The sequence below is a fragment of the Schistocerca nitens genome, chromosome 5 (assembly GCF_023898315.1).
Source record: "Schistocerca nitens isolate TAMUIC-IGC-003100 chromosome 5, iqSchNite1.1, whole genome shotgun sequence".
Classification (NCBI taxonomy): domain Eukaryota; kingdom Metazoa; phylum Arthropoda; class Insecta; order Orthoptera; family Acrididae; genus Schistocerca; species Schistocerca nitens.
The window spans coordinates 44312669-44456847 of NC_064618.1; the positions used below are offsets into that span (position 1 = coordinate 44312669).

The 144179-nt window shown below is 42.6% G+C and overlaps 1 protein-coding gene across 1 annotated transcript; it reads left to right on the forward strand.

The window, feature by feature from the left end:
• The first annotated feature begins 6961 nt into the window (after window positions 1–6961).
• Window positions 6962–80004, forward strand: LOC126260270 (polyglutamylase complex subunit TTLL1-like). The gene is made up of 8 exons (XM_049957596.1): window positions 6962–7068; window positions 25580–25645; window positions 30294–30472; window positions 37217–37400; window positions 49565–49766; window positions 59498–59728; window positions 69394–69503; window positions 79887–80004. Exons 1-8 carry the CDS (start codon window positions 6962–6964, stop codon window positions 80002–80004), a joined length of 1197 nt encoding a protein of 398 aa, XP_049813553.1.
• Window positions 80005–144179: the final 64175 nt, after the last annotated feature.

Genomic DNA, 144179 nt, shown 5'->3' on the forward strand with positions numbered 1-144179 from the left:
TCACATTTATACAGGGCGTTACAAAAAGGTACGGCCAAACTTTCAGGAAACATTCCTCACACTCAAAGAAAGAAAATATGTTATGTGGACATGTGTCCGGATACGCTTACTTTCCATGTTAGAGCTCATTTTATTACTTCTCTTCAAACCACATTAATCACGGAATGGAAACATACAGCAACAGAACGTACCAGCGTGACTTATAACACTTCGTTACAGGAAATGTTCAAAATGTCCTCCGTTAGCGAAGATACATGCATCCACCCTCCGTGGCATGGAATCCCTGATGCGCTGATGCAGCCCTGGAGAATGGCGTATTGTATTACAGCCGTCCACAATACGAGCACGAAGAGTCTCTACATTTGATACCGGGGTTGCGTAGACAAGAGCTTTCAAATGCCCCCATAAATGAAAGTCAAGAGGGTTGAGGTCAGGAGAGCGTGGAGGCCATGGAATTGGTCCGCCTCTACCAATCCATCGGTCACCGAATCTGTTGTTGAGAAGCGTACGAACACTTCGACTGAAATGTGCAGGAGCTCCATCGTGCATGAACCACATGTTGTGTCGTACTTGTAAAGGCACATGTTCTAGCAGCACAGGTAGAGTATCCCGTATGAAATCATGATAACGTGCTCCATTGAGCGTAGGTGGAAGAACATGGGGCCCAATCAAGATATCACCAACAATTCCTGCCCAAACGTTCACAGAAAATCTGTGTTGATGACGTTATAGCGCAATTCCATGCGGATTCTCGTCAGCCCACACATGTTGATTGTGAAAATTTACAATTTCATCACGTTGGAATGAAGCCTCATCCGTAAAGAGAACATTTGCACTGAAATGAGGATTGACACATTGTTGGATGAACCATTCGCAGAAGTGTACCCGTGGAGGCCAATCAGATGCTGATAGTGCCTGCACACGCTGTTCATGGTACGGAAACAACTGGTTCTCCCGTAGCACTCTCCATACAGTGACGTGGTCAACGTTACCTTGTACAGCAGCAACTTCTCTGACGCTGACATTAGGGTTATCGTCAATTGCACGAAGAATTGCCTCGTCCATTGCAGGTGTCCTCGTCGTTCTAGGTCTTCCCCAGTCGCGAGTCATAGGCTGGAATGTTCCGTGCTCTCTAAGACGCCGATCAATTGCTTCGAACGTCTTCCTGTCGGGACACCTTCGTTCTGGAAATCTGTCTCGATACAAACGTACCGCGCCACAGCTATTGCCCCGTGCTAATCCATACATCAAATGGACATCTGCCAACTCCGCATTTGTAAACATTGCACTGACTGCAAAACCACGTTCGTGATGAACACTAACCTGTTGATGCTACGTACTGATGTGCTTGATGTTAGTACTGTAGAGCAATGAGTCGCATGTCAACACAAGGACCGAAGTCAAGATTACCTTCCTTCAATTAGGCCAACTGGCAGTGAATCGAGGAAGCACAGTACATACTGACGAAACTAAAATGAACTCTAACATGGAAATTAAGCGTTTCCGGACACATGTCCACATAACATCTTTTCTTTATTTGTGTGTGCGGAATGTTTCCTGAAAGTTTGTCCGTACCTTTTTGTAACACACTGTATACTATTTTATTTGTTTCGCACGGTTACCTCTCACATAATTTATTACTACCCTGCAATGGGTTTTGGGCATTTTTTGCTCATTATCAGGTGTTTTATTGCGCGCATATGAAAAGAAAAGTTAGTTCTAAAACTAACACATATTTTCTCATGATAAAATATCTTCATGCGTCCAACAAGGAGAGCAATGTGCAGTTCCGCAGTTAAGAAACTGCCAGCCTTATATCAGAACCCAACAGCTATCACCATTAGCCGTTAAAAGAAGCGGCTGCGCCAAGACTCCATTAGACTTAGTTAATAAATCATCAAACAGTTAGTTTTAGGACTAACTTTTGTATTCATATGCGCGTAATAAAAAGCCTGATAATGAGGAAAAAATGCCAAAAATCCATTGCAGGGTATTAATAAACAGTATGAGTGGTAACAGTACGAAACAAATAAATCTTTTTTCCGTTGGACGTTGATAATTTAAAATAATTTGTTCGTTACCTTTTTGTATTCTGTACGTTGACCTCTTGAAATACTATGCCAGACTCCTTCGCCAACTGCGTTGTTACCGCTGTTTAATATCATAAGACGAAAACCGTATGCTGACACTAAACTTTGGCAAATCGAGCTGGTCACATCGGCAGGTTCCGTCAATGAGAACGTCGCTACGTGGGTTGTCAACGTACAGAGAATATCAAAAGACGATTTTACTTGTCTCTTTACACCACGTAGTAACCAATGTCAAAATTATTTGTATACCATCTATTTGTATACCATCTGAGTACTTCACCAAAACTTCAAAGCAGGTCGTCGTTGTCCGGAATTTCCCGTATAGGCACCCGAGCAAGTGTTGCTGAAGTACTCACATAGCATATACAAAATTTTGACAATGGTTATAGACGCGCATCGTCCTCGGCAAGAGTTGCCACATACAAATTAAATATTATATCATCACAATATCTGTGCTCTTACCCGTGATAGCTAATTTTATGGTTTTCATTTACGAGTATCATTCGTCGGTAAGATTATGTAGGGATATAGATCAATACTCTGGAATAGTACTTATCTCCACAGACGTTAGTGGAAAACAGATCAATACTTACTAAAATCTTTGTTAAATGGAGACCTTTCAGTGTCACACTATAGCTTCAATGGACAAGTACCTTATGAATGTGAGGCATTTCATATGTGGCTGACTGCCGTAACTGTACAAGAAGAACATACTTTCAATATTCTTGTTGAAATGTTATCAAATCTATGAGAATTTTTTATGTAGACAGAGTTAATTACTTTTTCTGTTGACGTAGACGACGTTAGAGTGTTTTCGTAATGGCAGTTTGATTGCATGGTTGTAGAATTTATTGCCGGCCGTTGTGGCCGAGCGGTTCTAGGCGTTTCAGTCCGGGAACGCACTGCTGCTACGGTCGCAGGTTGGAATCCTGCATCGGGCATGGATGTGTGTGACGTCCTTAGGTTAGTTCGGTTTAAGTAGTTCTAAGTCTTGGGAACTGATTACCTCAGATGTTAAGTCCCATAGTACTTAGAGCCATTTTTTTGTAGAACTTATTCTTACCTACCAGCAATGCTTTCTTTGTTGAACCGATGTCATAACGTTTCTATGATATTTTTACGAAGTGATTGTTGAGTAGATTTGCTGCATGAAAATTCGCTGTCCAATAAAAACTATTGGCCCAACTAGGACACAAACCTGGAACCTGGCCTCCAACGGGAAATGCTGTTTTGTCCTACTGAGCTATCCAGGCACAATTCACTGCCTGCCCCCGCAGCTTTATTTCAGGCACTTCCTTTTCCTACATTCCAAATTTGACAGAAACTCTCCTGAATACCTTGGTCGATAAGCAGTCCTGGAAGAAAGGATGGCGCAGAGAAATCATTTATCCACAGCCCATGGGAATGCTTCTAGTAAGAATCTTTCATCTGCATCGGAGTGCGTACTGTTTTAAAAATCTTTGGATGATTGAACCTGTGTGATGCACTGGGACACGAACGAGGAACCTTGCCCGTCATCGGCAATACTCTTACCTACTGAGACATCCCGACTCTTCTAGCAACCTCAGATCGCAGCTTCACCTCTCTCAGTACCTTCTCCCTGCTTTCCAGACGCCACGGCTGAAGCAGCACTTCTGGAGGGAAGGACAGTGCAAAAAGATAGATTCATCACAGCAGAGGACACTGATTTCGGAACCTTCATTATTCGTGTGAAAAGTACCACAAGAAAAAGTAATTCAGCATAAAGAATATGAAATATACATGGGAAAATTACTCAACTGACGATATATAATGAAAGAAATTAAAATAAAGGCTTATGAAACACTAAAAAGAACTTAAATGGCGATATTCAAATATTTGCATCTATGTACATCAAAATACTACAGTCCGTTTGTTTAAAATCGTTAATCTCAGAAAGTTCTTGTGCGATTGCTTTGAAATTTTGACATAAAGTTGCATTCAAATAAAGTCGTGTTTTTAGGTACCTACTTCATGTATAGGGTACTCAAAAAAGTGCTGAATAGTTAGATATGTGAAGTACGCATCGAAACAAGGAAAGTAAGTCAAATAAACGCGGTTCTGGGAAAGCATACATTCTTAGATAAACACGAGTTTATACACTGAAGAGTCAAAGAAGCTGGTACACCTGCCCAATATCGTGTAGGGCCCCCGCGAGCACGCGGGAGTGCTAAAACACGACGTGGAATGGACTCGACTAATGTCTGAAGTAGTGCTGGAGGGAACTGATGCCATGAATCCTGCAGGGCTGTCCATAAATCCGCAAGAGTAGGAGGTGGTGAGGTCTCTTTTGAACGGCACGTTACAAGGCACCGCATATTCATGTCTGGCGAGACTGGAGGCCAACGGATGTGTTTAAACTCAGAAGAGCGTTCCTGGAGCCACTCTGTAACAATTCTGGACGTGTGGGGTGTCACATTGTCCTGCTCGAATTACCCAAGACCTTCGGAATGCATGATGGACATGAATGGTTGCATGTGAACAGACAGACGTGTCACCTGTCAGAGTCATATCTAGACGAATCAGGTGTCCCATATCACTCCAACTGCACACGCCCCACACCATTACGTGCCTCCACCGGCTTGAATACTCCTCTGCTGACATGCAGGCTGCATGGATTCGTGAGGTTGTCTTTACAGCCATACACGTCCATGCACTCGGTACGATTTGAAACGAGACTCATCCGACCATGCAACATGTTTCCAGTCATCAACAGTCGAATGTCGGTGGTAACTGGCCCACGTGAGGCGTAAATCTGTGTGTCGTGCAGTCATCAAGGGTATACGATAATGTTTCGTTGAATGGCTCACAAGCTGACACTTCTTGATGGCTCAGCATTGAAATCTGCAGAAGTTTCCGGAATAGTTGCACTTCTGTCACGTTGAACGATTCTCTTCAGTCGTCGTTAGTCCTGTTCTTGCAGGATCTTTTCCTGGCCGCTGCGATGTCTAACTCACAGTATTCTACCTACCATTAGTTGATCTGCAATCAGCTGTGCAGTTCGAATCGTGTTGTAGGGTACGTTAGTTTTTGCCGTGTTCGTGTGCTTTACTGTACAGTACTATTAACCCTGGATACGTATCAAGGTGTTTTACCTTCTTCCAAACGCGGATTTACTGTTGTGTACTGTGTGTACTGTTATTGCGCTGTTTTTATTTGGAAATAGTGTTGTATATTCGAATTTTCTCTCTGCCACCACTTGTTAGCAATGAAAGCCTACTAGTCGACATGTGAAATGGCGGATATGTTATTCGCTATGGTTTAGCAAATAGACTTAGCCTGCGAACCCGTGCCCTCTATGATGGAAAACATCCAAAGCGCAGTGGCTTCTTAGCTGTTCGGAAGACTTTTCCGGCGTCTGAGGGACACAGGCTCCCTTGTACCTCGTAAGGCTCCGCATAGACCTCACACTTGACGTGGTGGATCGTGTGCTACGTTCGGAGTGTGAAACCCCTGGGGACCAGTGTTCGGTAATTAGCAGCAGCAGCAGTAGCAGGCGCGTCGCAGTCTCTGATCTGGGGCTACCTCATGAACAATTGCTGTATCCACATCATATTCAGCCCGTTCAGCCTCTAAGGCCACATCATGGCAGACGGCGGGTCTGTCAATGACTGTTACAGAAGTGTGCCGCAAATCCACTGTTCAGATGCGAGATTTTGTTTACCAATGAGATAGGTGCTTTGAATTTCCTTAACCAGCATTTATGGGCAGATGTAAATCCCCAAGCAATTCAGGAAAGAGGGAATCAACACCGATTCTCAATCAACATATGGGCAAGTGTACTTGGCGATAGATTAATAGGACCATAAGTGCCACCACAAAGGTTAACTGGGGCGCAGTATCTTGACTCTCTCAATAATGTGTTACCTACCTTGTTGGAGACTGTGCTACAACAGCAACGGTTACAAATGTGGTTCATGCATGATGACGCACCAACACACTTACGTCACAGTGTGCGCGAACAGCTGACGCAAAAGTTTCACGACAGGGGTCGTAGGGAGGGGGGGCGGGGAGGGGGCAGCCGCATTCCTTGGCCTGCTCATTCCCCAGACTTCAACGCCCCCCCCCCCCTCCCCCAAGGATTTTGGTTAGGGGAACACTTGAAGTAACTGGTCTACGCCACGCCAATCAACAATGTGTGGACACGACATGGTCGGGTTTTCAGTGCGTGCCAGTAGACACAATAACAATCGGGTGTACTTCCTTACGCCGGAGGGCAGGCGGGAGAGCCTTCATGAATCGACGCCACATTGAACACCTCCTGTTCAGTTCAAATGGCTGTAAGCACTATGGGACTTAACATCTGAGGTCATCAGTCCCCTAGACTTAGAACTACTTAAACCTAACCTAACCTAAGGACATCACACATGCCCGAGGCAGGATTCGAACCTACCACCGCAGAAGCAGCGCGGTTCCAAACTGAAGCGCCTAGAACCTCTTGGCCACAGCGGGCGGCTAACAACTCTTGCAACATGCATTTATCGCAGAATGTATGCATTTCCGGACCCATGTTTGTAGTATCTATGTTACCTAGACAAATGTATTCCCAGATTCGCGCAGTCCGGAACCGTGCGCTTGCTACGGTCGCAGATTCGAATCCTGCCTCGGGCATGGATGTGTGTAATGCCCTTAGGTTAGTTAGGTTTAAGTAGTTCTAAGTTCTAGGGGACTGATGACCACACCAGTTGAGTCCCATAGCGCTCAGAGCCATTTGAACCATGTTCCCAGATTTCGTGACTCCACCTTAATTATTTTTCGGTGCTGCTACTGCTCTTTCTATCAGAGTATATTCTTGTAAGAGTTTTGTATCTCTGTTCCTTCCACTTATGCTTTCCTTTGCATTCACAGGCAACATGAAAGTCCACTACTGCAATGACCTGGAAAAACTTGTGCTGGACGTCAACTTCCAGAAACGCGGCTGGAGAGCGGTTGAACCAGAAGATGACTGGAACTTTTACTGGTAAGATCTGTATCAATTCCTGTTTGATTAACTTGTTCTGCCAGGCCACTTAGTATTTCTAGCAAAATTTTTCTCTCTTTTTCGTCCTGTTTCATTGGAAAGGAACTACATATACACTGCGTCACAAAAAAAAAGTGAAGCACATAGAATGGGAACAAACGAAATGGAACTTCATGGGTTGAACGTGTATGTGATTTTATATCAGAAATCGAGTCGTATTTACAAAGAGCTTAGCGATACGAACCCACTTACCACGCTTACCATTATGACGTTCCACGCTGACCCCCATCCCCCACCCCTCATCGCTTCGTTTGTGATGCCACTGTATCCTCTCCTTCAACAACCTGGCTCAGAACTGCTGTAACTCTTCCTTGATATCCCGGACACTGGTACTGAGACGAGTTGACGTCCGAATTGGTCCCACAGAAGTTCTACGGGGTACAGATCTGGGCACTTTCTGGCCATGGGAGTACTTCAACACAGTACAACGCCGCGCAGCGTAACAGTGCGGTCTCGGGCGCGTTGCCACGGTTTCCACTGATCACCTCGTCGGAGGTTCGAGTCTTCCCTCGGGCATGGTTGTGTGTGTTGTCCTCTGAGTAAGTTGGTTTAAGTTAGATTAAGTGGTGTGTAAGCCTAGGGACCGATAACCTCAGCTGTTTGGTCCCACAGGAACTTACGACAAATTTACACAATACAACCAGTCCATAGAGACACATGCCATGTGTGAAGGAGCATTGTTTTCTTGAAAAATGGCACCATGATGAGAAGTAGTGCATGAAGACCAAGGATACCCGTGACGCAGCACCCAGCCATCACAGTTCCCTCAGTCACTATTACCCGTGACCCGAAGTCATACCTGACCATACCACGACGGCAGGAGTAACACCGCTGTGCGTCTCCAGAACACTGGAAAAATGGGACCTCTCACCAGGTCATCGCCATAGTCGCTGAAAACGTTTATCAGGGGTGGTGAACAAACGTGATTCATCCCTGAACACAATGCGAAGCCGTTCATCAGCAGTCCAGCTCTGCTGTCACGGCACCACCCCATACGCAGCCGTTGGTTTTTGCGATGTACACGGTAGCCTGTCCATAGGAGGGTGAGTCTCCATTTTCTCTGCTGCTAGTCTCTGACCAATGGTGCGGTACGGCACAAGAATGTTGCACGCAGCCCATTACTTGTTCACGGATGGCAGTCATAGATAGGAAGAGGTTACGATGAGCTTGGTGCACCAGTACAGCGATCTTCTCATGTGGTGATGAAATGTGGTGGACCGGAACCTTGACAACGCGTACGTATACCCTGACATTCCCATACTGGCCAGCATTAGGCTACTGTCACATAAAAAAGGCCCACATATCTCGATGTTGCCCGGTACGATTAGCCGACAAAATAAAGACCCACACAGAGGCCCCTTTCAAACACTGTCAGCTACTGTCTCATACGAGTATGGAACACCTCGATGTCCTCGCTTTACTCGTCTCTTACACACTTACAAGACCTGGCAACAACACAGACCATGCTGGCTGACGGAGGTTCTACCTGTCGTTGTTTTTGTTGTGGTCTTCAGTCCAGAGACTGGTTTGATGCAGCTCTCCATGCTACCTTATCCTGTGCAAGATTCTTCATCTCCCAGTACTTACTGCAACCCACATCTTTCTGAATCTGCTTAGTGTATTTATCTCTTGGTCTCCCTCTACGGTTTTTACCCTCCACGCTGCCCTCCAATGCTAAATTTGTGATCCCTTGATGCGTCAGAACATGTCCTACTAACCGGTCCCTTCTTCTAGTCAAGTGTGCCACATACTCCTCTTCTCCCCAATTCCATTCAATACTTCATCATTAGTTATGTGATCTACCCATCTAATCTTCAGCATTCATCTGTAGCACCACATTTCGAAAGCTTCTATTCTCTTCTTGTCCAAACTAGTTATCGTCCATGTTTCATTTCCATACATGGCTACACTCCATACTAATACTTTCAGAAACGACTTCCTAACACTTAAAACTATACTCAATGTTAACAAATTTCTCTTCTTCAGAAACGCTTTCCTTGCCATTGCCAGTCTACATTTTACATCTTCTCTACTTCCACCATCATCAGTTATATTGCTCCCCAAATAGAAATCTCCCTTACTTCTGTAACTGTCTCTTTTCCCAATCTAATTCCCTCAGCATCACCAGACTTAAATCGACTACATTCCATTACCCTCGTTTTGATTTTGTTGATGTTCATCTTATATCCCCCTTTCAAGACACTGTCCAATCCGTTCAACTGCTCTTCCAAGTCCTTTGCTGTCTCTGACAGAATTACAATGTCATCGGCGAACCTCAACGTTTTTATTTCTTCTCAATGGATTTTAATACCTACTCCGAATTTTTCTTTTGTTTCCTTTACTGCTTGCTCAATATACAGATTGAATAACATCGGGCAGAGGCTACAACCCTGTCTCACTCCTTTCCCAACCACTGCTTCCCTTTCATGCCCCTCGACTCTTATAACTGCCATCTGGTTTCTGTACAAATTGTAAATAGCCTTTCGCTCCCTGTATTTTATCCCTGCCACGTTTAGAATGTGAAAGAGAGTATTCCAGTCAACATTGTCAAAAGCTTTCTCTAAGTCTACAAATGCAAGAAACTTAGGTTTACCTTTTCTTAATCTTTCTTCTACGATAAGTCGTAAGGTCAGTAGTGCCTCACGTGTCCCCATATTTCTACGGAATCCAAACTGAACTTCCCCGACGTCGGCTTCTACTAGTTTTTCCATTCGTCTGTAATGAATTCGCGTAAGTATTTTGCAGCTGTGACTTATTAAACTGATAGTTCGGTAATTTTCACATCTGTAAACACCTGCTTTCTTTGGGTTTGGAATTATTATATTCTTCTTGAAATTTGTGGGTATTTCGCCTGTCTCATACATCTTGCTCACAAGATGGTAGAATTTTGTCAGGACTGGTTCTCCCATGGCCATCAGTAGTTCTAATGGAATGTAGTCTACTCCCGGGGCCTTGCTTCGTCTAAGGTCATTCAGTGCTCTGTCAAACTCTTCAAGCAGTATCGTATCTTCCATTTCATCTTCATCTACATCCTCTTCCATTTCCATAATATTGTCCTCAAGTACATCGCCCTTGTATCTATATACTCCTTCCACCTTTCTGCTTTCCCTTCTTTGCTTAGAACTGGGTTTCCATCTGAGCTCTTGATATTCATACAAGTGGTTCTCTTTTCTCCAAGGTCTCTTTAATTTTTCTGTAGGCAGTATCTATCTTACTCCTAGTGAGATAAGCCTCTACATCCCTACATTTGTCCTCTAGCCATCCATGCTTTAGCCATTTTGCACTTCCTGACGACCTCATTTTTGAGACGTCTGTATTTCTTTTTGCCTGCTTCATTTACTGCATTTTTATATTTTCTCCTTTCGCCAATTAAATTCAATATTTCTTCTGTTACCCAAGGGGTTCTACTAGCACTCGTCTTTTTACCTACTTGATATTCTGCTGCCTTCACTACTTCATCCCTCAGAGCTACCAATTCTTCTTATACTGTACTTCTTTCCCCCATTCCTGTCAATTGTTCCCTTATGCTCTCCCTGAAACTCTGTACAATCACTGGTTCTTTCAGTTTATCCAGGTCCCACCTTCTTAAATTCCCACCTTTTTGCAGTTTCTTCAGTTTTAATCTACAGTTCATAACCAATAGATTGTGGTCAGAGTCCACATCTGCCCCTGGAAATGTCTTACAATTTAAAACCTGGTTCCTAAATCTCTGTCTTACCATTATATAATCTATCTGATACCTTCTAGTATCTCCAGGATTCTTCCAGGTATACAACCTTCTTTTATGATTCTTGAACCAAGTGTTAGCTATGATTAAGTTATGCTCTGTGCAAAACTCTACCAGGCGGCTTCCTCTTTCATTTCTTAGCCCCAATCCATATTCACCTACTATGTTTCCTTCTCTCCCTTTTCCTACTGACGAATTACAGTCACCCATGACTATTAAATTTTCATCTCCCTTCACTACCTGAATAATTTCTTTTATCTCGTCATACATTTCATCAATTTCTTCATCATCTGCAGAGCTAGTTGGCATATAAACTTGTACTACTGTAGTAGGCATGGGCTTTGTGTCTATCTTGGCCACAATAATGCGTTCACTATGCTGTTTATAGTAGCTTACCCGCACTCCTATTTTTTTATTCATTATTAAACCTACTCCTGCATTACCCCTATTTGATTTTGTGTTTATAACCGTGTATTCATCTGACCAAAATTCTTGTTCTTCCTGCCACCGAACTTCACTAATTCCCACTATATCTAACTTTAACCTATCCATTCCCTTTCTAAAATTTTCTAATTTACCTGCCCTGTTAAGGGATCTGACATTCCACGCTCCGATCTGTAGAAAGCCAGTTTTCTTTTTCCTGATAACGACGTCCTCTTGTGTAGTCCCCGCCCGGAGATCGGAATGGGGGACTATTTTACCTCCGGAATATTTTTCCCAAGAGGACGCCATCATCATTTATCCATACAGTAAAGCTGCATGCCCTCGGGAAAAACTACGGCCGTAGTATCCCCTTGCTTTCAGCCGTTCGCAGGACAAGCACAGCAAGGCCGTTTTGGTTAATGTTGCAAAGCCAGGTCAGTCAATTATCCAGACTTTTGCCCCTGCTACTACTGAAAAGGTTGCTGCCCCTCTTCAGGAACCACACGTTTGTCTGGCCTCTCAACAGATACCCCTCCGCTGTGGTTGCACCTACGGTACGGCCATCTGTATCGCTGAGGCACGCAAGCCTCCCCACCAACGGCAAGGTCGATGGTTCATGGGGATGTAGGCACTGCAAGTCTAATCATTTCGTACCTGCCGATTGTACGTACGTGGACGAATTTACCTTGACATCCAACCATGTCTTCTAGGTGCTTCACTTTCTTGTCAGGCACTATATTTCTTATAGCTTTCACTTTCTGCTGCGAACAGTGTAGCAAACTGTTCGTAGTCATACACCTTGCATCGGCCAGTGGGACCAAGAGGATCCCAAATAGGAATATTTGGGAAGCTATTACCAGTTCCAGCATTTGCCTTGCTGCCAAGGGTAACCTTACAACGTCTGTCGTTAATACGGCGATTAAGCTTTGTATCTGTCACGTTCTAATTTTATGCTTCCGCGTATATTTTGTTGTTGTTGTGGTCTTCAGTCCTGAGACTGGTTTGATGCAGCTCTCCCTGCTATTCTATCCTGTGCAAGCTTCTTCATCTGCCAGTCCCTACTGCAACCTACATCCTTCTGAATCTGCTTAGTGTATTAATCTCTTGGTCTCCCTCTACGATTTTTACCATCGACGCTGCCCCCCGATGCTAAATTTCTGATCCCTTGGTGCCTCAAAACATGTCCTACTAACCGATTCCTTCTTCTAGTCAAGTTGTGCCACAAACTTCTCTTCTCCCCAATCCTATTCAATACCTCTCATTAGTTACGTGATCTACCCACCTTATCTTCAGCATTCTTCTGTAGCACCACATTTCGAAAGCTTCTATTCTCTTCTTGTCCACACTAGTTATCGTCCATGTTTCACTTCCATACATGGCTACACTCCATACTAATACTTTCAGAAACGACTTCCTGACACTTAAATCTATACTCGATGTTAACAAATTTCTCTTCTTCAGAAACGATTTCCTTGCCATTGCCAGTCTACATTTTATATCCTCTCTAATTCCACCATCATCAGTTATTTTACTCCCTAAATAGTAAAACTCCTTTACTACTTTAAGTGACTCATTTCCTAATCTAATTTCCTCAGCATCACCCGATTTAATTTGACTACATTCCATTATCATCGTTGTGATTTTGTTGATGTTCATCTTATATTCCCCTTTCAAGACACTGTCCAATCCGTTCAACTGCTCTTCCAAGTCCTTTGCTGTCTCTGACAGAATTGCAATGTCATCGGCGAACCTCAAAGTTTTTACTTCTTCTCCTTGAATTTTAATACCTACTCCGAATATTTCTTTTGTTTCCTTTACTGCTTGCTCAATATACAGATTGAATAACATCGGGCAGAGGCTACAACCCTGTCTCACTCCTTTCCCAACCACTGCTTCCCTTTCATGCACCTGGCTCTTGTAACAGCCATCTGGTTTCTGTACAAATTGTAAATAGTCTTTCGCTCCCTGTATTTTACCCCTGCCACCTTCAGAATTTGAAAGAGAGTATTCCAGTTAACATTGTCAAAAGCTTTCTCTAAGTCTACAAATGCTAGAAACGTAGGTTTGCCTTTCCTTAATCTTTCTTCTAAGATAAGTCGTAAGGTTAGTATTGCCTCATGTGTTCCGCGTATATGTGATGATCTAATTATGATAATAGTGTCATTTTTATACTGTAACTTCTGTGGAATCATCTGAATTGCAACATTCTAAAATCCAAGGTGGTAATGCAACTCTTGTGAATGTAAGATGTTGTCGTTGTTGTGGTCTTCAGTCCTGAGACTGGTTTGATGCAGCTCTCCATGCTACTCTATCTTGTGCAAGTTTCTTTATCTCCCAGTACTTACTGCAACCTACATCGTTCTGAATCTGCTTAGTGTATTCATCTCTTGGTCTCCCTCTACAATTTTTACTCTCCACGCTGCCCTCCAATACTAAATTTGTGATCCATTGATGGCTCAGAACAGGTCCTACCAACCGATCCCTTCTTCTAGTCAAGTTGTGCCACAAACTTCTATTCTCCCCAATCCTATTCAATACCTCCTCATTAGTTATGTGATCTACTCATCTAATCTGCGGCATTCTTCTGTAGCACAACATTTAGAAAGCTTCTATTCTCCTCTTGTCCAAACTATTTATCGTCCATGTTTCACTTCCATACATGGCTACACTCCATACAAATACTTTCAGAAACGACTTCCTGACGCTTAAATCTATACTCGATGTTAACAAATTTCTCTTCTTCAGAAACGCTTTCCTTGGCATTGCCATTCTACATTTTATAACCTCTCTACTTCGTCCATCATCAGTTACTTAGCTCCCCAAATAGCAAGGCTCCTTTACTACTTCAAGTTTCTCATTTCCTCATCAAATTTCCTCAGCATCACCCGACTTAATTAGACTACATTCCATTACCCTCGTTTTGCTTTTGTTGATGTATGTAAGATGTAACGTTTATTTAAATTAGATCCTCTAAATGTATGATGGAATATGACCTAGCATCTGTGGGTGTAGCTTGGTAGCTGCTTGTTCTCACGAAAACCTATTGATGATTACCATTACACTAACGTAATACATTAAATTCGTATACTAAAACTAACTCTCCACAACCTCTTACCTGTCTACACGTAGTTACGGACACAGTTTCGGAATCGTATAGAAAATGATCAATAATCACTGTTCCCTAAACATATCTAAGAATTGTTAATCAAGGCCACAAAATTGTAAGCCTGCCTGCACAACGTAAGATCTGCTTTCCTCTGCTCTGCCATAGTGCGTGTAGCAAATCAGTAAGCAGCATGTAGATCTCAAACCAATCCAGATTCAGTGCAATGCGCTGCTAAACAAATGCCTACTGAATAAATGAAGCTAAGTGCAACGCATGCATAAAGTTTTAAGAAACTAATCACGCGATTGAGTAATGCGTGTTCTGAAATTTCATACTCGGTAAGCCGTCAGCCATCAAGCTGAAATATGTAAGTTTGTGCTCAAGTAAACAAAAAACCTACTTGAATCTAAAGATAAATTGGAATGGAAATGAAGTAAAATTCTTCTTGACAGAGCGTAGGGGAACCTCAGAAAAAACACAGTTAAAGAATTTCAGTTATATTTGAGTGAAAACTTCTTGCCTGTTTTAGGTACCACCGTTAACAGTAAGATGAACACAAGTACGATACAGGAAGCTTTATCGATGCACTAAACAGTTCTGACAATACGTTATCTCTACATTACGTATATTTAAAAATGACAAAAGTTATCTAAATAATTCCTGAATACATTCATGGTAAACTTGAAAGTCTTCCGAAATAAAATTTTGCTAACCACGAATTTCATACCCACGTAATAACTCACTAAATGAGTCAATTATCGTAAACATTTTGAGCGATGATTGCTAAAGCCGAATTGCACATTGGATAGCAAATCGTTTAATATAAAATGATCAATTATCCTTGTACACACAGTCTTTTCAATAACTTTAGCAAAAACTGATTGCATATAAATAGGTCTAAAATTGTCTACATTGTCCATTTCTCCCTTTTTATAAAGCGGCTTTGCTACTGAGTGTTGTGTCTAGACAAGACAGCCTAGACACAATGAGAGGAAGCCGAAAGGCACGCGCTTAAACTCACGCAGGCTGGCGTGAGGTCTGAAACAGGATACGTAATGAATGCTATAAAGAAAAGTACGTAGCTTATGGAATACTTAACTTTAATCCACATTTGTAGAACATCGCTCCTGATGATACATTAATAGAATCTCAATATCAGTTGAATACGGCGCCTTGCTAGGTCGTAGCAAATGTAGCTGAAGGCTATGCTAACTATCGTCTCGGCAAATGAGAGCGTATTTGTCAGTGAACCTTTCCTTGAAAAGTCGGCTGTACAACTGGGTCGAGTGCGAGGACGTCTCTCTAGACCTGCCGTGTGGTGGCGCTCGGTCTGCAATTACTGACAGTGGCGACACGCGGGTCCGGCGTATACTAATGGACCGTGGCCGATTTAAAGGCTACCACCTAGCAAGTGTGGTGTCTGGCGGTGACACCACACTGAGTACTTTAATCGTTCAGGAAACTGACCATTCATAAAGGAAAAATTACAAATATTCCTAAATACAGGGCTAACATGTGCAGTGCAGTACTTTAATACTCTGCGATGCCCTTCATTATATCCATGAGAATCCTTAGTCTTCAGTGATTTAATTATTGACTGAATCTTCCACTTGTCTGTATCACAGAGGAGTATTTCAGATATCAATATCGGAAAGGCATATGCAAAGAGAGTAACATGATTCCCTGTAGGAACTAAATTTTTACTTAATTCACCAGCAACGTTCAGAAAATGATTGTTAATTACTGCATATATATCTGATTTATTAGTAACAAAAATATTTTTACTACGAACTGGCTTTACATCGTCAACATTGTGCTGCTGACCAGACACTTCCTTCACAACTGACCATATGGTTTTAATGTTATCTTGTGAATTGGCTATTCTATTTGCATACCACTTACTCTTTGCATTCCTAATAACATTTCTAACCAAATTACAATATTTTTTGTAATGGGCTACTGTAGCTTGATCGTGACTGCGTCTAACATTTTTATACTCTTTTCCTTCCTAATAACATTTTTAAGCACCTTACAATATTGCTTGTAATGGGCTACTGTAGCATGACCGGGACTGCGTCTAACATTTTAATACTCTTTTCCTTCCTAATATCATTTTTAAGCAACTTACAATAATGTTTGTAATGGGATACTGTAGCTTGATCGTGACTGCGTCTAACATTTTTATACTATTCCCGCTTTGTTCTACATGATATCCTTATCCCACTAGTCAGCCACCCTGGCTGCCTTTTACTGCTAGTACCCCGTTTAGTACGTTCTAATGGAAAGCAACTCTCAAAGGGCATGAGAAATGTGTTAAGGAATGCATTATATTTGTCATCTATGTTATCGGTACTATAAACATCCTGCCACTCTTCTTCTTTGACGAGGTTTAAAAAACTCTCTGTTGCTGTTGGATTAACTTTCCTACACACTTTGTAATTATATGCCACATTCGTTTGAGTACAAAAGCCTTTTAGTGTTAAAATTTGTGCATCACTGTCTGAAAGGCCATTCAGCCTTTTACTAACTGAATGCCCATCTAGTAATGAAGAATGAATAAAAATATTGTCTATGGCTGTGCCACTGTTCCCCTGCACCCTAGTTGGATAAAACACAGTTGAATCAGATCGTATGAATTTAGGAAACATACCAACATTATTTTTCTTGCACCATCATATACAAAATATATATTGAATAACACAACATTCAAATATCTGTTTAGTGCAGTGCCGCGATACTTCTATGGACTCAAATGGAATACTGTTTTTTACGTACATGGCCACTCTCCCACCCCGTAATGAACTCCTTGAAAAACAGCCAGCTAATCTATATCCTGGTAAAGGAAGACTCTGAATTGTCAAATTATTTACGTGGTGCCCCGATATACCAATAATTTCAGAGACAACATCTACACTCCTGGAAATGGAAAAAAGAACACATTGACACCGGTGTGTCAGACCCACCATACTTGCTCCGGACACTGCGAGAGGGCTGTACAAGCAATGATCACACGCACGGCACAGCGGACACACCAGGAACCGCGGTGTTGGCCGTCGAATGGCGCTAGCTGCGCAGCATTTGTGCAAAATGGCTCTGAGCACTATGGGACTCAACTGCTGAGGTCATAAGTCCCCTAGAACTCAGAACTACTTAAACCTAACTAACCTAAGGACAACACACACATCCATGCCCGAGGCAGGATTCGAACCTGCGACCGTAGCGGTCGCGCGGTTCCAGACTGTAGCGCCAGAACCGCTCGGCCACCAGCGGCCGGCAGCATTTGTGCACCGCCGCCGTCAGTGTCAGCCAGTTTGCCGTGGCATACGGAGCTCCATCGCAGTCTTTAACACTGGTAGCATGCCGCGACAGCGTGGACGTGAACCGTATGTGCAGTTGACGGACTTTGAGCGAGGGCGTATAGTGGGCATGCGGGAGGCCGGGTGGACGTACCGCCGAATTGCTCAACACGTGGGGCGTGAGGTCTCCACAGTACATCGATGTTGTCGCCAGTGGTCGGCGGAAGGTGCACGTGCCCGTCGACCTGGGACCGGACCGCAGCGACGCACGGATGCACGCCAAGACCGTAGGATCCTACGCAGTGCCGTAGGGGACCGCACCGCCACTTCCCAGCAAATTAGGGACACTGTTGCTCCTGGGGTATCGGCGAGGACCATTCGCAACCGTCTCCATGAAGCTGGGCTACGGTCCCGCACACCGTTACGCCGTCTTCCGCTCACGCCCCAACATCGTGCAGCCCGCCTCCAGTGGTGTCGCGACAGGCGTGAATGGAGGGACGAATGGAGACGTGTCGTCTTCAGCGATGAGAGTCGCTTCTGCCTTGGTGCCAATGATGGTCGTATGCGTGTTTGGCGCCGTGCAGGTGAGCGCCACAATCAGGACTGCATACGACCGAGGCACACAGGGCCAACACCCGGCATAATGGTGTGGGGAGCGATCTCCTACACTGGCCGTACACTGGTGATCGTCGAGGGGACACTGAATAGTGCACGGTACATCCAAACCGTCATCGAACCCATCGTTCTACCATTCCTAGACCGGCAAGGGAACTTGCTGTTCCAACAGGACAATGCACGTCCGCATGTATCCCGTGCCACCCAACGTGCTCTAGAAGGTGTAAGTCAACTACCCTGGCCAGCAAGATCTCCGGATCTGTCCCCCATTGAGCATGTTTGGGACTGGATGAAGCGTCGTCTCACGCAGTCTGCACGTCCAGCACGAACGCTGGTCCAACTGAGGCGCCAGGTGGAAATGGCATGGCAAGCCGTTCCACAGGACTACATCCAGCATCTCTACGATCGTCTCATGGGAGAATAGCAGCCTGCATTGCTGCGAAAGGTGGATATACACTGTACTAGTGCCGACATTGTGCATGCTCTGTTGCCTGTGTCTATGTGCCTGTGGTTCTGTCAGTGTGATCATGTGATGTATCTGACCCCAGGAATGTGTCAATAAAGTTTCCCCTTCCTGGGACAATGAATTCACGGTGTTCTTATTTCAATTTCCAGGAGTGTATAAGCTGTTCATTAATTTTATCTCCAATACCTCTTATATTTTGATGAAACACGCCAATTTCTTCTCTACTTTGAAACATGACGTCCTCTGAAGGTGAGCCCTTAGTTTGAGGGACTTCCTTTAAGCAGGTCTACCTATCAGCTGGCTTAAATCTAAAAAAATTGCAGCTCTAACACAAACTACTACAGGAATTTTTCCATGAGTGACCCAACCACCACCCACTACACTGTCACCTACTAGCTTTGCCAGTCCCCGCTTCCCATACCTATTGAAGTGCAGGCCATGCCTAGTGAGACATGATCTACCGATAGACTCAACTGGCAGTACTGAAATGTGGCCCATGTCGTCTGCCATCAGTGCCTTCTCCAGCCCCATGTCAACGCGCCTAACAGCCGCATTAAGATGAGGCCGAGCATGAAGTTGAAACAGTTGCACGAAATGCACATTAGTGCCAATAGTGGCTATCTTGCTAGTATCGTGTCGGATGTCGTTTTGTCAGGCGTAGTGCAGAAACCGGACGTGGTATAGCCTTTATAAGTCAATGAACGTTCCGAGCAGAAGTACTGAGCCATGCTGCGTCTATAGCTGTCCATAATTGCGAAAGTGTTGCCAGTGAAGGAGTTTGTGCACGAAACGACCTCCCGATTATGTGTCATAAATGTTCGATGGGTTTCATGCCGGGCGATGTGGATGGTCAAACGGCTCTGAGCACTATGCGACTTAACACCTGAGGTCATCAGTCCCCGAGAACTTAGAACTACTTAAACCTAACTAACCTAAGGACATCACACACATCCATGCCCGAGGCAGGATTCGAACCTGCGACCGTAGCGGTGACGCGGTTCCAAACTGAAGCGCTTAGAACCGCACGGCCACACCGGCCGGCTGTGGATGGTCAATCCTTAGCTCAGATTGTCCAGAAGGTTCTTCAAACCAATCGCGAGCAACTGTGGCCTGGTAACATGGCGTATTGTCATTCCTAAAAAGTCCATCGTTGTTTGGGGACATGAAGTCCATGAATGGCTGCAAATGCTCGCCAAGTAGCCGAACACAATCATTTCGTCAGGATCGATTCAGTTGGACCAGGGGATGCAGTCCTGGCCATGTAAACACAGCCCACACCATTATGGAGCCACCAACAGCTTGCGGAGTGCCTTATTGTCTACTCAGGTCCACGGCTTCGTGAGGTCTGCACCACACTCGATCCCGACCATCAGCTATTATCTCCCGAAATCAGGACTCATCCGACCAGCCCACTAATGTTCATTCGTCTAGCGTCCAACCGACACGGTTCCGAGCCCCCATTTCACCGCCGTGTACTCATGTATATATTCGTCATACGTCCCACACTGATCTCTGCGGTTATATCACGCAATGTTGCTTGTTTGTTAGCACTGAAAACTCTACACAAACGCCGCTGCTCTTGGTCGTTAAGAAGACCGCCGGCCACTGGGTGGTAGTGAGACGTAATGCCTGAAATTTGTTCTCGGCACACTCTTCACACTGTGCATTTCAGAACTTTGAATCGACTAACGATTCTCGAAATTGAATTCCCCATGCTTCTTGCTTCAGCTACCATCCAGTTTAAAGTCTGTTAATTCCCCCACCGGCCGGAGTGACTGAGCGGTTCTAGGCGCTATAGTCTGGAACCGCACGACCGCTACGGTCGCAGGTTCGAATCCTGCCTCGGGCATGGATGTGTGTGATGTCGTTAGGTTAGTTAGGTTTAAGTAGTTCTAAGTTCTAGGGGACTGATGACCTCAGAAGTTAAGTCACATAACGCTCAGAGCCATTTGAGCCATTTCTTAATTCCCGTCGTGCGGCAATAATCACGTCGGACATTTTTCACTTGAATCACCTGACTACAAATAACAGCTCCGCCAGTGCTCTGCCCTTTTATGCCTTGTGTGTGCGATACCTCCGCCGTCTGTATATGCGCATATCGCTATCCCGTGAGATTTGTCACCTCAGTGTGTAGTCACATGTGTAGTGTACCTTACTGTGAAGCGAATGCATCTTTTGTTCAAGTTATTGTGTTTTGGTATTTCTGACAGGCTACTTCTCACAGCTGTTCTCTAAAGTAGCTACAAGATACGTGACAAAGAGAACAATAGGTAACTAGTACGTACTAATTTTTTGTACTTTTCCTTGTCCTAACCGAGAAATAGAAGCGGGTCACAGAGCTCCGGTGCATTAAAGTGTTGTTGATGCTTTCAGTTAAATATAGTTAAATATGTCAGTAGTTTGGGAGTGGTGCAGAGGAAATATCTATGGGGAACAGTTCTACTGCTCTTCACCCTCTAGGCAGAGCGGACTGTTCGAATACCATCTACTTGAGAGTCAGATGTTTCTCAGCCAAATATCAGCAAGCTGTGAGTGGGGCAAAGGAGGGTTCAGTTTGGAATATGTGGACGGAGTTTTACTGTACTCACAATCAAGGAAAACCTTACAGCATTACTTTTATTTTATGTTTGATAAAAGAGAAGAAATACAGATTGAACAACAGACAAATGGAAGATTGTAAAATATTATTTACTTCTTTCATTATTTTATACTTGTTTGACAAGTGGATTAAGATCTTCCAGTGCATCGGACCGGACGTTTTAGATTTTCAACCAACCAGTTGATAGTAACACTAGAAAAGATACACAGATTTATGAAAAATAAACAAGAATTGGTGTAGCACAGATAGGAAAACGTGTAAAACACTATTAAATAAACTAATGGAGGAAATGATGATTATATGTGTCCAAATTTGTGGTTAGTAAGTTACGACAGTAACAGTTAGCAATGTTCAGAGGATTGAACATGTAGCTACCGTTACTTGAAAAGATAAGACATTGATTTGGTTCTGAAAGTGAGGACATGTGTAAAAGGTCACATGTTTCAGACAGGTTGTTACAGTCATGATATAGCTTATGCAAAATTTTCTGTAAGGTTTAGAGGAAACAAAGGTATACGCAAAGAGAGGGGTGTTTACGAGATGGTTTAATTGGTGCTGTTTATGCAGTACATTTAGCATTTGTACACGTGTGTGGGTTTATATCACAAAGCAAAGCGTAGAAGAAGAATAGCACCAACAACATTCATTTAATAAATCTGAGCGTATCAACCTTTAGCCACTGAACTGTTGATACTTACCAGCAGTCGTTCTGTTGATGTTACGAATGGACCAGGAAAGGAAGAAAATGATAATCGGTGCAGAAACGCTCTCCGACACACAATGGAAATAAGGCTGTGCCGTTTACATAAAAATGTACATATTGAGGCAATAGAACTCCGCTCTCGTGGTTCTACTTCTGTTCAGAACGGCGCGATCGTAAGTCTGAATGTGTAGTCACTCACAGTGATGAGAACAAGATCTGTGGCCTATGGAACAGTGGTATGAGGTTATCCTGCAGGGTTTACCTTAATATGTTTCGGGAACGATGAAGTTCGGTAAGACTGTGAGATGAACTGGAGCTGTTGTCGTTGCTTTTCGCTCCGACTTTTAGATGTGCTCAACGGCACACGGAATGGTAGAGCCGAGTTTTGAGATACAGTCACATATTCCTACAGGAAGTAGTATTCGTGAAAACTAGAACAAAGTTCCTGTAATCACATGTCCGGAAACCATTTTATGGCAAAATATCATCCAGTCCATCCTCTCATTCCCATATACAGGGTGTTTCAAAAATGACCGGTATATTTGAAACGGCAATAAAAACTAAACGAGCAGCGATAGAAATACACCGTTTGTTGCAATATGCTTGGGACAACAGTACATTTTCAGGCAGACAAACTTTCGAAATTACAGTAGTTACAATTTTCAACAACAGATGGCGCTGCGGTCTGGGAAACTCTATAGTACGATATTTTCCACATATCCACCACGCGTAGCAATAATATGGCGTAGTCTCTGAATGAAATTACCCGAAACCTTTGACAACGTGTCTGGCGGAATGGCTTCACATGCAGATGAGATGTACTGCTTCAGCTGTTCAATTGTTTCTGGATTCTGGCGGTACACCTGGTCTTTCACGTGTCCCCACAGAAAGAAGTCACAGGGGTTCATGTCTGGCGAATAGGGAGGCCGCTCCACGCCGCCTCCTGTATGTTTCGGATAGCCCAAAGCAATCACACGATCATCGAAATATTCATTCAGGAAATTAAAGACGTCGGCCGTGCGATGTGGCCGGGCACCATCTTGCATAAACCACGAGGTGTTCGCAGTGTCGTCTAAGGCAGTTTGTACCACCACAAATTCACGAAGAATGTCCAGATAGCGTGATGCAGTAATCGTTTCGGATCTGAAAAATGGGCCAATGATTCTTTGGAAGAAATGGCGGCCCAGACCAGTACTTTTTGAGGATGCAGGGACGATGGGACTGCAACATGGGGCTTTTCGGTTCCCCATACGCGCCAGTTCTGTTTATTGACGAAGCCGTCCAGGTAAAAATAAGCTTCGTCAGTAAACCAAATGCTGCCCACATGCATATCGCCGTCATCAATCCTGTGCACTATATCGTTAGCGAATGTCTCTCGTGCAGCAATGGTAGCGGCGCTGAGGGGTTGCCGCGTTTGAATTTTGTATGGATAGAGGTGTAAACTCTGGCGCATGAGACGATACGTGGACGTTGGCGTCATTTGGACCGCAGCTGCAACACGGCGAACGGAAACCCGAGGCCGCTGTTGGATCACCTGCTGCACTAGCTGCGTGTTGCCCTCTGTGGTTGCCGTACGCGGTCGCCCTACCTTTCCAGCACGTTGATCCGTCACGTTCCCAGTCCGTTGAAATTTTTCAAGCAGATCCTTTATTGTATCGCTTTTCGGTCCTTTGGTTACATTAAACCTCCGTTGAAAACTTCGTCTTGTTGCAACAACACTGTGTTCTAGGCGGTGGAATTCCAACACCAGAAAAATCCTCTGTTCTAAGGAATAAACCATGTTGTCTACAGCACACTTGCACGTTGTGAACAGCACACGCTTACAGCAGAAAGACGACGTACAGAATGGCGCACCCACAGACTGCGTTGACTTCTATATCTTTCACATCACTTGCAGCGCCATCTGTTGTTGAAAATTGTAACTACTGTAATTTCGAAAGTTTGTCCGCCTGAAAATGTACTGTTGTCCCAAGCATATTGCAACAAACGGTGTATTTCTATCGCTGCTCGTTTAGTTTTTATTTCCGTTTCAAATATACCGGTCATTTTTGAAACACCCTGTATCTGTTATGTACAAGTAGACACTATAGGCAGTTCACATTGCATACCACGTGTTATGTATTGTGAGTTTAAACCGGGGACCTAGAAACGACGGAGAGGTTTCGTCCCACCGTAGCCCTCAGTGGTCGACAACTCCACAACAGGCCACAGCAGTCCACCCACCCCACCGGCGCCCCACACCGAACCCAGGGTCATTGTGGAGTTCGGCCACCCGTGGACCCCCCAGGGAACGTCTGATGCCAGACGAGTGTAACCCCAACTGTTTGAGTGGTAGAGTAATTATTGTGTAGGCGTACATGGAGACAATGTTTGTGCAGCAATCGCCGACATAGTGTAACTGAGGTGGAATATGGGAAAGCAGCCCGCATTTGCCGAGGTAGTTGGAAAACCGCCTTCAAAACCAGCCACAGGCTGGCCGGCACACCTGATCTCGACACTAATCTGCAGAGCGGATTTGTGACGGGGACCGCTACGCCTACCCGCTCGGAAAGCAGTGCGTTAGACCGCGCGGCTAGCCGGACGTGCTTGCTTACCACGTACTCTGTCGCATTATTCGGCTCTTCTTCACAGTAAATCACGCACTCTTTCAAATACACCTTCCTCCGTTGTAAATGCGTCACATGCATTTGTCACATGCTCCTGTAACGTCTGCAGGTTGTGGATGTATCAGGCATACACAAGTGTCTTTGAATGTCCCCATATCCAGAAATACAGTGAGTTCAAATCCAATGAACAGCGAGGTTATGCTACTGGAATTTCTCGACCAATCCATCACGTACGAAACGTTGCGGTGAGGTCCTGTCGCTAGATCAGTAGAAAATTTGGAGATCGTCCGCCGTGCACAAAACACAGTCGTTGTCTTTTCGCAGCTCAATTTCTGCAAGGGTGCTGGTAACTCATTGCACAAAAGTCGGTGATACGTAGCGCATGTTAATATCTTTGGTATCGTGTATGCTTCGAATGTCTTGTCAGCGACGATTCCTGCCGAGACTCTGAAGCTGACGAGATCCTCATGTCTCACCTCCACTGCAACTGGAGCATCCGTATCTGCTGAAATGTGAGTATTGTAATAATTTAGTTGCCATCACTTGTGAATCTTGCCTCATATGTATACAAAATATTGGCCAAGAACTGCGAATCTTCAACTGCGCACATTTCAAAAGGGACTGAATTCCAGCCACATCATTATAGGAAGTTACTTACTGTAAAAATATGAGACACTTTATTTTAAACACCTGTACATATGGAAACATTTTAGGTAAGAGCTTTAAATACAGTTGTAAGATTCATTTGAACACAAAGAAAAACAACGAATTAGTAACTTTTCTTAAGTGTAACTGTTATTGCAGTTTAAGAAAAGGCATGAAATTTCTAATACTATCAGGATAAATCAAAAAATTAGTAAGCATCATTTGTTAATATAAAATGAAACTAAACTGAAACTTTTATCTTTAGGGCGAGTACTCAGACGTGCCGCAGCATTTTCGGCGTTGAAAGCGGGATGCGGCTGAACGATTGGCAGTAAGTACACTTCTGTTTCCCACCTACATTCAGTTTCAACTTTTAATATACAGCCGTTCTATTGCTTATTGGTAATAGTACATGTTGCGAAATCCTTTAGCATCCGTGGTATTACGTGATAGTAATGTTAGATACTGTGAGGCCCCTTGGTGTAGTAATTGCATTATGTAAGTGTCTAAGACTACACCTACATTTCTCCCAGTCCGATCCACTGCGACGTCGGCCGACGATCGGACAACGTCGGAAGAAGAACAAACACCCAGATTAAATTGTAAGTCCAGACACAAAAGAATTAAAGGCATTAGCTGCAAGTGGACACTGATTTACTTCAATGCGGCAAGTTAGACAGTTGTACCAGATCGGGAATCGAACCCAGGTCTCTTGCCTACTAGGCAGATGCGCTGACCACTACACCATCCGGACGCAGTGGTAGCTACAACCGTGCCCTCTGTCAGATCCAAATTTTCAACTTACGCCACACACTACTGAGGTAGTGCCCTTGCTCATTAGCCTCATAACTCATGGCATCTCGCCGATTCCCATAAGATTTAGAGCTTAGTGTGCATCTGCACTGAAGAGATCATTGGCCTTCATCGCCTTAATTACAGAGCCAGTAAAAATAGTACAACCTTGCCATGATTTATTGTTGGAACAGTGCATGCTGAGTACGTGAAATGATTACGTTTGCAGATCAAGAGCACAAGCTCTTCTGAGGTACCAGGCATCGACCCTTCGTGAAACACCCGTATAAGCACGTGCTGTAACCACCACGTGCGGCAGTGCAGAGGCGGCAATGCAGTCGCTGTCTCCGGCATTCAGTCGGTCATTACAGGTGGCGAATACTGTCCTGACATACGTTCTGCCACTCCTGCTCGACCTGTTGGCATAGTTTCGTTAGTGATGTTGCTTGACAAGTCGCACTAGCCACTTCTCGTCCCATCATATCCCACACATGCTCGACTGGAGAGAAGTACAGGGATCTGGTTGGCCGGAGCAGTTGCTGCACATCTTGATGAGCACGTTGCGTTTCTCGAGGAGTGAGTGGGCGTGCATTATCGCGTGGGAACAACACATCACCTTCCTACTGCAATAACGACAAAAGAACGGGTCAATAACATTCTGCGGATACCGAGAGCTTTTTAAAGCGTCCTCCAGAAATATCAAATGTGAGCGAGAGTTTTAGCTTATCGCACCCAATACCCTAAGTCCTGGGATGGGGCCAGTGTGTCTTCCATGAATGCACTCTACGAAACAGCGTACGCCAGGTCTACGTCGTACGCCCAAATGACCACCACATGCGTGCAGGCAGAATCTGTTTTCGTCGCTGAAGACCACGGCGCGCCATTCCATCTTACAAGTGACCCTCTGACAGCACAAGTCGAGCCGTGCGCGTCTAGGCTGTGGCCTGAGTGGAAGACGAGCTAGAGGTGTGCGTGGCCGTAGACCTACTGCTGATGACCGGCTCAGAACAGTTCGTGTTGAGACGTGTGGGCTCACAAGCCATGTTATCTGTGGTGCGGTAGCTGTACGAGCTGATCTGCCAGTGCTGCCCTTACAATACAAAGATCCAGGCTGGAGTCTGTGCTGCGTGAACGCCCAGAACCTCCTCTACGGTGTGAGAAAGGTCACGTGACCATTGATACCAGCATCGTTGCACAGTGGATGCAGCGTGTCCAAATTGTGTGGCAATTCTCCCGAAGGACCATCCCGCCAATTGGAAGGCCACAGTCTGATCCTTTTCAAACTCATTCATTTGGCTGTAGGAAGCACGATAGCATCTCCGTGGCGTGGTTGCCTGCTTGCTTCACACGTTTGCTCCACACTGAGCCTTATGGCTGTGAGAATTCCCACTTAAAGGGTAGTCATGGATGGCACTCTGGTAGGTGTGACACGACGCTATCCGTTGGCGGAGGACGTTGTAACCACTATTAGTACAGTTACCATCCCCCGGTTGGAAAATGCCATCACCAGGTCAAAATCGACGTCGTACTTCAATGTGCACTACTTCATTTTTACAGTACTGGCCATTAAAATGGCTACACAACGAAGATGACGTGCTACAGACGCGAAATTTAACCGACAGCAAAAAGATGCTGTAATATGCAAATTATTAGCTTTTCAGAGCATTCACACAAGTTAGGCGCCAGTGGCGACACCTACAACGTGCTGACATGAGGAATGTTTCCAACCGATTTCTCATACACAAACAGCAGTTGACCGGCGTTGCCTGGTGAAGCGTTGTTGTGATACCTCGTGTAAGCAGGAGAAATGCGTACCATAACGTTTCCGACTTTGATAAAGGTCGGATTGTACCCTATCGCGATTGGGGTTTATCGTATCGCAACATTGCTGCTCGCGTCGGTCGAGATCCAATGACAGCTAGCAGAATATGGAATCGGTGGGTTCAGGAGGGTAATACGGAACGCCGTTCTGGATGCCAACGGCCTCGTATCATTAGCAGTATAGATGACAGGCATCTTACCCGCATGGGTGTAACGGATCGTGCAGCCACGTCTCGATCCCTGAGTCAACAGATGGGGACGTTTACAAGACAACAACTATCTGCACGAACAGTTCGACGACGTTTGCAGCAGCATGGACTATCAGCTTGGAGACCATGACTGCGGTTACCCTTGACGCTGCATCACAGACAGGAGGGCCTGCGATGGTGTACTCAACTACGAGCCTGGGTGCACGAATGGCAAAATGTCATTTCTTCGGATGAATCCTGGTTCTGTTTACAGCATCATGATGGTCGCATCCGTGTTTGGCGACATCGCGGTGAACGCACATGCAAGCGTGTATTCGTCATCGCCATACTGGCGTATCACCCGGCGTGATGGTATGGGGTGGCATTGGTTACATGTCTCGGTCACCTCTTGTTCGCATTGACGGCACTTTGAACAGTGGACGTTACATTTCAGTTGTGTTACCACCCATGGCTCTACTCTTCATTCGATCCCTGCGAAACCCTACATCTCAGCAGGGTAATGCACGACCGCATGTTGCAGGTCCTGTACGGTCCTTTCTGGATACAGAAAATGTTCGACTGCTGCCCTAGCCAGCACATTCTCCAGATCTCTCACCAACTGAAAACGTCTGGTCAATGGTGGCCGAGCAACTGGCTCGTCACTATACGCCAGTCACAAGTCTTGATGCCGGCTGGGGTGGCCGAGCGGTTCTAGGCGCAACAGTCTGGAACTGCGCGACCGCTACGGTCGCAGGTTCGAATCCTGCACCGGGCATGGAAGTGTATGATGTCCTTAGGTCATTTAGGTTTAAGTAGTTCTAAGTTCTACGGGACTGATGGCCTTAGAAGTTAAGTCCCATAGTGCTCAGAGCCCTTTGAACCATTTTTGAACTACTCTTGATCTACTGTGGTTTCTTGTTGAAGCTGCATTGGCGGCTGTACCTGTACATGCCATCCAAGCTCTGTTTGACTCAATGCCCAGGCGTATAAAGGCCGTTATTACGGCCAGAGGTGGTTGTTGTGGGTACTGATTCCTCAGGATCTGTGCACCCAAATTGCATGAAAATGTAATCATATGTCACTTCTAGTATAATATATTTGTCCAATGAATACCCTTTAATCATCTGCATTTCCTCTTGATATAGCAATTTTAATCGCCAGTAGTGTATTTTGGGGCAACGGCCTTGCCACAGTGGATACACCGGTTCCCGTGCGATCACCGAAGTTAAGCGCTGTCGGGCGTGGCCGGCGCTTGGATGGGTCACCATCCCGCCGCCACGTGCTGTTGCCATTTTTCGGGGTGCACTCAGCCTCGTGATGCCAATTGAGGAGCTACTCGACCGAATAGTAGCGGCTCCGGTCAAAGAAAACCGTCTTAACGACCGGGAGAGCGGTGTGCTGACCCCATGCCCCTCCTATCCGCATCCTCACCTGAGGATGATACGGCGGTCGGATGGTCCCGATGGGTCGCTTGCGGCCTGTAGACGGAGTTAGTTTTTTTTAGTAGTGTATTTTGGCATGTGAGGCTGGGTAGTAAATGCGACAGTTGAAACTTCGTTTCGTTGCGAACGTAATCATGTAAAGAGATATATAGTTAATAAGTGGACATCTGATAATGACAGTCCGCAGCTCGTGGTCGTGCGGTAGCGTTCTGGCTTCGCACGCCCGGGTTCCCGGGTTCGATTCCCGGCGGGGTCAGGGATTTTCTCTGCCTCGTGATGACTGGGTGTTGTGTGATGTCCTTAGGTTAGTTAGGTTTAAGTAGTTCTAAGTTCTAGGGGACTGATGACCTCAGTAGTTAAGTCCCATAGTGCTCAGAGCCATTTGAACCATTTTTTTGATAATGACAGCATGCTGGCGAAACACGTCGTCCAAAGCAGTGACTGCCATTAAACCTGACTGACTAAGCGAAGTATGTTGTTTATTATTTAACACTGTTACGCACCTGAAACACACCTATATAACATGACTAAATTTAGGTTATTTGATATAGCCTAGTTTTCCAGATAACACTCCCGTAAATTTCTGAGACTTCTTTTTTACTATATGAACCGTCATTAAGATGGGTGGGGAGCGCGGAGTTTTAGAAGGACACGCTGTATTTGTACCTTCAACACAGCAGAACCTGCCACACGCTCCGTGACAAGTTTGTTATTTTGTGGTTGTGTACCCACTTAGGATGATCAACCACTTCCCGAACCACCCGGAGCTGACGCGGAAAGACCTTCTGGTGCGCAACATCAAGCGCTACTGCAAGGAGCTGGAGCGCCAGCAGAACCCACTGGGGGAGCGGTGCCCGTTCACGCGCCGCTACAAGCACCTCGACTTCGTGCCCGTCACATTCGTCCTGCCCGCGGGTAAGCCGGCCTGCCCACACGCTCCCATCAGGCTCCTCTGTGTGTACAAGGCGACAAGTAGGGCACATTAAGGTAAGGCACATCGCACAGAGTTCACACTTAACGTCGCAGCTGGAGCCAACGCAGTTATTAAAGCAGACGCTCTGAATCCCTATGAACGAAATTATTTTACTCCCGGGCACTCGACCGACAGTTGCAGGACAGTGCTTCAGTCCGCTATCATACAGACTAGTAATTTTATTTACGAGGATCGTGCAGTAACTAAAGCAACACTTTTTTCTTATGGTTTTGTTCATGATTTCAATGCACTTTACTGTTCCCACATTTCTTGCCTATAAAACTCAATTTTCAACGTAATCTCTATACACTTTTGTGGCCTTACAGCATCTTGATATGAGAGACCGTATGCCGTCATACTGGCGATGTATTAACTGCATCTCGCCCATGTTCTGTTGCATCAGTAACTTCCCGATGATTGCTTCAATGCTTCCCGCCGCGGAGTTCCTCCAGTGGACCAGAGAGACGCAAGTCTGTAGGTGCGATATCAGGGCTGTAGGACGAATGAGGAAGAACGGTCCACTGGGGTTCTGTGATGATGTCTGAGTGCGCAGATTAGTTTGTGGCCTTTCGTTGTTGTGGAGAAGGAAAATTATGTTTTTATTTTTAAGCCACGAGCATGCTTTAAACTTTCCTTCAGTTTCGCAAAAGTCTCACAGTACACCGAGTTGGTCGTTAGGTATCGAACGAAATAGCACGTTCAGAGACCCAGAAAATTGTAGCCATGGCCTTAGAAACTAAGGGTACTGTTTTGAATTTTTGTTTTGAAAGAGAGGTTTTGTAGCGCCACTCCGTAGATTTCCGTTTCTTTTTCCCCAGGCTCAAAGCAGCCAGTTGCTGTTTCATCGACTGTCGCAATGTTTTACAAGAAGTTGTCACCATCATCCTTATGACAAGACAACAAATCGGCACAGATGTTCCTTATTTCCTGTATATGGTCTCCAGCTAGTCTTCGAGGAATCCATCGGGCACGAATCTTTGAATACACTAACTGGTAGACAATGTGTACCAGAGAGGTCAGGTTGAGCACTGAGTTGCCCGATTATTATTCGTCGATCACCCCGAATAATAGTTTCTGCACGTTGCGAGACTGCAGGCATCACAGCTCTGTTCGACCGGCCTGCCCTTCGGAGCCCAGATTTCCTTAACATCTTCCTGTTAACGACAGATGCTTCTCTCAGCGATTTACGCTGGTTTTATCCACATACCTGGGTCTGTAGATATTCTGCAAACACCTCTGGATATTTGCAATAGTCTGCTTTTCCGCCAAAAGAAATTCGTTAACTGGTCTTCGCTCTTAGAAATATCTCATTTGTATGCGTCATTTCAAAAATTGGTTACAGCGCAGCCATCTACCGGGCGTTACTGTAAACATATGAGATGACGCAGGAACGTCTAAAGAGGTCGCAAACAAAATTAATATTTTTTTAACCAAAACTGCCCGAGAGAAAAGAAGTGTCACTGTACTTAATGAACGCACTTCGTAGTAGTCTAATTCGATGCATCTTAGCATCGAATTCTCAAAGGAAGTAGCAGAAGTTGATAACAGTCCTTTTCTCGATGGTTTGCCAAAATTCAGTTCCCTCAAGGTCATGCTGTTTTATGCTTTGGATGTTCCCTCAACACAAATGTGGTTGTGTCATAAAGGACTCGCTCAGTTTCTTCTACCCGCCTCATCCGTATCCAGACTGCATTTGTAATGTCCTCATCAACAAAGGGACGTTGAATTCTAATCCCCCTCTTATCTCTGGATATTTACACTGGGGCGGCCGGAGTGGCCGAGCGGTTCTAGGCGATTCAGTCTGGAACCGCGCGACCGCTACGATCGCAGGTTCGAATACTGCCTCGGGCATGGATGTGTGTGATGTCCTTAGGTTAGTTAGGTTTACGTAGTTCTAAGTTCTAGGGGACAGATGATCTCAGAAGTTAAGTCCCATACTGCTCAGAGCCATTTCAACCACATTTACACTGGAGCAGTGAAATACCACAGATGCCAGAGTTGCTAATCAGTAACATTATTTCGTTTCGTAGAAAGAAAAGTTGTTATGTACATCGGATAACGTAAACGGGAAGTTTGTTACATTTATTTCACTCCTGACACATCGAACGCTGGCTCTTGCTTGTGCTCTATGTTGATGCCTTTCCGACGTGTTGGTCGTTATAAGGGGAGTCCTGAGTGAGAGAAAACGATGTGGTCGTGCTCTCTTTCAACAGACAACCATAATGTTTCCTGAAGAAATGTACGTATACCATGAATTATCTCACTCCTGTAGGATAGAAAGGGGAATTTGTACTACAAAATTTTTTTCGAACAAAAGTATTTAACACAGCACAAATTCGTTTGAAGCAAAGGATCACAAACATTCACAGAGAAAAATGTTGATTCATCGACAATAAGCTTTTTATTATATTATATTTATTTTGATATCAGAAATAGTAATCCCACTAGTTCTCTTCGCAACACATTACTTTTATAGAACTTCATGGAAACAAATGAGTGCGACACCCGACTTCCTTATAAGAGTAGAAAAGTGATCAATTCTGCAGAACAGTTATCTCTTATGACTGTCGCTGACTTGTAGTGAAACTCATATCAATATTTATTTTAAACAATAAATCTTATCTGGTCATTCTCGATCACTTTAAACGCTGTACACTCACGCAACACTGTGCTGTTCACATAGGGTTTCCAGGTCCAGAAACAGAAAAGCAGAATCGGCGTTGTATTAAGCCGGACATTTTGCCGCAAAATACGGGCTACCAATTTTAAATTGAAATAGTCAGTTGGCTATTTTCAATCGTCTATTAATGATCAATTACAGTCAGTTTTTACGAGCTCAACGCTAAGAAACTAAAAAAAATAAAATCGTTAAACAGCTTTACAACTTGGCCATTTTGACAGGAACTATGTGCTCAGTTTCTTTACCTGCTCTACTGCTCTTGAGATAATCTTATGTAAAAATTAAGAAGTTCGTCATTACGCTAAATAAACAATTATCTGTTTTTCTGAGACGGAAAGGCTAAAGATATTTGTTAACTTTGATCATTTCAATTAAATTATTAAAAATAGCAATAATTTATGATTAAGTACTACTATTTCCTATTTGAAAATCCACTTTACCAAGAAAGTAATTTTTTTGGAAATCATTTCGTGGAACTCTTGAAAGGATAATTTTAAACTACAAAACAACATCATATTCGTGAATGGTTTGCAGTTTATAGCGTTCCTTTTTCCACTGGGAGTTTACGAGAGATAACACCCTTTTGACGTTGACATTGTGGCCCAGAATAGTAAGGAAATATTTCGCAAGGTAATACTGTATTGATTCAGTATAAAATTATGCATTATGATGCGATTTGAAACAAGGTGTCCACTTTTCATGAACGAAAAACTTTTGAAAAGGTAGAGCCATTTGTTTTGTTCGATGAATTTCGTGAAATCTTGACGCCGATTAAAAACTTCTTGTCATCCAACTTTGTTTTTACTAGAGTGGCAGTAGTTGATATATCTATATACCGTTATGGTGTATCTCCTGATTCGTCCTTACACTTACTCCTCGCGCTTATCTTACAAGCCTGCATTGGGCCTTAGCTGCGCGTTCTTTATTTCGTCTCTAAAAAACCTAACATAAGCCGAACAGCCCGGGGTTGTATATACACTCCTGGAAATTGAAATAAGAACACCGTGAATTCATTGTCCCAGGAAGGGGAAACTTTATTGACACATTCCTGGGGTCAGATACATCACATGATCACACTGACAGAACCACAGGCACATAGACACAGGCAACAGAGCATTAACAATGTCGGCACTAGTACAGTGTATATCCACCTTTCGCAGCAATGCAGGCTGCTATTCTCCCATGGAGACGATCGTAGAGATGCTGGATGTAGTCCTGTGGAACGGCTTGCCATGCCATTTCCACCTGGCGCCTCAGTTGGACCAGCGTTCGTGCGGGACGTGCAGACCGCGTGAGACGACGCTTCATCCAGTCCCAAACATGCTCAATGGGGGACAGATCCGGAGATCTTGCTGGCCAGGGTAGTTGACTTACACCTTCTAGAGCACGTTGGGTGGCACGGGATACATGCGGACGTGCATTGTCCTGTTGGAACAGCAAGTTCCCTTGCCGGTCTAGGAATGGTAGAACGATGGGTTCGATGACGGTTTGGATGTACCGTGCACTATTCAGTGTCCCCTCGACGATCACCAGTGGTGTACGGCCAGTGTAGGAGATCGCTCCCCACACCATGATGCCGGGTGTTGGCCCTGTGTGCCTCGGTCGTATGCAGTCCTGATTGTGGCGCTCACCTGCACGGCGCCAAACACGCATACGACCATCATTGGCACCAAGGCAGAAGCGACTCTCATCGCTGAAGACGACACGTCTCCATTCGTCCCTCCATTCACGCCTGTCGCGACACCACTGGAGGCGGGCTGCACGATGTTGGGGCTTGAGCGGAAGACGGCCTAACGGTGTGCGGGACCGTAGCCCAGCTTCATGGAGACGGTTGCGAATGGTCCTCGCCGATACCCCAGGAGCAACAGTGTCCCTAATTTGCTGGGAAGTGGCGGTGCGGTCCCCTACGGCACTGCGTAGGATCCTACGGTCTTGGCGTGCATCCGTGCGTCGCTGCGGTCCGGTCCCAGGTCGACGGGTACGTGCACCTTCCGCCGACCACTGGTGACAACATCGATGTGCTGTGGAGACCTCACGCCCCACGTGTTGAGCAATTCGGCGGTACGTCCACCCGGCCTCCCGCATGCCCACTATACGCCCTCGCTCAAAGACCGTCAACTGCACATACGGTTCACGTCCACGCTGTCGCGGCATGCTACCAGTGTTAAAGACTGCGATGGAGCTCCGTATGCCACAGCAAACTGGCTGACACTGACGGCGGCGGTGCACAAATGCTGCGCAGCTAGCGCCATTCGACGGCCAACACCGCGGTTCCTGGTGTGTCCGCTGTGCCGTGCGTGTGATCATTGCTTGTACAGCCCTCTCGCAGTGTCCGGAGCAAGTATGGTGGGTCTGACACACCGGTGTCAATGTGTTCTTTTTTCCATTTCCAGGAGTGTATTTCGACAGACAGGACTGTTAAAAACAGACACGTACACGTAAAGCCGGAAACTTGGCAACCCCATGTCCACACGTTATTACAGTCCGCAGAAGGTGACGATTTATTCAGCATGTGGCGTCCAGAGTCTGCCGTCAGTCGAGACAACACAACCATCAATTTTGACAGTTGAAAACTATCATAGGCCACAAAAGTATGGCGTCCTGCTGCTCTCAGCATACTACCATAACACCGGGGAGGAGGTCTCTAACATAATTTCCCGAAGGCTGTATAAAGCGTAATTACTGAAATGGAAAGCGGTTTAATCTGTTCACGTCGAGGCTGAAAAGATAAGTTCGGTCTAAATGCCTGAGGAATGAAACCGTGACGATAGCTGTCCCACGAAGAAATCGTACTCAATATTCATCAAATGAATGTAGCTCAGCATTCGTGGTGGTCATGTCGGAAAAGTTACTCCTAGAGGACATAGAAGCAATTCAGAGGCGGGCTGCTAGATTTGTTACAGGTAGGTTTGATCATCACGCGAGTGTTACGGAAATGCTTCAGGGACTCGTGTGGGAGTCTGTAGAGGAAAGGAGGCGTTCTTTTCGTGAATCGCTACTGTGGAAATTTAGAGAACCAGCATTTGAGGCTGACTGCAGTGCAATTTTACTGCCGCCAACTTACATTTCGCGGAAAGTCCACAAAGATAAGATAACAGAGATAAGGGCTCGTACACAGGCATATAGGCAGTCATTTTTCCCTCGTTCTGTTTGGGAGTGGAACAGGGAGAGAAGATGCTAGTTGTGGTATGAGGTACCCTCCACCACGCACCGTATGGTGGATTGCGGAGTATAGATGTAGATGTAGATGTAGAACTAGAGTAACGAAGAAGTACTTTCTGGATTTTCCGCTCTTGACTGCGCAGTGAATAATAATTCATTTCAACATCTGCTATTCATTCGTGCTATGTATTTTATCGGATGATTTACAACGCAAATAGGAAAAAATGTAATGGTATTCGTCTTTATTGACTTTTCAGTCTTTTAGTCGACGATATGGTTTCAGTAAACAGCCGTGAAAAGATACTCTGTTTACTCAGCGTGGTTAGTTACATCATTTGGTAAGTGATGAATAAAGATCGCAGAAGCCATACATGACAGAGACTCTGACATTGCTGCAGGTCATGATGGTTAAATTCTCGCACTATGTTTGCATCAAAAATTTCCAAGGTAGGTACGTGCGAAATAAATGTACGTGATATTACCAGAAGATAAAACGGTAAGAAGGAAATATCCTCCAGAATTTCCTTGTAACTAGCAAAAGAACAGTACTATACGAGGTTCAACAATGAACAGTAGCTACTAGGTTTCAAAAAGAACTTCTAAGAGATAGTACTTTCAGAAGCAGCAATCGCAACTATTTCATGTAGTTATTTGTATTTCTAGATTTCTTTTGAAGCTATTCACTGGCTGTTAGTTAATGGGAATCGCTGTTCCAAAGATAGATTAAGAACATGATTATAAAGGAAAGAATCAGTAATACAGTACGAAATATTAATTTCTTGTGACCACTTTTTTTTCGTTGACCGTAGCCAGCTGACCATTTGATGTTGTTCCACTGACGCAGACTACAACATATTTCTGGAAGAATACCGCACCGGTCCTCACAAGACGTGGATAATGAAACCGTGTGGAAAGTCTCAAGGCGCAGGAATCTTCCTCATCAATCGGCTGTCGAAAGTCACCAAGTGGACCAGAGACACAAAGGCGCTCATGGGACCGTGGTCGAGAGAGTCATACGTCATTTCCAGGTACGTGGATATCAGTCCTTTCAAAATACTCCTATGAGTAAACACTTGCCTTGTTCTCATTCGGCTGCTAGTGTGCAGTAAATGCACACTTATACTGAGGACATTCGTATTCACATGGCAATAGCTGTGTTGATGTATATTTTGAATCAGCCGGCCGAAGTGGCCGTGCGGTTAAAGGCGCTGCAGTCTGGAACCACAAGACCGCTACGGTCGCAGGTTCGAATCCTGCCTCGGGCATGGATGTTTGTGATGTCCTTAGGTTAGTTAGGTTTAACTAGTTCTAAGTTCTAGGGGACTAATGACCTCAGCAGTTGAGTCCCATAGTGCTCAGAGCCATTTGAAGCCATTTTTTTGAATCAAACACCCACTACTACGTTGTAAGGCAATTAGGCAGCCTAGTGTCAAATTTCAAGTCAGTATCACTGAGATAGAGACGCAACTTTCTTCTCTTTTACAGAAAATGCAATAGCACTTTACATTTTAATAGGCCGTTTCACTCGCTGCCGTATTTATCTACTACAATATTTACTTTTTTGTATGTAAAAGTAATTTAGAGCAAATGTTATTCAAGAATTTCTGGCAAAAGTAGGAGCACATGTGGATTCTGCAGTCGTGATGTCACATTCTGGTGTGAGCAAGTTAAGAGTTCTTCTGTCTTTTCTGGGACAGCGGCATCGTTCAGATGGAGTGACGTGACGGGAAGTGAGCTTGAGAGAAGTAGACAACCTCTCTTTTATCCCGGTGAATGATACCGCGTTTAATCCCGGTGAATGATACCGCGTTTATATAAGTGTGTATGAAATTCCGGGTGCAACAGAAATTTTATATACGTCTTATTTGAAATTAACTGAAGGATACTCGAATTTTAGTAGTGTGATACATTTTGTTCGGTCCAAGATCACCAAAAATCCCTTTATTTGCGTGCATCCCCGAGCATACAGATGGAAACAGCCAGTTACTATTCATTTTAGACTGCAACAGGTAGGTATAGAGTGTTTCAAAATGAGTATACGGATTTTGAGGCTTTGTAGCATTTATTACATTCAACTTACAATTATAACTAACACATCAAACGAAAGAGTAACTCAAACACCTTTCTTTGCATACCTGTGCGCAAAGGACAGAGTATGTAACGACCAAGAGTGACTGAAGAACGTGTTGAATGAGTGAGTGTGTATCACGCGTAACCCAAGAAATCAGCTCAGAAGGCCAGTCTGTATTGAGACGTCTAAAGGCACACAAACAGCTACGTCCTTATCGTTCGCAGCTGTTACAAGCTCTAAATCCTACACACATTATTTGCAAATTTTGCAATGACGATTTTCTGGATCGTGTCGTCTTCAGTGATAAAAAACATTTCACCTAAGTGGAAATGTGAACACACATGATGTGCGTATGTCTGGGGGTCAGAAAATCCCCACGAGATGGTACAGTAGCTAACAGACTACACTACATAGATTTATTTAATGCCATATTCCGGAGGAAAGTTTATGAGCCTTTCATTTTCGTTGAAGCAACTGTCACTGGTGTTTCTTATCATGGTGCACTAGAGCTATGGCTCTTTCCTCGATTGCAAGTAGCTGAACCACACAACTTTATTTGGCTGCAAGATAGAGCGTATTCTCACTGGCATAACTCAGCATGCAATTGGTTAGTCGGGCGTTGTATCCGACCGCTGGACTGGCCGCAAAGGCGCAGTATGACCGAGCTTGTTTTGCATGACCACGTTCATGCAAGATCTGACGCTATGCGATTTTAACCTTCGGTGGTTCCTAAAGGATCATGTGCATGTGCCTCCGATACCTTATGAGCTACCTGACTTCAGAAACAGCACTGTCGGAACAGTTACTCCAGACACTTTGATCAAGGTTTGGGAAGAACTTGTCTATTGACTCCATGCGTGAAAGAATGGTGCTCACTTTGAACACTTGTAATAAAAACTGTTAGAGTTGCTCTTTCATTTGATGTATTATCTGTAATTATAATCTGAATGTAAGAAATACTACAAAGCCTTAAAACCTGTACATTCATTTTGAAACACCCTGTATTTTCCCCGCTACTTAAAAGAAATTGTTTAAACGCAAGCAAGTGTACTCGCTATATTCACCGACAGTACCACTAACAGTCGCAGTGAAAGTGTCATAAATGTGTTTAGAGGTACTTCTTGAGTTGTTAGCAATTTAACTTAGTGGTTCTTTCCTGTGCTGCAACTATACTGAACGGCAAATAGCAATATTTCCTTTTCATGTCAGTTGCGTTTCCTGACAAATTGAGGATTGTTAGACGAAATAATGGTTAAATTTCCTTCTCCTGATTCAGATACAGTGTTTTTACTACTCGCATCAAATTTTTTTACGGGTGATGCTTGAAGCACTGCGATGTTTATCCACTGGTAGAAAGACTTTAGGGTTAAACAAAAGTTTCCGAAATACCTAACACGTACGTCAGAAAGAGAGCAGTCTTTTATCTGAATACTCTCGATCATAATTAGTGTTCGTAGACAAAGACTGGCGTAATCTGATAAAGAACAACCGTATAATAAAAATAATTATAACCCCTTTTACTCTTAAAACAAGTGTTTCTTTGGCGGCATGCAGTCTACAAAACCTGTTAGTGTTCTCTGACACCGTGCATATCGGCATCCTGATCTGTTTTTCATAGGGTGCTTTTGGGGGCCAGCGCATCAGCTGAAAGTATTTAATATCCTCCTCAAACCGGTGTAACTCAATTAAGGTCATACATAATGGAAGAATCTTCTGTTGGAAGCATCAGGTCTTACAAGGAAAATTTCAGCCATGGGGCCAGGTACTGGTTCACCTACTGCACTGATCAAGTACGTGGTTTAACTTCGTATTTTCATAAACTTCCACCATACCATCTGTTGAGCTACTGGTAGCTAGAAGGCCTAGGTGAAAACCCTTCATAGCATAACCATCTTATAACTAGCCCGGGTACATCCGTCTTTCATACATAGAGCAGGAAGTCACTGTCTCTTTTTTTTATTTTCTTTTATTTTTCATAACTGGTGCGTTGTAGATCTTGCTCCTGCATTTTCTTTACACCCAGCGTCCTCGGTTATGTGATGGATATAGTCCACTGTCTGTACAGCCTTACAGTTCTTGTCTCTACAGCTCCTTATAATATCATGGAAAGCTCTTAACACAGGTCGTATCATCCTCCCCTTACATTTAGCCTCTATTTTTTATACATTCCTTTCGTTTGCCAATTATGCAGAGAATGTCCTTATTTCTTGCCTTACCAGTCTACTTAATTTTCAACATTCTCCTGTAACACCACATGTTCGTTCGCTGGTTTCTTTTCTGATTTTCTCACACTCCATGATACTAATCCAAGCCAAGCCGTGCTCTAGGCGCATACTGTCACAAAATTGTTCCTCATATTTGGACCTACGTCCTCATGTATTCTCTTATTAGCCGGCTAATGCTACCACGACCACAACATACGCGGGATACATATTAACGCAGAATTCATTTTAATGTTTTCAACGTCTTATCGCAATATTTCCATGTTATCTCTAATTAATTATTATCATTTCTTCACTACTTACGAACAAGCTTTCTGACTGTCTGTAGTGGGATGCAGATGGTTGAATTGTACCGACATATGTGCTTTGCAACATTTGCTCTTTTCCACAGAATTAATCTCCAGGGTTAGTTATCCCCCACATCAGCCACATATTTTGCTTTACAGAGTCCATGATGTCCCTGTTCTTGCTACAGCCGTGGATATCCAAAGCCTTGCCACAGACTACATACGATCCACATTTTTTTCATCTTTTGTCGACGCTGCTGTCTTTGGTTTCAACGTCGACATATAACAAGCATGGCCTTTCGGCGAAATTAGTTCTAATGCTCTTTGTCAAAATCGGTTATGCTGGGAACATTTTAGTGTCTTAGTGTGTATCACTGGCCGAATAATATGAGTAGTAACCACAAGGCAGAACGCGTGACAAATGACACGAAACTTGTTGTGCCATGTACATACGTGGCATATTTTGTGACTCGGAGGAAATACAATTGATTCAGCATTAGTAAAGTACCACTGTACCTTCTTCAGGCGATGAAGAAGTTGTGGTTTCATTCAAATTTGTTAATATTAATCAACAAAAGTCTAAAAGGTGTTGTTGGGTACAGCCTTACCGGTATACCAATGTGAACGAAAATGGAGCTTCAAGGTGTTTAAAAATTTGTATATCGGTCCGTCATTACTTTTATTTTTTCCCAGGATACTCTACCATTCAGATAAATATGGCTGAAACGTCAAAGGCAATAAAGGAACATTTACGAACACCATCCGTTGTAATCTCGAAGAGAAAAACTGACAGGTACTAGGAATTATCGAGCCTATCGAACACTATTAGTAACTTTGACGGAAAGCACATCAGAATCCAAGCTCCTGCTAACTTTGTAGAAACATTTTCCAATTAGAAACAGCGATCTTCTTAGCTGTTTCATACGTAGATGGATTATTTTTATCAGTTGACGTCGTGGAATATAGCCCCAACAATGTTGAGAGAGTACAAAACAAAGTTGGTCCGGGAAAGCATTGGATGGGGGCGCGCTGTTGTTTTCGGCACATACATTATTCCCCGAAGGAGACTGAAGATTTCCACAGTATTTTGCTGTGAATGAAGCTTTCCCTTTAAGAAAGCACATAGTGAGATCATATCCTCTTGCACAGACAATTGATGAAAAGCGCATTTTTACTTAGGAAGTACCTAGAGGAAGAAAGTATATAGAATGTTCCTTTGATATGTTTATGTCGAAGATGGGGTTTGTAAATATCAGTAAACTGTGACATGAATAAAATCTATGTATAGTTCACGCTACTCATTTGTTACGTGGCCTTATATCAACGCATGACCGAGGATACTCTACGTCAGGCTGTTCCAGCTCGTCGGCTCCGTTGTGAGCCACGGAGCGCTCCCTGCTCCAGGGAGCCGTGTCGCTCGCTGTGACCAGTCAAGTGGGCCGGCACGCCGGCACATGGCACGCCCTGTTGCGGTGTAATCGAGTGGTACCACATCCAAGAGTTCTTCAGTTACTTGCAGCTCCATGTCGACACCTCGCACAAAGACTGCAAGCGGAGCACAGTCCGATATGTCGGTGCTTTCGTCAAACGCTAGCGAAAATGCAACAAAGCTCTCCACCTTTTTCCTGAGCTGTGTCTCTAAATCCACTGTCATGTCCAGGATTCGACGAGACATTGTTCGTTTCGACAGGCAAACCCCTTCAATTGCCTGCCCCTCCATTGGAAACAAACATTCTGCAACTGCTACCACGCACAATTTTACGAGTGGTCACACCGAAAACGGCTTGCCACTCGTCGCAGTGATGTGAGTGACCCTGTAGCTTGCTCGAATTGCAGATTCAGTCATGTTTTCTCCGTTCGCATTCACCTGAAAATTATAAACGCATTACAGAGCACGAACTATGTTGCATGTTCTGATACCCTCCGTATTACGAAACCGTTTTTAAACTTACGTCTCCTGGTATGTCGTTCTTAAGCCTGGCTTCCAGTTCTCTGCATGCAACGCCTTCTACGTGATCGTAGTGCGCTGCATGAAGACGTGTATAATGTCGTTGTATATTGTACCTCTTCGCAGAATTAAATACTTTGACATACAACACACTGTGGACGACCATCCTCCAATAGAGGCACAGGGCTCCAGCGGCTAGTCATAGCTGTCATTGAACACGGATTATTGCGTCACTTGCGGCTGCATGCGGCCAGGGGGCAGTGAGTTCGCTTTCCCCCTCCACGCGGGCTCCGAGCTGCCGCAGTGAGCGCTCCGGAGTGCTCCGGCTCCATGGAGCTCGGTTGGAACAGCCTGCTCTACGTCATGTGTCAGGGTAATGTAGACCACTCACCACAAAGTAGTAGAGAACTCACGCCAGTACTCACAAAATAAACAGAAATCTAAAAATATTGCTATAAAGTTGAGAAAAGGGCTCTGTAATTTCTTTCTTAGCACATGTGGAGAATTATTTTGGCAGAAAAAATATGTATGTAGTTACATACCGATAGGATCTGATATCACATTACATCCACCGAACCACTACAACTAACGGAAGGCTAATTTTTATGAAAAAGCATCTAACGTATTTCTGTTTAGTTTTACATTTTCCTTCTCTTGTACAACTACATTACATGATATTCAATTCCTGTACATGTCAGTGATGTTTCACTTGCAATCCTTTCCCCCGACTTATCTGAGCGTTGTAGTTGTTGGATACAGCACTGCTGTGGTCACAAAAAAAAAGCACTCCGTCTTCAGGCCACGAGTGGCCTACCGGGACCATCCGACCGCCGTGTCATCCTCGGTGGAGCATGCGGATAGGAGGGGCGTGGGGTCAGCACACCGCTCTCCCGGTCGTAAGATGGTATTCTTGACCGAAGCCGCTACTATTCGGTCGAGTAGCTCCTCAATTGGTATCACGAGGCTGAGTGCAGGCGTGATGTGATCATAAACACATACAAATTTCTACATACGATCAACAAAATGAATAAGGTACTCAGGATTGTCTCTCATTTTCCTCGATACTCAGGCAATCTCGCAACGAAAGCAGAAATTTTCGTACACTGTCAACTGGCACAATCGTGTCGCGTGGCGGAAGTGGAGCACGCCGCATTCGTCTGGCAGTGACGTGGCACGCCATATCATACAGTGACGTCGCGTCAGTATTGTAGGCGTTGTTCCGCAAGACGGTGTTGGTTCCACGTGAAGTTGGGGGCTAGACGTATGCTTTGTGCCACGCCACGCGCCAAAAGACTTGCCACATCACTCACTTCCCTCTGCCTTACACAAATTTAACATTACGGAATGTATTGTGATTTCCGTGTGATATAGCAGCGATCATTCTCAAATAACAGAAGTGATGAAATAGTTAAACTCAGCATGGAAAGTAAAGAAAATGACACTCGTTAGTGACGATAAAGTTTTCTATATTTCACTATTTACTAAATGCGAGTCCTTTTTGCAGTCACAATGGAGTTTCAGTAGCATTATCAGCTGGCAGTAACATGCTGTGAGATGTTAGCGTGAACTTATAGTAAGCATTACCATTACAAATACTCATTGTATCGATCCTCCAGTGTCTTGGAAGAGCACCAAGCTGCGCTAGAGGCAGTCATATAGAATATTCAGAGACAGGCTATACGTATTTTCACGAGTTTCTACATTCAACTTGGGTGTATCTAAGAAATGCTCTACAATCTGCTTTGCGTGGTCCACCAAGAAATGCGTCGTGCATCTCTGGCAACCTCACAAACATCTACGAGTCCCCATACCAAAAATGGTCAAGAAGCGTGCTACCCTCGTTAGCACACACCTTGAGTGATGATCACATCTCTAAAGTTAGGGAAATTGGCTTTTGTTCTGAAGGGTTCTTCTGAAGTGTTTCTTCTAGAGTACCTTGTACAAGTGTAATAGCTTGGGGTAAATCTATCTGGTAAAGGATCTATACATCACTGCAGTTCGTGTATAGAATGTCTGTTTAGATGAAGCTGTAGCCCGGCATCCCAAATAAACGGAGGGACCACCTACAATACCAGTACAATCTCTTAGAGAAACGAAAGCTGCTGCGATACCCCTTTTATTTTGTGACATGCAGTAAAACCACAAAACTGTTACAAGTCAGACATAGTTCGATCTTCAGGACGGAATCGGCAGCAGACAGGATACAACAGTCATGGAATGATCAGCAGTGCCCGTCTGAGGAACTCTTCAAGATTTCAAATTACAGGATGGGGCAAATAGGACTGGGCTGGAGAACAGAGTTCCAGGGTCAAGGAAACAAAGCAGAGGAAATGGAAATGCAGAACTGACCTGATTACATCAGATGTTGAAAGGGACCACCATTCATCTCTTAGCACTCTTGGGTCCTGGTCAGCGAGTTACTGAAGGGGGATAGAAGCTAGACCGTTTGGAACTGCTACAGTCTCATCTGAAATGCTCTGCTGCAGTTCTTGAAGACTATGAAAGTTATTGCGAAACGCCTTGGACTTGAGGGCTCCCCACACAGAGTAATCGCACACTGACAGATGAGGTGGCCTATGTGGACAGCTAGGGCTGCCACTCGACCGAAGTCCTCTAACGTCTCTGTCAAGCGTGAAGGTTGTCTAAATGTACTCCAAGGTTCGGCCGGCTGTATGGGCAGTTTCTCCATCCTGTAGGAAGTAACTGTAGGTCTCTTCCTCCAACGTAAATGCTGCCACAAAGCGTTGCAAAATGTTGGCAATAAAACGCGCCAAAGGCAGCGTTTAATAAAAGACGTTGGTGGCAATAATGCGGCGTCCAGACACTGCACACAAAACCACAACCTTCGTATCATACAATGGTGCTTCGTGGAAGTTATGTGGATTCCCCGCTGCCCAGAACCTGTGCTTCTGTGAGTTGACGTAACCATTGAAGGGATAACAGGCTTCATCACATAAAATGAACAGATCCACGTCCGAGCCATACATTGCTATCTCAGAGAACAGCCACTCTCAAAACCTGAGGCGCTGAGGAGCATCTACTCGTTTTAATGTATGAACAACAGACACTTGGTACGAATGCTTGTGGAGGTCCAGGTGGAGTATTCGTTCGCATGGTCGACATGATATGCAGGTCACGTGCGACAGGTGTCGGGTGCATTTAGTAGGACTGTGAAGCATTTTCTGGTGAACTGCAGCCACATTTTCTGGCGTGCGGACATGTTTCGGGATGACTTCTGACTTGTTCAAATCAGATCCTCTCTGACGTCATTTTTCGGACTAAGTGTTTCACGGAACTCATTGCTGGCACTTTCACACCCTTAAACTTCTGAGTAAATAACTGACGACACTGTTTCCACGACTTTGTTTAACTTTCCACAACGGACACCAGCTGCTCCACTGTGAGTGCTATCGTCCCCATTGCAATGTTCCACTGACGCTGACACAGCCCGCACTAAGCTCTGAGCCTGTGTGGATCACGCAGCAGGCGTACACGTGGTGTGTGCGTCACGGAGTGTGGTTATGTGCATACAGTCACGACACGGGGTGTGATTATACGCATACATTCGCGGCCAGTCGCATCCACTCGCCCGGGCCACTTTTATTCGCCGCACCCTCCATTAGCTCACAGAAGCTATTCGTTACGGTCGGCTGGGGTGATGTAAGAAATATGCGAACGACATAGAAGCCTAAGACACTTTCCTATCAAATCCTGTAGAAATCAGCACTGACGCAAAATATAAGAAGAACACCAAACAGTAATCCTGTCAATTCTTCACTTAACGTCGCAAGCAGTGCATCGCCAAATACGATTACAGGAAGGAACTGAATACCCTACGAATCTACCAAGATGCTGGATCAAAAGCTACGATTGAAAGGGCTGATTTCCTTTCCAGTGGGTCTGTCGTGGTGTAATTTGATCTGAATCTACTTCTGCACTCCGTAAGTCACCTTACGGTGAGTGCCGGAGGGTACATCTCGTACCAACTGCATTTTCGGCCCGTCATTGTTCATTTTCCCGAAAGGTAAATCTCTGTATTAGATCTCATTTCTTCGATTTTCTCGTTGTGATGATTTCGCGAGACGTATTAAGGAGGAAGCAATATGGTGTCCGATTCTTCCTGGAAGCCACTCTTTCAGAATTTTAATAGCAAACCTCTCCATGCTAACACAATGCCTCTCCTGTAGCGCCGGATAACCGAACCCCTGACAAACTCCCCCGCCACTCCTCTCTCTCTATCTCTCTTTCTTTCTTCCTCTTTCATCTTCTATTAATCCAATCCGATGATGGTCCCTCACAGGGTAAATTCTAACATAACATTCGCATGCTCGCGTGGGGGCGTACGCGTTATCTGTGGTAGATCAGCTCTGGCAAGTGCTATCAAGCGTAGATACCTGGAAGACGTATGACACACGTGCCTCAGACTTTTGAGATACTACAAACTTTCCATACATGGCCGCGTGTATAGGAAAGTCATTCGGTGATGTATTAATCAGTAAAAGACAAACTGTAGGCAATAATTAATTTACTTAAAGGAATTAATGGTGTTTTTCAACTACTCAGCCTAGTTGTTATTTCCATTTTTCGCACAATCTTTTGACGACAGTCCGAGTCGTCTTGTTTCGCTGATGGAGCTATCCTACTACACTATCCAGTTACTTTAATATGACCACCTGTCAAAAGTATGAATAACAATCTTCTGCAGCGCGGACCGCAAAGATACACGCAGGAATACAATAAGCGAGGTTGTGGAAGGTAAAGACAGGGATGTGCAGTCATGGCGACTCCAGTGGTGTAGCCATCTGCCCTAGATAGTGCGCAGAGAGTCTACTCCAGGAATTGGAACATCTGAGAACTGTATTTCGAAGAAATGGGTACTCAGAGTGGCATATTCAACGTGCTCTCCGCCCAAACACTACAGCACAACCTGTGGAGATGGATGAAATCAAGAGGGACGAGGTAGGCACTGCGTTTATTCCATACACAGGCGCACTCTCAGGGAAAATTGCCCGCATTTTGAAGAAACACCGGGTCGGAACTGTGTTATGTCCTCCGAATAAAACTCGTGCACTGGTGGGGAGCGCCAAAGATGACATCGATTTGAGGAAGGCCGGCGTGTACCAGATTCCGTGTCAATGTGGCAAGTCGTATATTGGTCAGACGATGCGTACCGTCGAGGATCGATGCCGTGAACACCAGAGGCACACTCGACTGATGTATCCGAGCAAGTCGGCGGTCGCTGAACATTGTTTGTCGGAAAATCACGCGATGGAGTATGAACGCACGAGGATTCTGGTACAGACGTCGAGATACTGGGACAGCTTTGTTAGAGAGGCCATCGAAATTCGCACCAATGACGACCTCATAAACCGTGACTGTGGCTATAATCTTAGCAAGGCTTGGGAACCAGCGATTGGGTTAATGAAGAGTAAATCGAGCAAACGTATAGTTGTGACGACCACGGCGGACAGAGCCATCCCACCGACGTCATCTCAGACGCCGTCGCAATCTGTTCCACCGCGCGACCGGGGCGCGGGGCGCGGACGGCGGAAGGAGGGCGCCGCGGCGGAGGGTTTTTAAATCGGCCGCCGCCGCGACCGAACCCAGTTCCCTCTGAGCAGTCACAGCGTACGGATCTCCGTGCCAGCACGTTCACAGGAGTTCAGTCCGTCAGTCACCTGATGATGGCGATATGTATGATCGCCGAAATATTGTGGCCGTTGGACACTGTAGACCGGCAGTACACCCGTGGATATTTTGATTATCAAATACGCCGGGAGAAACTCAAGAGTCACAAACTGTAAATAGGTGTGGATATGGTCCCCAATGATAGATGCATACTTGTGTCGATCCACTGCGCCTTCCAGAACGATGAGATCATCCAGCGAATGTTTCGAAAACATTGTCCAGATCCCAACGCTCCCTCCTCTGGGCTGGGCCTTTACAACGACTGTTGCAAGGCCACACCCACCAGGGACCTGTCTGATGAAGTGCAACATGTGATTCATCTGAAAACGCCACCGGTCGCCAATGAGTGTACGTCCGTTTGCATTATTGGCTTGCAAAATCCCAGTCTTCATCGCCGATGAAGCATGGGATCATGAACCAAGTGCCTGCTGCGGAGGCCCGCACGCAGCAATACTCGCTGAACGATCGTTGGAGCAGACACTGTTGGTAGCCCCTTGGTGCATCAGGGCCGTCAGATGCTCAACAGTTGCACGCCTGTTCACCCCTACACGTCTCCATAGCCGTCGTCCACCCCTGTCGCCTACGGCCTGTGGTGCACGACATTTTCCTCAGTGTAAGTCGAGGACAGCCTCGATTTGCCATGGGTGGTATATATTAACCAAGACAGCACGCAAACAGCTTACAGACTTAGCCGTTTTGGAAATGTTTCCAACCTTGGCCTGAAAACCAATGATCATCATGTTTTGGACGTCAGATATTCACAACGACTGCACTGTTTTCCGTTTCCCCCCCCCCCCCCCCCCCGGCACGTGTTATATACCCTTCTCTGTTAGTGCTGCCACGTCTGTGAGTGATTATTGTACATTGATGTCGAACGTAGGTGGTGGTCAGATTAATGTGACAGGACTGTGCGTATATACTTACTTCCTGGACTTCGGGCTGCTGATTACCTCAAGGAAAATTTTTTACTGTGCAGGTACATCCAGAACCCTCTTTTAATTGGTGGCAAGAAATTCGACTTACGGCTGTATGTACTGGTGACGTCATTTCGTCCTTTGAAAATATATTTGTTCAAGCGCGGCTTCTGTCGCTTCTGCACCGTCAAGTACGACACCAGCATCCAGGAGATGGACAACGTGTTCGTGCACCTGACCAACGTCTCCATTCAGAAACACGGAGTGAGTATCAGCAATGTCTCTTTTTGTGATGTGATAGCTATTTCCCTTTTTTCTTAAACGTAGCATTTTTCTTCGCTAACGGATTTACCAAAGATAGTTAAGACACGTTACATCAATTATAGATTTAGAACTTAAGCAATACTTACATATTATTAGCAAAAATTCTGAATGATTAAGTTTAGAGCTCACCGGATAGATACCCTAATGTTTAAGCAATTGAAGAATTGAAGATTGATTAATCGTTGGACAGGACACCTATTGTACCTAGGCGATCACAAATTCCTAATATGTTTAAACAACTCCATTCACTTTCCCCCATGTCCTCGCTCTTTCTGTCACAGTGCCGTGTCCAATTTCGCACTGTAATGAAATCTGCACCTTTGGACATGGTTTCACTAATCCAGTCGAAGAGAAATTCTTTTACATTCATTCATAGTCATCGTTTAGGGACCGATGACCTAGCAGTTTGGTTCCTCCCACCCTCTTTTACATCAACCAACCAACCAGTCGTCATTTACTTTGCCAACAATTTATACTTGGTACATCAGTTATGGCGTAGCCTGTCATATTCAGAGACTTTTCAACTACGAGCATATTCTTGTGATTCTTGAAACATATTTGCGTACAAAACGTATGAAGAACCTTTTAAACCACTGATTTTTGTATCGTGTCACCAATTCAATTACACTGCTGTGTCGGGAACCAAATTCATGTGAAATCCGTAAGTGAAACTGGGGACAACAGGTGAAAAGTGGAGCCGATATTCAAACTGATAGTGTTTCTAGTTGTGCAACTATTTCCCAGAAAGCACATACACGATGACTGACCATTTCAGTATTATAGAAAATAGCACCTCTAAACACGGTAAGCCCTCTTTACGTATTTATATTTCAATATGTTATGACGTCTGTCAGAATGACACTAATAGTGTACTTTTGCGAAGTATAAAGACAAATTATTGTGCTGCACTAGTAGAAGTACAGTTCGGCATCTGTTTATGGTGAACGGTTAAGTTTAGGAGGAGGATGAGATTGCTGTTTAACGTCTCATCGACAGCCAGGTCATTAGAACGGAGCAAAAGCTTGGACGTGGGGGGGGGCGATGGGGAGGCAAATCGGCCGTGCCTTCTCAAGTGAACCATCGCGGCACTTTCTGGAGCGATTTAGAGAAATCACGTAACCCCTAAGTCAGGACGGCTAGAAGTTAGTTTTAATCGTCTTCCTCCCTTATGCATGTACAGAGCGCTAGCAAAAAACGTTGAACTGCGAGCTCTTCGCAGGCTAGGTAACAATTTTCTGACAGAATATATAGAAAAAATTCAAGTCCTACAAGAGGCCAGTCTATAGGCAGAGTACGCATCAAGGTGTGATCCGAGCAAGATAAGCGTCTAGGAACGTCAGGGAACATACTCACAGCTCCGGCGGGTGACTGAGACGTTGCTATGTTCATTCGTGAACGGTGACCTGTGGAGTTTCCATGACTCATGGTTCCGTTGACGTTCGTGGCGATCATGACAGCAACGTGCGGTGGTGTCCTCCATACCAGTCGATTATCGCCGTAGTTTTCAAACACTGTCTTGCAGGAATATTAGAAATATAGTGTAGCATTTGTTTATTTACTTTAAAATAGTATGTTACGGACAGAGCTAACACAGACGATTCTAAATAATATTGCCAAGAACTTGGCGAAAGAAGTTACATGATCACTAGAAACACTAATAATTTTACTTTCCATTTACATAATATCAACACATACCTATATTTCAGATGCATATTTGCAATTAGTTTGATTATGCTATCGCCTGTCATACAAACACAGACTGCGAATTTTCTTTACACCAAACGCCCATTGCAAATTATTATAGCGTCCATCCGTACAGATGTACAGCTGACTGAAGCTGGTGTATGCAAGTCTCTGCTTCCGCCTCTGTATATTTTCTTTATCTAGACTATCAGCATTCTTTTTCACATAATTTTTTGGTTAATGTTTTTATTTTTCTTAAACATTTTCTCTCCATATTCCAAACTAAGTAACGCTGACGTCTCGCAATGTAAGTCACCGAACTTCTTACTCTGTTGTTTTATTCGATACTTCCACGTCCGTCCAATTTTTGCTACCATTCCCAGCAACATAATTGTTGCCTACTATCCTATGCGCTTCTTTTCTTCCTATTTCGACGGTCTTCTGCGATTCCTTGTTGGTTTTCCACAACAACAGAGCGCTATAGCTGAAGCCAGTTTACTTTTCACTGTCTGATCTTTCTTCCTGAGCTCGTATAATATGATCGAATTCCCGTGTAGGAGAACTCTTCTCAAAATGTTTCAGTACTTGCCATTAATTTTATCGTTAATGCCCTTGCTCAAGGAAACGAATCCAGCCTAAATGATGTTTCTATGGTTCCTACATACCGGATATTTCAGCAGGACATAAAATAAAAAGGAATTATCAAACGAGAAAGATTTCGACGGTCGGGAGTTCATATAGGTCTGACTATTAACTGATGGCGAATGTTTATTGTTGTACACCATGTGTACCTAAATTGAAATTGTTTCTCTTTTTTCATGAGAAGAGTGACGACGCGGTTGCGATATCCGTACAGGCTGCATGCACTCCAAAACAACCTCTATGTCAAACGGCGATGCCATTTCTGGGGATGACACCATTATACAGATCGCATGTTAGAATGTTTAGAAATATGTAGCATGACATTTCCTCATTTTTTGTCAACTTCAGGGATTGGAAGCTTTTCGAGTACCTTTGTAACAACATCCATTGACAGGACTGACAGATGAAATCGTTGTATGTGTTCCTCAGTTCCATGTTGAAACTGTGTGCTTCGACAGTTGTATCCTAGTTAGCCACCTTTATGACCAATGAAGTTTGGATATCGACATGAGAACCTACAAAACTGTAGCGTGGTGTTATAGACAGCTGAAATACTGATTGGTTAAGAAAAGTTTGGAGGAAAATGAAGTCTAAGCTAAGTTCAAAAGTGAGGTAGTATGCTCTGACACACATGTCAACCTAATAAAACATATTAAAAAGCCTCGTCTAAACTGGGGAGATTTCGAGTAGTAGTTGGTTTTCCACCTTCTTGCACGGTTCATAAAAATAGAAAAGACAGAGAGAAGGTAAGTGAGCCCTCACAAACTATTGAGGTGTTAATTTAAGTGTGAGCTCCCGTGTTCGCAGAGATAACTAACTGGAAGTTACTTGGAAACAGATAGACTGTGACAAACCAGAAAAATATGCATATGTAGGGTTTGAAGAGTTTCCAGTGGTTCTTCGCCCCACATGTGTTTCAAGTGGTTCCTCAAATCGTTTTAATTATTGCCTGCTAATTACCTATCTGTCTGTCAAAGTAATAACACGCAAACAGTGCCAGAAAAGGATCTTGTCAAACAATTAATAGAAATTCTAAACTGATCCGTCTCTAAAGACCAAATAAAATATGGTGATGAAAATTCTATCTAAGTATACCGCCACGTAAGGAAAAGAATTAAAACTTCACTAATTAACACTTGCCTGTCCATGTAAAGTGTAAATTATGAATGTCGAAGTTAGAGAATGTACCTTCAAGAAGCATAATTGCTTGCTGCTGACTTCATTGTCCTTTGAACGCTGTGTTAAGATTCATTTCTTGTACACAATATGAGATAACAATAGTGAATGAACACCAGCACAAATATATGTACTCACCCCTGTAAGTGAAATGTAAAGGTACGACTTCCATCAACAATTCGTAGTAATTAAGCTGTCTTATAACTACCCTTTGCGTAGACCTCGGAACCGATAGAGGGGATATATTTGCTCGTATTCAATAGAGATTTACATTCGCATGTGACCGACCGCGGCTGAGAGTTCTGATTTTAACCTATTTAGTACCATTCAAATATATATTTATATATTGTCATGTACGTGCGTATCTTGGAAACCACTGTGTAGTGCGTGGCATAGGGTACTTAGCATTGTACCACGTCTTATAGTTTCTTCCCGTTGCAATCACGTATGGAGAGCGGATGAATAACTGCTTAAATGCCTAAGTGTGTGCTGTAATTAGTCTCATAGTTTCTTCATGAGCTATAATTAGGGGACTGAAGAACATTTATATATTTAAAATTTATTTTATCCATGGTGGGTCTTTGAACTCCATGACCGTTAAGGTTGTTGGTGAAGAACACAGCCAGCCACAAATACTTCGAAGATGGCTTATTTCAATGCCATAACCGGTTTCCAGCTGCCTTACCCATTATCATATGGCTAACGTTTCCGATTACATTTCTGGTTTTGTCAGCAGCATGTATTCGCTACTGAACTCCACCAAAAACAAGTTAATGAGGGACTGTGTACACTTTTATATGTTCCAGTGGGCAACATATTTTCTTTTCTTGTTCACTATGCCTTTTTCAGAACAATGTAAAAACTGTTGTAGTGCGAAAAGCTCACGTATTCTAAATAAACCGCTGTTGTTCGCAAACACTTCATAATGTTCTTCGCGTCAGATTGGGCCCGATACATGTACATTATGTTCGATATTTCTGTTCACAGTGCAAGGACCGTCTGATAAACAAAATCAGCTTATAAGGAACTGCAACTGAGCAAATGTGGAATCATTTTCAAGTAATCTGATAATAATTATCTGAAGACTAGACTTTCACACTCGGGCAAATTGAAACATAGACGAATCGGCTGTTCTTTAGTGCAGTGGCCTGAACGAATCGTTTCCAACCATGAAACTCAGGAAAATTGGCTCCACTGCACAGAATGAAAGACGAGCGCACAGGTTAAGCACCCAGAATCAACTAACTTTCATAAATGTGAAAATTTCGAGAGGACGCCCTAAAGTAACTAGAATAATGTGGAATATTTTCTTAAATGTTTACTCAAATTACTTTTTAGTCCTAAATTGATCTTAAATATGTATTAGTGGTTCATCAATGTCACTGTCTGATTTTTCTGATGTAAATACGATTTTTAATGAGTAATTTCTCATCCAAATAACCTGTGCTAACCATCACCAATGCCAGTGCCATTTCGACACAAAAATTTACTCCAATGCAACTTTCATTGTCAACAATTTTGAATATTTTCTATGGCTACAACTTAGTGGAAAAATACAGCCGTGGGCATATATTACGATACTTACTAATGTTAGTAACGTGAACAGCAATCGCTGCTTTAAGGAGCTAAAAGTAGCATCAACATCCTTGACTGAAATTAACACAATTCTAAAAATTCCAAAAAAAACGAAAGCTCTTGTGGGGTTGATGGAATTTCAAATAGAACCCAAAAATTTCCAACTTAATAAGTAATATCAATGGCGATACATGCAATGCATCAGTGGGATAGGGAATTTTTGCAGACAGGTTAAAATACGCCATTATTAAACCACTTCATAAGAAATATGACAAGGCAGAGTTAAACAACTATCGTCTAATTTCTTTCATGACTTTTTTCCCAAAATATTCGAAAAAGTAATGCACTGAAGAGCAGTCGCACATTTAAGTGGAAACAGTTTGGGTAGCATAAAATAGTTTGGATTCCAGAAAGGTTTATCGACTGAGAATGATATTTGTACATTCACTCATCAAATAGGGCAAGCGTTGAATAGTAATATATCGCCAGTTGGTATTTTTTGTGATCTCTCCAAGGCATTTTATTGGCTAGATCCTGATTCTCTCTTCGAAAAACTAGAATTTTATGGAACTGATGGCTTTAGACACCGCTAGTTCGAATCATACTTGACAAACAGGAATCGGAAACTTGTATTTAATAATTCAGACACTATCGAAAAGGTAGAACATTTTAGTGATTGGAGAATAAAACCATAAATCACGGAGAGTCGCACAGGGTTCAATTGTTGGTCCACCCCTATATCTCATATATATGAATGATCTTCCTCTTAACACTCAACAAGTAAAATTGGTAATTTATACAGATGATACTAATGTTATCATAAATCCCATTAGAGAGAAGCAATACAAGTGTTGGTGGATTTTACAAAGATTTACTAAGTTGTGTTCTGAGAAACAGACTCTCTCTAAATTTAAAAAAGAAAATACATTCAGTTCTGTACAACAAACACAGCCATACCAACAACAGCACATCAACAAGAGTCAGTAAGAAGAGTAGAATGCTCAAAATTCTTGGATGTACATACTGATGAAAAACTTGAACTGCCTGGAGCATATTACTGAGATTCTCAAACAGCTAAATTCAGCTAATTTAGCTCTTTGTATAATTGGTAATCTTGGAAACTAACGTATCATCCTCTTGATATATTTTGCATATTTCCACTGAATAATTTCATACAAAATAATTTTCTGGTTTAATTCATCACCTAGATAGAAAGTACTGATTGCACAAAAGCGAACAGTAAGAATAATATCTGTTGTACATCCACAAACTTCTTGTAGGTAACTCTTCGAGGAGTTAGGCATTTCAACTGCACCATCACAGGCACGTATTCGCTACTGAATTTCGCCATAAACAGTCCATCAAGTTGGAGAAGAATAGTGCTGTACATTCCTTCGACAGTAGAGGGAGAAATTGCCTTTATTACCTACTGTTTAGCCCCCGCTTCTTCGCTCGTGAGGACTGTATGGCCTGCAGAGACTTTTTTTCTTTTCATTTAGTCGAACGTACTTCTGACCAAAAAATAATTCTGGTTGCTGGAATCCAAAGTTTTTGTTTACCATGTCTTTTGCGTTCTTATGTAACTAACGGAGAACCACCAATGTTCATATATTTAATAAAATTTTTTTTAATGTAACGAAATATTTTCTTAAAATTTTTCATCCTCTATTGCACTCCGTTAGGGGATGAATTTCCAGAAACACTTAAAGACTTTTTGTGTTTGTAAGCGAGAAGTCAAATGCCACTTGTCATGTATGTAGCCTTACAAATCTGCTTTTAGTTCCTTAGTAATTATTTATTTGCAAAATAATTCAGCCACTATTTTATCCCCTTAGTGGTTCAATTTCCAAAATGCCAAAATACGTATTTTTTTATTTTGTGACTGAGAAACCAAATACTAATCTTTTTAGTTCTAGCTTCAAAATTCCCTTAATAGTGACATGCTTTCTAAAAGCCTTTCATCCCTTATTTCTCTGCATTATGAGCAGGATTTCTAACAATCCCTTCTTGTGCGATGAATACAGTATACGATCCACAGACCCTCTCCAAACTTGAAGTTCGTATCGTTATTGGTTTGGGCTAGACGATGACCAGCCCGCGAATTAATCTGATCCTATTACATTCCCTTAGGGGGTGAATTTCCAAAAACAGAGGCATGGGTATGTTTTATTACTAACAAAGAAGCCAGATGCAAATTTTCGTAGATTGAGCTTCAAAAATGTTTGCACAATGAAATATTTCGATAAAAACTTTCATCCCCCATTTCACCTCGATAGCAGCTGAATTTCCAAAAACACTGAAATATTTTTTTTTTATTTCTAACTGAAGCCAAATTTAAATTTTCATACATTTAGAATTAAAAATGCTTTTATAATGGAATATTTTCACAAAACGTCTCATACTGTATTTCGCCCCCATAGGGATTCAGTTTCCAGGAACAATGAAACACGTCTCCTTTTATTTGTAATAGAGAAGTCAAATATCAATGTTCACAGACATAGCTTTAATTATACATTAGTAGTTCTTAAATAACAAAGTATTATCAAATAAGGCTTTGACCCACTATTTCACCCTCATGGGATTACATTTCCAAAAATGCTGAAACATGTATTTCTTTATTTCTATTCGAGAAACCAGATACCAATTTTCATAGGCCTAACTTCAAAGTAGCCTTAACTGTGGCTTTTTCAAAAAACGTTTCATCCCCTGTTTCAACAACGTTGGGCCTAGAATTTAGGGAAAAAACCCTTCTTAAACGACGCCTTCAGTATAAGATGCACTCCTCCTCCAAATTTCAAGTTTCTGTCATTAGCGGTTTGGGTTCGGCGATGATAAGTGAGTCAGTCAGTGAGGACATTGCCCTCTATGCACAGAGGTTGTTAACGCTATCAGTGGACCAGAGAGGAGTTAAATATGCAGCAATAAAAGCTTTTGATCATTTTAACAATAACAGAAAATGACTGGCTAATTTAGAATCATTTCTCCTGGACAACTCTTTCTACTCCATTAACGAATTTCCACTTAAAAATTGACAGCACTAAAAATATACGAGGGTCACTCCAAAAGAAATGCATACTTTTTTTAATACATCTTTTATTCGACATGTTTGAAAGTTTTACAGTGTGTTGATACATCCTTTAGAACAATATTTTCATTTCTCCACATAATTTCCATCCCTCTCAACTGCCTTACGCCATCTTGGAACCAGCGCCTGTATACCCGCACGGTAAAATTCTGGACAAACGTGTTGGGGCCACTGTTTGGCAGCGTGCACAAGGGAGTCATCATCTTTAAATCTTGTTCAACGAAGAGAGTCTTTCAGTTTCCCAAATAGATGATAGTCACACGCACCCAAGTCATGACTGTAAGGCGGGTGTTTCAGTGTTGTCCATCCGAGTTTTGTGGTCGCTTCCATGGTTTTTTGACTGACACGTGGCCGTGCATTGTCGTGCAACAGCAAAACATCCGCCTTTTGCCGATGTGGTCGAACACGACTCAGTCGAGCTTGAACTTTCTTCAGTGTCGTCACATATGCTTCAGAATTTATGGTGGTTCCACTTGGCATGATGTCCACAAGCAAGAGTCCTTCGGAACCGAGAAACACCGTAGCCATAACTTTTCCAGCAGAAGGTGTGGTTTTAATTTTTTTTCTTATGTGGATTTGCATGATGCCACTCCATTGATTGCCTCTTCGTCATTGGTGAGAAGTGATGGAGCCATGTTTCATGACCTGTCACAGTTCTTCCAAGAAATTCGTCTCCACCACTCTCGTACTGTTCGAAAAGTTCGCTGCATACCGTTTTTCTTGTTTCTTTGTGAGCCACTGTCAACATCCTGGGAACCCACCTGGCACAAACCTTTTTTAACGCCAACGCTTTCACTATTCGGCAAACTCTTCCTTCCCCTATCCCAACGTAGCGTGACAATTCGTTCACTGTGATGCACCTGTCAACAGTCACCAATTCGTTAACTCTCTGCACATTGTCTGGAGTGTGTGCAGTACGAGGCCTGCCGCTGCGAGGACAATCCTCAATATTGCCGTGCCCGCTTTCATCACGTAACCTGCTTGCCCACCGACTAACTGTACTGCGATCGACAGCAGCATCTCCATACACCTTTTTCCACCTCTTGTGGATGTTTCCCACTGTCTCGTTTTCACAGCACAGGAATTCTATGATACCACGTTGCTTCTGACGAACGTCAAGTGTAGCAGCCATCTTGAAGACATGCTGTGGCGGCGCCATTCACGGGAACAGGTTTAACTAAGTTTGAAAACAAGCGGGAAGGATGTATCTACACACTGTAAAACTTTCACACATGCAGAATAAAACCTGCATTTTTACAGAAATAGTGTGCATTTCTTTTGGAGTGACCCTCGTACTTGTTTTTAGTGTAGTTGCGTGAGTTGGCATAAAATGGTAACCTGTTCATGAATGTTAACACTAATCAGGTATACATACCCTGTAAACTGACACGTTCCACATCATTTCCGTAAAGGAATCGTTAAAATTATGGAACATGAAACTAGCTAACTTACATCGTAAATTAAAAGTCACAAATGGCGGCAACCAGCCCCGGTGTCCGCTTGTCCGCAGACAGAGTACAAGGAGGGCCACGGCGGCAAGTGGGGGGTGGAGAACCTGCGCCTCTACCTGGAGGGCACTCGCGGCGCCGCCGTCACCCAGAAGCTCTTCGACGACATCTCGTGGCTGATCGTGCACTCGCTCAAGGCGGCGGTGCCCGTCATGGTCAACGACCGCCACTGCTTCGAGTGCTACGGCTACGACATCATCATCGACAAGAACCTCAAGCCGTGGCTCATAGAGGTGAACCGGCCATCCATCTTTGCCCTCGTCTTCTGATATAACCATTAAGGTTCTCTACTTATACCTGAAGCCTGTTCGTGCGCTGCTATGCTCTTTGAATATGGTGAATATACAGAGCTCAGGTCGCAAGATAGTACTGACTGAAGAAGTGATTTCTGTAAGTTGGAAGTCTTATACAAAGGGACTATATAAGGGAAATGAATTTGAGGACAGTGTTATAGAAATGGAAGAGGAGGTAAATGAGGATGAGATGGTAGATCTGAATCTGCGAGCACTGCATGACAGATGGCTGAAAGATCAAAGCTGATACAAGGCTGATGGAGTAGACTACATTCCCCCGGGTTATTGAGGTACTTGGAAAAGCTAGCCAAGGCAGAAATATTCCATCTGGTGTGCAAGACTTTTGAGTGAGGAAAAATAGACTCACACGTCAAGGAGAAACGTAATAATTTCAAAGATAGTTGGTACTGAGAGATGTGACTGCTACTGAACCATCAGCTTAATTATTCATATTTGCTAAATACTGACACATATTATTTACATAATGATGGAAAAATTGGTGGAAGCCGACCTTGGGAATGATCAGATTGGGTTCGTGAGAAGTGTAAAAACACACTGATCAGGTGACACTACGGCTTATCTTAGAATAAACCTCAAAAACCTATATTTATGGCATTTTTATACTTACAGAAAAATTTTTCAGTATTGTCTGGAAGACACTCTTTTCAGTTATGGACGTGGCATGAATAAAGTAGAGTGGAAGCTTGTTTACAACATGTAGGAAAGCTTATCAGCAGTTCTTAAGGCAAAGGACATGAAACGGAAGCAGTAGTTGAGAATATACTGAGACAAGATTGCTAGGTATCCCCTATGTCATCCAGTCTACGTATTAGGGAAGCACTGAAGGAAACCGAGGAGAAATCGGAAAGGGCATCAAAGTTCAGGGAGGAGATATGAAATAACGAAGGATTGCTGATAACATTGTAATTCTGTCACATCTGCACCTATGCGTATTAACCACCATTCTCTTCTCGCTTAAATGCTTGACATCGAACCACTTTCAGCTTCTTTCTCTGCCATCCTACTCTCGAATAACCAGTGGCAGAAATGAAACTTAAATCTTTCTGACCGAACTTCAATTCGTGAAGATGATTGTTTATCCATATGTACGCGGGAGTCAACGAAATACACCCAGTCCATCACATGTTACACTTCCAGCTTTCAACGAACATCTCTGCAACACAAACGTTCTCACTGCTATGTAGAGGCTCCTATTCCCCCAGGACAAAGGATGTCTTATGAATGAATGGAACATTCTGATTGGCTCTTAGTGAATTTACCTGCCAAATACTAAAGCTTCCATAGTGGGAGCACTGTCCGCCTTTTTTTTCTGCAGATGAGATGTTCAGTGGCCAAAAACTATTGGGTACAGATCGCCATATTGCACTGACGAGTAAACCCAGAAAAGTGGCCTACAGATTCTCAGATACGGAAAGACTCTTACTCAATCACTCTGCTCTGCCACTGAAGACAGGAGATTGAATACTAGAGCGTGAAACCGATCTCCTGACCAGCAATATATCACCATGTACCATATCAATGTAGCAAACATACAATTCGTATCCTGTGCCATACAAAATCGCCCCTTTTACATCATTGGTAAAGCTAACCGCCACCAGACACTCGTCATTTACCACAAAGACAGACAGGATAAGCACATGCACCGTAGGTATACTCCTCGCCGCACTGGATATTTTCTGCTAGGTCAGGCGGTCCTACACTCCAAATGCGTGACCGGAGCACCCTCAGCAGACCAAAGTCACTCTCTGAACTGTTCTACAAATTCGGGTTGGTCTCCCTTCGGCACAAAAGCGTTACTGCTTCTGGCCCCAACCTGCTTGTTTCCTTGCTTTCCTACACACATCTCCAGACTCTGGGATTACAAGAACATATGGAATTTCGCATGGTTTGCCAGAATATCATACCATTTTCTCGATATCAAGCACTTAGCAATATCGCTTGCATAGCAGTATCACTCATGCAACATAATTTCGAAGATGTAGTCTGGAAATGATTTCTCTAGAGACCAAAAACTTTAACGAGGTGGAGCGTGCTGTAAAGCACTGAATAACTAGAAACTTATCCAGTCTGCTTAGACCTTTACGTGAAAACTCGAAAACAGTAGAGGAAATTGATATTTCCATTTGCGAATACTACTATCAGTGACGTAACAGATTCGAAATCATAGCTATAATTTACAAAGTCAACTAAAGTGTTTCTCATGTCTAGAGAACCAGCAAATGTCTCTTCTACCTGTCTTCCACCTGCTAGATGCACAAACCACAGTCGCCGTTCTCTCAACTAAATAAAGGTGTTAAATAAGCAACCACACATCCATATTGAATCTTTTTAAATTTCCACACGATCACGAAAGCTGTCCAACACATACTAAATATTAGTTCGATATTTGGCTGCCTAAAGGACAACACGGTTAAGTCAGTTCCATTTCTGCATCCCAACAGGTCTCTCCTTTCAGAGAGCTCCTACCATTAGCCAGAAACGTGAATCATGCCATCGGCGCTGTGTGGCACACACACACAGTCAGAAAATCATTCTAGGTAACTGGTCACATATATATTTAATCCCAGTACTTACAATTAAATATTACAATCATGGTCTCAGTTGAACGACATTCAACAGTGAGTGAACTATCAGAAATACACCCTGCTGATAGGTGGGGCTCTGGAAACTGAAATATCTGTACCATTCTTATGACTTGACATACTCTTCCCTTTGCTATCACAGTATCCTTCCCCAAATCCATACCTTCCTTACGACTGAACATAGCCATTTAATTTACAAATATTGGAACAAAAACACATACTTTATAAGCTTGCTTGCTTGCTCTGAGCACTATGGGACTTAACACCTCAGGTCATCAGTCCCCTAGAACTTAGAACTACTTAAACCTAACTAACCTGAGGAGATCACACACATCCATGCCCGAGGCAGGATTCGAACCTGCGACCGTAGCGGTCGCGCGGTTCCCGACTGAAGCGCCTGGAACCGCTCGGCCACCAGCGGCCGGCGCTCTTTATAAGCCTGATGCTCAAGGCGAACTTATCACGCAACCCCTACTACTAAGTATAATACTTCGCCAATAACTTATTTCTGGCGATACGAAATAATACTGACCGAAAGTCAGTCTGCTTCTACAGATGCACACAAGTATTCATATTAAAAGCTATACTGGCTTTATAAATCGAGGTATGGCATTACCTCTGAATGAATTGGGTTTTTCCAGCCAAACACAGTGACACTGAATATAGACAGTGATCCTAGGAGTGTATTTTATCAGACCAGCAATGCAATTACACATGGCCCACAATGCAACCTCGTGATAAAATCCCTGAATTTTGAAAGTGATTCAGCTAAGGAACGTGGTATGAAACTGCTATTGGCAGATCTCTCATGTAGCCCCTAGATATTTCTCCAGTATTTGTAATGTATTCTGTCTCGATACCATGTCAGAGGTTCCATGATATATCCATTGGATTATTGGTGATGTTTGATTGAGAAGGCTCACAAACAATAGATATCACGGTGATTGAGGTCATAAGAAATGTACACAGGCTTCTCAGATCTCTAGTGATTCGCTATCCGCTAGAAACGATGTCTATGATTAGGCATCAAGACTTTCCATTCAACTACATACATGTGTTGGATCCGATGGAGAAGTCCTTCCGTGATTACAGACAGTCTGCTACAGTAAAATGGTTTTGGGTAGTCCCTACACATCTTGCAACTGCTGCCATTTCTGATGCTTAGTGCATGAGATCATTCCAATCTAAACTGGAACTGAGTATAAGTCAGAGGGAGCCATATCCACCACTTTCTGCAACATGCATAGAAATAGTGACCTGAGTTGGTGTGACAGGACCGTGATTTGACCATTCAGTGGAAGTGGGAAAAGTTGTCATAATTCTGCCAACAGCGTATGACATGTAAGGTCAGCGCTAAATGAAGCCTCCACGTGCAGCACTAGATAGTATAAAAGACAGTATGGGAACTGGGAGAAGGACGAGGATTTTGCTACTGCATTGTGGTGCTTCCCCAAACTAGATACAGATACTATAGTCCAAAGCACATCCATGTCCCTCAGGGCCCATTCACGTCTATCAGTCCAACATGCTATCTTCTGCAGCACTTTACAATATCCGAGAGGTCGACTTGGCTCTTATTTTACATAGCCATCTGACATCGGTATAACATTGAGAACCATTTAGATGGTGAGTCGCCATGCACCCATTTCACAGCAATGTGTCAGCCACACTGGGCAGGTAAGCATGTGTTCACAGCTAGACACAGCTCGCATGTCCCGTTAGGATCACTAGGGGGAAAGCAGTAGATGTTATTCTGGATCAGACTGCTATAGCACGGGCTGTGACATCAGCATCCATCGATAGAGGGGTATCGCGCCATCAATGGTGAACGCACATGCCCGGATTTGTCTCACGATGGGACTGGCATGATTGTGTCACCTGGCATGTGCACTTTAGAGTTCTGTAGGGGACCAGTTTGCTGATACGTCGTGGTTGACTATAGTTCGAAAGTGTTTTTATAAATGCACTGGGTGTTAGTGCAGTGCATTATATTCGGCTGCTTAAGCATTGTGAGCGTGTTGGCAGAGAGTTATATATGCATTATTTTGGTGATCTACGAGCTTTTTTCGTGTCTGTCACATTATTTTGTGAACAAGTCTATAGGCAGTGCAATAGATGATTTCGACAGTTGACAATCAGCAAGCGTGTTTGCAGCCTTTTACATACATTATTTTGACAATATGCGAGTTGTTTCCGTCTCTGCACATCAGTTTACTGCATTATTTCGGTGATTTACAAGTAGTTTATACGCGTGTAGACTGTGAATTGCGACCCCAAGTCATCTCAGAGCGTGTTTTGTATCAGTGTAATAAACTATGTGATATCCGTCCCTAAATAAATTGTTCCAAAATAAATAAAGTACACTCCTTCCACTCTCCAGCAACCCAGCACAAGTTCAGTTATTTTCCCGCGATTTTTCACGCTGACCGCCATAGGATGAAAGCACACTCTGGTGACAGTATTGTGTACTAAGGCAGTAGGATTCTGGACCTCATGGTGGACACACTGGATGGAGCTGCTGCCTAAAATTGTTTAAATAGAGACTGAAAATGAAGACTTACGTCCAACCTATCCACCAGCCCAGCACACGCTGAGACCTTTTCCCCTCCATTTTCTCTCCTGAACCACTACCTTGGATTACATCATGGAAGGGACAACAGTGCCTTCTGGTGGCAGTACTGTGTACTAGGCCAGTTGGACTCCGGACCTCATGGTGGACATAATGGATGGAGCTACTGCCTTAAATTGTTTTAAAAAAGCCTGAAAATAAAGACTTACATCCAATGTATCCACTAGCCCAGCTCAGGCTGAGTCCATTTCCCGCCATTTTCCCCCCTGGACCGGCATCTTGGATTACGTCAAAACATGGGCGATGGTGCCCTCGGGTGGCACTACTATATACTAGGTCAGTGGGACTCTGGACCTCGTGATGAATACACTGGATGGAGGTACTGACTCTAATTGTTTAAATAAGGACTGCCTGCCAAATAAAATCTTACATCCATCCTATCCAGCACAGGTTGAGTCCTTTTCCTACCAATTCCTAGGAAGAGGAGGCGGTTTGATAACTTAAGTTAGTGGAGGTAGCCCAAGTGCCCTTTTCTCCCGCTATTTTCTTAGATTAGCGGAGGTAGCTGCAGTGTGTTGCCTTGTCCTCCTGGAATTTGAACTTCCCGCCATTTTCTGTGGGAGTAGGAGAGGGTTAGAGGGGAAGTGATTAGGTTAGTGGAGGTAGTGCAATTGACCTATTTTTCCGCCAAAATTTGAACTTCCCACCATGCTGTTATTGATACGTTGCCATATCTATCGCCGCCAGCTAAGATCCGTCATTTTGAATAATTTTGGCAACATTGGAGAGTGGGGTGGTATGAAGATTGTTCTACTAGTAGTGTAGGCAGTCTCTTTGAGCGGATTTGCTGCATCTTTAAACAGATCCGCCAACAAAACTCAGTCTTTAGTTCTCCTTCCCCACAACATTTTCCATTGGATGGTTCCTGGTCATTTCGTTCGTAACTGTAATTTCGTTGAACTAACACCCTTTAAATTTGTGCAGTTCATCGTGCAACCAATATTCATTGGATTCCTTTTAGTATTCATGTGGATTCTTTTTAACACTCGTGTGTATACAGACATAATATCTAAGTCAGTTTGCAATTGATGTTGATACGCTGATGATTTTACTACGCAGGCAGTATCATCTGCAAACGACCTAAGAGCGCCGCTCAGATCGTGTCTGAAATCGGTTATGTGAATTAGGAACGGCAGAGGGCCTATCAGATTCTCTTGTGGAACGCCACATATTCTGTAATACTCGGTAGCTTTCTATCAATTACTGCTAACTGTGGCCTTTGTGATAGAGTGTCAGGAATCCACTTGCACAGCTGCGATGGGACTCCAAAGACAGACAGTGCAATTAGAAGCAGTTTGTGAGTAAACCTGGCAAAAGCCTCCTGGAAATCTAGAAACACTGAATCAGTTTTTGAACCCCAGCTGATAGCACTCATTACTTAGTGTGAATTAAGAGGCTGTTGTGTCTCACGAGATGGATGTTTTCTGAATCCGCACAGATATGTCAACAGGTCTTTTCTACGATTGAATTCATTATGTTCGCATACAATATTTTTCCAAAATCCTACTCCAGTTCAACGTCCGTAATTGTTCATTCGTGTAATCTTTGCAACTTTGAGTTACGACACGCCGGCCAATGTGGCCTAGCGGTTCTAGGCGATATAGTCTGGAACCGCGCGACCACTACGGTCGCAGGTTCGATTCCTGCCTCTGGCATGGACGTGTGTGATGTCCTTAGGTTAGGTAGGTTTATGTAGTTCTAAGTTTTAAGGGACTGATGACCTCAGATGTTCAGTCCCATAGTGCTCTGAGCCATTTGAACCAATTTTTTAGTTACGACAGTAAGGGTCACTCGTCGAGCGAGCGGTTATTCATGAAGTACTGCTACATATGGAGCTATTACGTCAGCAAACTCCGAAAGGAACATGTCTGGATAGGAAAATTTGCCTTTATTGCTTGATTCAAGTTACCTTGCAACTTTGAGGGTATCTACAACTATGTTACTCATGTTGGCGCCTGTTCATTCTTTGAATTCTGGAATATTTAAATTGATTAAGCTTACTTTGCTGCTCTGAGGTTATCTACTACTAAGTTACCCATGGTGGCGGCTGTTCCTGCATTCTGTTCTAGAATATTTACTGCGTCTTCTTTGGTGGAGGAATTCAGACAACCATGCTTAATTTCTCAGCTTTAGTGGCACTGTAGTCGGTAACATTACCGTTGCTAATCGTCCAGTGAAGGTATTGAGTCTTTTTTTGCCGCTGGTGTGTTCTACAGAGTTTCGTTATGGAAACCATTAAAAGTCAACGCTAAATCTGGAGCTTCAGTAAAACATCGCCAGTCTTATATGTTTTTCGTTATTTGAAGTCTGGCATGCTCTTTTCGTTGCTTCCGCAACAGAGTCCTTCCGCCTCTTATTAATTTTCCTTGTTACAAATCCCTTATTTGTCGCGAATACTATTCCGCTGAGTTTAAGTCACTGTCATCTAAGCTACATAGTTTGTTTGGAAAGTATGAAGGCTGTTTTATAGGAAAGCGTCAAGGGAATTTTTATCTATTTTTAAATAAATATATTTTGCGTTGGTTTTTGGTGAGTTTAGATTTTATGTCATTGAAGCTCCCTACAACGACCTTTTGGTCATTTATCACTGTATGCCCCAGGGAGCTCGCTATTTGCTCAGCATTACTTGTTTTTGAGAGATCATGCGTGTTATTGCAGCCATATACATTTCCAGTTTGCTCCTGAACTAATTGCTCAACTTGATTTTCGAAGGAAACATTTAGTGCCATTCCCGATGAAATGTAATGCCTACCACCGATTTTAAACATGTATTTTCGTCAATAAGGTGAGGTCAGATTGAAGTCACCACCAACTATATTTGTATAAATGAGCTTTTCGAAATGAGTCAAACATATTCCTTGATCCTTTCAGCAACTGTATTTCGTGAATTGAGGCTCGGTAAAAAGAACGACTTGTTACTTTATTACGGTTGTTAAGTGTAACCTCTACACATACTAGTTGACAGAATTTATCCACTTTAACGTCGCTACGAGATAAAGTACTTCTAACAGCAACAAACACATGTCCATCAGCTGAATGCAATCCATCACTTCTGAACACCGTTTAAGCTGATTCTTATATTATATTGTTGATTGCTTCTTCGTAAACTTATGGCTTGACTTTTTTCGAGTCCATAAATGTTTTATTTTTATCTGTTATTACTTTCATGTTGTAAGTTCATGTACTGACACGTTCCATGACCTTGGAGATTTGTTCCTCAATTTGGTCCAACGGAACTTGACGTGTAAATAAAATAAATAAAAAATACTACTCCAGACGTTCTCAAATAGGCACAGATACACCGACCTTGCTGGCGAAGTTATGGTTAGGAAAGTGCGAAGACAAGCAGCTGAAATTCTCGCCTTGTGCTGGTGGACATTATTTTGCTAAACTGTAAGCCCAGGATGGTTTGCCATGAAGACCAACAAAACGGGGCTTAGAATATTGTCAACACCGCCCCTATTGAAATGTTAAGCGATTCACCGATTACTCCAACTGGCTGCTTCGGGCCCAACTACACGTCATCTCTCAAATGCTGACATCTGCGTACATCGTTCATAAGCCTGTCTGTCAAGCATAGTTGCTGTCCAACTGAGTACATGGAATGATAATATGCAAAGACCTTACGCGCTGGTATCGACACGTGCCCTGTTTACTGTCCTTGCCAGCTACATAGTGAATTGCAATGCAATGTCATACTTTCATTCATCGGCCTCCAAAGTTAACAATTTTGCATTGTCTGTCGATATCTGTATGAATATCAATTTGTGACCAATTTGCATAACTCTTCCGTTGTGCGTCACTTTTTTCTTTCTATTTTATCTTGCGGAGTGTTTCGTGAAAAAGAGAAATTTGTTAACCTCCAATACAAAATAAAATGTTAGGATATCGTTCTGAAAGTAATTTCCTAGTTTGTAGCATTATACGGGAATTAAATGAGGAGGATAAGCTGTTCAGATGAGAAGGAGATATAAGATTTTGAAATGCACTATTACAGAAGAACTCTGAAGACTCAACGGATAGTTCAGATAACTGTTGGAAGGGCACCCAGTCGATTAGGGGAGTAAAGAAATTTAGAGCACAACTGACAAAGAGAACGAGTCGTTTGACCGGATACGTCATGAGGTATAAAGAAATCGTTAATCTGGTAGTGAAGAAACCTGTGGAGGGGAGAGGGAGGCTAACACTTGACTATTGTTAGCTGATTCCAGTGGATTTAGTTCCTGGTAAGTATGCAGAGTTGAATAGGCTTGCACAGAACGGAGTAGAGTGCAAAGCTGCAACAAACCAGTCTTATGACTGAAGACAACGTGCAGTCTGCCTTGCCTCACACATACAGTAGTCATAAGCTTGTTGTGTTTCTTCTGTTACAGATTAACGCTTCACCTTCTATGACATCAACAACTATTAAAGACCGCATCCTTAAAACGAAGCTGATAGACAACATTTTAAACGTCGTTCTGCCCCCCGACGGCTTCCCGAGGTGAGTACGTGACTTCAACAGTCAAAAATTAACTGCGTGTTTTACTTTCGGACAGTTGACTAACACTTTTGTACTCTCTAAGACTGCAGATGTGTGTGCTAGTTGCGTTTATGTGTGTGTGTGTGTGTGTGTGTGTGTGTGTGCGTGTGTGTGTGTGTGTGTCTACTGCTGACAAAGGCCTTAATCGCCGAAAGCTTTAATTATGTGAATCTTTTTATTGTGCCTATCGCGACTCAGCATCTCCGCTAAATGGTAGCCACTTTCGTTCTCTGGTATCCCACGTGATTTCCACGAGTGACGAGCCAGTACAGACAGATTTGGAAAACGGAGGAACGTTAAGCCGACCCATTCACTTTCGGCATTACCACCTACGGCGTTAACCCTGTACTCTGCGTAGATCTTCTGGCTAAATCTTCAAAGTTTGCAGCTTTTCTCTTGCTTCTTACCTCTCCAATCATCCTTCTCCTTTGAGAATTTCAAAACCCGACGTCTTTTCCTTTTATGATTTGTAAGTCACTGCAACAGTGCCCTTATGATAATTTTCTGCCAATTTCTTCCACTGTGTCACTACTTTAGCTCTCCTTGCCACATTACAGCGTCCAACTATTACCACAAAAATGTCTTCTTTCCACAAAATAGCACTCATTTCACCCGTAATAGTCAGTCATTCCCATCTTGACACTTGAATCTCCTCTGTTCAACTGTCCGTACATGATAATTCGATTCTCCTTTCCACCTGTAACAGTCCATTCGTTACCACGAAGAAAAACAACTTCTCCGCACAATACAGCTTCCCACTCCACTATTAAACTGAGATGTTACTTCTGTCCATCTTTACACATCAGCATCCTCTCCTCAGTTGCCATTTCTGCGATAAAGTTTAAAAACATTAACTTTCAGTTATGGCAACAAAGCACTCTCTGCATCGTTGACATAACCTAAACTACATAAAACATGGAATAAATGGATTCATATAACATTCACCTCCGATCTGTATGTAAATACAACTGAAGACCAAAAGACGCACTACGATGCAATTATTCGAAGGGGTCGGAAATCGGTACACGTTATGTAAGCATACAGGCAAGCAAATGATCGCAGCATGTCATTCTCAATGGAGAGAAGCCTTCAGAAGTAAGAGTGATTTCAGGTGTGCCGCAGGGGAGTGTCGTAGGACCGTTGCTATTCACAATATATATGAATGAACTTGTGGATAACATCGGAAGTTCACTGAGGCTTTTTGCGGATTATGCTGTAGTATATCGAGAGGTTGCAACAATGGAAAATTGTACTGAAATGCAGGAGGGTCTGCAACGAATTGACGCATGGTGGAGGAAACGGCAATTGAATCTCAATGTAGGCAAGTGTAATGTGCTGCGAATACATAGAAAAAAAGATCCTTTATCATTTAGCTACAATATAGCAGGTCAGCAACTGGAAGCAGTTAATGTCATAAATTATCTGGGTGTATGCATTAGGAGTGATTTAAAATGGAATGACCATATAAAATTAATCGTCGGTAATGCAGATGACATATTGAGATTCATTGGAAGAATCCTAAGGAAATGCAATCCGTAAACAAAGGAAGTAGGTTACAGTACACTTGTTCGCCCACTGCTTGAATACAGTTCACCGGTGTGGGATCCGTACCAGATAGGGTTGATAAAAGAGATAGAGAAGATCCAACGGAGAGCAGCGCGCTTCGTTACAGGATCATTTAGTAATCGTGAAAGCGTTACGGAGATGGCAGATAAACTCCAGTGTAAGAGTCTGCAAGAGAGACGCTCAGTAGGTCGGTAGGAGCTTTTATTGAAGTTCCGAGAACATACCTTCACCGAGGAGTCAAGAAGTATATTGCTCCCTCCTACGTGTATCTCGCGAAGAGACCATGAGGATAAAATCAGAGAGATTAGAGCCCACACAGAAGCATGCCGACAATCTTTCTTTCCACAAACAATACGAGACTGGAATAGAAGGGAGAACCGATAGAGGTTCTCAAGGTACCCTCCGGAACACACCGTCAGGTGGCTTGTGGAGTGTGGATGTAGATGTAGATGACTGCAAGTACAGAGATTGCATGATTCTTCCAAGAGAAGGAGATTCACAAATTGAGCAAGTCAGTGACGTGTTCATCGACCTCTCGCTCTTCCTCTAGGAGTTATTCTACTTGGCACTAATTGATAGTATCGTTGGATGTCATCCTGAGGCATATCGTGCCGATTTCTGTCCAATTGGCGCGTTAGATCTTAAAAATCCCGAAGTGGTAGGAGGGACCTATAATGCTCCAAACGTTCTCAATTGTGGACAGATCCGGCGAACTTACTGGAGAAGATACGGTTTGGCAAGCACGAAGACAGGCAATTGGAACTCTCGCCGTTTGCGGGCGGGCGTCACAGGATGACTTGCCATGAAGGACAACAAAACGGGGCATAGAATATCCTAGACGTATCGCTGTGCAGTAAGGATGCCGCGGACGACAACCAAAGGGTTTCTGCTACGAAAAGAAAGGGCATCCCAAACCATCACTCTTGGTTGTCAGGCCGTATGATGGGTGAGAGCCAGGCTTGTAGCCCACTGCTGTCCGGGGCACAATGCAAGGTGAGACTCATCAGCGAAGAAAGTTTTACTCCAGTCATTGAGATTCCAGGCGGAAGACATGATTGGAGACACCCCAGACAGAGGTGGGATACCAAAATGACAGTTGTCCTCAATACGACCCGACAACGACGAATGAAGTTCTGGGAAGCCGTTTCGTTTCGTAACATGATCTCTTTGGCCGTCATCTGTGGCACCTTTAACATCACAGCGATACGCCAACAACATTCTACGTCCCGGTTTGTTGGCCTTTCATGCCAACCCAACCTGGGCTTACATTTCAGCTAGATAATGCCGCCCACAAACGCCGAGAGTTTCTACTGCTTCCCTTCGCGCTTGTTAAACCCTACCTTGGCGGGCAAGGTCGCCCTGATACCTCCCTAGGTGAAAACGTTTGGAGCATTACGGGCGGGGCTCTACGACCAGCTCGGAATTTGGACGACCTAACGCGCCATTTGCCCAGAATTCCGCAAGATATTCACAGGAAGCATATCAAACAGCTCTGTCAGTCAGTGCCAAGCCGAGTTACTGCTTGCATAAGGACCTGGAGCGGACCAAAGCGAAACTGACTTGCTCCATTGCGAAACTCTTTGTCCTGAATAAATCGTCCAATTGTTCTGCAACTGTAATCATTTGTTTGTCCGTATATGTTCATCACATCTACCGAATTCCACTCCATTCCGTTAATTCCTTCGTGGTCCGTCGTTTTTCTGCCTCACAGTGGATATTAAAAGTTATATAGATACCGATTTATTAAATCAACATCAGATACATTCTCCGTCTTTCAAAATAATATGAAATAAATTATGAGGAGGAACTGAACTGAAAGGCAAAAAATAATAAAAAAAAATAATTAAGAGACAACTCGATTAAAAGAAGTGATCCGTTGACGGGACACATCCTGACGCATCAAGTAACAGGGAAGTGTGGGACGTATAAATTATAGAAAGAGAGATGGGGATGAACACGATAAAGGGGTCAAAACGGATGGAGGCAGCAGTAGGTACTTGGAGATGAAGAGCCTTGTACAGATTAGACAAACGTGCACAACTCCACAGATCCAGTCTTTGAACTAAAGACCACAACAACAATAATAACAATAACAATTTTGCGGTGCCATGTGCTGTTGTTGATTAAATAATAACAAGAATCTAACATTGTTGGCAATTTGCTTTAACCACGTGAATTGACCACATTTTGCAAAATTATAAATAAATTTGAATTCTACCGAAATAAACTTAACCACTATGACCCCATCTTTTTTTTTATATAAATGTTAATAAATCCAAACCCCCCTGCGGCACATTTTGTAGTGACTACATCCCGAAGTTAATACGCAGAGCGTCAAACTTACGCTGCCTTATCTGTTCACTGCATTTATCTATGATTATTATTAGACTTTTGTTTTGTTGAATTATTGCAAATTAATTCCAGAAAACTTAAACTGTGCCTAGATGCGTTTTTCCAGCCCAGTATAGCTGCTGGCATTTTAGCCTTTTAACAAAAGATTTAAAGTTCCCATCAGGTATCTCTGTCCAGCATTGCTGCTCATCGCAGAATCTGCATTTTGTTTAATGGAACATGACAAAGAGCAATTGCTTACTGTGACGCAGTGCACTGTTTAGTGTGTTTGAAGGTGCATAACAAGGTGTAACAATGATATTAGCACGATATACACTGTTGAGGTGAAACCTTATGACCACCTTCCGAACTCAGTACAGCAGCGATTCTGCGTGCCATTGTTACGACAAGTCCAACGTAGGTTTTTGGGAGTATGTGGCACCAGATGTTTATGCGTAGTTTACGCAATTCCCAGATACTTCCGTCGGATTAAAATGAGGCTAATTCACTTTCAAAGACATGAACATGAATTCACCTCCATGCGCCTCATACAACTGACACACGAATCGGGCCTTTGATGAGAACAGTGATCCAGCTTCTAATCTCCCCCCTCCTTCCTAATTCCAGTTATTGTCCACAATGAGCAAAGTCTTTTATGAAGAACTCGTGAAGAGCGAAGATTACAAGAAACTTTCTAGTTTACTTAGCTTTTCGTGTAGGGTTAGCTCCACTTCTTCTTGCCTAGGAGTCTTATTCTTGAAGCTGAAATTCTCACTTTTTTGGTCGAATTGATCCAAATAACTTTGAAGACTGTTGCACAATTTTTGTTGTTACGTTATTATATTTTGTCACATTTTACTATATCGTACAGTCTTTTGAATTTTAACATTAACAAAGCCTAAATTACATTGTTTGCCCAAAATACAAAAATATGTCCGATCACATCAGAGGCATGCTTACTAGTGTCTCACTCAGCGAAAAGAACAGTATTAAAGGATTTACAAGCGTTCTTGAGAAATGAATTTCTATTAGTTTCGATTATTATTTTATAAGTGACTCCAGAAATAAACATAGTAAACAGTACTAGATTGCGTAATTAATGGTATAAATTTTAAGTGTGCCAAATAATTCGTAATTTCAAATGTTTCTAAAAAATTCAGAGCTAGTTCTTATCGATTGTAACATCGAAAAGGAAGTAATTCCTTTTCATAAATTGTAGCTTGAAATACAGCATATAGTGTATAGAATTATATGAAAGTTTTCAGCATGGCAGATGAGATAATACTGACCCATGTAAAATTAGAAAAATAACACTGGTATCTACAACTAATGTTGAGGAGAATTAATGCTTTATGATGATGTTCCGTTACAGACAGAAAGATGCCATCGCTGCCGGGGATGACACCGAACATGAAGGAATTCTGGTGGTCGGTAATAATGTTCACGTTGTCCTCAGATATCGTGGTGCGTTGGATTACTACCACGGGGTTACTACCCCTCAAAGCATAATGGTGCCCACTCTGGGTGCGCGTCTGTTGCGCGCTACATGTCTCGAACAGCCGTTCGGTGTATGATGGCGTATCCAGACACCACAATCGACCAAGTGTAACGAGAAACGTGACTCTACCGACACCTTTTCATTGACGTTACTTCATTTTTCTGTCATTATTCTTCTGACTTGTTTGAGGCGTTTTTCTCTCCTGTGCCATCCTTTTTACTTCAGAATAGCAGCCCACGATCTCAATTATATGCTGGATGTATTAAAACCCTCCTCTACAACTTTTATCTTCTGCAGCTCTCTAATACCTCGGAAGTCTTAACGGATGTCCCGTCATCCTGTCCCTTCTTCTTGTCAATGTTTTCCATATATTCCTTTCCTCGTGGATTCTGCGGAGAACCTCCTCATTCCTTACCATACCAGTCCACCTAATTTTCAGCACTGGTCTGTAGCACCACATCGCAAATGTTCCGATTCACTTGCGCTATGATTTTCGCACAGACCGTGTTTCACTGTCACACAACGCTGTGCGCCAAACATACATTCTAAGAAATTTATTCATCAAATTAAGAACAATGTTTGACAGCAGTAGACATCTCTTGACCCGAAACGCTCTTTTTGCGAGGGCTGGTCCGCATTTTATGTCCTCCTTCCTCCGTCCCTCGCGGGTTGTTTTTGATACCTGTGGTATCGGCAGCTGTCTGATCGACCGCTCTTTCAAACACGCGTGTGGCCAGTTACGCCGTCGCTCTTCCTACAGCCGCCACCGTGGCAGGAAAGCACTGCCACGAACGATTAGGCCGCTGCCGGTAAGATAGAAGCTTACCCCCTCCGGAGCTCCAATCATGGACTGAGTTCATTTGGTGTGTTTACCAACTGAATGACACTTGCAGACTTTCAAAGTGGTCAGGACTTAACATCATATGAATAGACACTGTATTGATGAGAGACAGATTTATAAATCTTTTATATCTATAGACGTTTCAGCATTCAGTGTTACTGAAAGTAAGTATTGCTGAAAATGCAGCAACAAAGTTATGTATTGTTTTTACTATTTGACATTATGTGTAGAATAGACTGACTTAAATCAGAGAAATAGTATCGGCAGCAATTGATTTAAACCAAATAAATTTTGGAACATATATTTTGTTCGAACATTATGAATTACCTCGAAGAAAACGCTCTATTGACACACAGTCAACATGGGCTTAGAAAACATCGTTTCTGTGAAACACGACTAGCTCTTTATTCACGTGAAGTGTTGAGTGCTATTGACGGGGATTTCAGATCGATTCCGTTATTCTGGATTTCCGAAAGGGTTTTGACACGGTTCCACACAAGCGGCTCCTAGTTAAATTGCGTGCTTATTGAATATCGTCTCATTATGTGACTGGATTCGTCATTTCCTGTCAGAGACGTCACAGTTCGTAGTAACTGATGGAAAGTCATAGAGTAAAACAGAAGTGATTTCTGGCGTTCCCCAAGGTAGTGTTATAGGCCCTTTGCTGTTCCTTACGTATACAAACGATTTGGGAGACAATCTGAGCAGCCGTCGTCGGTTGTTTGCAGATGACGCTACGTTCATTGACTAATAAAGTCACCGGAAGATCAAAACAAACTGCAAAACGATTTAGAAAAGATACCTGAATGGTGCGAAAACTGGCAGTTCACTCTAAATAACGAAAAGTTTGAAGTCATCCAAGTCAGTGCTAAAAGGAACTCGTTAAACCTCGGTTACATGATAAATCAGTCTAATCTAAACGCCGTTAATTCAACTAAATACCTAGGTATTGCAATTACGAACAACTCAAATTGGAAGCAACACATAGAAAATGTTGTGGGGAAGGGTAACTAAAGACTGCGTTTTATTGGCAGGATACTTAGAAAATGTAACGGACCTACTAAGGAGACTGCCTACACTACGCCTGTCCGTCCTCTTTTAGAATACTGCTGCGCGGTGTGGGATCCTTACCACATAGGACTGGCGGAGTACATCGAAACGTTCCAAGAAAGGCAGCACGTTTTGCATTATCGCGAAATGTGGGAGAGACTGTCACATAAATGATACAGGACTTGGGCTGGACATCATTCAAAGAAAGGCGTTTTTCGTTGCGACGGGATCTTCTAACGAAATTACAATCACCAACTTCCTCCTCCGAATGCGAAAATATTTAGTTGACACCGATCTATATAGGGCGGAACGATTACCACGATAAAGTAAGGGAAACCACAGCTCGTACGGAAAGATACAGGTGTTCATTTTTTCCGCGAGCTGTACGAGTTAGAAAGATATAATAGAGATATAATAGAGAATTGTGAAGGTGGTTCTATGAATCCTCTGCCAGACACTTAAATGTGATTTGCAGCGTATCTAAGTAGATGTAGACGTGGATTCAAATCCTCTGTTGATAAACATCTTCTCACTCCTGTATCCACTACAGAAGCACACAGCGCGTGAGTAGGACACAACACTACATATCTATCAGAATCCTTCACTTCGCCTATTTCGTTAACCCCAATTCTGATGTTAACTTTCTTGTTGTAGTCATTTCTGCTGCTTCTCATTAATTTCTGTTTTTCTTTTATTTACTCTCAATCCATAATCTCTACTCATTAGATTTTTATCCCTTTCAACATATCCTGTAACTGCTCTTCACTTTCACTGAAGATAGCAATGTCATCAACGAATCTGACGACTGATACCCTTTCACCGTGAATTTTAATCTCACTTTTTATCGTTGCTTTTATTTCCGTCATTGCTTCTTCGATGTGCAGATCGAACAGTAGAGGCGAGAGACTACATCCCCGTCTTACAACATTTCTAATCCGAGCACTTCGTTCTTCGTCTTGTAGTCTTATTTTTCCGTCTTGGTTCTTGATCGCGTTGTACGAGGGTTGGAACTTTAATACTGGCAACTATTTATTTACAGCTCGTACAAAATAGATACGTGTTTCAAAGTTTTGCTTACCTTCAAAGTAGTCACCTCGCATTGTGTATAACCCGTTTTCAGCGATGTGGAAGTCGTAGGATACTCTTAGCAGTGCCAGTTGTGTTGACAGTTCGAGAGGCGCGGTGTACTGCCCGACGAATTTGTAGCAGTTCTGAAGCGAATGCCGTGAAGTGTTTCCTTGGTGCAGAAATGGAGTTGAGCTCATTAGGGCTTAAGTCAGGGGAGTGCAGTAGGTGGTATTGTACTTAGCAGTCCCATCAGTCAAACATATCAGTAACAGCTTGCACTGTACGTGCTTGAGCATTGTCCTGCAAAATGATGGTCAGGTACTGCAGAAAGTGCTATCACTTCGGTCTCTATGCTAGCACTGCTAAGAGTGTCCTACGACTTCCACATCACTGACAACGGGCGATACACAATGCTGGTGACTACTTTGAAGGTCAGTAAAACTTTGAAACACGTATCTGTTTTGTACGAGCTGTAAATAAATGGTTGCCACTATTAAAGTTCCAACCATCGTTGCCGGCCGTGGTGGCCGAGGGGTTCTAGGAGCTTCAGTCTGGAACCGCACGACCGCTACGGTCGCAGGTTCGAATCCTGCCTCTGACATGGATGTATGTGATGTCCTTAGGTTAGTTAGGTTTAAGTAGTTCTAAGTTCTAGGGGACTGATGACCTCAGAAGTTAAGTCCCATAGTACTCAGAGCCATTTGAACCAACCATCATTTATTAGCTATCTTTCCCTATAGTTTACCGACGTTTCTCTCGGAATTTCGAACACCTTGCCTCATTTGACACTATCGAATGCTGTTTCCAGGTCGACAGAGGCTGTCCATTGAGACAAGGTCCACTCTCGGTGTTGCGTGCGCAGCCCGATGTCGTTGGGTCAACCTGGGAACAGACACGGTGGTGTCTGCTGTAGAGACCCATTACCAACGATGTCCGCTGAACGGTGGGCTCCGAAATTAATATGCTTGCACAAGCACTGTACTTTGTCGTCAGTTCTGTCACATGCCGCCGCCTATCCTACTTTTCACAGTAAGAAAGCCTCCGGCATCCCCCTCCTGTGGCGAGGCGTGTGGCGTCCAACACATTTTCAGATACTCGTTGCTTCACTCTCCTGCAACGACTTTCCATAGATGCTCACGACAGTAAGAGGTAAACAGTCAACCAGTCTCTTCATTTGCGAGATTCTCGCTCCCAGGCGCCGTGCATTAGCAATCTGCCCTTTATCAAAGCCGCTAATGTCAATGGATGGGCCCATTTTGTACTAGTTTCGTCACTAGAAACAGGTCAAGGTTTGCACTTGGAATGCTGCTGAATTCTTGGCTTCTATCGGGGCCCACAAAGATTAGGATCTGCTGAACAGCTATACAACCTATCGTCCTATTTGGGAATAGAGATCTGGACTAAGACGCAGAAGACAGAAAGGAAACGCCTGACATTTTAGAATGCTGTTATGAGACATAGTATTTGGTCAGTCAAGGATGGAGAACGAGGAGAAAAAGGAAACATTGCGTATTCCAACAGATATACAAGTCTCTCGACATTGTGGCCGTGATCGGAGAGAGGAAGCTGACGTAGGACAGGCACGTTCTGCAGCGAGGTCAGATTACCAGGCAGGTGTTGGAGGAAGACATCAGAGGCAACAGTCCGAGAGGAAGACCACGGCTGAGGTGGATTGATGGGATCAGAGAAGTTATGTGCAAGATGGAACTAACTGGAGAGGACGTCATGGACCAAGGAAGATAGGGGAGGTCGAAAACCGGCTGCAATTTGTGTGGCCATCCTAGTAGTAAACTATTACTAGAATGATTACCTCTGCGTCATATATATATGGTCCTTACTACGTCACTTTCGGTGGGGGGTGGTAATAATGCTTTGGCTCACCAGGTAAGACACGTACGCCATAGAATTTGTAGGGTGTGCAATTGAAAAGTGTGCCCACGTAACGATGTATTTTGCTGAGAGAGCTGTGTCGTGTTGTGTCGCGGTGCAGCGCCCGCTGGAACAAGGTGCCGAACGCCAAGGCCCTGGGGGAGTTCGAGCTGCTGCTGGACGAGGAGCTGGCGGCGGTGCACGAGCGCGCCTACTGCTCTCCCAGGGCGGGCCGCTGACCCGCCGGCGACGCCCCCCGCCGCCGCTGCCAACCACCCCACTGCCTCGCACTGCGACCACGCGTCGGGTGCAACGCATCCGGCGTCTGCCTGTCCCCGTTTGATGAAAATCTGAAAATCAAGAGACAAATGCAGTATTGGAATCGTTTTGTGTTGTTAAATACTAACAATGACACTGTTTCCGTACCGCCAATCTAAATGCCAAGTCGTTAAAACACAAACGTTTCATACACGCCGCATGTAGTTAGCAAAATTATCATGTTACAGTAAAGATTTTTGTGCTCTTCTCTTTTTAGGAACTGTTTCCATTACATTTGTAGATTTGAAAGCCTGCTGTATTGTTCAGAAATTATTCCAAATGATCAATTGAAATACACTATTGGCCATTAAAAATTGCTACACCACGAACACGGCGTGCTACAGACGCGAAATTTAACCGAGAGGGAGAAGGTGCTGTGATATAGAAATGATTAGCTTTTCAGAGCATACACACGAGGTTGGCGCCGGTAGCGACACCTACAATGTGCTGACATGAGGAAAGTTTCCAACCGAATTCTCGTACACAAACAGCAGCTGACCGGCGTTGCCTGGTGAAACGTTGTTGTGGTGCCTCTTGTAAGGAGAACAAATGCGTACCATCACGTTTCCGACTTTGATAAAGATCGGATTTTAGCCTATCGCGATTACGGTTTATCGTATAGCGACATTGTTGCTCGCGTTGGTCGAGATCCAATAACTGTTACCAGAATGTGGAATCGGTGGGTTCAGGAGGGTAATAGGAACGCCGTGCAGGATCCCAACGGCCTCGTATCACTAGCAGTCGAGATGACAGGCATCTTATCCTCATGGGTGTAACGGATCGTGCAGCCACGTCTCGATCCCTGAGTCAACAGAGGGATGTTTGCAGGACAACAACCATCTGCACGAACAGTTCGACGACGTTTGCAGCAGCATAGACTATCAGCTCGCCGACCATGGCTGCGGTTACCCATGACGCTGCATCACAGACAGGAGCGCCTGCGATGGTGTACTCGACGACGAACCTGCGTGCACGAATGGCAAAACGTCATTTTTCGGATGAGCCCATGTTCTTTTTACAGCATCATGATGATCGCATCCGTGTTTGGCGACATTGCAGTGAACGCACATTGGAAGCGTGTATAAGCCATACTGGCTTATCGCCCATTGTGATGGTATGGAGTCCCATTGGTTACACGTCACGGTCACCTCTTGTTTGCATTGACGGCACTTTGAACAGTGGACGTTACATTTCAGGTGTGTTACGACCCGTGGCTCTACCCTTCATTCGATCCCTGCAAAATCCTAAATTTCAGCAGGATAATGCACGATCGCATGTCAGATCCTGTACGGGGCTTTCTGGATACAGAAAATGTTCGACTGCTGCCCTTGCCAGCACATTCTCCAGATCTCTCGCCAATTGAAAACGTCTGGTCAATGGTGGCCGAGCAACTGGCTCGACACAATTCGCCAGTCACTACTCTTGATGGACTGCATACAGGCAAGAAATGCTAGAGGCAGAACAACACTAGAATGTGAATAACAGATTAAAGACCATGTTACGTGTAGTAGCTAGGTAGAGATGAAAGGAAATAGCACAGGATAGTCGGTAGACTGCTAACTGTTGAAAAATACTGCATAAATCTCAAATTAATGTAGGGATACGGTTGAAGTACTGTTTTTTGCGAAGATGCACAATTGAGAAGTCATGGAGTCTGCAAGAACTTTAATGCTAGATTAAGAATCAGTAAAATTAAATCAAATAAATATATCAAGACAATAACTGGTGATTGATATCTGTATCTGGTTAAACTATTCACTGTTATCTACGCCCACACTAACGAGACAAATGAGTTAAATGTTATTGCTCTCAACTGAAAACTGTGATCAGACCCTTTCTTACATAAGATGTAGATTTCCTTCTTTAGAGATCTGTCATAACTTTATATCTTATGCTTCTAGTGAGGATTCATTGAAGATAACGAGAGTGTGTCTAGAGAATTCACTCTTGTTATTTTGAAATGTTAAGGATATGTTATTGTTGGTTGAAGAGAGCTCGAGATTACACTTTTTTTTATTCTATTGATAACATGCTACGCATTTTAAAAACTGGATAAACGTACTTGTTCCACACAACTTCCGTTACGTCTTTAGTGTACTAACAATAAAAACTGAAATACGAAATTTTCTCTCTCCTTGTAAATAAACCCACACCAAGTTCGACTCCGACGTATTTATACACGAGCTACGCTCCGAATATTTAATTGCTAAGAATCCAGGATGTGTGGTTGTGTGGATTATTTTCAATGTCACTTACTGTTATAATATTCAGTGAAAGAGCAACTAAAGTAATAATAATCATTTGATTAAACAATATTAGGAAACGAAAGAAATGCCGAGATAAGTAAACAGGTAAATGAATTTGACGTTTCCGTTGACTGTAACGGCTATCGTTATAAAGTTTCAAGATGTGAGTAGAATTAAGACATTACAGTTGGAGCAGCACCTTGCTAACTGAAGCACCTATTCGCTTTCCTTCTGATCATGAGGAATATTATGTGTAAGGATCTTTCTGAATTTAAGTTAATCTCAGTAATCCTTAAGCCCACCGTTGTGGCCGAGCAGTTCTAGTCGCTTCAGTCTGGAACCTCGCCAATGCTACGGTCGCAGATTCGAATCCTGCCTCGGGCATGGATGTGTGTGATGTCCTTAGGTTAGTTAGATTTAAGTAGTCCTCAGAGCCATTTGGACAATTTGAACCAGTAATCCTTGCTTGAACTTCAACTTCTTGAAAAGACAATCTCAACTTTTAAGAATTTTATTCGCGGAATGTAACCTCTCAGAAAAGCAATAGACATACAGAGTTATAGGAAACGGCATATAGTTTTTAAAGACTCATTATATTAGAAAGAGTCACAATTTTTCTTCGTCGGATACAAATTTTTCTCTCTTTTTTTTTCTCTATCTTCTTTTCAGAATTAGCATTAATTTTATAGTAACAAGTGTGAAACTGTTCTGAACGTTGCTTACTTATAGACTGTATACATCACGTTGAAAAGTCATGGGAGAGCAGCAAAAATTAAGACAACCAAACGTGTTACTAGGTATCTGAAGTGCTCCTTACAATCATGAAGAGATCCTATTAAAACGTCCTCTACATCACCATGATGATTCAGAATGAAATGAACACACATACCGCCCGAAAATATCTGCTAGTGCGCGAGTTCTTCAGTTCCCAGCTGATGTATTCAAATGTGGGAATGCTTTTATTTGTAATTAAAAGGTAAGCAGAAAGCTGTGTACCACTCGCATACACGTAACACGGTGTGAAAACAATGGTTATAAAAGTATATTAACTGCCAGCAAGAAGAAAAGTCTGCATCGCATTGTCAAATGACAGTCTGTTTCAAATCCGGCAGGAATAGCTGCTCTCACTGAATACAGACTCAGCCAGTTACCGACAGAAATTTGAGAAGAGAGCGGCATGCAGTGATCATGTGCAGTCTCTTACGTAGCAGATGGCCACTGATAATGTAGCACATTTGGCTTGCACATCTGAAACCGGCCGAACAACATAGAAGCTGGACAGCAACTAACTGGAGACGTATAATGTGGTGTCACGAGTCTCAACTATAGCTCTTTCCAAACGATAAAAACGGTCAAGTTCACCGACGACCCAGCGAGCCGTTTGAACAACGACACCTTCGCTTCTGGTGGTTACACCGGTGATTAATAATGTACCAGCATTTCACATTTGCGATGGATAATTTCGCGCTTGCATTTACCTGTTATCGTATCATTTTAAGAAGTTAAAGATGTTACCTAGACATTTCATTGCCCTACAATAATTATTTTTGGTGTTGCGATCTCTTCTTCTCTCAGTGCATTAGAGAGAGCAAGGAACATGGCGTGCATACAGGATGCAAGACGTAAGAGAAAGGGTGAAGGGCACGAGATGTTTCATGTCTCCGTTATTATAAAAAATGAGAAAAGATATTACTTAAATGGTGCTTGCGCTGAACCGCCGATACCGTCGCAGTAACTCAGCAACGATATCTGCAGCAGGGGAAAGAAAGGCAATCTGCAAACCAACAGGCTTCACAACAGCCTAACCGTGTACCCAATATCGACGGTCCGCTGCAGATCAAATTATAAGTTCTTTTCCTACTTACTTGACAAATCCATAAAGAAAAACATTAAGCTGTAGCAGATTCAACTGAGAAGATAAGGATAGACGCAGCAAAATTCATCAGTCCCTGTTGTAGAAAAGTTTTATCGTAAAAAAAAAATTACAGTTTAATAAAGTCACAGAGTTCTTTATATGTTCGGTGTGCGGTCCGACACTCCTTGATATCTTTGCCAGAATAAATTGAAATTCTCCTAATTTTTCCTTAAATAATTAATTAATGTCACTAAAGAATCAATCTTATTCTCATTTAACGAATTACTCCACTAAAGAACCGATCTTCTTAACCACAATCGCCGATAAAGTTGTAAAACAGAATTTTAATACACTTCACAGTACCGATTATTTTCAAAATGTCAGTACGTGTCGACTTCTCATTAATAAAACTTTAAACTAGTTAATTATTGAAGATAGTCCACACTCCTGATAAAATTCTGCCAGAATCATCAAGAAGTCTTAATTTTAATAAAATTCCCAAATTTCACACATAAGTAATATTTACGATGTATGTCGTAACAACAGAGTCAACTGACAGTTTTAACTTCCAACTCGAAGTTTATTTAACAGTAGATAACCAACTGACATCTAATTACAAACTTTATCATTCCACATTCAACATTGAACTCCTTTTCATTTTATAAAAAAAAACATAAAATAAATTTTAATAATGGTCAGCATGATGTTTCAACGGCTCTTCCAGGCGCCGGCCGTCGACTACGATGCAATAGTGGTTAGCTCTCGTCGTCCACCGCGTCTGGAGTCCCCACGGGATCCTCTTGCTTCCACGCTCGATAACAAGTCTTCACTTAACATACTAAAAATAAATAAATATGTATATTAACGTTTCTTACCTGGCGTCGCTCAAGCGGTAAAGAAACGCGATGTTTCCTGTTTAGACTCTTGAAACACCACATATCCCCACCACTAGCTGAGCGACTCCAGGTCTACTAAACCTATTATTTTCTCATATTAATCTCAAAATGTTACTATTAACTTAGACGTAATTCATCTACATTATGATTGATTGTTACAGTTCATTTTTGTATACACTCATGTTTTTCTTTTCCAAAGTTTATTAACATCTTTGCCTTTAGTCCTCTCAAACCTTTTGACTATAAACATCATTTTAGTTTGCATATATATGTACATCTATCCTTTTTTGTATCATTCCCTACCAGTCATTCATAGGATTCATTCATATTCCTCCTTTTAAGGATATTTCAAGAAATTATTTCAGACTTCATAGTAGTCTCCTTTAGGTAAGTTCGTTATTAGTCGTTTTAGTATTAAATAGTTAAACTAAAAGTCATTGTAAGGTTTCAAACTCTTAAATTGAATTGTCATCCGTTAAGGTGGTTATTTTAAAAACAACATTATTTTGTAACAGATTACAGCCTTTTATCTTTGTTGCTTAATACAACTAGTTTAACCACTTATATTATACATATCTGTCTTATCTACCAGAGCTCTATTAATTACTTACAGATCAGATTTTCAGCAACTTTTCATGATATTTATTCTTTCATAATATCGTAATCATTGGTTACTACCAAAATACCTTCTACTAATGAAATTTTACTGTGTTTCCACGTTATTTATTTCAAATGATTGATGTTTAACTTTTTGATAATATATCTTGATTCATAAATATATATTGTGATACATTCTGGAGAGATCATGTATCTGATCCTCTATGGATCCGAACTCTTTACAGGTTATTTAATATTTTAAATTAACACAAGTTTATTGGTTTTATCCCAAGGGTTGGAATTGTGCATATTACCACACTCCCTATATGAACTTTATAAACTACCATTTGAGAATGCTCTTACTAGTAGTCAGAGTCTAACTTAGTATACTTACAAGTCATTCCCTGAACGAACCTTAGTCTCAATGACTAAACAATTTCCTCTATATGTGTTTGTCATTGCAGAGAAGCTTCATAGCAATACCTGGGTACTATGTACCAAGAGAAGGGATTACACTAAAGTGAGGCTAGGAAAACCCATATTTCCTTCTAATTAAAACACCACCAGTATGCAACGTCATTATTATAATCACTCTCCTACACACTCTGTAATATTATTAACGCTTCATTAAAGTTCACTCGTCATTTAGTTTTCGCATTATGGACGGTTAACATCTATTTAATACTTATCCTTTAATAGATTTTTATTTCTTTCTGTTATCCCGAGGTATCCACTCCTTTTCTCTCGCTCTCTCGCGTATCTTATTTTTTATTTGGTTGACACTTTTTACCTTCTCATACATACGCGAAGATATTCAATCCTCTTAAAATGACGAATCCCTACTAACTTAACCCTTCCTTAGCTCAGGTATTATCTGTGTGTGTGTGTGTGTGTGTGTGTGTGTGTGTGTGTGTGTGTCTGTGTGTGTGTAAGTGTGTGTGTCTGTGTGTGTGTAAGTGTAATGTGTTGTGTATGTTTAATGTGTCGAATTATACCTCCCCTACAAAGAACAATATAAACCCACCCTTAATGCATCTTTTGGATTCATAAAACTTAGAAATAGTCTTTCCTTACAAGTCATTAAACATATTTCAACGGAAATATGTAATTATTAAATGCAACTTATAGATAAATAATCTATGTACTGTAAACTTTGATTATTGTATTGGTCTTTCTCTAGATTTCATCCTCAAATTGATTACAGTGACCATCGAAACTATCTGCTTTATTCTTAGGTCATTCGAATAAGATAGAAAATAAGGAAGGTTGTCGTAAGATAACCACTGTCACAGCTTGAACCCTGTTATCGCTACATTAACTAAAAATCAGTGAACCTCCTGAGGTTATAGTTCTCTAATCTCCCGTTATTTTCTAACTTCCGTCACGTTATAAGTCCCCTTCTCTTTCTTACTTGTGCGGTTGTATAAACGTAATACTTTGGCATGGGAACTATCTAAATCCTCCCATGGACCCTGATAAATATGAGAAAATTACGCAATTTGTTTTTTAATCTTGGAACTCTTAATATGTGTCTTAACCATAACCTTTTCTCCCTTATTAAACTGGGGTCCTTTTGCATCCTGATTATACCGCTGTAATCTTTTGTTCTGCAGTGGCTTCGAGTTTTTTCCTCACTCTATATTGATTCATATCTACAGGGGGGCTGTTATTTTCAGGCCATGGTAAAAGATGTAATAATGGTTCTCCTAACACCTCCTTTTTCATTACTTCCAAGGTCACTACCCCAGTACTAATATGAGGCAACTCATTTAACAATAATTCAAATTCAGTTAGTATCTCAGGCCACTTTGAATGTTTATGTGCACAATGCACTCTATAAAGTTGTACGATTTCTCGGATTACCCTCGTTGCCAGGTTACCTTGCGGATAATATCTTGAAGCTCTAATGTAGAGAATAATAAATTTTTCCATAATTTCTAAAGATTTTACTTGTAAACTGACTCCCATTATCTGACAATATTCTCTTCGGAACACCCGCTTTTACTATACAACCTCTTTCAATGGATCTACTCAGGTTACGTGCATTTGCTGTGCGCAGTGGATATAACCGAACGTATTTTGACCAACAATCAACCATCACAAAAATATATCTCTGTTTTCCTTTTCCAGTCGGAAGGGGTCCTAGCAGATCCACAGCTATGAGGTCTATAGTAACCTATCTGGAATTATAGGGTACATACGATAGCGTAAGGCTGGTGCCGTTTCTTTCACCTTTTGGCATAACTTGCACACACGGATTTTTTTCTTGTTATTCATCCCATATTCCTAAAATAATAATGTCTGATCATATGCATCAGACATTTTCTAATACCACAGTGTCCATAACCTTGGTGTATGTATTGAATAAGTTGTTCAGTTACGTGAGAGGGTATACAAATCCTCCACCTACCTTGTTCCTTATCGCTCCTCCAATACGAGATCTCATTATGAAGTAACCTTTCTTACCAGATACCAGAGTATGATTTCTTAAAGCTTGTATTATTGCTTTTCAATTCTCATGTAATTCTTGTTCCTCCATTATTAGCTTAACTAACTTTTTAATCCCTTTTCATGGTCCCCTTGTTTAAGGAAATAGATCCTAATTTGTGTGTTGTTGTTTAACCTTTCCGGATACTCTCCAGTTCCTACCGGCAGTCTTGACAAAGCATCAGGTATTGTATTCTGCGACCCTTTTATATATGCTACTTCGAAATTAAATTCTTGTAGGGCTAACATCCACCTCATTAGTCGTTCATATAATAATTTACTTCTCATCGGGAATGTAAGTTCCTGATGATCTGTATATAATATGGTTTTATTTCCTGCTCATAAATATCTAAACCTATTGAAACACAACACAACGGCTAAGGCTTCCTTTTCTGTTATGCTGTAGTTTCATTCGTCCTCATTCAGTGTGTGACTAGCGAACGCTATACTACGGTGATCCTTTGAATCCTTCCCAAAATCTCCTTGAAAAAACTCACACGCTATCCCATAATGTGAGGCATCTGCAGTCATTTTAAATTCTTCATTAAAATCTGGGTGGTACAGTAACCCTGAAAATACTAATTTATTTTTGATGTCATTAGAAGCTCCCTTCTCTTTACCACTCCAACGCCAGGGTGTCTTTTGTTTAAGCAAAATTGTAATACATGGGTTAATTGTACAGTCTCCTGATATGAACTTTCTAAAAAAAGCCGGCCGAAGTGGCCGTGCGGTTAAAGGCGCTGCAGTCTGGAACCGCAAGACCGCTACGGTCGCTGGTTCGAATCCTGCCTCGGGCATGGATGTTTGTGATGTCCTTAGGTTAGTTAGGTTTAACTAGTTCTAAGTTCTAGGGGACTAATGACCTCAGCAGATGAGTCCCATAGTGCTCAGAGCCATTTGAACCATTTTTTCTAAAAAAATTTACCATTCCTAGAAAGGATTTTAATTGTTTTTTATCTTGCGAATAGGGACATCGTGCTATAGCATCTACTCTTCTTGGGTCAGGTCTAATCCCCTTACCATCAATTATATGGGCTAGAAATTTAACCTCTTTGCTACCAAATGTAGATTTAGCTAACTTAAGTGTTATTCCATTTTGTTTAAACTTATCAAATACCTTTTCCAATAATTCCCTGTGTTCTTCCCAATTATCAGAGATTACTAACAAGTTGTCCACATATAGTATGATTTTCTGAATTAACTCATCTCCAAGAGCTTAATCCAACACCCTCATAAATACCGATACATTAAGACCGAATGGTAAAACTCTGAATTGGAATTACCTGCCCACAAATAAAAATGCAGTATATGGCCTAGAATCTGGATGGAGATTTACTTGCCAATATCCAGTAGTTAAATCCATTGTACTGATGTACTTCCCTCCTTTTAATCGAGCCAACACTTCCATAGGTAAGGAACGATCTCGTTCCATTTCAGTCACTCGATTCAGTGTCCGTCCATCTAAAATAATCTCACACTGCTGTCTGCCTTTTTTACTACAAAAATCGGATTATTGAGATCTTTCAATAATGTCTTGATCTATCATCATCTTAAGTTCCAGAGCTACAGCTGGTTTAATGACTATAGGTATGGGAGACGGTTTCTTAAAGAAAGGCTTATTATCTTTAATCTTAAGTTTGCATTCATACCCTGCTATACCGGGTTAATCAGAGAAAATTTCCTTATATTTTACTAACAAGTCTACTAATTGTGTTTTTTTCCGTTGGTGATAAATAATCATTCTATTTTAATTTCTTTTCGAAACGATTTTCATTACATTGTTCTAGTAGTTTCTTACCAATAACTGGTACGTCTATGACTGCACATAGGTGTACTTTCTCTACATTCTGCACATCCTCAATTTCACCTTTACAAACTGAGATTCAAAACTCTTACCCTGTACAGTGCATATCATAAAACCTTTCTCAAAATCTAGATTAACCCCATGGTTATTTAACCAATCTAATCCCAAAAGAATGGGCATATTCATCGTAGGAACTATCAAAAAGTTTTGGTAAAATCTAAGACCCGCAATAACAAAAGAAATCCACACCTCTAACTTTACATTTTGTCCATGTCTGCCTGTAATTCCTACTATCTTGACACTCGTTACAGGAAGTTTTGGACATTTCAGGTATTCTTCCCTACCTTTAAAATATGCTTCACCTATCACACAGACTTCACTGCCGCAATCAATCATCATGGTGACTCTTTCCCCATTTATATGCCCTTGGACGAACGGTTTTCTAACATCACCTTTTCTATGATCTCATTTTCTTCCAGTAATTCTTCCCTGAGGTCCCTTCCCTCCATTAAATATATTATTGAAGATCGTCCACACACCTGATAAAATTCTGCCAGAATCTCTTCAAGAAGTCTGAATTTTAATAAAATTTGCAAATTTCACACATAACTAATATTTACGATGTATGTCGTAACAACAGAGTCAACTGAATATTTTAACTTCCAACTCGAAGTTTATTTAACAGTTGATAACCAATTGGCATCCGATTAAAAACTTTATCATTCCACATTGACCATTGAAATCCTTCTCATTTTATATAAAAAAACATAAAACATATTTTAATAATGGTCAGCATGATGTTTCAACGGTTCTTCCAGCCGCCGGCCGTCGACTACGATGCAATAGTGGTTAGCTCTTGTCGTCCGTCGCGTCTGGAGTCCCCCACGGGATCATCTTGCTGCCACGCTCGACATGAAAGAAAAGAAGCAAAATCTTTTTAAATATCAAGTCTCCACTTAACATACTACAAATAAATAAATATGTATATTAACATTTCTTACCTGGCGTCACTCAAGCGGTAAAGAAACGCGATGTTTCCTGATTAGACTTTTGGAACACCACATGGTATAGGTTATTAGTAGTATAGGGTAGAATTCCATCTCTGATTTTGGAAAGAGATGCTAATTTATTATGAAATATGTGCGTCTGCTTGAAGGACTGTAAGGCCCAGTGCTCGAGACCCCATTCCCTGCTAGAGAATAACATGAACTTACTGCAATTCCGCTAGTGCGGGATCAACTTAAGGCGATTGCTCGGCAGTTCTGTGAAAAGTCTCTGCAGTCGTATTATAGCTCAATTTCTAGTGTGGCCGAGCGGTTCTAGACGCTTCAGTCCGGAACCGCTCAACTGCTACGGTTGCAGGTTCGAATTCTGCCTCGGGCATGGATGTGTGTGATGTTAGGTTAGTTAGGTTTAACTAGTTCTAAGTTCTAGGTGACTGATGACCTCAGGTGTTAATCTCATAGTGCTCAGAGCCATTCGAACCATTTTTTTCTAATGTGAGACACCAGAGACACACTCGTGGCACCATTGGTTGGCCTGACACGCTACCAGAGTAAACTGTTTACGTAACAAAACAGCAGTAAAAGTACACAAAAACAGCACTAACAGACGTGAAAAAGTACAAAAATGCTAGGAAAATAAAAAACCAAAAGTTTATTAAGTGATGGAACACCGCAGCTCGTTTATCTTGCAGAAACAACGAGACATAAGGGCGTGCCTCTTTAGGGAAAGAGCGAGTACCAACTCGATTGCATTATAGCGAATATGAACCAAGCATTTTATTTCAACGTTCTCGATAAGCAAGTTTTCCTCTTTATTCTGCAGGATGAGCCAGAAATACGCAGACCTTACAACAAGAAAATATTGTGGTGAGGAAGTGAGTTTTTTACCAGTGGGAATGTTTTGCGCTGGAAATGGAGAGACGCATAGCAAGTGATATTCAAGCAATTTCCCTCACTTTTGATATCAGTATCGAGTTGTCTGTGTGCGGATGAATATACATTTTTGCGAGGCTGCACTTGTGTTCATTCTTGAAAGTTAAGTCAAATGCGATAATTCTTAAAATGCCAGGGAGACATTAGTGTGGCTTGTACTGCAACAAGGGTGCATAAAAAATCAGTGATTTCACGCACAGGCACTCATTTCAGATAAACTGGTACTGGGAATGAATGAGAAGCAACCGGCCGATCTTGAGTGTTAAGTGATGCCACACGGAAAAATGTCCGTGCATCATTGCTACGTTCACGAACAGAGGTGATGTGAAAAATGTCAGCAAACTGGAAAGACCTATGGGAGTACTTGCACAGCCACAAAGAAGCTGTTTTGCATGTGCTTCGAGAACCTGATACAGGAAAAAGATTACGCTATTGTCAATGGTTTTATTCGCAACAGTGTGTCGGCTGTTGGGTTCTGTTTTCTACTCTGATGAAGCATTGTTTCAACTATGTGGCTATTTAAAAAGCCAGAATCACAGATACTTCGATGACACCTCGTGATATTGACAGAAGTTTCGAGTCTGGTGTGCAGCTACCCGCAGGATAATTGTAGGCCTTCTTTTTTGTCGGGAACGATAACATCTGGAAATTAGCAATACCTCATCATGCGATTCGTAGCATTGTTAGAGGTTGGTGATCGACACTGCTTGCTTGTTTTCATTATTCACAGTATCTTTACTACAGAACATAGATTACCGTAAAATATCGATACTGCTCTTCATATACATTACACTGAGATTATTAATATTTTTATGTACTCTTTTTCACACAGAATAACAGTTCGTGCAAGGTATGCATATCACTTACTGTCTGGAAAGTGTCGTTGTTGGGAAAAAAACCACCTACCTATCAACGGGGTGGTAACTGTGGGATGAAAAAGAAGTGTGGGCCACAACGTACGATTACCTAGAGTTTTTATTTCAGTATTTCAGAAAAGAGCACTTAGTGGCGTGGAACGAAGTTAATATATTGTCCAATAGAAGCTGATTAGCACCGTGGTGTACTGGTTATGATACTAGACTGTCGCATGAAAGGTCGTGAGTTCAAGTCTCACCTGGACAATACAGTTTCAATTTCTGTATTCGGTTCGAGTACATTCTAGAAGTATCCACAAATGTCAAGAATCATTGTACTGGGATGTTCTGTAGCTGTATGTGTTCTGGCCTGAGACAGTCCGCTCCGCGCTCTTGATGGTGTAAATGCTGAAAAAACCTTCGTTAAGTGACGTTAGTGTTCGTGGTTCATCTAATTACACCTTCTTGTACGTGACAGTATAATTTCAAACCCGTACGAAACTTTTTGTCCATTACACTCATCACATAATGTTGAAAGAAAAAAAATAAGGTTTTCGCTTACTACATTTTCGTTGTTCATTTTCGCATCAGGCATGATGTTTTAATTTTTTTTTCTTGAATAGTAAGTGCATTCACGACATATTTTTCAGTGTTCACATATAACATTGAATGTTCTTGCTAAATTTTGTCATTGTACGACACATCGTTTTGTATATACAAGTATAACGTCATAAACAGTAAGATGTGTGAAAAACTGTACAGAAACCAGATGGCAGTTACAAGAGTCGAGGGACATGAAAGGCAAGCAGTGACTGGGAAGGGAGTGAGACAGGGTTGTAACCTCTCCCCGATGCTATTCAATCTGTATGCTGAGCAAGCAGTAAAGGAAACAAAAGAAAAATTCGGAGTAGGTATTAAAATCCATGGAGAAGAAATAAAAACTTTGAGGTTCGCCGATGACATTGTAATTCTGTCAGAGACAGCAAAGGGCTTGGAAGAGCAGTTGAATGGAATGGACAGTGTCTTGAAAGGAGGATATAAGATGAACATCAACAAAAGCAAAACGAGGATAATGGAATGTAGTCGAATTAAGTCGGGTGATGCTGAAGGAATTAGATTAGGAAATGAGGCACTTTAAGTAGTAAGGGAGTTTTGCTATTTGGGGAGCAAAATAACTGATGATGGTCTAGTAGAGAGGATATAAAATGTAGACTGGCAATGGCAAGGAAAGCGTTTCTCAAGAAGAGAAATTTGTTAACATCGAGTATAGATTTAAGTGTCAGGAAGTCGTTTCTGAAAGTATTTGTATGGAGTGTAGCCATGTATGGAAGTGAAACACGGACAATAATTAGTTTGGACAAGAAGAGAATGGAAGCTTTCGAAATGTGGTGCTACAGAATAATGCTGAAGATTGGATGGGTAGATCACATAACTAATGATGACGTATTCAATAGAATTGGGGAGAAGAGGAGTTTGTGGCACAACTTGACTAGAAGTAGGGATCGGTTGGTAGGACATGTTATGAGGCATCTAGGGATCTCCAATGTAGTATTGGAGGGCAGCGTGGAGAGTAAAAATCGGAGAGGGAGACCAAGAGATGAATACACTAAACAAATTCAGAACGATGTAGGTTGCAGTAGGTACTGGGTGATGAAGAAGCTTGCGCAGGGTAGAGTAGCACGGAGAGCTGCATCAAACCAGTCTCAGGACTGAAGACCACAGCAACAACAACAACAACGTCATAAACAGTAAGATGTGTAAAAACTGACGCATCGTGTACAGTGAGGTGACAAAAGTCAGGGTTTGTGATATTAAAATACACAAATGGTTGTCACATCGCTTACACGAGATATAAATAGGCAGTTCATTGACGGAGCTGTCATTTGTGCTCAGATGGTTCATGCGGAAAGGTTTCCGACGTGACTGTGGCCGTACGGCGGAAATTAGGACTTTGAACGCCGAATGGTGGCCAGAGCCAGACGTATGGAACATTCCATATCGGAAATCATTAGGTAATTCAGTATTCAAGGAGCCACAGTGTTAAGAGCGTGCCGAGATTAGTAAATTGCAGGCATGACCTATCACTCGGGACGACGCAGTGGCCAACAGCCTTCAACTAACGGTGAAGAGCAGCGGCGTTTGCGTAGACTCGTCAGTGCTAACAGGGAAGCAACGTTGTGTGAAATGACCGCAGAAATCGATGCGGGATGTACGGCGAACCTATCCGTTAGGACAGTACGGCGAAAGTTGGTGTTAATGCGCTGTGGCACCACACGACCGACACGAGAGCCTTTCCTAACAGCACGACACCGCCTGCAGCGCCTCGGCGCAGACCCCTCTAAACCACGGACCCAGCTTGTCAACAAGGCACTGTGCACGCTGGCGGTGTCTCCACAGTCGTGTGGGATGTATTTTCATGGAACAGACTGGGTCCTCTGGACCACGTGAAGCGATCAGTGACAGGGAATTGTTATGTTCGGCTATGAGGAGGCTATTTGTAGCCATTCATGGATTTCATGTCACCGGCCACACTTGTTCGCGATTGGTTTGAAGAAGATTCTGGACAATCAGAAAGAATGACTTCGCCATCCAGATCACCCGGCATGAATCCCATCGAACATTTATGGTACACGATGGAGAGGTCAGTTCGTACACAGCATCCTGCACCGGCAACATTTTCAGAACAGACTGCCAACGTCCTGTTGAGTCCGTGCCACATCGGGTTGCTGCACTAAGCCGGGCAAAAGGAGGTCTGTCAGTATATTAGGTGGTGATACAAGACCTCTGTCACCTACCTGTATGGCAAAAACATTTGTTATTGCTAACCGCTGGACAAAATTCGATGAAATTTTGTAAGGAGACAGCTTGAACCCAAAGGATGAACACAGACTACATTAGAAAGTGTGTAGTACAAGATGCTCACTGTTTTGAACAATATTCCGCGAACTGGGAAAACCTACACTACTGGCCATTAAAATTGCTACATCAAAAAGAAATGCAGATGATAAACGGGTATTCATTGGACAAATATATTATTCTAGAACTGACATGTGATTACATTTTCACGTAATTTGGGTGCATAGATCCTGAGAAATCAGTACCCAGAACAACCACCTCTGGCCGTAATAACGTCCTCCATACGCCTGGGCAATGAGTCAAACAGAGCTTGGATGGCGTGTACAGGTACAGCTCCCCAAACAGCTTCAACACGTTACCACAGTTCATCAAGAGTAGTGACTGGCGTATTGTGACAAGCCAGTTGCTCGGCCACCATTTACCAGACGTTTTCAATTCGTGAGAGATCTGGAGAATGTGCTGGCCAGGGCAGCAGTCGAACATTTTCTGTATCCAGAAAGGCCTGTACAGGACATGAAACATGCGGTCGTGCATTATCCTGCTGAAATGAAGGGTTTCGCAGGGATCGAATGAAGGGTAGAGCCAGAGGTCGTAACACATCTGAAATGTAACGTCCACTGTTCAAAGTGCCGTCAATGCGAACAAGAGGTAACCGAGACTTGTAACCAATGGGACCCCATACCATCACGCCGGGGGATACGCCAGTATGGCGACGACGAATACACGCTTCCAATGTGTGTTCACCGCGATGTCGCCAAACACGGATGCGACCATCATTTATCCGAAAAAATGATGTTTTGCCATTCGTGCAACCAGGTTCGTCGTTGAGTACACTGTCACAGGCGCTGCTGTCTGTGATGCAGCGTCAAAGGTAACCACAGCCATGCTCTCCGAGCTGATAGTCCATGCTGCTGCAAACGTCGTCAAACTGTTCGTTCAAATGGTTGTTGTCTTTCAAACGTCCCCATTTGTTGACTCAGGGATCGAGACGTGGCTGCACGATCTGTTACAGCCATGCGGATAAGATGTCTGTCATTTCGACTGTTAGTGATACGAGGCCGTTGGGATCCAGCACGGCGTTCCGTATTACCCTCCTGAACCCACCGATTTCATATTCTGCTAACAGTCATTGGATCTCAATAAACGGGAGCAGCAATGCCGCGTACGAAAAACCGCAATCGCGATAGGCTACAATCCGACCTTTATTAAAGTCGGAAAGGTGATGGTACGCATTTATCCTCCTTACACGAAGCATTATAACATCGTTTCACCAGGCAACGCCGGTCAACTGCTGTTTGTGTATGAGAAATCGGTTGGAAAATTTCCTCATGTCAGCGCGTTGTAGGTGTCGCCACCGATGCCAACCTTGTGTGAATGCTCTGAAACGCTAATGATTTGCATATCACAGCAACTTCTTCCTGTCGGTTAAATTTCGCGTCTGTAGAACGTTATCTTCGTGGTGTAGCAATTTTAATGGCCAGTAGTATATTTGCTCGTTGACTGTTGAGCTTTACTATTTTTGCGAAAATGCTGTTCTTCGTGAATGTGTGCTACATAGCACGATTCAAACTAACGAATGCCATTTTTATACAATCCAAAATGTTTTTAAACCAAAGTTCCACACTATTTGTTCGTAATATACACATTGTATGGTGCGCGCTGTCCAGTATTTGAGAAAGAGAGCATTTACTGAGTTGCAACAAACTCTACACATAAATTCACACAATTAGGATAGATTTTCTCGCTTACAGACCCTACAAAATGATGAAAAGAATTTATCACTTACTACATTTTCGGTGTTCATGTATAGGACTGTCACACCTCAACAGACATCATACGAACGACGGGTAACAGAACCAGCATCCTTCACAATGACCTTAAATCTGTGACGACTAGAGTTACAGGTATCTTCAGGCGTGCATGACGTACACCATGTACATCCGAAGTCACTCATTTATTATGACGATTTCATATACGTACCAATCTGCGAGAATGTTGACTGGTAATTTCATTTGCTGCTCTACATACTCAGACGTATTTTCTATTGTATTAAGCTTAACTGATTTAACGGGCGAGACGCGATAATGTGTCTGATCGTTCGTCGGACCAGGACATATGCGAGCAGCTGCATGAACGTGACTGACGTCATACTCAAAGACTAGAATTTCCGCAACATGAGCCAGATGTTAAGCAACCCTAAATTCAAAGAATTTAAAAATCTTTGTTAATGAACTTGTAAAATGCATATTCACAACATACATTTTCTCATAATAGATGCCACAAATGCCCTCCATATGCTGAACACATACCTCTACATGTTTCTTTACGTGAGTTGCTATTTTTTGGATGCTCCCCACACTGTAGCGTGATATTTCGTCTTCAGTGTTGTGCCTAAGTCAGTCGATTGTGTGAGGGTTGTTATCAGAGGCGTTACGCTTCACACGTCCCCAAGGAAAAAAGTCTGGTTCCGGGGGGGGGGGGGGGGGGGGTGGAGAGCGAGGACATGTGAAATGAAGTGTCCCCAAGAGATCTCAGGTAACACTATCGTGGTGATATTCGCCGTGTGCACTATTGCATCATCAGATCTCCATAATTATCTCTAGTTCGAATCTTCCTAAGAGTAAGACGTAGATGGAGATGTATGTATCTTGCAACGTATTTCTGGTAAATGTTATTTATAATCAAAGCACTTATTTCAGCAGCAGTACCATTCCTACATGCATGAAAAATTAATTGTACATTTTTTTCAGTTATTAGTAAAGTGCGGTAAAGAGCGAGTTTAATTAGTACTGTTGACTGCCATTTGCAAGACGGCTGATTCTTTTCCAAATTGACCTAACATTACGTGTCTTAAGGCCAAAGGGAGACGTGTTACAATTAATTTTTTGAATAAACAGACTAAAGTCAAGTTAATTTCATTCATTTTGCAAAGAGTCTTGTTGATATCAAGACAGATATTTGTGGTTGTTGCTTCACGGCTATCTTTTGTTCAAGCGACGAGATTTTCACAGTTAAGAAAGTGCTCAGATTTGAAGTAATAGTAACTGTATCACGTAAAAGGTGTTTCTCTACGCAAACCTACGAAAGTATTACTCATACAGCCCTGAGATATTTCTAAAAGTGAAAGATAAAGGGCTTTTCATACCGAGATGTTTCTAATTTATTTTGCGTCTGTATGGACATTCGAAAGTGATTTATTTATCGGGCATTTGAATAGAGAAAGCGTTCACAATATCAAATATGATAATAATCAGCTGTGATAAGAAGTTGTAGTGAATATATCGTATGTAGCTCCATGTTACCTTACTGTGTTTTATTAACAGAACAACACACACACACCACACACACACACACACACACACACGCACACACACACGCACACACACACATATATATGAAAAAATCATTACACGGTCTAGAGGTTTCGGAAGAGATGTAGAATGTACGTAAATACATTCATTTTATAACATGTGTGAATTTCTTTTTCTTTTTTTTTTCCTTCGTGATCAACTTCAGATGAAATATTGTCTGTACGGTACCACTAGCGCCGCTGAAGTTACCAGTTTAAACGCCATAAAAATCGATCCCACAGCTCTGAAGAATAGCGTGTTCAGACAGAAAGACAAGAAATTTTAGTAAAATTTTATATCTTTATATCTTTCTTTCCGTGATCCGATATTAATGAACTAAAGTCTCTACGGTACCCCAAACTATACTCAAGTTAACAGCAAAAACCGCATGAAAACTGGTGTGGCATTTTTGGAGATTAGCTGTGCAAGGACAGAGAGTCACGATAGTCTGAAGATTTATTATTAGTAGCATAGAAGTTATACCTTGATATCTTAACACAGGTCCTGTCATCCAGTCCCTACTTACCACTGCTTTCCATATATTTCGTTCCACGCCAGTTCTGCGGAGGACATCCTCGTTTGTTATCTTAGTAATGTATCATATTTTCAGTATTCCTCCGTAACACCATATAACAAACGTTTCGATTCTTGTGTTTTGTGGTTTAGCTGCAGTCCATAATTCACCTCTATACTACTCTGTGACCTGAAAGACAATCTCAGAATTTTATTCTTCAGATTAAGGTCAGTAGCGCCATCTTTGCCTATGCTATCTGTTCATTATATAGTTCTTGCTCCAATCGTCATTTGCCACTTCGTGGTTGCCAGTTACAATAGTACATACCTCACTAATCTCATCTCTATTAATCCTCATTGCTTTCGTCTTTCCCTGGTTTTCTCCCAGTCGATATTGTGTGGTAAGTAGAGTGTTCAATCCGGTCCACACGTCCTGAAATTCTTCTTCACTTCCACTGAGAACAGCAATATTATCAGGGAATCATATCTGTGACATTCTTTGCGGTGAATTTTAATCACTTTGATATCTCTTATTCTTTCTTAGATGTATAGACTGAACAGTAGGGGAGAAACACTACATCTCTCACATCATTTTTAATCCCAGAACTTCTTTTGCGGTTTTTATATTTGAAGACTGAAATGTTCCCACCAGGCTGCGTATAAAAGTTTATTATATTTTACACTACCAGTTTCGGGCATTGTTCACTCTCAAGTATGTCTCAAAACATAACAACAGCCACAGCAATATGTGGCTAAGCACATATCACATGACCACACTGAACGTATCATCACACAAACACAACAATTAATTAAAGTAATAAACGTGGCTATAGCGTTGCCATTAATTTAAGAATTGCCTACCATGCATAATTGTACAAAGCACAGTCATCACAGGTCCTCATCTAAAATATAAAGGTACCTGACATAGAAGTGCTTACGAGAGCAAAATTATTATCACATTGTTTAAATATCATATCCGGACAGAAGCGCTAAGAAAACAACCCTTGAAGTATTTCCTACGAAGCACACTGTATACATTCACTCATCAAGTTGTAACATGTGCAGTCTGCGTGGAAAAACTTGACCTGTCGACCAGAAAATAAAAATAAAAATACAAGTATCTTACAACTATCGAAACGATTTCAAAAATATCTCTGTCTTTTATAACAGTTACCTGAAAAAGCTACTACATAAATAAATCGATGTCGCACATAAGCACTATTACACAATCACTGGGACATATGTCGAGACATATTTCGTGGACTGAACGAAAACTTTTTAGCCGCATATGTTCAGTATTATATCGTTAAACATTACAACGTCGAATCTCAAGTACAATATCTTAATACATGCAGTAGAAAAATGTGTGGAAATATGTCCACATCTTTAACGTAAAGCAAAGTGTTCACAATTACAGCATGTGACAGACATGGAGACACGAGACAGCAATCAATTGTGGCCGAAACAAACTTGTTACGTGACATAAACAACTTTGTCTATAGAGAGAATAATTCTGATAAAACAGTAATAGCACATGTAAGATGAAAACAGATAACATTAAGATGGCTGTCTGTATACGCTGTTGTACATTAAATGCATCTTTTGTTCCACAGCTTGTGTCTATGGACTTATGTTTAACTATTGATGATTGTTGAGGCTGTGGGGCCCAAGCTGTAGAAAGTGGTTTATAAATATTGTTTATTACCTGTCTTCCCCTATAATAATGGCTCTGAGCACTATGGGACTTAACAGCGGAGGTCATCAGTCTCCTAGAACTTAGAACTACTCAAACCTAACTAACCTAAGGGCGTCACTCAAATCCATGCCCGAGGCAGGATTCGAACCTGCGACCGTAGCGGTCGCGCGGTTCCAGACTGAAGCGCCTAGTACCGCTCGGCCACTCCGGCCGGCTCTTCCCTTATTTTTTTGAGAGTTTCGAACATCTTGTGCGATCCTACACTGTCGAAGAATATCACTGAAAGCAATATTAATAACTGCTTTGGGACGAAATCATTGGCCATTGTCGTATACTTTTGCTTCCTTACAACCCTTCACAATTTCCCTTTAATGTTCATTAATACTATCTTATAAATTTCTTTACTTTAGCATCGTAAATGCACTTTCCCAAGGTTTCGCTAGTGACCTCTGATAGTAAAGTGATCCACTTTGTCGACATGCGGTGAGTGTCTATCCCCAGAGCGTTGTTGGAAGTTGGTACGGCGGAGGGCGCTCCCGGACGTCATACACTCATGGAAATGGAAAAAAGAACACATTGACACCAGTGTGTCAGACCCACCATACTTGCTCCGGACACTGCGAGAGGGCTGTACAAGCAATGATTACACGCACGGCACAGCGGACACACCAGGAACCGCGGTGTTAGCCGTCGAATGGCGCTAGCTGCGCAGCATGTGTGCACCGCCGCCGTCAGTGTCAGCCAGTTTGCCGTGCCATACGGAGCTCCATCGCAGTCTTTAACACTGGTAGCATGCCGCGACAGCGTGGACGTGAACCTTATGTGCAGTTGACGCACTTTGAGCGAGGGCGTATAGTGGGCATGCGGGAGGCCGGGTGGACGTACCGCCGAATTGCTCAACACGTGGGGCGTGAGGTCTCCACAGTACATCGATGTTGTCGCCAGTGGTCGGCGGAAGGTGCACGTGCCCGTCGACCTGGGACCGGACCGCAGTGACGCACGGATGCACTCCAAGACCGTAGGATCCTACGCAGTGCCGTAGGGGACCGCACCGCCACTTCCCAGCAAATTAGGGACACTGTTGCTCCTGGGGTATCGGCGAGGACCATTCGCAACCGTCTCCATGAAGGTGGGCTACGGTTCCGCACACCGTTAGGCCGTCTTCCGCTCACGCCCCAACATCGTGCAGCCCGCCTCCAGTGGTGTCGCGACAGGCGTGAATGGAGGGACGAATGGAGACGTGTCGTCTTCAGCGATGAGAGTTGCTTCTGCCTTGGTGCCAATGATGGTCGTATGCGTGTTTGGCGCCGTGCAGGTGAGCGCCACAATCAGGACTGCATACGACCGAGGCACACAGGGCCAACACCCGGCATCATGGTGTGGGGAGCGATCTCCTACACTGGCCGTACACCACTGGTGATCGTCGAGGGGACACTGAATAGTGCACGGTACATCCAAACCGTCATCGAACCCATCGTTCTACCATTCCTAGACCGGCAAGGGAACGTGCTGTTCCAACAGGACAATGCACGTCCGCATGTATCCCGTGCCACCCAACGTGCTCTAGAAGGTGTAAGTCAACTACCCTGGACAGCAAGATCTCCGGATCTGTCCCCCATTGAGCATGTTTGGGACTGGATGAAGCGTCGTCTCACGCGGTCTGCACGTCCAGCACGAACGCTGGTCCAACTGAGGCGCCAGGTGGAAATGGCATGGCAAGCCGTTCCACAGGACTACATCCAGAATCTCTACGATCGTCTCCATGGGAGAATAGCAGCATGCATTGCTGCGAAAGGTGGATATACACTGTACTAGTGCCGACATTGTGCATGCTCTGTTGCCTGTGTCTATGTGCCTGTGGTTCTGTCAGTGTGATCATGTGATGTATCTGACCCCAGGAATGTGTCAATAAAGTTTCCCCTTCCTGGGACAATGAATTCACGGTGTTCTTATTTCAATTTCCAGGAGTGTATTAGGCAGACAGCAGGCCTACGGGAGCGCAGCGGCGCCGTGTGCTGATGCTAATCCCGGTCCCTGCTCGCCGGACCGAACGCTTTTTGTTGACGGTGCCAGCGACATCTGAAAAATCCACTTGTGCCCTCGCTCCCACCCCCTCCAACCACCCCGGCTACACCTCACCATGCTGGCTGCACCCACCGACGTTTCTCTTTCTCTGCTGTCGCCGCTGTCGCCAGCATGCGACCGACGGACTCTGGATTGTGGGGTGGTGGAAGGGGGGGGGGGGTTAGGCTTCGCTCGGAGGGACGGAAAGTAACTTTGTCCGGGCGGCCGTTTCATACATATTTAATTCTCCTGCCGAGGGAGGCGGACGGTCGCATGTGACGTACCCACACGGCTATAAATAGAAGAGGGATGGCCGCTTTCGTAGTTCGATCCATTACCATAACACCGCTCGGCCGTTTTGACGAACTTTTTCTCCACTCGACGCTGTTCATCAATTACGTGTCCGCCTCATTTACTTTCTGCTACTGTATCCTACTTTCTTTCTTTGTCCTTGCTATCTTCCCTCAATAATGTCTTGTTTTCTTTCTACAGATACGTTGTACTCCATGCTAATACGTAACTCAGACGGGATTTTGCATCTCATGTTCGGCGCCAACTATACGACTGCAACAACACGAGTTGTAGTGGTACAGATTTTGCGCTCTGTCACTGAAGAACTGTCCGCCTGAACTATGTTGATAAATTACTGTAGATGGTACGCTCCATATTAATGTTAATGAGCTGTCATAGTAACAATTACTTGAAGTGAACTAAAAACTGTTTTGTTTCACATGGGTCGCAGAGATAGGACCTATGATGACCTTTCTTTGCAAAGTACGAGAAAATCAGACCGCCAGGTTCAAATCTAACTGGGTGTAAAATTAAGAAAAACTGAAATTGTACTGAATGTTTTTGATGTTGTATTCACTTCTTGTCCTGACCGCAATCAAAGCCAAAATATATGTTCTTGCTTAAAGGCTTTAATGCGTGCCATTGGACTGCATTCTTTATTACTGACTAAATCAAGTAGAAATGGTGGTTTTGGAGATAAATGAAAATAACTGAGTTATACATATTTTCTGAAGTATTTACGAAGAAATCTATTTTCATTTCTGTCTTGACGGATATTCAGTAAACTGCTTACATACATGAAAAGAAGTATTTAAAATGAAAGCAGCGACAGACGTATTTAGTGACGTCTTTCTTTTGAAACACGTCACCGATATATATTTGTACAAAGTTAACTGGTGTTTTCAAGAGACGAGGTGACCTGTAATTTGATTTCCAATGAAATTATTTTACTCTGATAGAAAGAAAAATTACCACTTTCCACATTAAGGTAGAAAATATTTGATATCATGTTTGAATCCTAGACCACCAGAGATCCAGTGAACTCAGCGGAGCACATGGATGTATACCTCCATGCCGGGCCACTATGTAAAATATTATCGTTAATGACGTAAGCAACGTAGACAAAAACAACTAAATTAGAGAATTTCAGAAATAAATGTCAGTCAGAAGTATTAACATTACTCATTCTCTTCCTTCTAAAAAGAGACGAACCTGCAAACTATTTAGAAGTAGTAGTGAACAGGTATCAGTAGTTCATATACATTGTCATTTGCAATGCCACGGTTTTCGCTATGTGTAGCACATTACATAGTACTAATAGTTTTCCTGTGAACTGTTATCGTTGATTACCCACGCACTGCAGACAACCAGCTGTTGGCATCCGTACACTGCAATTATTCTGTGAGTAATAAAATTTAGTGAAAAACTCTATGAATATCAACTTGTAATTTCGTGCAGAATTAGTAAATTTTGCTACTAATGATAAGAGATCATAAAAGAACAGTGGAGCGGAGTGGTTGACTCTGATACACCGAGTTGTCTCACCGCAGCATATGTCTCTCGTATTGTAAATGTAGGTGTAACTGCTGTGTGTTGTCCACAAGTGTGATTTACGTTCACTTCAATTTTCGTTCAACTGTCATTGCTTCGCAGAGCTATCTTTCCATTTTCACTGGTAACAGAGAGAACCCAACGCCCTCTGGGCATAAATACTGCACAAGATCCTCCAATACGGCAGTCTCACGTAGCACCTGAAGAAGGTAACGAGTTACGTGGCCGAAATATTGTGCCAGAGCGACACAAACATCCGGCAGTAGACCCTATTATTCCACATATAGAATGCTGTCTGGTATATATTGGTGTATTCATTCAAGAATTAACAATGAATGAACTTACAGCAGAGTATCTATCTACATTGACAATCAAGTATATGGTACTCGCAAAGTAGTGGAGGGCTGGTTTAGAAATTTGAATGCATGCTGCTGCGTCATTGGTAGGTGTTGAAATTACGGTTAAATTGCTAAAATTGATTGCACTATCAACTGTGATGCTTATTATTACTGTACATTGATGGTCTCTTAACCATTCCATCCATCCACTGGTATGCTGTTGATCAGCACACAATAATTGACTGACATCACTTGTTTGACATGGAGAAAGAGTCTTGGTGGACAGTCAACACCTTCTGGGGATGGCTAGCACCGAAACAGTTATCACGTAGATGACTGCACCAATCAAAACAGTACACCGAGCCATCAGCTATCCCCTCACTGAGAAAGATTAGTTTCAATCTAGAGGCCACCAATCACCTTCGGACAGCTCTTCAGTAGTGCTCCACAGTGCTGCGAAGCCCTTCCAGTTTCCATATGTTGTGACTGTCTCTTATTTAAAACCATCCAGTGTGTGTGTTGTGGAAGCAGCAACGGCAACATAATTTACTCCACGCGGTATCTAGTTTTCTGTGAGAGATAATGTATCAAAAGGTGTTAATTTGTGTTTAGAAACTGACACAGATTTCGAAGTCATGGCGCAGTAAACAAAATGTAAGACGGTGTACAAAGTTGTGTCATACGCTGCTTGCCGGCCGAAGTGGCCGTGCGGTTAAAGGCGCTGCAGTCTGGAACCGCAAGACCGCTACGGTCGCAGGTTCGAATCCTGCCTCGGGCATGGATGTTTGTGATGTCCTTAGGTTAGTTAGGTTTAACTAGTTCTAAGTTCTAGGGGACTAATGACCTCAGAAGTTGAGTCCCATAGTGCTCAGAACCATTTGAACCATTTGAACCATACGCTGCTTGGATTTGCTACAGCAGAAAAAAAACACAATGTATGAAACAACAACAAAGGGACCGTCTCCTGCCACTGGTAGTATAGTCTGTGGGATATGTTCCCAAACCTACAGTACAGGCAATGACACTTATATTTAATGGTGGTCAGTGCATATGCTCCATGCCAGTATGCAGAATGTGAGTAGGGCTAGGATTTAACATCTGATGAACGTGAAGATCATTGGAGAAGTAGCATAGGGTCAGATATGGTAACAATACGGCAAGCATTCCCTCGTGGACGTCTAGAAGAATGAATCAAGATAATCGCTAAGAAACAGCGAAAAGTACCAGACAGATATTGAAATACTGATCCTACCAAATGTGATTTCGATGTTCCATCCAGTCAGCCACTTCATTCCCTATGAACGAGTGGGGGGAGTGGAATCCAGTGCCATCCTTTTGTGTGCTAACCTCCACAACTTTCACGGAAACCAACTAGAGAATTAAGCAGAGGGATCGTCATTAACAGAATTTCGTTGTTACATCATAATCTGTGTAGAAACTTTAGCTAATGATTCTGACGCATAGTCAGATCATCACAAAATAGACACCATCTCCTCTACTGGTGCTGCGGTCCAAATTAAGGTGGTGAAAATTTGTTCGGGAATCAGCATTCAAGACATTCCCCTCTATGAACGAGTGAGGGGAGTGGAAATATATATGTTGAATAAAGAATCATTGAAGAAAAAATTGTGGTGCAACACTTTCTGGGAATCCTCATATATCTACATTCGCAATCAAGTATATCATACTTGCAAAGTAGTGGAGGGGCTGTTTAGAAATTGGAAAGCATGTTGCTTCATCATTGCTCGTTGTTGAAACTACAGTAAAACTGCTGAAATTGATAGCACTACCAACTGTTACGCTTATTGGTACAGTACACTGACGTTGTCTTTTCCATCCCATCTGTCTACTGCTATGCTGTTGATTACCACATAATGATAGACTGAAATCAGTTGTTTGAGATGGAGAAATGGTCTTGGTGGGTGGGTAACACCTTCCAGGGATGGCTACCACTGAAACAGTTATCATGTACATGACTGCAATCCAAGGAACCAATTGTTACAGTACACTGAGCCATCAGCTGTCCCATTATTGTGAAAGATGAGTTTAAATCTAGGGACAAGCAATCACCTTTGGATAGCTGTTTGAAAACACGCCACAATGCTGCAAATCTCTTCCAGTTTGCATATGTTGATACTGTCTCTTATTTAAAACCACCCAGTTGTGTGTTGTGGGAGCAGCAGCAGCAACATAATTTACACTGAACAAGATCTAGTTTTCTGTGAGAGCTAATGGATCAAAACATGTTAATGTGTGTTTAGAAAGTGACTCAGACTTCGAAGTCTGGTGCAGTAAACAAAATGTATGGCAGTGTACAAAGTTGTGTAGTACGCCGCTTGGCTGTGTCACAGCAGAAAAAAAATCAATGTATCAGACAATGACACAGGGACCATCTCCTGCGACTGGTAGTATAGTCTGTGGGATATGTTCCTCCACCTACAGTTCAGGCGACTGAGTGTGTGAGTACCTGTATATTTAATGGTGGTCAGCGCATATGCTCCATGCCAACATGCAGACGGTATTTGTTTTATATATATATATATATATATATATATATATATATATATATATATATATATATATATTGGAAGACAGGGCTGCTTTAGAATCTTTTGATTGAGTTCTCTACAGGATGACGTTAGCAGATTTTTTATAGTTAGCAGTTGTTTATTATCTGATATATGGTACAAAATAACGATGATAGAGAATATGTTTGGGTGACAGACGTCAATGCACCCTGAGAGACACAGATCTCCTTCATACTTCAGTACCTGTATGTAGTTTGGAGACGCACCGCAGTGCGGTGGAAAAATGCTCGGCCTTTAAAGAGACTCCACAACGCTGCAAAACTCTTCCAGCTTCCATATGTTGCGACTGACCTTTGTTTAAAATCATCGAATCTTTGTGTTGCGGGAGAAAGATTCATTTGGCGTTGGCCTTACACATTGTACACTATTGGCAGAGCCATGACAACATGTTCCCATTTCCACCGAACGGTCAAAACACGGTCCTGTCCCACTAACTCAGCTCACTGTTTTTACGTGGGTTGCAGAAGATGGTAGATATAGCGCTCTCTGTCTTAAAGTGGAACAATCATATGGACAAAGCTCCAGAGATTGAGGAACTGTTACAAGGTGTACAGGGGCTGCCTAAAAAACCACTTTGGAGTTTTACTGTAGCAGCTAGGTTATAAAAAGTAACTTTCTAGATATGAGAGTGCCATGAATATGAGTGACTAGTGGCTGTAATCATTGAAAGATTTCTCCAGAGGATCCAGCGTAGCTATATATTTGAATGTAAAGATTTGGCTCGAAATAGCAGACAGCATTTCTACCAGGAAGCCTAACACTATAGATCTCAAAAACCAATGTACTGGTCATAGGATTTTGACATTTCTCACAACCAAAATACAGCTTCGAATTTTTTTTGTGTGTGTGATTCGTCACACAGCACACCATCCACTGCATGTGATCATTCTCAATCAACCATCGCCTTTATTCCAGTGGATATATTGCCGAATCTCTGAATGGCATCAAGATAGAATGCGTTGCAAACACTGGAGAAATACTTAACGGCGGCATGAGTGAGCTGCAAATGCCAGCTTCATATCATGTTCCTTAATCGAATCTCTTTCTAAATTCTGTGATTTTATTACGAGCTTTCACCGTCGGCGACGTGCACCCCGTGCTTTGCGTCTGTTAACACACACCCCAGCGATTACCATCTGTATTCAATGGCACGGTATTTGTGTAGAAGACCACTTCATTTGGAAGCAATATCACATCTCGATTTATAAAGCCTGTATAGTTTGTAACATGGGTATCGTCAGCGATACTTGTCTGTTTCTATAGAATCAAGACCGCCTGTGACAGTAATACAGCCGTTGCAATCGTGTTTTCGTAACAACTAACAGCTGGTCGCTTATAAGATGATTACGTCTCTGTTCCTAAGACAGACAGGTGCCACTCGCTAGAAAAACATGTGGGACATGTCAATCCATTGCGGATTATCACTCAATATTGTTTGATATCACCAGCATTCAGTTACTGGCGAAGTATTATACTTAGTAGGAGATGTGCGGTAGATTCACTGATTAGTGGGCTTATAAAGCATGTGTGTATTCTGACATATGCAAAGAAAATGACTATGTCATGTTGCAAGGGAGGTATGGACTTGACGGGAAAACTGTGATTGCCGTCAGGTAAATACAGGATTGTTTTATGTGAAAAATTATGTCCAGTCATATGAATGCTATAGATATGTATATTTCCAGAACCACAGTCGCCCGGAGGGGCCATTTCCAATACTGCGCTTATTATCGAATGTTGTCAGATTGAGATTCCAAACGTAATATTTAACCTTCTGTTTGGCGCAGTGTTTTTCCCTACGAGATCGGGAGTGGTGTATGAAATTAATCATATCACTTATTCACGTGATTAGTTATTAAATTTCATTAACAAAAGACACAATAAATTAAATATATCGTTAAAGAAAGACAAATATGACATAAAAGCACACAGCAACAGAAATATTATTTATTCAGATTTCTTTTCGTCCGTGTTGGATTATCTTTACAGAAAGGCAAAGATGACATTATGGGACAATAACATTGGTAAGAAACTTCCTGGCAGATTAAAACTGTGTGCCGGACCGAGACTCGAACTCGGAAACTTTGCCTTTCACGGGCAAGTGCTCTACGAATTGAGATACCCAAGCAAGACTCACGCCCCCTCCTCACAGATTTACTTCTGCCAGTATCTCGTCTCCTACCTTGCAAAAGTTTCATATCAGCACAAACTCCGCTGCAGAATGAAAATCTCATTCTGGAAACATTGGTAACATTATTTATTCAGTTGTATCATCGTCACTCTTGGACTATGGTAACATATGAGGAATTTTGCAACAGTCAGAACAATAAGGTTCAATGTGCGTCAAACAGGTTGGCTTTTGACATATTTTGCCACAATATTTTCTCTGTCTTCTCTTTACAGTGTAAGTATTATCTCATCTTGCTTGCAGTTGTATTTCGTCCTTTTCTGCTTTCGACTTCTGCTTCATCTTCACATGTTGGCCTATAGTGCTGTAGCCTCAGTTGAAGATCCCTGTGAACTCCTGTGGAGTCCAAACGTCTTCGAACCAAGTGAAATAGTTGTTTCAGGAATCCTTTCCTTCTGATACAATTCTCATTGTTCTCACAATAGATTACTTGTGCATTGATTTCACTCATATTGATCACTGAAAACAATATATCCATGGGCCAACAGCTCACGTTTCTTGCAACATTGTACGAAGTCGTCAAGTTATCCGTAGTGTCGACTCCACCTTTGGTGCTATTGTAGAACGTTACAATCGATGGCTGCAGTTTATCTCCAGTGTCAGCATCTATTGAATTATCGTCATGCATATTTGATTTTAGGATCACACACTTTCCCTTTGTAGGAACATAGGAGACTAGAGTACATCCTTTCTTGAAGCCAAATAGTGAACCCTTTACCTGTAACTAACTCCGGAGGAATCTCACGCTTGTTTTTCTTCATAGTTCCAACAAAAGAAAGATTTTTCCCGCATAACTCTTCTATCAATCCGATACTAGTAAACCAGTTGTCTGCGGTCACATTTCGAACTGACTGATAAATAGGTTCACATAGTCGCTCAACAACATATGAAGGTTTATTGCCTATGTGATACAATACTTACGGTTTCAACCCAGCGTATATATCCAAATTATACAGGTAAAATACTTGGGAATCCACAAGAGGATTTATCCTAATCCCATATTTGTTTGGTATGCTAGGTACATAGTGGCGAAAACTGCACCGTCCATAGAATTCTTACAGTTTCTCATCTACTGTAACATTTTCTCTGAGGGTGTAGGATTTCTGGCAGTCCTGTAAAAATATATAAAATAATTCCCGAATAGCTGTTATCTTGCCTAACCGTTTCCTTTCATCGCGGGTCGCACGATTGTCAAATCTAAGACACCACATAATGAATTTGAAACGTTTTACGTTCAATAAAAGGCGAAATTTCTCGAAGCCATCGCCATTAGTTCCCCACATATCCTCTAATCTTTGTCTGTTACTTTTGTTTACTCCGGCTAAAAATAAGAGACTAATGAAGGCTTTCAATTCAATAATCTTTATTTGTTTTACGTCTCGCCCACGCTGGAATAAAGCTTTGACGGTCTCAGTATACTGATTTGTACAAAAAATTATAATAGACAAAATTTCGTCATCGATGAGGCATTCAAAAGGCGTTCTCGCTGCTTTTCCCACACCTATAGGTCCAGGTGACTTCCAAATAATACTGAGAGCCCTGTATCGTACTCTCTGCGATGGCGATACCTTATTCAATTTTGTCTCTTTTTCCCTTCCAATATAGTAACGGCCGTTTTCCTCAAACACTTCATCATCATCTTCACTGTTGTCTTCCCCTGTTTCTGAATCTTCCAGCCAGGCTTCAACTACGGCATCACCATCTGTGTCTACTTTGTCTTCAGAATCCTTGTTAAGCGGAGATTTTATGTCAAATTCACTGAAGTTAGACATTTTCTGTTTCCTACTCTATAATGTACTTCTGCTTTTCTTGAACATTTTGGTATATAATTCATTAAAATCAGTCAATTGTGAGACCTTCAAATAATATTTTGAATGTCGATGTGTGTCTGTCAAAGTTTGCAGTTTATATTGCCACAGTTGAGCATTCATATATGGGGAAGTACCCACTCTAGAAAACTGTGAATTGCTTTGTTTTGTACCTACTGCTACTTCTCAGAAGTTGGTATTACGAATTAACAAATCAGTCCTTTGTGTCTGACATTTGTTTTCGTCGAAAGTAGTGGGATTATCGGCTATTTTTGTAGAAAGCTAATTTCCATTGCTTTTTATACGTAAATAAAATGACTAAGCGTGAAAGTAACTTCAAGAAAAGCCAATTTGCGGGTAACAGATATGTGAGACCTGCATTTTCTTCTGAAGTACTTGATAACACGTGTGCTAGCAGTGAGGGAAACCACGATAATGTTTCTGAAGTGACCACACCTCCTAGTGCATCGAAAAGGACAGTAACTTTAGAAACGGGTGACAGTGGTAAAGGTAATGATATTATGGACAACGTCATTATTGATCTGCAAAACCTTGCACAAGTTCTTTCTGTAACTGTCTCTTGCTGTCGTTGAGTTGGTGAAGTTAAACTTTATGAGGATATTGGAGATAGAACAGGTGTTGTGTCTAAATTAATTATTAAATGTCAGAAGTGCAAAAACGAAAAAAGCATTTCATACTTCATCAAAGTGCTCAGGTAATGAATTGTATAAAACTAATGTGAGACTGTGCTATGGCCTTAGATGCACTGGTAGAGGTACAAGGGCTGGTAATGAAACCCGCACTGTGTTGAATTTGCCAAAACCACCTTTTGGGTATACGAAATATGTAACAGCAATTGGGGACTCTGTAAATGCTGTGGCTGGAGATTCAGTGGTTCCTGCTACTTCAGAAGCTGTTGAGCAAAATGAGGGTGATTGATGGATCCTGTCAAAAGCGTGGATTTAGTTCTAAAAACGGTTTTAAATCTGCAATAAATATTGATGGTGGAAAAGTTTTTGATTTTGAAGTTCTCAGTAAGTACTGCCAAATTGTACAGTGAACCAGAAGAACAGATTACTTCATAAGCAGTAGTGTGTACATAATTATGATGGTACAAGTGGAGGAATGGAGGTAAAAGGATATTTTCCAGCGTTGGCAGAAGGAGAGAGAGGTCAGATATGTGAATTACTTAGGTGATGGAGACAGCAAGGCTTTCATTGCAGAACAAAACAGTAAGCCATATGATGTTCCTATACGATTCAGAAATGTTCAAATGTGTGTGAAATCTTATGGGACTTAACTGCTAAGGTCATCAGTCCCTAAGCTTACACACTACTTAACCTAAATTATTCTAAGGACTAACACACACACCCATGCCCGAGGGAGGACTCGAACCTCTGCCAGGACCAGCCGCACAGTCCGTGACTGCAGCGCCCAGACCGCTCGGATAATCCCGCTCGACTTCCTATACGAAAACTTGAGTGTGTAGGACATGTCAAGAAAAGGGTGGGAACACATCTGCATAGCCTAAAAACAAAGCTGGGTAACACAAAACTGTGTATTGGCAAGACAATAAAATGTGCTGGAAAATTGATGAATTAGAGGAATGTTATGGGAAGGCCATTAGAGATAACTGTGACAATTTAGAGAAGATAAAAAGAGCTGTGTGGAGCACTTTGTTTCATCTAATATCAACCGATGAAAAGCCATGTCATGCTTTGTGTCCACCTCCACCAAACACTTCCTGTAAATATAGACAAGCTGAATTTTCTGGCATCCTGCATGAATTTACACATAAACATTCTCTTCCTTTGGCAGTTATGGAGGCTATCAAACCGATTTACAGAGATCTGGCAAGTCATGAACTACTAAAGAAGTGTTTACATGGGAAAACCCAGAATGTGAATGAGTCCTTCAATAACGTTGTGTGGTGCTGTGTGCTTAAAATGTATTTGTTGGCCTGATGACTCTAAAGTTAGCAGTGTCTGATGCTATAATAACTTTTAATGGTGGGAACTATGAAAGGCTTAAGGTTCTGGTGAAGTTAGGGGTAAGAGTTAGACAGAACACAGCTAAAGGACTGCGGGAACTGGATGAGCTTCGTGTATGTGGAGCACAGCTGCTCAGCAAATGACAAAAGAAGCAAGAAAGAAAAGGAGAAGGCAAGCACTGGGTTGTCGTGGCGAATAAGACACAGACCGTGGGCCAGGGCAATTCTAGTGCATAAAAGGCGAAGAAATGTAAGTCTGTATAAGAATTAGTTATAAGAAAGTTTTAAACCTCAATATCATTGAACTACATTTTTTGCGATAAATGAACTATTTTCTAAAAAAGTACTGATGGTAGGGACTTGAAATTTTCACAGAATACCAAGTGTGAGATTCGACACACATGGAGCTAGAATAATTAAAATATCCTGACATGTTTTGTTTTTATGTTCACTTATTTACAAATTCTATGAAAAAATTGAATGTTTGAAAAAAAAGATAACATGCCCCACAATTCAACTTTGGTAATAATTCTAGTTCAGTGTACCTAATGAATGTAGAAAGATGCATGCAATAATTATGGAAAATTATTGGTGTCTTAAAAAATTTCCAAGATAATTGGTCACAAAATTCGATAATATTACATTGGCAGCATAGGACATAGAATTTCCCCTTAAATTCACTACTGTTCTCTTCAAATAGCATCTTTTGGATTTCAGCAACATGATTTGTGTCAAGTTATATGTGTTACTGTAGCCGGCCATCATGAAGTACATCCCATCCAAAATCAAAAAATTCCTATAAAAAACCCAAAGGGGCCCAGTGTATCAATTTGATACTTGATATTCAGACAACTGTAACAGACGACTAAACACTCCTAAAAGTATATATAAGTGGATTTTACATTCTAAATTAGCTTTCTAGTACTTACTAAGTTATGTTGATAATCAAATAAATTACCTTTTGAAATGTAATGGGAACAGGTGTGGTGGATCAAACTGAGATATCAGCAAATATCTCAACATCAGAGCAGTCGCATTGATACTGAAGCACACAATAATAAAAAGGTTCAAAGAAGGGAAGCTACTAGCGCGAAGGATTTCTGACAAATAGTTTGCAGCAAATATTGATGTATATCAATTTGAACAGCTATGCCCTGCGGAAAGTTAACTGTTAAGTACAATGTTAAAATGTAGGATAATTCTGCCTGATGTGTGAGGAGTGCATATTGGCGGTGGCCTATGGCTGGAGCGATTGACTTTTGCAGATTACAGTGGGAGCCTTCGCACTTGAGAAGCCAGTTTGGGTACAGGAAAGTAACTGACTTAACTCTGTCGCCCTCCAGGCAGGTGAAACCTAGACTAATGCTCAGTATGTGTTGGGCAGGCTTCGTGGTCGTGTGCTTTCTTCATTGAAATTTGAGAAGATTCAATATGGGCATGTATTTGGGCTGGACAGTTGTTCCCTCCCACGTAAATTGTCCGGTTGACTGCTTCTACGCATTTCTCATCATTATTGGGTTGAGAGAACATCGGTTGCGGTGTGTGTTGTGTGCATCTACGTGGTGAAAGACAACTATAAGGGACGTTTGCTGGTTCTCTAGGTATGAGACTCACCTTAACTGATTTTGTGAAGCGGAAGGATGACTTGGAATCTGTTATATCATTGAAATCAGTATTCACGTGTGGAATTACGAGTTCCCTCAATTTTTTCGAGTTTTCGCGTAAGGACCTTCGCAGACGAGATAAGTTTCTAGTTACTCAGTGGTTTTCAGCACAATCCATCCCGCTACATCTCGCTAAGGTTTCGGTTTTCTAGACAAATAATTTACACTCTTTATCTTTGGAATTATAGTGTGCAAGAGATACTGGTATGCAAGCGATATTGCTATGTGCTTGGTATCGAGAAACACCGTGTAAATGGTATGATATTCTGGCAAACCACGTGAAAATACATGTGTGCTTGTAATCCCAGAGTATGGAGACGAGTGTGGAAAACATGGCAGTAAGCTCTCAAGCAGATCAGAGCCAAAAACAGTAATGCCTTTTTGCCAAGGGAAACCAGCCCAGCATTTGTACAACAGTTCGGAGGGAGACCACTCTCCGTGGAGAGCACTCTGATCACATGTCAGGCCAGCCTGTATGTGGGGATGGTTGACTCTGACTGTGCACCACTATGGATAACCACCCGACCTCACAGGAAATATCTACCACTGCGAGTACTATATGCGGTACATGTGCTTATGTGTGTTTTGAAATCTGTCTTTCTTTGCTGTATATGTACTAGTGTCTGGTGGTCGATGGCTGTATGCAGGATACAGAAGTGATGAATTTGTATGGTGCAGGATACAACATTAGCAGTGTAGTGTAACTGACGGAGTGTCTGTCCATGTTTCGTGATTTGTAGACCACGTTTGCAGGGTGTAGCTGCCAGTGCAATATGGTTGCTGTATTTTTTTGTTTCTTTTAGATGTGTACAAAATAGTTTTGCCACTGAAAGTCTCCTCGCAGAAAATGGTGGACAGTGCTCCCACACCGGCAGCAGAAGAAATTTGGCTGGTTATTTCAGTAAGAGCCAACCAGAATGCTCCTTAAAAAGACATCCTTTCTGTGGGGCATATGCGGCTCTGCAGACTGGGTGAAGCAAGATGAGAGAAAGGCATCTGTGGAAAGTTCAGTGACTTCTGAGAGTCATGTGATGCCCTCTTTGTTTGAGTGTTCAGAAACATGTCCATGCACACCATCCACCTCTGGTGAGATGCTGTCCCTCATCTGCCATTGTGGCTTTAGAACATCTCCAGACCAGCAGATGTAGGACACCGAAAATTCACCGAAAATTCCAGCCATTTTCCTCCACTGTATGACCATTCTTCGAATTCTGTTCATGTAATTGTTCTGATTTTCCCATCTATGCTTGGACACCAGTGTGTGCTTTGAAAAGTGAGGAAAATAAAGTCCATGACTCCAGTGCAGCAAACATAAAACTAAGCCCACTCACCACTTCAGAAAAGTGATCAACACCACAGTGGCTGTAGGGCTCAGAAATTTTTATCTCTCTCTGGCAATGCCTTCAGACAAGCAGCTAAACCTCGAAAAGTGGTGAACGTCCCACTCATAGTTACAGAGATATTTATTTCGACTTCCAAATATCATTGGTTTGGTGGGTAAAATCAGATATTGCATCTCAGATCGGTTTCAGGATCTCTTTTTCACAAAAACATGTGAAGTGTCTCACGGCGGCTGTACAAGTGATCTTTTGGGAGTCCATGTTCGAGAGTCGCAGTATAAATTGCAAAATTGACACAAACTACTGTGTAGCTATCTTTGTTTGAAATTGTATTTAGAGACATATTCAGTTTTATTTTGTAACTCCTGAAGCATCCCAAGTTCAAAGACAACTGTATTTCCCACAAATGCATGCGAAGTGCCCATGGGATGGTTTCACAAGTGTGTCGCGATCTTTTTAGAGGCTGTGTTCAAGTGTGGTAGTGGTGGTATTTCTGGGAATAAAATGTATAATTATTTAAATGTTCTCATCTCATCTTCTATGCTCTCTCTCTGTCTCTGTCTGTCTCTCTCTCTCTCTCTCTCTCTCTCTCTCTCTCTCTCTGTCTCTGTCTCTTCTTTTTGAGGTGAATGTGGCGAGGGAGGCAGGGGAGGGGTTAGGTTAGTTTAGGTAGCCCAATTTGCCTATTTTCCCGCCAAAATTTGAATTTTCGTCATGCCGTCACTGCAAGGTATCACATATATGGCCACCATCTTGGATCCACCATCTTGAATAAATCTGGCTACAATGCAACATGGGATGGCACCGCTGTTGCCCTACTACTTAGGATTCCTAAATGTGGCTCTTCAAATTGGGCTTCCCAATTATTTGTTGTAACTTTAAGTTCGTCTGTATGTAGGTTTAATCAGAAATGCTTTCTGTAAAATTAATTTTATATAAATCCTACTTATATATCTGTGAACACGTTTTAATTTTGTATGCTGGATGGCAACCAAAGATAGTATTTTAATAGAAACAGAGAAAATGTCCGACCCAATAACCTGTCCGTCTTTTGTAGATGGCACCTATAATGTGTTGGGACCTCAAGCAAATGAAGGCTTCCAAGTTAACTACATGGAGTAAAGAAACAGGGAGCTATAAACAGCTTGCAACTTTAGTGTTCCTCAAACAACACTGGAACGCTGTGCTAAAGACAACAACAGTCCAGATGATCGATCATACATACACCAAAACAGGACGGGAACCCATCTTTCCTCGAGAACTGGAAGAAGACTTGAAGACTTACTGCGTCCAAATGGACAAGCAATTTTACGGTAGCTCTAGAAAAGATGTTCAGGGATTTGCTTATCAACTTGCTATAAAAACTAACGTTGAAAACCCATTTTCGAAAGAAAAACTGCACGCTGGTAAGAATCGTTAAGCAACTTCACAAAAAGTAATCTCGATCTCTCTGTTAGGTCTCCCCAAGAACTTTAATTCGCCAGAGCCAAGAGTTTCACAGCCGAACCTGTCATCAAGTTTTCTAACATTTGTGAGACAGTCTTAGCTACAGTCAAGAGCAACCAAGACAGACTGTTTAACTGTGAAGAAAGAGGTATCACAGTTATGTAGCATAAACATACTAAACTTTCTGCATTTATGGGTAAAAATGAAATCGCTTCTCTACTGGCTGGTGAAAGAGCTGCACTCTTTACTGTAGTGACATGTACGAGCCTTTGGAGACATTTCATACCGCCTCTGATGATCTTCCCACAGAAGAATATGAATATGGAATTAATGGATGGTGCTCCTCTGGGGACATTCATGGATTCTGTCCTTCAGGGTGGATTCACACAGCCATTTTTCCACAACGGTTTCGCCAGTCCTTGCTCCATGTAGAACCAATGAAAGATGATCCTGCCGTTCTTATCGTGGATGGACTCTTCACTCATGTCAGAAAGATTGATGGAATTAATTTTGCCAGGGATACACAAGTCTCCACTGTGTCTTTGCCGCCTTATAGAACAGATAAAATGCAGCCGTTTAACGTTAAGTTTATAAGGCCACAGAAGACATTTTATGCTCAGAAGACTGAGAATTTAATCATGTGCCGTAACTCTGTACAAAGTAAGCGACATTTTTTAAAAAGCTTAGATACAGGGAGACAAAGCAGAAATAACAGCAAATGGTTTCCGGAAGGCCGGTCTTTCCCCATGCAACCTTCACAATTTACGACCATTTGAATTTGGTAGTGCAGAAGAACTGGCTGATCCTCCTGAGAATAATCTGCAAATGAGGATTCGCAAGGTGAATCTTCTGGGTATCTTAAAAAAATGCCGCTCCGGAAACAATGAAATCTAGAAATTGCTGTTCCTCAATCTCTAAGATCCAGGTTTGTCATGGCACCTGTCATCAGTCATCTTCCAAACATCTGAAGCCATATAAATTCCAGACGATTCCACAGTGGTTCTCCTCAGTTGAGCACTCGGTCTCCTTATAAGCATCAGTTAGTGGACTTAAAATTAACGGTGGTAACACCGAAGCAAGTGGGGAATGCAAGATGTGTTAAGTGCGGAGCATAAAATTGGGCACCTGCAAGTGGCAGACCAACTGGCAAGGAACGGAGGATCATTGAATCTTCATCATAGTCCGTAGGGGATGAAATTGAACTGACTGATGAATGCGAAGATAGCGACAATAGTGAAGACGTCGAGTGCATCTATTGTGCAGGGCTCTTCTCAGAAGATCGCTATAGAGGGAACTGGATTCGGCCCTCAGCCTGCACGAAATGGGCACATACAGCATTGTCATGTTTGGGCGCGTGATATCAAGCGGTCTGGTGGAAGATCATTTAAGAGTGCACGAATCTTGGGGTAGTCGGAACGATGCAGCTGCCTCCATTATCAGTTGGTGGCTTTTGGTGTTGCAGTTCAAGTGGTGGAACGCTGCGGACAATGTGCAGCCAAGGGATCGCTGTGGTTTGAGTGTAGCCGTAATAATTCTCGTTCACATATTCAGATGAATGTCTAGTTTCGTTCTATGAGCACTGTGCTGCCATATGGGGCACAGTATTCAGCTGCTGGGTATATTAGTTTCAATCCTGCAGTGCGGAGAGCAGATGCTTCAGTACCCCGGGATGTGCCAGGCAGTTTCATTATGATTTTATTTCGGGTCTTTAGCTGTGGCTAGTGTTTTCCAGGTGTCTTTTGTACTTTAAAAACTGCTAGAGTGCGTCAGTAAGGTATTTAGGCAAGAAACTGTCCACTCCTCTGTTCACAGAGAATTTGTGTAATCGTCTCAACTTAACTAATTCCTGATGGATAACTCTAGACATGAGAAGATTTCTTTCCGTTTCCTCTCCATAAGGTTTCTTTACAGGCATCGAGTGAATTATTACGTAGCATCCTGCTCCTAAAGCGCAACGTCCGCGGGCATTTTCTGGGTTTGTCCACAATTTCCGCCTCAGAAAATACTTTTTGGCATAGGTCTCTTCCCTCTCTTAGGTAACAGATGACAGCTACGAGAAGAAGGTACCCGGCTGCAAAGTTAAATAAAACGAATTTGTCAAATCTTGAGTACAGCGGACCCCTTAAAAGACAGGATTAAAACTAAAAATGGGACCATATGAAGTTAACCTCACCGACTTGATTCATATTCAGAAGATATATAGGACTCGACTACGTCTTCAACGTAGGTCTCCATCGTTTTCGAGAAAATCGCGTTTCAAGATTTTGGGCGCATTTATAAACTTTGTATGGTCGCAGAGACGTGTATTCAAGGAGTCTGCAGGCGAACGAGATCTCCGGATCGAATCTCGCTGCTGGAACTATTTCTTTCTTTCCCATGTAATTCTGTCCATTATGACGGTGGAAATTACCACTGTCTAATAAATCATTAATTATTTTTATAAGCTTTATAGTGAAAAACCATATTTTCTCTAAAATTTTGAAAGAAGCTTCCACTGTAACCGTATTTCTTCAGGTACGTTCCATCTCACCATGAGCCCGTTTTCCCAGTTTCCGTGCAGGTCTCCCTGCATGATATATCCTCTTTGTGGAGCTCCAGGGTCTTGCGTAGGTGGGAGGATGAGTGGCTGGGACTGACCGTCAATAACCTCCGCCTAGGAAAGCCCACAACGCAGTGGTGGTGTACTCCCTTCCAGCCACGTAGACGGGACGAGGTTCTCCTCACACGCCTTCACACAGGCCACAACCATAGGACTCGTGGTTCCTTGCTCCGGTGAGAGCAACCTCCGATGTGTGGTGCTTGTGGCATACAAATCACTGTGCGCCACAATTTATTGGACTGCGTTTTGTTTTCCGACCACCAGACCGCGGTTGTTTTGCCGACGCATTTGCAATCTACTTTCGATAACCTTCAAACGAATGTGGTTGAAGTTTTAAAGCTTTGTGAATTGTCTAACTTTTTTCCAAGGTTTTAGGGAGATGGTTTCGATGTGTTAACAGAGTAACTGGCTCACCCATATTTTACGTAAGTTGTCAGCCAGTGACATTTTCCTATGCCTTGCTTTTAGCTCCTTCGTCGTTTCATTTGTGTTTTAGACTCCTGTATAGTAGCTTTTATTTTTCCTGTTGTCTTAGCATGTATGATCGCATTTTAGTAATTTTATCCACATTCGTTTCTTTTAATGTGTGTAAGGGCTCTAGTAACCTCGCCGTTGAGCTTCCGTAAGCACCAAAAACACACACATACACGTATCCTTGCATGTACGTTTGTAAACATCACGAGTGTATTTTCCCGGTATGCATCCACTTACGTCACTAATCACCTTATAATCCTATTCTCCCGTTATTCCTGCAGGTTGTTTTGACTCACCACAAAGAGATGGACGTGCACAATTTTCGGTTGGTGGAAGGAGAGAGGGAACGGCGTTCATTGAACCGGAGAGTATTTCATTCGCGTGCTAGCCCGCGGGTTAGTTACTTGCCAACGCTCCAAGATGTCTTCTTTTACGAGTACATGCAGCGTTGTATCTGGTACCTCGACAGAGAAAGGAAGTGAACCTGTGTGTGAAACTGAATCCCTTTGAAACCTGACGGCTGAAAAAAGCGATTAAAAGCGGGACTCGAGTGTAGTGAAGACCTCGTTCTCCAACATATTCCCATCGCTTCCAACGCTTCTGCAGTAATAAAACTAGATTATAACAGTAGAACACGTGTTGGTTGGAGAACCGAAGATTTTCATATTGAGAAAACGGAAGGAGCTATATATATTTAGCACGAAAAACCTTTCTATATCCAAGATCCTATTATTTAATATCTGCTAGTGACATCTGGTTTCGACATCTGAAACTGTCATATTCTGATCTTCAAAAATTTTTTGTTATAAATAGTGTTCCATTATGTGTTCATCACTCATACCATATCATCACAATGGCGGGGAATATACATCATCATGGTTGTACATTTCAGCAAGACAATCGCCGGCCGCGCATGGCGAGAGTTTCTACGGCTTGTATTCATGCTTGCTAAACGCTACCTGGGTCAGCATGGTCGTTGGATCTCTTCACAGTTGAGACCTTGTGGAGCATTACGGACAGAGCCCTTCAACTAGGTCGGCATTTTGAAGTTCTAACACGCTAGTTGGGCAGAATTTGGACGATATTCGTCAGGAGGACATCCAACAAGTCCGTCAATCAATGACAAGCCGAATAACTGCTTCCACAACGGCCAAAGGTTAGTCTCATGTGTTCAGATCTGGAGAATATTGCGGACAATGCTAGGCGCCTCTGGGTACCGCAGAGCCAGAATGAGGCTTCTGCAGGACATGAAACACTCTACTGCTTCGATGGAGTCGAGTTACGTCTTACACGAAGCACATCTTCTCGAAATCAGGATCACTTTCCATAATGGGGATGAAATCATCTTCCGAAACCTTCACGTTCGGTTCTGTAGTCACCGTGCCATCAAGGAATATTGCAGCGTTTACTCTGTGACTGGACATTGCTCACCACACCATCACCCGATGAGGGTGAAGAGACTTATCGATCCTGAAATGAAATACGGATTCTTAACTGCCCAAATGCGCCAGTTTTGTTTATTGACGAACCCATATAAATGAAAGTGGGCTTCGTCGCTAAACCAAATCATACAGCGCATACTAATTCCCATCGTACCCCGCGACCAACCGTGCATTTCGAACGTCCTAATGCAAACCGGTCAGTAGCTACAACGACTTCATTTCATATAGTTCGATAATTTTCAGCTTGTAAGTATAAGAAGAAGATGTCAATTTTAAGTATTTTATGTTGTCTAAGCTACATCTTGAGGCATATGCAGAAGAAATAAATTCACTGCCACTCCGAGTAGGAAATCTGCTTTGACGTGACATAGCAAAAATCGATTTTCGTGGAAAATGTACACGTATTATAATTTAATAGCCTTCACTAACAAGACTAGAATAAATACGACATTTGTGCAGCCACTATGCCATCTGAAGAGAGCATCACAAATTTATCCGCCTATGGAATACACACCATTTTCACCAGTCCTAGAAGTACACAGCTTAGCTCTTCTGCAGCGTTCTAAAATGTTGTCTGTTAAATTTATTCTATAGATTATCATAATGGAATATCGGATTCGCGTGTGTATGAAGTAAGCGCTGTAATAGTGTACGAGGTAATTTAAATCTCATCTCTGAATACGGAAAATAGCTGCCCACGCTGTTGAGAAACGCAGTAACCGATTCCAGGAAAGTGTATATTCGTTTCACGTCGTCCCAGGCGAGTTAAAAGAAAGGGCTTTCCAGTAAATGCGCTGTGCGAGTAAGTGCAGTTCGTGGTACGCGGAACAGGTAATTTCCTACAAAACATGTACGTCAGCGTGGCTGGGTTTGGCCGTCCAGTCGCCGACGGGGAGATCGATAGCTGGAACTACGGCGAGAGAGAAGGAGAGAGAGAGAGAGAGAGAGAGAGAGAGAGAGAGAACGGTGAGGGGGGGGTGGGAGAACTTTACTGCCAGTTAATACCGCCCCGAGGTGAACACCGCGCGCCGGTCAGCAAATTAACGAACAACCGTGTTTCTACGCGAGCACTGGATGTATGGAATTTTAAATTCATACTGTGCCAGATAGGTTTTCAGCAACAGCCAGCACACAAAGTACACAATAGATTTTTTTAGCGTAGTCGCCAACGAACTCGCCAACTAGCAGGTCACTAATGAATACTACGTGTGGCTCCAGATCAGCAGGAAACCTTACGATTTGATGACATATCGGCGGCTTGATAGTTGATTAGTTATTTAGTTAGTGTCATGTTCCTTGGTTCATTTGCACTATTAATCAAGTGGATGTCGAACGAGTCATTTTGTATTCACAACACACATTCATAAGTTGATGTGGCTAAATGCTGCAATTTGCAAGTGGTTTTCCAGTTTTTACATAAAAAACAGTTGTGAATTTGCAGTTCCTACCAATCCCCTTCACACATTATAAAAACAAAAATTCCTCTACCGTATAGAACTAGTTGTCAACGACAGCTGAAAAATGCTCCTGTAGGAGCACAAAATAGGCGAATATGTTCCTCTTTAAAAGGCTCTGACAGAAAAGTGGGGAACCAGATGCCTCAATACCCTTTCTGCCTTCTTCACGAAAAATTTTGGCTTCCGAACATATTCGTGCTCTTTTCTTTCAGCTGGTTCTCTTCTTTTCCTGTTTCAGCAGGGCGTGCTGCTTATACAGGGAGATTCACGAAGATATGCAAATATTGTAATCATTTACCCAGTCTCTCTCTGTGTAGTGAAGCCTTCGTACTCAGCATATACCTCTCACTGCCACTGTGTGTATCTCTCTCCCACTGTCTCCTTTTTCTCTAACTGGCACTTCCTGCCGTCTGTCTCTCCTACTCTCAATGTCTTCATTACTTTTTCTCGCTCTTCATTAGCACTTTCTCCTCCTCATGTCACTCTCCCTGTCTCTCTGTTCTACTGACACTGTCTTCATCCCATTTTTATTCCCTCGCATTGCACTGTCTCTTTCTTCATCACTTACAGTGTGTTGTCTTTCTCTTCAACTACCATCATCTATTGTCAACACATGTCCTTGCGGATGGTTTGTACACTTTTTAACCCCCATACCGGGAAACGTTTAACACGTAAGTGAAGGGGGCATGGATAAAAGTGGGAAATTTTATTCATGGTGTTGAAGTTCACTGGTCTGGGGTAGGGGTGGGTATGTTCTCCTGACACGCCAACTCTATGTATGGTTTCTACATATCTTTTTTCATTTACACATTTCCCCTCTCTTTTGTTTCCACTCAAACTATCTCCACCCATCTCTCTTCCTCTTTTATAGCCACTGACCATCACTATCTATACTCTCTTTGGTTCCCACTGTTATTGTCTTCACCCATATCTCTTTCCTCTTCGCTGCCGCTTTCTCTCTCATACTATCACCGCCTCCTCTCACTTTCTCTCCCAAAGGCACTGTCTCTTCCGCCATCACTGACTCTCTGCTACTCTCTTCCAGCATAGAAAGTGCGAATACCTCCATATGCCAAAATTTTTGTTGGGAATTGAGGCAGGTGGTTCCCTACTTTTCTCTCAGGGCCTTTTAAGCAGCAAAATACTCGCCTATTTTAAGTTCCAGCAGGAGAATTTTCAGTTGGTTCTCTTCGTTTCCCTGTTACAGCAGGGTGTGCTGCTTACACAGGCTGATTCACGGAGGTATGCAAATATTTTAGTATGTTACTCTATTAATAACACTGAAGAAAAAACTCATATAAACATAGGTCCGAAAATGTTTAGTTACAGAGTTACGGATAGTAAAATATTTTGCATGAAGTTTAGCAACTTTGCTGATATGAAGCCACCGCAAAACTGAACGAGGTAAAAGTAAAGCACGATTTCCATTTATTTTGCTGTTATTGATGTGGTGAATCTAATAAAACATGTCCCAGACGTATATCTGCAGTAGTTTTCCAGATCATCCAGAGAAGCATAGACGTAATTTCGTAAAATTTTTAATTTGTTAACTACTTGGACTAATTTGATTTGAAATTCCAGACAATAGTTCAAAGTTTTCAAACAGAGCTCGTAGAGAATTTAATTTTGGAAAAATGATGGTAATAAAGTTAACTGAAACTGTATGAATGTGTCATATAATCTGCTTTTATTAGTACCACAGCACCCGTGAATTCATCTTAAACAGGGGAAAAACAAAGGTCAGTGTTAAGGAAGTTGTAGAGTGTACATAGAATTTCACAATACATTCACAATAAATGTTCAATAATGTCTCGACCGAATTCAATGGATTTAGCTGCACGTGTATGAACGGATTTTGTTGCTCGTTTCAGTTTCACAGGGTTGTTCTTAATTTTGCCTACTGCAATTATAATGCTAGCAAGTAAGCAGATTATCTGACACATTAATACAGTTTCAGGCTTTCCAAAATTAAGTTCTCTACAGACTCTGTTGAAAACTTTGTGCAATTGTCTGGAATTTGAAAAACAAATTGGGCCAAGTAGTTAATAAATTAAAATTTTTTCGAAATTACGTCTTTGTTTCTCTGGATGTTCTGCATAACTATTGCAGATACACGTCTGGGACATGTTTCATTAGATTCACCAAATCAATAACAATAAAATTGTTGTGGCGTAACAAGCTAGTCACGCCACACTGAGGAGGAAGCCGAAAGGCACGCGTACACACACGCCGACTGGCGTCAAGTCTGGAACAGGATACGTTATGACTGCTATAAAGAAAATACGTAGCTTTGGAATATACTTAACTTTTAATCAATCCTTGTGATACATCTCTCTTGACTATACAAATGAGACTCGTAAGATACATGCACTGATACAATTGGCGCCTTGCTAAGTCGTAGCCATTAACTTTAGCTGAAGGTTATTCTAACTGTCTCTCGGCAAATGAGAGCAAAGGCTTCGTCAGTATAGTCGCTAGCAACGTCGCCGTACAACTGGGGCGAGTTCTCGTACGTCTCTCGAGACCTGCCGTGTGGTGGCGCTCGGTCTGCGATCACACAGTGGCGACACGCGGGTCCGACATGTACTAATGGACCGCGGCCGATTTAAGCTACCACCTAGCAAGTGTGGTGTCTGGCAGTGACACCACAAAAATAAATGGAATTCGTGCATTACTCTAACCTCGTACAGTATATCATAAGATGTGGTGATTAGTTTGCAAAGAATTTCGTACGACAATACAGTTTCTCGCAAGGTGCTTACACCACCAGGTGGCTCCATTGAATAATGTCCAGGTCAAAATAGCCTGCATAGGTGTGAAATGCCCATTATACAGAGACAGCGCCTCAAAGAGTTTTATTGGTAAAAAAATGGCTTCTGCAAACATAGTTTGATAACTTCACAACCTATACGATGGCCCTAAAAACCTTGCCACGTGCCAATTATGTCACTGAAAACTACATTTACGCCTCACGCACTTATTACACTCATGTTTTCGATTATTTGCCCTGAATTGAAGCTATAGAAGTAGCCATCCTCCCATCCTCACAATTGATAACTGTAGTACCGAAAAATCATCGTTTTTCGGTGTTTTCTCAGGAACCGCCCATGAGCAACGGGTGCTTCTATAAACCACCTAAGGCCCAACCTAGGCCATACGTAATGCGAAAGAACCAACCGATTTGCTCAATTTGCCTTAGCTGGAGGAAGTGCAACGCTCAAATTTCGATCCCTTACTGTAGGGTAGCTAAAGTATGCGCGACGCTTTCTGGAATATATTGGTACCGTGCACTGTCTTGCAAAAAATTTTTTGTTGTAGCGTTGTGCACACCATTTTACGCTAAAGACAACCTTAATGTCAAATAATGAATGTCGTATTTCCTTCTGGTATTATAATTGTGTACACAAATGTTCCTTTTGAATTGTAGAGGGTTATTCACAACGAAGTTCGTGAGGGAACAAGTATACCATGAGGCAATAATCCAATAGCCTAACTTCTTAAACAGAGGTCTACGAAATAGTCGTTGATGAACACAGCATGTTATTCTTTCAGCACGTTTATGGGAAATGAACACGTTCTTTCTTAAAGACGAGACGCTGCTGAACATTATTCCATATGACATCACAGTCCGAAATACGAAACGTATGTTAGTTAAGTGATTTGTCTCTCCCTTGCTTTGAGTGCATATATCCCTACTTCGTTCACCAAACAGAGTTTCATTTGGCTTCACGAGCTGACTGGACAACAGTTCCAGATTTTCTCATCCATAGGAAGTGTTAGTTGGTCAGCGTGATCTGAGCCCAGGACCTCCACTTCTGTGGGCAGGGTGTATCAAATCTAATTCTTCCTTTTCTAATTTTATATTGCATTAAGGTGTCCGGCCGAACCCTCACAACCCTACGGTGCATTACGGAAGACACTTTGCATCACTACAGGTAATTCACTTTCTTTTTCTACTCGTAAATGCAGCGAGGAGAAAACCACAGTCCATATGCGAGATCTGAGTTTCTCTTGGCGTATACAATTTTCAACTTACGGGAATTAAGCCAGTTAATGATATTTCGGCGGCAGTACACCCCGCCATTTTCTAGGTACAAACCGCAACGGACAGGCGATGCACAGGCAAATTTAAAACCTCGGTTACTGTAGTAATTCAGGAAGATGTCACACACACACTCAACACTAATGCCACCAAAGGTAACCAAAGTCAGTGGTATCAATAGTGAAAGACTACGATCTGGCAATGGAAGTAAAATTGACCTGTCCCTCTGTTTTTAACAAGGGAGAGAGCAGGGTTCCAAGCAGAGTTTAAGCGAAAACCTCCGTCCCTGTTTACAAGGTCGGTAATTTCATCTCGGTAATTTCATCTCAATAGCCTCCTTAATGACATTGTCCCAACAGCTGGACGTGCATGCCAGTATCTCGGTATAGTTATATAACATAGGGTGACCAGTATCCAAACAATATTCGGCAATAGCAGATCTACTTGGCTGCTATAATCGTGTGTGCCGTTTATACTCAGTACATCAGTCCTCCGCGGTCCTCTTAGACCAATATATGCCATGCCACAGCTACAAGGAGTGCGATATAAACCCGCCCTACGCAAACCAAGATCATCCTTAACAGAATCCAAAATCACTCTAATTTTAGATGGAGGTCGGAAAACACATTTCACATCATATTTCCTTAAAATACGACCGATGATGTTGGTAGTTCTTCCTACGTAAGGCAAAGTATTATCAACAATCACCCTTCGCACAGTTGGTCTATAGCGCAACGCACGTTCAACCTGTCTTTCACTGTACCAATTTTGACGAAATGTAGCTTCAAGATGGGCCTGCTCGTCTGGCAAAGCCTCAGTGTCGGAAATGAGATGGGCCCTGTGTACCAAGGTACGAAGTACCCCTTCACACTGAGCCGGGTCACTATCAGCCTGTAAATACAAGTCAATGTGAGTGCGTTTCCGGTAAAGTGGATGTCCCAATCATCCATCAACCATCCTCCTAACCAAAATATCAATGTAGGGTAGGCAATCATCCTCTTCCACCTCCATCGTAAAACGAATGTTCTGGTAGATCAAGTTCGAATGTTCCATAGAGGCATTTTTACTGAGGTGTCGTGATGAAAATCGTGTCCCAACATTTGCCAAGGCTCTGCACCATATTAATTCTCCTGTCGCCAATCGCATCAAGCAACGTGCGGGCTTGGCTCTTGTGGGTAAAAGAATTTGTTTTACTCTTCGATGCTTGGATTCTGTTTCCAATGAATTGCTTCGTTTCCATTTAATGGTTGCTTCGAAGCTGCCTGATTTCACATGGGATTGGTTGGACGGCTCCTCATTGGGAATACAATTCTGTTACTGCTCGGTATTTGGCAAAGTTTTAACTTTTCTATCGCTCGCAGTCTAATTTTGTTTCTCGACGTTCTGTGACAAATCTCACAGAGAATTCGTTAGACGACGCAACCTTATCAGTACTAGGGAAGGGCTTAAATTTTGCACCCACACTGAAGTGTTTACCGGTAGTTGATTTTACTAGTTCAATTGAACAGGCACTTTGCAAACTACCTCCTGACGCTGCAGAGGAGGTTGGGAGGGATGCATGCCGTTTGTTGACTAGGGCTCGTTCACCCAAGAGTAATGTAACAGCAGCAGAGAGGGCTGCTTTAAGCTCTCTCAAAGTGGATCCTGATATTATTTTACCTGGAGACAAGGGTAATGCCACCGTTTTAAACAAACAGGATTATGTACAAAAGATGCAACGTTTATTATCTGACGCAGCGTATCTCAGACTCGATGCTGACCCCTCGAGTAGTGTTGAGACAAAGACCAACAGCCTTCTGAAGAAAAGTGGTTTGTCGCAGGACACCGGAAACGCAACACACTGACTTGTATTTACAGGCTGATAGTTGTCACCGTCCAGCTCAGCATGAAGGGGTACTTCGTCCCTTGGTACACAGGGCACATGTCATTTCCGACACTGAGACTTTGCCAGCCGAGCTGGCCCATCTTGAAGCTACATTTCGTCAAAATGGGTACAGTGAAAGACAGGTTGAACGTGCGTTGCGCTATCGACCAACTGTGCGAAGGGTGATTGATGATAATACTGAGTCGACACCTAAGTCTACTGCCTTTTTGCCTTACGTAGGGAGCACCTTCAACAACATCGGTCGTATTTTACGGAAATACGATGTGAAATGTGTTTTCCGACCTCCATCTATAATTAGAGTGCTATTGATCTTGATTTGTTTAAGGCGGGTGTATATGCATTCCTTGTAGCTGTGGCATGGCATATATTAGTCTATCAGGGCCGTGGGAGACCGATGTATTGAGAATAAACGGCACATACCATTACAGCCGCCAAGTGGATCTGCTGTTGCCGAACATTGTTTGGATATTGGTCACACTATCTGATTAACTATACCGACATGCTGGCATGCACATCCAGCTGTTGGGACAATGCTATTATGGAAGCTGTTCACATTAAATTTTGGAGCAAGCCTGGAAACAGGGATGGAAGTTTTCGCTTAAACTCTGCTTGGAATCCTGCTCCCTCCCTTGTCAATAAACGGCGGGTCAGAGTAAATGTTAGTTTCCAGATCACAGTCTTTCACTATTTATGCCTCTGACTTGGTCATCTATGGTGGCACTAGTGTTCAGTGTGTCTGTGTTATCTTTCTGAATTACCCCAAGAACTGAGGTTTTAAATTTGCCTGTACATCGCCTGTCCGCTGCAGTTTGTGCCCTGAAAATAGGGGGAGGGGGGGCGGCGATGTACTCCCGTCAAAATATTGACAGTCGCTGTAAACATTACCTTGTTGAATTCCCTTAAGCTGTATAAATACTGTCTGTTATGCTGGAGCCAAGGTGGCCGCTGAGGGCTGGAAACCCCTATTACGCCACAGAGGACGGCGTTGTTTATGTCCAAGGCGTACCAAAAGCAACATCGTTAGCCCCGAGTATTTACATACATGATAATGGAAACAGACATTCCGAGCACTACTTCTTGCAGGGGAAGCTCGAGCCATGGCATGCAGGAAGTATCGCTACGCCACAACCTGATTGGCTGGAGACAGTTATTTTGGGGCTAGAACCAGCCCCGAAGTTCAGTTCACTCCAGATGCCGACCTCATATACTTTGACCACTGAAGATTACATTTTCGTCTCACAATTTGGACTCTTAGTAGTATGTGTGTGTGTTACCACAAACCTTTGTGGAAAATTAGAAGTGAACTTCTGTTTGCCTCAATTAGGAGACTTTTACTGGCATCGTTATGGTTACCTTTTCGTTTGTTGTTCAGTCATCAAACTTGTGAACGTGCCTCATTAAAAGTGTTGTTTGTGAAAAATTGCGAATTTTCAGTCACAACACTGTCCATATACCACCGTGCGAGCCCTAATTTCTCTAGCCTTCGCGGTTCTTACCCAAAATGTATGTTGGCGGAAGTAGAGTCACTCTGCAATCAGCCAAAAATGCCGGTTCTCAAATTTTGTCAACGGTGTTCCGTGAAAGGGACGTCATTTCCCTCCAGGGCTTCGCGTTTCATTTTAGGAAACATATGAATAATCTGATGAGCCAAAACATTATGACCACTTGCTTATTAACTTGTTTGTCCTTCTTTGGAACAAAATACATTGCTGATTATGCATGTCAGGAGTGCGACAGTTTGTTGGTAGGTTTGGAGAGGTATGTGGCATTAGATGTTTACACGCAGGTCACGCAATTCGTGTAAAAAACGGGCTGTTGATTTGCGTACGCGGCTATGGCACCCGTTAACGACCCACTTGGGTTCCATACGACTTATGTGGTCACCAAGACATCAACGTGAGTCCACTATAATCCTTTTCACACCACTTTAGGGCGGTCTGACTCCGAGACACGGACTTTTATACTACTGAAAAATGACATCGTTTCTTCTGGTAAATCTTTCGGGATGTAAGGTCGTGGTCCATGAAACTCTTCAGCTCCTCACGTTTCGTCCAGAGCTGCGCTGGACATCTTCAGAGGGGTGTTTCTCCTCCGGTGAGTCTTGCCGACTCACCGGAGGAGAAACACCCCTCTGAAGATGTCCAGCGCAGCTTTGGACGAAACGTGAGGAGCTGAAGAGTTTCATGGACCACGACCTTACATCCCGGAAGGTTTACCAGAAGATATGTCATCCGGTCGTGAAAGTCTTCATACTATGAATGACATCGTTGTCAGGGAAAACATCAAGTACGAAGGGATGCAGGTGGTTCGCAGCTGTCTTCGATACTACAATGGGGCCCATGTAAGCGTAGGAGACTGTCTCCCCTAGCATAATTGTGTTCCCACAAGCCTGCATACGTGAAGCGCTGCACGTTTCTAGCAGCCATTCACCTCGGTGACAGCATTTGTAGAGACGGCTGTCGCCTAGTGTAGCACAAATGTGATTGACCCGAAGAGCCGAAAGTTTCCATCGATCGACGGTCGACTCCCGATGGCCCCGAGCCTACAGCAATATGTGAACACGTAGGCGTGGTCTGTTGCGCAACTCAATAATGTTCAACAATGTACGATAAACGGCGTGTCAGAAACACTTGTGCGTGCATCAACATTGTGCTCCTTCGGCAGAGATGCCGCAGCTCATCATTTGTCCTATTTTACAGAGCAGACAAGCCTCCGAAACCCACGTTCTGTGAAGGCTCATTGACGTCCAACCGTTTAGCGCCCGGTTATAGTTTCACTGTTCTACCTCTTTCCGTAGTGCTCACGAAAGTAGCACGTGGACATTCGACCAGCTTCTCCGTTTTCGAGATACTTGTTCACTCGAGGACGCTTATCTCAATGGATTTCCCCATTTGCATCCCACGTCTTCGCTAGCGTGATCCCCCGTCCGCGTCTGCTTCGCTCACATTCTTTTGTTTTCGCGTCACGTGACCTCAACGCCACCAAACGGCAGTGGTCATAATGTTTTGGCTTGTCCAGCGGAAGGCTCGCTTGTTAGTCGAAGCAAACAGTAACAAATTTAGCAGCACGCATCTGAATTGCTTCGATGTCTTCCTTTAATCCAATCTCATGGGGCTCATAAAAACTCGAGCAGTACTCAAGAATGGCTCGCACTAGTGCTGTATAAGCGGTCTTTCTTATACAGGGTGTCACAGGATGGATGGTCAGTATTCAGGAATATGACACGAACTATTATTCGAAGCAGATGAGTCTACTAAACATGGGCTCTAATAAGCATGACCACTTCTTCATCTTCGCTACTGTGTAACACTTCTCTTCTCCTGAAAAAGTGCTGATTGCTCTTAAGCTACGCATTTTAGAGCACGTGTTTACTGCACTTTCTTGGTTAGAATGGTCGTTCCTGTCATACCCCTAACTATTGACTATTCCTCCTGGTAAAATGTTGTAGATGAGCTGCACTTTCTCTATATTACTTATCGTAATCCTCTTTAGTATTTATCATAAATACTTCCGCTCCTATCCAGTCTTCATTTGGTGATATTAAGAATACATGTTGTTATGCATTCGTTGGTGATCTCTAACTTCATGCAGTTGTGAGCATGGACGTGTACATGACAGTATATATGCACCAATCAGATCAGTAATACTTTGGAGCAGAAAGTGGATTCATAAAATTCCGAAAGAGAAATACCAGTCTTTCAGAAGTTGTGCATGGCGGTGGTCTACATCTCAAATAACCTTCTTATTCAAATGGTTCAAATGGCTCTAAGCACTATGGGACTTAACATCTGAGGTCATCAGTGCCCTACACTTAGCTACTTAAACCTGACTAATCTAAGGACATCACACACATCCATGCCCGAGGCAGGATTCGAACCTGCGACCGTAGCAGCAGCGGTGTTCCAGACTGAAGCGCCTAGAACCCTTCTTATTCGACTACAGTTTTGCATCCATGTTTTTTTTTGTTTTTTAATTATGACCACAGAAGGAGATGAAATGTTGTCAAATTCGGAGAATATTTTGGGTGAGCGACTGTTCTGATGCGTAATGGCAAGAATTTCACCACCTCACGGCCGGTGTGTGCAATGTCTTTGTACTAGAGGAATTTTGTTGATTATTGTTTATAGAATGACGCTAATAATTTTTGTTTTATGTTCTGTACGCTGTGGTGCAAGATATATTTCCCTGCAGCGGCACAAAAACAAAATCGCCAACGATGTAATTACCGACAGAAAAACCCTGCACTGTTCAATCAGTGTTTGTTATTCGTGTTTCAGCTCGCTACGTCAACGGTTAACGGTAAAATTCAGAGAGCGTTTCACCCAATTTCAAACAGTCGGTCACACCTGAGTTCCAAGAGACCATCACTAACCTTTTTTCTCCATCTAAGAAGTGTGTCCTTTCTTTAAGTACCTCTATATCTTTTCCCGCGTACTGATTTGGCGGAAGGCGTGTGATGGTGAATCATTGTTTAATATAAAAAGTACACAAATAAGCCCGGCTCCCTTTGAACTATACTTTCACTTTTCCATGAAAAATTTTGAGTTGCCGTCTTCTCGAGTTATCCACTCGCCGTCGGCATAAGCGGCTTCCTACACTCTATTATCTCACTAATAAGCAAAACTTTTTCCAGGGTATTACGGGCCAGTTCATGTTATATGTCTATGATCTGAAGAATGTTGCGAACCACTTCTTTAAACGAAGAAAGACTTCCAGTACATACTATCTCAGCAGTGGTCAAAATATCACATTTCAATTCATTTAACTATTAAAAGACACAGTACTTATGGAACTTACAGCACACGTTGTATCTGGCCGAAGTTCATTTCTTGAAATCAATATGGCTCATCATTTACCAAATTCGCATTTACAGCTACTACCCTTAGAACTCTTTTCAGAGCTTTAATATATGCATTAAAAAATCAATCTTTCCAGTAATCGTCCCACTTTACAAAATCTCTAACGAAACCGGAAGAATAATAAATTTGTCGTCCTGACAATGACGTAGAGTTAGAGACGGACAGAAAGCTCGGATGGAGAGGAAACCGGCCGTTTCCTTTGAAAGCAACCATGCCAGTAATTGTCTTAAGGTATTTGGGGGAATAATAATAATAATGTCACAGCTGCAAAATACTAAATCGAATTCTTTACAGACGAATGGAAAAACTGATAGAAGCCGATCTCGACGAAGATAAGTTTGGATTCCGTAGAAATGTTGGAACACATGATGCAATACTGACCCTACGACTTATCTTAGAAGAAAGATTAAAGAAAGGCAAACCTACGTTTCTAGCATTTGTAGACTTAGAGAAAGCTTTTGACAATGTTGATTGGAATACTCTTTTTCAAATTCTGAATGTGGCAGGGGTAAAATACAGGGAGCGAAAGGCTATTTACAATTTGTACAGAAACCAGATGTCAGTTATAAGACTCGAGGGGTATGAAAGGGAAGCAGTAGTTGGGAAGGGAGTGAGACAGGGTTGTAGCCTATCCCCGACGTTATTCAATCTGTATATTGAGCAAGCAATAAAGGAAACAAAAGAAAAGATCGGAGTAGGCATTAAAATCCATGGAGAAGAAATAAACACTTAGAGGTCCGTTGATGACATTTTAATTCTGTCAGAGACAGCAAAGGACTTGGAAGAGCAGTTGAACGGAATGGACTGTGTCTTGAAAGGAGGGTATAAGATGAACATCAACAAAAGCAAAACGAGGATAATGGAATGTAGTCGAATTAAATCGGGTGATGCTAAAGGAATTAGATTAGGAAATGAGACGCTTAAAGTAGTAAAGGCGTTTCGCTATTTGGGGAGCAAAATAACTGGTGATGGTCGAAGTAGAGAGGATATAAAATGTAGACTGGCAATGGCAAGGAAAGCGTTCATCTACATCTACATGACTACTCTGCAATTCACATTTAAGTGCTTGGCAGAGGGTTCGTCGAACCACAGTCATACTATCTCTCTACCATTCCACTCCCGAACAGCGCGCGGGAAAAACGAACACCTAAACCTTTCTGTTCGAGCTCTGATTTCTCTTATTTTATTTTGATGATCATTCCTACCTATATAGGTTGGGCTCAACAAAATATTTTCGCATTCGGAAGAGAAGGTTGGTGACTGAAATTTCGTAAATAGATCTCGCCGCGACGAAAAACGTCTTTGCTGTAATGACTTCCATCCCAATTCGCGTATCATATCTGCTACACTCTCTCCCCTACTACGTGATAATACAAAAAGAGCTGCCCTTTTTTGCACCCTTTCGATGTCCTCCGTCAATCCCACCTGGTAAGGATCCCACACCGCGCAGCAATATTCTAACAGAGGACGAACGAGTGTAGTGTAAGCTGTCTCTTTAGTGGACTTGTTGCATCTTCTAAGTGTCCTGCCAATGAAACACAACTTTTGGCTCGCCTTCCCCACAATATTATCTATGTGGTCTTTCCAACTGAAGTTGTTCGTAATTTTAACACCCAGGTACTTAGTTGAATTGACAGCCTTGAGAATTGTACTATTTATCGAGTAATCGAATTCCAACGGATTTCTTTTGGAACTCATGTGGATCACCTCACACTTTTCGTTATTTAGCGTCAACTGCCACCTGCCACACCATACAGAAATCTTTTCTAAATCGCTTTGCAACTGATACTGGTCTTCGGGTGACCTTACTAGACGGTAAATTACAGCATTATCTGCGAACAATCTAAGAGAACTGCTCAGATTGTCAGCCAGGTCATTTATATAGATCAGGAACAGCAGAGGTCCCAGGACGCCTCCCTGGGGAACGCCTGATATCACTTCAGTTTTACTCGATGATTTGCCGTCTATTACTACGAACTGCGACCTTCCTGACAGGAAATCACGAATCCAGTCACACAACTGAGACGATACCCCAGAGGCCCGCATCTTGATTAGAAGTCGCTTGTGAGGAACGGTGTCAAAATACGGAATCAACTTGAGATCCCCTGTCGATAGCGGCCATTACTTCGTGCGAATAAAGAGCTAGCTGCGTTGCACAAGAACGATGTTTTCTGAAACCATGCTGATTACGTATCAATAGATCGTTCCCTTCGAGGTGATTCATAATGTTTGAATACAGTATATGCCCCAAAACCCGAACTGCAAACCGACGTCAATGATATAGGTCTGTAGTTAGATGGATTACTCCTACTACCCTTCTTAAACACTGTTGCGACCTGCGCAATTTTCCAATCTGTAGGTACAGATCTATCGGTGAGCGAGCGGTTGTATATGAGTGCTAAGTAGGGAGCTATTGTATCAGCGTAATCTCAAAGGAACCTAATCGGTATACAATCTGGACCTGAAGACTTGCCCATATCAAGCGATTTGAGTTGCTTCGCAACCCCTAAGGTATCTACTTCTAAGAAACTCATGCTAGCAGCTGTTCGTGTTTCAAATTCTGGAATATTCCATTCATCTTCCCTGGTGAAGGAATTTCGGAAAACTGCGTTCAATAACTCCGCTTTAGCGGCACAGTCATCGGTAACAGTACCATCGGCACTGCGCAGCGAAGGTATTGACTGCGTCTTGCCGCTTGTGTACTTTACATACGACCAGAATTTCTTCGAATTTTCTACCAAATTTCGAGACAATGTTTCGTTGTGGAACCTATTAAAGGCATCTCGCATTGAAGTCCGTGCCAAATTTCGCGCGTCTGTAAATTTTAGCCAATCTTCGGGATTTCGCGTTCTTCTGAACTTCGCATGCTTTTTCCGTTGCCTCTGCAACAGAGTTCGGACATGTTTTGTGTACCACGGGGGATCAGTTCCATCTCTTACCAATTTATGAGGTATGAATCTCTCAATTGCTGTTGCTACTATATCTTTGAATTTGAGCCACACCTCGTCTGCATTTGCATAGTCAGTTCGGAAGGAATGGAGATTGTCTCTTAAGAAGGCTTCTAGTGACACTTTATCCGCTTTTTTAAATAAAATTATTTTGCGTTTGTTTCTGGTGGATTTGGAAGAAACGGTATTGAGCCTAGCTACAACGACCTTGTGATCACTAATCCCTGTATCAGTCTTGATGCTCTCTCTCAGCTCTGGATTGTTTGTGGCTAAGAGGTCAAGTAAGTTTTCGCAACCATTTACAATTCGCGTGGGTTCGTTGACTAACTGCTCGAAATAATTTTCGGAGAAAGCATTTAGGACAATCTCGGAAGATGTTTTCTGCCTACCACCGGTTTTGAACAGGTATTTTTGCCAACATATCGAGGGAGGGTTGAACTCCCCACCAACTATAACCGTATGCGTGGGGTATTTATTTGTTTCTGAAGAAGAGACATTTGGTAACATCGAGTATTGATTTAAGTGTCAGGAACTCGTTTCTGAAAGTATTTGTATTGAGTGAAGCCATGTATGGAAGTGAAACATGGACGATAAATAGTTTAGACAAGAAGAGAATAGAAGCTTTCGAAATGTGGTGCTACAGAAGAATGCTGAAGATTAGATGGGTAGATCACATAACTAATGAGGAGGTACTGAATAGAATTGGGGAGAAGAGGAGCTTGTAGCACAACTTGATTAGAAGAAGGGATCGGTTGGTTGGACATGTTCTAAGACATCGAGGGATCACCAATTTAGTATTGGAGGGCAACGCGGAGGGTAAAAATCGTAGAGGGTGACCTAGAGATGAATACATTAAGCAGATTCAGAAGGATGTAGGCTGCAGTAGGTACCGGGAGATGAAGAAGCTTGCACAGGATAGAGTAGCATGGAGCGCTGCATGAAACCTGTCTCAGGACTGAAGACCACAACAACAACATTTGGGGAAAACACGGTCAACGTAAACATGTATGTACGGACAGGAACGTGAAGTGATACGGTCCCCCACGACACCGCTTCCTACGCGAACCTTTTCATCCTAGCGTAGCACTCGTACCCAACGCCCTTGATTACTTGTTGGGTACATCCCAGTCTCTGTTTCCCCTGGAATGTTTACTGTCTTCCTCTCCCCTTAGTAGCATGTAAGGTATCGTCTAATGTTTCACCAAATGTTATCATACTGTCCCCTTTTCCTCACTTTCGTTTCCACGCCCATTATGTTAAACACACACTTTTCTTGTTATAGTATCGTAGCTTATCGATACTGCCGCAGCCAGCGCCTCAATCAAGGTTCCTGCGGTCGCCGCGAGCGGCGCTTTGAACATCGCGACCAATAGAATGGCGTGACCAACGAACAGCCTCATAGCTACCGAAATATGAAGACCGTCAGGACGGTGTTAATAAGCGGTGGGCAGCTGAGCACCTTCTCCTAGTTCGAGATTTGTTCCGTGTTGCTAGTTAGTGCCGAACATTACACGGAAGTGCTAATTATTAGCTGTACCGGTAAACATTCAGTGTACAGAGTTGAACGCTAGTGTGAAGTCTCGGCTTATAGAAAGCCACGTCTTCCACAAGATGTCAACAGTGTACCAGCTCTTCAGCAACAAGTTGAGCGACATATATTTATTTCAGGTTCACTTGTGTCAACTAATCTTTTGCTTGCCTGTCCAAAGTCGACAGATCCCTTTGGGCCGCGCGGGATTAGCCGAGCGGTCTAGGGCGCTGCTGTCATGGGCTGTGCTGCTGGTCCCGGTGGAGGTTCGAGTCCTCCCTCGGGCTTGGGTGTGTGTGTTTGTCCTTCGGATAATTTCGGTTAAGTAATGTGTAAGCTTAGGGATTGATGACCTTAGCAGTTGAGTCCCATAAGATTCCACACACATTTGAACATTTTTTTATCCCTTTGGCCAACTTACACACATTTATCGTTAGCAGCCAGGACAAAAGATTTGGGTCCTCGGAAGAAAACGGTTGCCAACTTGCGTCATAAAACTTATCTTATCAGTCCACCTTATTTTCAACATTCTTACGACAAACCTCACTTCAAACGCTTTGATTACACTTATTTCCGAGTCTTATTCTGTACATGATTTACTTCCACTTCTATGACACTTAGCAGCATTAATACGGAAAACAAATAGCTGGAACTATCTATCATCAAGTGGTGTGGTGGTCTTGTACACGGAGGTTCAGTCTCTGAATGACTTTATTTGATTAGCTACGGGAGGTGAGGTTATGGTGTCCATTTCATGAACTGTATACTTCCCGCGGCCGGACAAAAATATGGAAACACCGCTACAAATTCATACTCGAACAGAAATGCGGATACTAGAAAAGCCCGCAGGTTGCGCTGTTGTATTTGATCACGAATGACACATGCACAGTGACCTCAAAATGTTCCAAATGTCTGTCGTGGACAGAACAGTGTTCTGTTGTAATACTTTGCCCAAGTGTTAGAGGATTCGTGACTCTGTGTTTTCGCGCAGTAGTGGTTAGGCGATTTTATCACTGGCGATAGATACTGCGATTACAATGAGATTAATATCTCTGATATTGGATTATCTATGTAATTTAAGCGAACGAGGACTCGCAACTTTTTTCCCTCTCTTCCTTTTCAGCCATTTTATGGTACGGTCATAGCATATAATACTCGGTTTATGTTATGCCGAGATTTTGTTATTTGTGCTCATTTTGTATAATGATAAGTATATAATTTCATTGTGTTTGCTATTACTACTAGTCATATCATTTTTCCTCAGATTTTTCCCATGAATTTCATAATTAAATGTGGCTTACTTTTTGTGGGGATTTCTGTTAGTGAATGATCGCGTATTAACGGCACCAGTCAGTGCAATGCATTTGGTTTGCTTTCAGAATAGAACCTGCATCAAAAATTTCACTTTCACAAAACGAAGTCCAATAACTTTTAGGCGTAACTCACGTCCCAAAATTATACTCGTTAACAGACAATCCCGGCAGAGGAGCCTAGCCAAAAAAAATCATTAATATCTGGAAAATTGCATTCAAATTTCAATATTAAAAATATTTTTAAATAATTTTTCAAGTACGTAATTTTCTTGCTTTATTTGATGACTCATTGAGCGAAAGGTAATCTTAATTTGATTCAGACTTGCATTTCAGTTCAAACGTTTTAAAAGCTAGAACAATATAAAATTAAATCCTAATTTCAAATGCCAATAAGAATGAATAATAATAAAAATCCACCATTAAAATGGCACCCTTAGTACAGGACTTATTTATGTATGTACATATGTATGTATATGTATCATTGTAATTTTGGTATCTAAAAAATTTGTATATTTCTGTTACATGAAAAACCACTGTAGTGAGATACGAGACAATTTCAACAAGCTGGGTAACACGAAACGTGGAGTACGGTCCTTAAAAGAAAAAACCATGAGTGGAGACGTTGGTGAAGCGCAGTAAGATAGGAGGTAAGGACATTACTATTTTCCTTCACATTGGTGTGTAAAAATCAATTAGGGATTATTAAATTCCAGAAAACGTTGGTGACAATATCTTGCAAATTTGTTGGTGAATTTTGCAAAACGAAATGTCGGCAAGATAGCCGCTTTCTAGAACGACTGAGAATCGTCGCTAGATTGTTTTATTGTCAATTGCTATCAATTAACAGTAATTCCTATTAAAAAAAATTGCCGTGTGTAGCTTGAATAGAATTAACGGTCAATTTTATTGAATTGAAGTGTATTTTTTAAATTGATGGGCGAAGTTTGTAGAAACATTCAAAGGGCTACACCGACAGGAGTACTTAGACACAGACATTGACGAGCAAGGTAAGGCGAGTTACGAAACTCAAAGTAATGAATTATCGGCGGCTACGGCCGAACATACTGAAGAACACACCCAGAGTCAATCAGTACCTACTAATTTCGCAGAAATGTTCACATTCTTCAGAGAAAAGATGAAAGGCTTTCATCTCGTTGTTCATGAACAAAATACATTTTAAAGAAGTTCAGAAACATGTAACAGACAGTTTGGACGCAAAAATACAAAATGTAACAGACAGATTAGATGCAAAACTACAAGATGCAACAGGCAGTTTAGACGCAAAACTACAAAATGTGACTGACAATTTAGATGCTGAACTGCAAACTGCAGCCACTGAAATCAAAACTAATATGACTGGTAGTTTAGATGCAAAACTTTAAATGTGACTGACAGTTTGAATAGAAAACTTCAAACTGTGGCCACTGAAATTCAAAATAATAGAACAGCATTAGTAAATGAAAATTTGAACCCCATAGCACATCAGATACAAGAAAATGTTGCCACACTAATTCCTGACGACCTTGATAGAAAATTCAGTAAAATTGACATTAACTTCAAAAATATTAGTGATGAATTTGACGAAATACGAAAAACATACAAGCACTTGCCCGAAGCTTCCAATGATGTAACTAAGCAGGTCGCGCAATTTAATGCAGCGCAAAGTAAATTAGAAAATTCTGTGCAGGAAACAGCTACACAGGGGCAAACACTCGCTATCGAACAGGAGAAATCTGTGGAAGGGAATTTGTTGAGAAAGGCAATCAGTTTACTCTTGACATTGCAAACTGGTTGAACATGAAAGACAACCAATTTCAAGAATTTTTACGGAACGAACTGCCAGTAACCGTAAAGAAATCGACAAACGAAGCTTTTTCTGCAGTAAACATGTTAGGTGAAAACACCGACCAGGTTTCTTAATGGAAACAGACAAGAAGTAGACACGTTAAAAAAGGAGATTGCAGCGATAAAAAACGCAGAAGGTGAGTCTGATTTACATGTCAAGAAGTTGCCAAAGGAGCAGACTGTGACATATCGAGCAGCGACTTCAGTCAGCTGTTCGGCAACAATGCCCAGTATGCAACCTGTTTACGTAGCTCGTGAACAGGGGGCGGCCAGTTCTCTTTCTAACATACTTATGGAAGACAGTTTTCTAAGATACGGACGATTCCAAAGCTTTACACCTGATCGCAAAATTCGACGCCCTGTCATATTTATCAAACGCTTCCTTGGTATACTACCAAAATCAGGGAAAGATAAATAGAAAACACAGGGTGTTTATAAATGAATATGTGGGTTTTAACGCTTTATAATATTTATTACTTTAAACTTACAGTTATAAATGAAATGTAAAATGAAAGAGCAACTGAAACAGTTGCGTTTGGCACCAGTGTGCATGTGCAGCGCTCAATGTTCCAGCCGCAATCCGCTCGACAGTGGTAGTAGCGAAGATGGCGACTAGTGAACAGAAAACGTTTTGTGTTTTGCAGTTTGCAAAGACCGAATCTGTAGTCACTGTGCAACTTGCGTTCCGGATGAAGTACGCTTGTGATCCTCCAAGTTCATTCGTAGATGGTATCATCAATTTGAAGATACCGGCTGCCTTTGTAAAGGGAAGAGCACAGGACGACCAAGAGTTAGTGAAGAGACTGTTGAGCGAGTGAGACAGCCGTTCACTCGTAGCCCAAAGAAATCAGTCCGGAAGGCTAGTCGTGAATTACAAGTTCCCGTGTCGACTGTCTGGAAAGTTTTAAGAAAACGAATACAACTATGTCCTTACCGTCTACAGTTATTTCAGGTTCTAAAGCCGGCAGACCATGGATTACGTGCCAACTTCGCAAACGAAATGTTGTTTCATGACGAGGAAGATTTTCTGGATCATGTTGTCTTCAGTGATGAATCGACCTTTCACCTTAGTGTACATGTTAACACTCACAATGTGCGCATCTGGGGCCCAGAAAATCCTCATGAGGTGGTACAAATGCAACGAGATTCCCCTAAAGTGACTGTTTTTTGAGCCGTATTCCAGCAGAAAGTTTATGGGCCTTTCTTTTTTGGTGAATCTACTGTAACTGGCATTTCTTACCTTGGTACACTAGAGCAAAGGCTCTTCCCTCAGCTGGAAGAAGATGTGCGAGAGAACTTCATTTTCCAGCAAGATGGTTCGCCTCCTCACTGGCATAGCGAAGAA

Excerpts from the sequence above, each read along its gene's own strand:
- LOC126260270 (XM_049957596.1), top strand. The coding sequence starts at position 6,962 with ATGAAAGTCCACTACTGCAATGACCTGGAAAAACTTGTGCTGGACGTC. Across the intron at positions 7,069-25,579 it reads GATGACTGGAACTTTTACTG|GGCGAGTACTCAGACGTGCC; the intron begins GTAAGATCTGTA and ends TTTTATCTTTAG. Across the intron at positions 59,729-69,393 it reads TCAAGCCGTGGCTCATAGAG|ATTAACGCTTCACCTTCTAT; the intron begins GTGAACCGGCCA and ends CTTCTGTTACAG.